Source organism: Pieris napi, chromosome 5, assembly GCF_905475465.1.
Source record: "Pieris napi chromosome 5, ilPieNapi1.2, whole genome shotgun sequence".
Taxonomy (NCBI): Eukaryota; Metazoa; Arthropoda; class Insecta; order Lepidoptera; family Pieridae; genus Pieris; species Pieris napi.
Window position 1 is genome coordinate 8,419,341 of NC_062238.1, and position 144,179 is coordinate 8,563,519.

At 34.2% G+C, this 144,179-nt stretch overlaps 11 protein-coding genes across 12 annotated transcripts; 8 read left to right on the top strand and 3 right to left on the bottom strand.

Annotated features, from left to right (window-relative positions):
- The first annotated feature begins 16,539 nt into the window (after positions 1–16,539).
- LOC125049648 (deoxynucleoside kinase-like) lies at positions 16,540–19,141 on the top strand. The gene is made up of 5 exons (XM_047649044.1): positions 16,540–16,816; positions 16,923–17,092; positions 17,451–17,587; positions 18,024–18,118; positions 18,833–19,141. Exons 1-5 carry the CDS (start codon positions 16,673–16,675, stop codon positions 18,977–18,979), a joined length of 693 nt encoding a protein of 230 aa, XP_047505000.1. The 5' UTR covers positions 16,540–16,672; the 3' UTR covers positions 18,980–19,141.
- Positions 19,142–21,397: 2,256 nt separating this feature from the next.
- LOC125049650 (NADH-ubiquinone oxidoreductase subunit 8) lies at positions 21,398–24,579 on the bottom strand. Its single transcript, XM_047649046.1, has 5 exons — positions 24,428–24,579; positions 23,864–24,090; positions 23,055–23,195; positions 22,319–22,417; positions 21,398–21,803 (listed from the first exon to the last, which is right to left on the bottom strand). Exons 1-5 carry the CDS (start codon positions 24,462–24,464, stop codon positions 21,642–21,644), a joined length of 666 nt encoding a protein of 221 aa, XP_047505002.1. The 5' UTR covers positions 24,465–24,579; the 3' UTR covers positions 21,398–21,641.
- Positions 24,580–24,818: 239 nt separating this feature from the next.
- Positions 24,819–39,773, top strand: LOC125049642 (pyridoxal-dependent decarboxylase domain-containing protein 1). Its single transcript, XM_047649038.1, has 15 exons — positions 24,819–24,997; positions 25,067–25,452; positions 26,242–26,348; positions 26,565–26,696; positions 27,499–27,713; positions 28,901–28,972; positions 29,716–29,775; positions 30,627–30,818; positions 31,432–31,476; positions 32,394–32,522; positions 33,076–33,295; positions 35,403–35,553; positions 36,873–36,994; positions 37,645–37,819; positions 38,722–39,773. The coding sequence occupies exons 1-15, from the start codon at positions 24,926–24,928 to the stop codon at positions 38,792–38,794; spliced, it is 2,151 nt and encodes a 716-aa protein (XP_047504994.1). The 5' UTR covers positions 24,819–24,925; the 3' UTR covers positions 38,795–39,773.
- A 3,489-nt stretch (positions 39,774–43,262) lies between these two features.
- Positions 43,263–44,810, top strand: LOC125049645 (lactosylceramide 4-alpha-galactosyltransferase-like). Its single transcript, XM_047649040.1, has 3 exons — positions 43,263–44,155; positions 44,225–44,346; positions 44,421–44,810. The coding sequence occupies exons 1-3, from the start codon at positions 43,443–43,445 to the stop codon at positions 44,645–44,647; spliced, it is 1,062 nt and encodes a 353-aa protein (XP_047504996.1). The 5' UTR covers positions 43,263–43,442; the 3' UTR covers positions 44,648–44,810.
- Positions 44,811–46,337: 1,527 nt separating this feature from the next.
- LOC125049737 (lactosylceramide 4-alpha-galactosyltransferase-like) lies at positions 46,338–48,353 on the top strand. The gene is made up of 3 exons (XM_047649175.1): positions 46,338–47,029; positions 47,141–47,265; positions 47,503–48,353. The coding sequence occupies exons 1-3, from the start codon at positions 46,338–46,340 to the stop codon at positions 47,727–47,729; spliced, it is 1,044 nt and encodes a 347-aa protein (XP_047505131.1). The 3' UTR covers positions 47,730–48,353.
- Positions 48,136–48,787, bottom strand: LOC125049654 (40S ribosomal protein S24). Its single transcript, XM_047649049.1, has 2 exons — positions 48,626–48,787; positions 48,136–48,531 (listed from the first exon to the last, which is right to left on the bottom strand). Exons 1-2 carry the CDS (start codon positions 48,673–48,675, stop codon positions 48,183–48,185), a joined length of 399 nt encoding a protein of 132 aa, XP_047505005.1. The 5' UTR covers positions 48,676–48,787; the 3' UTR covers positions 48,136–48,182.
- A 2,107-nt stretch (positions 48,788–50,894) lies between these two features.
- LOC125049641 (monocarboxylate transporter 14-like) lies at positions 50,895–63,929 on the top strand. Its single transcript, XM_047649037.1, has 6 exons — positions 50,895–51,028; positions 52,245–53,734; positions 53,813–54,241; positions 55,576–55,797; positions 62,352–62,637; positions 63,529–63,929. Exons 2-6 carry the CDS (start codon positions 52,517–52,519, stop codon positions 63,678–63,680), a joined length of 2,307 nt encoding a protein of 768 aa, XP_047504993.1. The 5' UTR covers positions 50,895–51,028; positions 52,245–52,516; the 3' UTR covers positions 63,681–63,929.
- A 934-nt stretch (positions 63,930–64,863) lies between these two features.
- On the top strand, positions 64,864–95,387 carry LOC125049640 (monocarboxylate transporter 14-like). 2 transcript variants are annotated; one of them, XM_047649035.1, is made up of 6 exons: positions 64,864–65,207; positions 89,180–90,753; positions 91,117–91,551; positions 92,381–92,602; positions 93,656–93,965; positions 94,563–95,387. In XM_047649035.1, the coding sequence occupies exons 2-6, from the start codon at positions 89,539–89,541 to the stop codon at positions 94,751–94,753; spliced, it is 2,373 nt and encodes a 790-aa protein (XP_047504991.1). In that variant the 5' UTR covers positions 64,864–65,207; positions 89,180–89,538; the 3' UTR covers positions 94,754–95,387. The 2 variants fall into 2 exon arrangements, with proteins under 2 accessions (XP_047504991.1, XP_047504992.1); XM_047649036.1 differs by lacking the exon at positions 64,864–65,207 and adding an exon at positions 80,489–80,613.
- Positions 95,388–101,127: 5,740 nt separating this feature from the next.
- On the top strand, positions 101,128–109,140 carry LOC125049644 (hexosaminidase D-like). The gene is made up of 11 exons (XM_047649039.1): positions 101,128–101,427; positions 101,519–101,573; positions 101,706–101,888; positions 101,974–102,171; positions 102,869–103,052; positions 103,462–103,616; positions 104,225–104,337; positions 105,651–105,748; positions 106,412–106,526; positions 107,725–107,811; positions 108,914–109,140. Exons 1-11 carry the CDS (start codon positions 101,420–101,422, stop codon positions 109,101–109,103), a joined length of 1,386 nt encoding a protein of 461 aa, XP_047504995.1. The 5' UTR covers positions 101,128–101,419; the 3' UTR covers positions 109,104–109,140.
- A 6,038-nt stretch (positions 109,141–115,178) lies between these two features.
- LOC125049647 (pancreatic triacylglycerol lipase-like) lies at positions 115,179–117,186 on the top strand. The gene is made up of 2 exons (XM_047649043.1): positions 115,179–115,332; positions 116,213–117,186. Exons 1-2 carry the CDS (start codon positions 115,224–115,226, stop codon positions 117,115–117,117), a joined length of 1,014 nt encoding a protein of 337 aa, XP_047504999.1. The 5' UTR covers positions 115,179–115,223; the 3' UTR covers positions 117,118–117,186.
- A 17,017-nt stretch (positions 117,187–134,203) lies between these two features.
- Positions 134,204–138,376, bottom strand: LOC125049646 (lipase member H-like). The gene is made up of 2 exons (XM_047649042.1): positions 138,211–138,376; positions 134,204–135,132 (listed from the first exon to the last, which is right to left on the bottom strand). The coding sequence occupies exons 1-2, from the start codon at positions 138,326–138,328 to the stop codon at positions 134,222–134,224; spliced, it is 1,029 nt and encodes a 342-aa protein (XP_047504998.1). The 5' UTR covers positions 138,329–138,376; the 3' UTR covers positions 134,204–134,221.
- Between the last annotated feature and the right edge of the window lie 5,803 nt (positions 138,377–144,179).

Consider the following 144,179-nt stretch of genomic DNA (forward strand, 5'->3'; position numbering starts at 1 on the left):
TTACAAAGCTAACTAGAAGTTCTTTTTCCACAGGTTTTAATGCAAAAAGGCGTAAGAAAATTATACCTTTTAATGTACCCGTAAAGAAGTTTTTCGCTGGGAAATGTTTTAGGAAACCTTAGATGGTGTTCTACTTTCACAAACGTATATAGGTATTAAAACTTATTGCGCTGTGAAGATTGACATGGTTTTGGAACGATGTTCCTTATCGCGCGTTGTGAAAGGGGGCTAGACGGAAAATATTCTTACGAAAAGTTGTCACGACACTTTTTTGCTATTTGCTATTGGTTCTCGTCTGATCACCGAAGTTAAGCAACGTCGGGCGAGGTCAGTACTTGGATGGGTGACCGCCTGAGACACCTCGTGATGTTGGCTTTTTTTTTCGTCGTAAGATTGGTGTCGAGAAAATCTATCATACTGTTATGATACCAATTAACATATAAATCAATCGAAAGGAATTTCGTTCCATCCGGGTGTCCCTTGACACCTCTAAAGTTTTTTAAGTAAAAATTGTTCATGTGGCCTCTTTTAAAAATCATATCTTTATCAAATTTATCTATGTTAAATCGCTCATACTTCTGTTTTACGTTTCGCCTTAGGCGGTCTTCAAAGTTTGGGATTTTCAGGTCAAGAGGTTGGCAGATATGAGAGGCAAAGTGAGTATTGTTTGCATACCGAATATTTCTTTAGTCGCCTCGAGCGTGCTACATTCTATTTGAGTGAATCTTTGTTTAGCGACCTTTGACTTAAGTGTCTATAATAGTTGACCGCCATCTAATTAGAACACCTTACCGAATTGCCTTTTCAAGATTGTGTGTATATGTCACCGTAAAATTGTAAAAACCGTTAGATTGTAATCTATCTCGCGAGATTGTAAATTGTCGAAAGATTGTGAACTTCAACGAACTGCTTACAAATTAACGTATTATTATTCGACAGTTATATGAAATTGTTGGGAAGTAAAATTAATCTGTAATTGACCAAAGAAGTTTGAATGATAACTAAGTTAGTGTAGTACAATCTACCGAATACCGATAACCGATAACCGATAGATTACAATCTAACGGTGTTTACAATTTTACGTTAACATATATATATAATATTTTTGGTTTTAGCTTTGTACCTCGCTAGGTACCTAAACTATTGAATGAATCCTTGTTTAGCGACCTTTATCTAAAGTGTGTCTGAATATAATAGTTGACCGCCATCTAATTAGAACACCTTACCGAATTGCCTTTTCAAGATTGTAAGTGCGTATATATATAATATTTTTGGTTTTAGCTTTGTACCTAGCGAGGTACAAAGCTTAAACCAAAACTATTGAATGAATCCTTGTTTAGCGACCTTTGTCTAAAGTGTGTCTGTCTATAATTGTTGACCGCCATCTAATTAGAACATCTTACCAAATTGCCTTTTCAAGATTGTAAGTGCGTATATATATAATATTTTTGGTTTTAGCTTTGTACCTAGCGAGTTTTCATACTAAAACATAGTTATTCTAGCAAATAACACTGACAGCTCTTACACTGTGATGGTTCTTAATATATCTGTAATAAAACAAATTCATTGCATAAAATTAGTTCGCTCTTTGTAAGATTTTAGCTTTTTAAACAACTGTAAATAATTAATTCACCCCGAAACAACACTTCTCACAAGGGCCCTGTCTGTCCTGCGTTCAATTATGATCGTACTTTTCATCAGAATACTTCAAACAACCACTAGGTCCTTTGATCTCATGCTGTAGTGTCCTCAATTTGCAAAGCCATTAACGCCTAGCCACAGGTGAGCCACTCAGACACAATGCAGCATATTTTTCAAAGCAAATGAATTGCAAAACTGTTTTGGTTAGAGCATGAATATGAATGGAAAACATGGCAACAATGATGCGTGCTTCTCCATTATTTTCGAATCCTACAGCGTATTTAGATTTTAATATTATTTCTCATTAAATTTTTACTAATTGTCAAATTGAAAAGTCAATGCGTTTATGTTTCGCGATGTCGTTTTCTAATAAATAGCATGTGTGAAATTTTATTTAAAGAATGAATTACAAAATGTAATGATGAAAAATAAAAATAAAAAATGCTTTACTTTGTAAAGGGATGAAAATGTTATATCGTACCTAGTACACCGTTATTTCTTGGCTGAGATTTAAAAAACTGCTCCCTGTCGATCCATCTGTTGTATAAAACGGATATTGATTAATCTTTTTCGCGCGCTCCCAAGCGCGCCATCTGACAGATAATGAATGACCATAGCCACGTTACAGATTAAAAATGTTATTTCACAGATTACAGTAGTGTTCTTTATAACAAAGTAAAAGCAGAAATACATTTTTAAAATCTATACGTATTTTATTAAAACAAGCATATTTATATAATAGCGTCTCATAATTAAACATAAAAGTAAACAAATATGATGAAAAAACCACTTTTATAAGGTAAGTATTAATACATATTAAACCGTCTATCATCAACAACACCAGCAGGCAGTGCGGTTTCGGCGGGAAATCAAGATGGCGACCAATTCCGTGCAACCGACAGCACGCAACTGTCAACGTGAACAGATGCTTATGTTATCATAACTGAATTAATTATGAATACGACAAATACTAAATTAAAGTATTAATAATCTACCTTAAGACCCTTCTATTCATTTGTGGCGTATTTTATGATACTAGTGGAGAACAAAGAACAACAGGCGTTCTTTTGCAGTTTGATTTGATTATTTGAAATATTGGCAAAAAAAAAGCATATAATTTTACTGGAATCAGTGAATTAAACAGCCTGTATAAACTTGAATGTTAATCAGAAGATAAATATGGTAATTTCATTCAACCATGCGGGTAACAATTGATTTATAGTTTCGGTGTTGCCCTGTAGAAAACTATCCCGATGACCGGGGAAAGGGTTAATTATATTTGCGGACTTTTGGATTAATTGCATTTGCGAGTGTAACAAATTGAGTTTATTGCTAAAGTTGCGAAAACTTTAACGCCTACCGTTTAACATGCTATAAATCTCGACCTTTTTATAGTATGCTTTGTTACTTTAATAAGCAAAATTTCTTTAAATATGTATAAAACACTTTTTATTCTTAATAAAAAAACCCCTAAGCAATGTCACACTTAAAAATACTGTTGTAGTTACAAAAGTATTTTTGATTATGACCAGCTGTTTTTGCTTTTTATTTGTAATTAATAATTATCTGTAAACTTTGTGGTCGTGCGTTTAAAACCCTGTCGTATAGTACATTTTACTTTCAAAGTGCATAGTTGATACTTAATAAGATTCATAGTCTTAGCCAAGAATTTGTTAGACCATAACTCGATCTGTGTCACGCATAGGCTAATCACCTGTGTAGTAAGATAAAATAATAAACAAAACTGAGGAAGGAATCTGTATGCTATGCCTTTATCATCATGATAGTATGGTTATTTTTTAATCATAACATGGCAGGAAGATTTAATACATTCAACTATTGTGATAATACTAAACCTAACGTATAGCTCTCCGGGGTGTCATAGAATACCGTGTCACCACTAAATTCTATAGCTATATCTGTATGCACAGAATACTAAACTGATAGAATGAATAAATTCGTTGGTTACGTTCAATAGACAAAGAACAATATTATGTCATTTTGCGTCTAGCAGATTTCGTAAGATTTTTCATTTTATTTGCACAACGTAAGGCATATAACACTTGACTATGAATAAAGTTCAATTACGCCAAAACAACAAAAAAGAGAGAAATGAAAGAAACACATGAATATATTTTATAAACAAACATTGTAGAAAATACAAAATGTGTTTAATAAAACTCAAATACACAAACTAAAGATAATTTTACACTAAGATGATCTTCATCAAAATTATTTAAAGATCAAAAAGTGACCAAAAAGCGGAAGATCTAAACTTTACATTTTCTATGTGAATACTAAGATCAAAGCACAAAGTTTTACAACTACCAGAACTCAGACTGCACCTCAGATTTCAAACCAAATTCACTTGAGAACTCCTTACCAACTTCGAAGAGATCTCGTTCTATTTGTATTGATTTGGTCATGTAAGTTCCTTCTTTGGTACAAAGTACTGACTGGTGCCGACACATAGCACTGTAGAGTTGAATTTAGGCAGTGTAGAGTCTGGCTAATGAAAGAAGATAACGAAAAAGCGCGGCAAATTAAAAAAAAAATAGTATGGTATGCCTCAAAGTTTGATATATTTTGTGGATTGAACTCACTTGATACTTGATTTTATTTTATTATTTTTTACATTAATAGTAGCTGTATTTCTATGAAATTAAATACTATACGTATTTAGTATTTTACTATTCATACTTAAAATGACTAGCATTACATCGAAAACTAAAACTATATTTATTATTAAACACAACTTTATTCGGAATAATCAAACCCTGCGAAAGAAACGAAATATTCTATCAAATAAAACAAAGTTTAGGCTATTATACCTGTTAACTATTCGGAAAAGATATATAATAGAAATAAAAATGACTAACTGCATGAAGTATCGACAATAAATCATACTAACCTTAGAAATTCAATGACATTCTGTGTTCCCATTCGAAAGTTTTCAAACAATTCAATTATCTTCTTTCATTAGCCAGACTAGGTGAAATCAGTCTCGTTACTTATCATATAAACATTGATTTCTATAGAACCTTTGCAGGTGAAAAAAATACTATTCCGCTATAAACAAACATTAAGATGAGGGTATTTTATGTTTGATACTAAAACTTCTTTTAAAATAAATACTTCATGGTTTTCGCGCAAAATGTCAGCAACAGTTTTTGTTATTAACACGTCATAGCTTCAATAAATATTTGTGAAAGAAATTGTCTTTCACCTCGGTTAAACTCAATCAAACAGTTAAATAAACGTAGAAATGTAATATGATTCCTGTAAATTATGATATTGAAAGTGACTGAGTTTTTAGAAATGCTAAACTAATAATATCTATTTATTTCCAACACACAAATACAGTCAGAATATTAACAATATTCATAACATACAGTAATAGATAATAATAATATTAGGTCTGGCCCTTGGAGGTCTGTATCTGTTTCGTAATTATTTGTCAATCAAATAGGCAAGTAGGTGAACATCCTCCTGTGACTGACACACGCCGTCGACTTTTTGGGTCTACGGCAAGCTGTTTTACTCACGATGTTTTTCTTCACCGTTCTAGCGAATGTTAAATGCGCACATTTAAATATTTATATACAGTAGAACCTCGATAAGATAAAGTCCAAGGGAAACACAAAATATTTTATGTTATAGAGGTTTTAAGTTATCAAGGTTCTATGTTAGGTAAAGGTTAATATAGAGGTATGTACATGTTTCTATGTACCCTTCCTCCCATTTTTACTTGAATGCATAAGAAGGATGGAAAATTAAATATGTAATCATATTTATTCACATTACTTACATTACATAAAAATAAAACAACAACTAAAGGTTTAGTCTACTTAAAAAAATCTGTGATTTTCTTTTGTTTTAAAAAATTCACTGTTTCTAAATCGATTTGATTTTCAATGACAAATAGAGAGGAGAATACATTAACACATTAACTTATGATGCAAGTAAGTCGTTGTCACAAAGCTAACCGCCGCAAAGCTTTGAAGAATTTAGATAAAGCAAACAATAGGTAATGTATTGTTTACGTTAACAATACATTAGTAAACACGTGCAAGCAATAAATACCGAAACCATTTGTTTTGACACTCTTTCAAAATGACTCATTCACAAACAATTTTATGTTATAGAGGTTGTGGAAACATTTCTTTTAGTTACTGAGGGCCTATACAGAGATTATTTATTTAAGTTATAGAGGTTGCGTATTTTAAGTTATAGAGGTTTTGGGCTCTGATGGGAAGGGAACATAGTATTTTTTGAAGTAACAGAGGTTTTTATGTTACCGAGGTTTACGTTATCGAGGTTCTACTGTACTATATATAAAATAAAATGGTGTCAAAATAAAAAATAATTCACACATAGATAACTAGATTTTTCTAAAGCTATGAATGTTTTAGTGAAGTGGCGTATTGTTTTATACTGAAATTCTCAAATATAACTGTATTATTTATCATATACTGTATATATTTTCACGGAAAACTTTTTGTAAAGTATTCTTTAAATCTTTCGAATTCATCATTGAAATTTTAAACAGTATTGGAATTACGAAAATAATATGACTCTGGCCATAAGGCACTTAAAGCTAATAAAACATAGACCGGGCAGTGAAAAGTGATGGAAACAAAACGATCACTCCCCAATTGCCCGTGGGCCACTCGGCTGATTGACCCGACTGGGGATTATTGAAACTCCAGCCACAGACTACATTATCCACTAGAGCATTGCACATTTAAACGTCAAACAACATTCTATGATTTTAAAAAAGTTTCACAATTACAATCGGGCGATTTCAAACCTTTCGAGAAGTTTTGTATTAGTCATACTTGTAGAGGCACACATTCTACTTGGAAGTTATTCCGGCCGATAAGGAAATATACAACTTGTCCACTTCTGGCCGACAAGTAGCACCCGTTCACGAGTATGAACTATTAAAACGTTTTAAGTCGTGCGATGTTATTGATCAATACTCTGTGATATCACAAGTTCTTTTATAGCAAAACCATCGCTGATTTCTCCTGTATTTAAGTTAAAATTTAGTCTATGAAAAGAATACAGGAACATACCTTTTTACATATTGGTGTTCTACATTAGAACAATTACTTAATGTGTATTTAGCACCCTAAAAATTTGTAATCGTTTTTTAATGTCCACACTGTTTTAATAATGCTGCGATTCAACGCTGTATTTTATGGCTGCGTTCATCGTTATCTGTAACTGATGGATTTAAAATTCACTGTTCCCGATCCGATGCAGACGGAAATTGACTTCCGCATTTTGGACTTTAAAAATTCAAATTTAGAATTTGTAAAACAATTACTACCATTTAAGCCGCTTAACACCACTTGAACTGTGCTCATACGTATAAATTTATTTAGCGAAATGAATAAAAATGTAACAGATAATTCATACAAAGATTTTAAAAGCAAGAGCGCTCAGCAGTCAAAGGGAAATAACATGCAACGTTTTATGAGAGCCGTTTGATGGCACGGCAAATACGTTCATAAATTCCCGCGCCATCTGTATATATTATTCTAACTGGTCTGTCTGTACGTAGACAATTGAATATTATTTATTTACTATATAATATAATAATAGCTATTAAAATAACTTAGGATTTAATCGCTTGTAGTTTACAAGCTATTATTGTTATTAAACAATAACTTAATTATTAGGTATACAACACGAATTAGGCATTACTTAGTAAAATGAATGACGTAATTTTTATTAAATGTTTCCTTCCTGGTAAATGTTTGAAGTTTAGTTAGTTAATTGTTTTTGGTTATATATAATTTATGTTAGTTGTAAGAATACTAAATAAATAAATAATTTTGTATACTGCGACTACCACTTTTTTATTGTTGGGAAATCAATTTACAGACACCCGGGCAACTTTTAAAAGTGACGCGGGGAGTGTGGGTTTCGGTTCGTGTGGTGCAATGGACCGCAATTCACTGAAACCCAAGAGCCCCAGCTGTTCGCTATGGACGGGAGACGCGGTAACAGTTTCCCTTAAGTCGTGTCTCCATCATGAGCGTCTGCTGCGCTACTGCAAGCGCAACTTCCGAGTTGACCAATCCGGAGCGCCAGATCACAGTGGAATACGTGCGTAATCCATTTGTCATCCAGGCCTTTTTTTGCGCCTGAGTTCTGGATTCGATTTCTATCGATACGACATTTGTTTCAGTTAACCCATAGAAGCTTAAGCCCATGCAGAGTTTCATACAACCATTTCCAAGCTGGAGAGCATTTTCATCAAAAAGCAAGATCGCAGCCGGATGAGTTAGTAGCTATAAATTTATAGATAGCGGTTGGCAAATGTCTTAGACTAAATCAAATCGTCCCAGTACAATTTCAGCCAATAGACATTGAACGGGACTGTCCTGGTATTTTATTACTTGAATAACTTAGATGTTAGTCTTTGTTGTCGAGACGTTTTGAAATTGGATTTTCATTGCACATTTAAATTTATAGAATCTATGTGTCGTTTTTTTTCGTACGGCGAAGGAAAACATCGTCAGATAGGGATCGATCAGTGTTACCTAGGCCATACAGGGGGGCAATTTTTAAATAATTATTTGTAATTTCAGTTTTTCATTATAAATTTTAAAATCTACTTACTGTGTTTCGTTAACTGTTTCCAAGTAATTTCTTCATAAAAACTATCATTTGAAACTAGTCTTACAACTAAATTTTAGATATTAAAAATTATGTTTATTACTAGGGTTGCATAAGAATTATGTAAGCTAAGGTGGGGCGGGCATCTACAGAAATTTGAGGCCCAGACCCAAATTATTTGGACATCTTCTCGACTTAGTAACTGAGGCCTTCGGGCCATTCAGTGCTTAGACTGTTCAAGGATTCTTCCTTTGGGTAGGTCCTTCTTCCTTAGGGAAGGGTAGTAGGGTAGTAGGACTCCTTTCTCCGCAATTAGACTCGAGTCCTGGCTAATTTAGCCAGCCTAGCTCCTTCCAGAAGCACAGAAGTTTCCTGGGCACTTCACAGGCTTCCCGGAGCGACCTCACCGTTCCGAGGATTTTTTCACGTTGATTGGCCACAGCCTCGCATTCCAGGCCATTCCTTCCTTAGGGAAGCGCACTATACCTTTCTCCACTGCCGCATTGTAGATGATGAATTTATAGCACTATAATGAATAACACTGAATAACACAGCCTTTAATCTTGGCAATGTCTAAGATTATTCTCAGTTAAGACTGACTAGTTTAGAATAGTATAATGGCCTGAATTACCATGCCTGATATATGCATGTCAATCCTGGTCACTCACTCAAACTCAAGTAACTTTATTCATATAGGTAACCAAGTAGACTTATAAACGTCAACAGAAACAACAAGAAAACAAACTAAGAGTATGTCAAAATAGTATCAAAAGGATTGTACAAGGCCTGATATTGAAATAGTAAAACTAGAAGATATAAAAGACATGACAAAGTTAAAAATGCGTTTACTTCTAGTAAAAAATTGAAATGGAAATGGACTGGACACATTATGAGAGAAGACAAAGATAAATGGACGAAGAAAGTGACGGAATGGCTTCCTCGCTATGACAAAAGAAAACGAGGAAGACAAATAAAAAGTGGGAAGATGATATAAGTAGAGCAGCTAGCCCTATGAGGCTACGTAAAGCAAGACACCGAGAAGCTCTTAAAGGAGGCCTATGTCCAAGGACAAGCTGTATAGAAAATAACTGGCTTGCCGATTAATGATTAGTGTTTATCTTACTTTACATTTTTATGTACTAGGATAAGTATTTCACATCAATAAAGGGTTATTATAGTTTAGAATAATAGTAATTATTTTAACTTCACTTTACTATTTTCGGAAAATCAGATCTTTTCCTTCTAACTCTGATTAAATTTAAAACTGTGATTTAACAAGTTACGAAAACTTAATAATTACATTGTTATTAATTAAAATACGTAACACGAAAGTTTATGTAATTATATTTACGAAAATGGTATTCATGCACTCAAAACACTCAATAAATTATTGAAGTTATATAATTAAAATTACGAAGACAAAGCAGCGTCAAGTAATTCAAATGAGGGTAAAAGTTTTACATAATTACGCTTTGAGTAACACCCCATACGTATTAACTTTATCCCAAATTCAGTGATTTCAAAGATAGGGATTCAAATATATATCGATACTATAATGTCGACAGTAATAAGGTTTCTTTTTCATCATGTAATTAATGTAATAAACATAATAATCAAATATACAGTATTTAAATTTTCTTAACCTGCATAGTAATAATAAAAAGAAAAAAAAAATTTGGTGCCTGTGGCAGCGTACTTTTAAGGCAGCATTTCCTCGCTGTATTGCGACACTTATTCGTTGAGCAAAGAAAGCACCTGGGGTCACCGGTACAATCTATCTGGTTTCTTTTAAATGCATATTCATAGAAATATCATGTTTGTAACGTACTAGCGTTACAGAACTTGTTTAATATTCTATGTTAAAAATCATATACACTCGAGTTATGTAACCTAACATTAGTTAAGTTACATATATATTTTAGTTAATAACTAGAATCGCAAACCAAATGTTAGCAATAGCGCACTCGAAGCTAAAATGAGCCCTTTAGTTTTTCCTACGCTCATAAATTGTATAACATTGTCGATTCCGATAATGTCCAAAAGGTTGACTATATAGTACACTTATATTAAAATGTCACTTAGATTTTAGAACCCTTAAATAAGCCAAGTTAGTTTTTTGTTAGCGTCGTAATCCCACTACCTCTAAGTTTATATTAGTTATACGCTCATGTTATAAACAAGTTGACACCCAGCTTCAAACAAAGAGTTTCATTTAAGTAGATTTCATTTTATTTATTTGTACATTCCTACAACAACCGCCACTGAACTTAACTCACGATAGTGTAGAGTTGTTGTGAATTTAAATTAAATAAAAAAATATAAAAAAATAATTTTAAACAATCGAAATACCAACACATCCCTAGCGACAGTAATAACAAGAACACGAAGAGTACAAGATTAAGTTTAATTTATTTCGTCTTTTACTATGCCTGCGCCTAATATCCACTGATTTGGCGGCAAATTTAATTATGGCATGCTTTTGACGTCGATTGTGGAGTAATTTCGTTTGTATGATTCTCATTGTCTCGTTTAAAGACATTTTCGAAGAAATGTTGTTTCGCATTTCGACGCTGTGGTCTTAATTTAAGCTCTGGTTTTGTTTCCGAAATTTGATCGTCAATCGTTTCAAATAATAGGTTTAAATTGTATTGTCTATTGATAACACAAAGGTGTGTTTGTGTTTGTACAGACCGCCTTATTATTTACGAATGATTACACACATAAATTTGCATGCATATAGAGCAGTGTTAGATTGGTTAAGCTTGCGAGATACCTGAAGTCGTAGGTTCGAACCCCGGCTGAGCATCAATGGACTTTCTATGTGCGTATTCTAATGCTTGCTCGTACGCTGACGGAAATCAGCTTAGACCCAAAAATGTCGACGGCAAAAAGGGCTGATTATCTTCTTGCCTATTAGCAGAAAAACAATGGAACAGATAGTAAGATCTGAGGCCAGACCGACAAGATTGTAGCAGCCACGTAGACCTGGAATGCGTGGCTGTGGCTTCCGAACAAACAGTAATCCTCGGAGCTGTGTGGTCGCTGAAGCCTGCGTAGTGCCCAGGAAACTTCTAAGCTTCTGGAAGAAGATAGGCTGGCTTGAATAGCTAGGAATTAGGACACAACGGATCAAATTATTTTACACGTATGTTACGTATAAAATATATATTTCAAAATAAGATTATAAAAGATATATAGCTTTAAAACAACATAAGCGTATAAGGTGGTTTACAATTACCGTTGTACTACATTATATGTATATAAAAAAACTTAAAAGCTAATCTTACAGATTCATGAACAGCGAATAGTGATGCAATGCAAAAGAAAAGGATTACACAAGAAAACAAACATAAGAATTACACAAGTCACGATTGATCAGGATAGGATAAGGCGAAATGTTTATACAGAAGAGTTTTAAAAGATGATAGAGAGGTAGCCAATCGTATGGAGTCGGGCAGCGTATTCCACAACCTAATAGCGGAGATCCTAAATGAATTGCCTAAGCAGGATGAACTGTGGGATGGAATTTCCAATAAACATCTATTAGAAGAGCATATAGTTAGAAGGACCTAAGAATTTGAAGTGATTTTTGAGATAAAAAGGGGTTTTTGGATTGAAAAGAATTGAGTACCTATAGAAGTTGAAGTTTAGTAGATTTAACCCATACATTTAAATGGTTGTTTAAATGTATGTTGTTGCTGTTGTTGTTGTTATGTTGTTGGATTTAACCACAATTGCCTCTGCCTATTAACGCATTTAGGAATGAAAGGATATTTTATGAATGAACCATTGCTATTATGTAATGAAATAATGAAGGCATTGTTTAATAGTGTTCTCGTTACAACAAACTTCCGTTTTCCGTTAGCTGCGGGGTTTTCATTGTAAGGCTTTTTGTTTTTTCAATAATAGCTCGCCCGTGGCTACGGCCAGATTATAATAACATCTTTCAAAACGACAGAGCTCTGAAGGAAATTTCATTTGTATTTCAAATTTATTTTAAGATTAGCTGAGGACTTCATCTCTGTATTGGGATTAGTATTGTGTCGAGAAAGCCGTCATTACCGAAATTATTTGAAATCTATAACTTGGCCAAATTGACATAATATATTTTTCAACTTTATGCAACAATAATTAAAAATGAATCGCAAAATATATTGCTCACTGCAATACTTTAAGACGGCTGGACCATTTCGAGTAATTTTTGTGTGTAATCCTTGTACTTAGAGGAAAGTTTTTATGGAGAGAAAATATGTAGCTAATGAAAAGATAGGATAAATAAAAATCAAGGCGAAACGAAGTTGGCGGCGGCAGCTATAATATAAAATCACATTAACTTAATGAATATATTTCTTGTATTAATCTATAAAGTTAGGCAAATGAAAATGCTATCAAATATTTAAATTATGGACTCCATGAGATTTGCTTTGAAAATCAGATTAACAACAACAAAATACTTTTAAAATATTGAATTTCCAAACAAAAAATAATTCCGATGGAATTATAAAGTACACGCAGATAGGCAACTGATTTTCTATTCACAAACATATTTCCAAACGCGATAGCGCGTAAACTTCAAAAAATACGAAAACTCCGATGTTGAAATTCAATCAACTGCCACAAAAAATTTCCCTCTGTTTATTTCTGTTTCAAATGAAACTGTCAATCGCTAACTGTTTCATGCGTTTGGTGTGCCACGAGAGTTGATTGCAAATACCACTTCTTTCTAACCGATTGTTACAATAAAATCTTGAAAAATGTGATACTTTGATCCAAAAAACTGTTGTGTTTTTTCTTCATTAAAACATACATTTATTTGCGGTACGGTGAAGGAAATAACGTGAGATGATCACTTGAAGATGATCACCTATTTGCTAATTAGAGAAACAAATGATCACGAAATAGATGCAGAAATCTGACGGCCACAATAAAGTAAAAATAACTCAGTCTTTAAATTTATTTAAGAATATTCTTTTGAGCATTTGTCTTCTACATCGTAAAAAGCTACTTATATACATTAGTTATGACTCATTAACCCTAAGATTAGCTTTTACATTTTTATTAATATTATATTTAAGATTTCAGTTTATTTACGTTTTAGTTAGTAGATCTATATTTGAAGTGTTACATGTAATTTTATGTTTTTTGTTAATTATTTATGCACTTTTCGTACTTTTTCAATTGGTGTTTCTTTTTATTTTTCCATAGTATAGAAAACCGGCGGGATTGCCGAAGAATTGCCGGGACGAAATCGCTTGTCAGCGATAAGGCCACCCGTTGCCTAATAACTGATGCAACAGAGAAAAAGTGTTTAAAAAAAAGTAATTTTTTCACTAAAATTAAAAATGACTGGGCCGATAAATAAAGTTCTTGCAAAAATTTTATTATTCTAAAATAAATAATGAGAAGGCATCCATGTCATTTCTCATTACATATTTCAGTTTAATGTTTAATAAATCTACGCAAATACGTACCGTACGTTACCAAGTAGTCCTCTACAATATAATTCATGTCATCAAAAAAGTGCGCTTTAGGTAAAACTTTCCGATTTTTTTATGTAACAGGAGGCAAACGGGCAGGAGGAAGGAGGAGGCTTTTAAGAACTGAACTTTTCTTTAAGGACCGTAAGTCAAATTGGTTCGGAAATACTTCAGTGGTTCGCTGGTTCTACATAGTGATGGTGCACGGCCAAAACTGCCTTATGAAACACGCAGTAGTGGAAGTTGGAACGACGAACGTTCTGATACAGATGATTTTCCATATTCTGCCTCGACGTTCGATGATGAAACTCAACTGCAGGTACGAGTATCCGAACAACGCCTCTTAACACTCTCCATTGTAAAAGCACATTTATTTAAACAAAGATTTACTTATTTATAAGTAGTTTAGTATTGGCTGTAGTACGTATTGTCCACATTACAGCGACATTAATTAACAGACTAATTAGTGCTTGCATTAGCAGGTTTACCATTATTATCCATTAATTGGTCCGCTATAGTATTATGTTTGTAGATACACTAAGTAATGAACTAAGAATAATATGCTCATAACAGGACGGTATGTAACATGTTAAAATGTTAGGAAAGCAGTGTTGGCCTAGTGGCTTCAGCGTGCGACTCTCATACCTGAGGTCCGTAGGTTCGATCCCCGGCTGTGCACCAATGGAATTTCTTTCTATGTGCACATTTGACATTTGCTCGAACGGTGAAGAAAAACATCGTGGGGAAACCGACATGTCCTAGACCCAAAAAGTTGTCAGTCAGGCACTGGGGGCTTATCACCTACTTGCCTATTAGATTTAAAAATGAAACAGATTCAGAAATCTGAGGCCAAGACCTAAAGAGGTTGTAGCGCCATTGATTTATTTTATGTTAGGTACACCTGCTACATACAATTGACATGGGGCGGGCGGATCTAGCATTAATGACAGATAGTTTTTTTATAAATAGGACTGTTAATATGCATTGCCAAAAGCAATTTTGTAATACATGTCCTTTTCTAGAAGTATAGGTTTTTTTTTTTTTTTAATTTAATTGTTTAATTCAGAAAACAAGGTTCCATAACAATGTTAGTAAATTACAATTAATAATAATTATTTATAACAGAATTGATTAAAAATTGTGATAAAACAAGAACCTTTCCAGTAACCTGGATCTTGGCCATACTTCAAATTTTAAAATACCGTTTCACAATATATTTGTTCATTCTTTAGGGAATGACTGGACCGTTAAATAAAACTCTTTAAACTTCTCGTAAAAATTGTACTATTCCCTCTATGACCTTTCAAGTACATTTAGAAGTGGTGGCTCACGTCGCCCTCCCTTACAATTATAAATTAAACTTGCACAAATGACGCAACAATACCTATTATACATGTATGTTATAAATTATATTATTATATATACGTTTGCGTCCACCGTGTATTTTTTCTACGAAGTAAGATTCCGTTAAAACAAGTCGGAATTCATAGTTCATAGAAAGAGCAGTTCGTTGATCTCAGTCACTTTCAGTACGTTTTACTAACGACTAATCATTATGTGGAAAAAACATGCGAACAGTTTCAAGCTCTCAGTTTCTTTTACATTTCTACAAAACGAGTAAAATTAAAACTTGAAACGTTTAATCAATATTGTATGAAAGTATTTATAAGTGTGTACATTTTTTAAATTTGTAAGATTATTTTCCATGTTTACTTTACGTAAATTACAGTAATAGTGATAAAGAGTTTACCCTTAAAAGAAAGCTTACTTATTATCTTCCTACAACATCCGGTATTGAATCACGAATACGTCTTTTAGACAATCTCTTCTCCGGTCGGTGCGCCCTCTATTGTAACCATAGGGAACTACTTAGATCGCGCATCAGCGCCGGTAAATGCCACTCAAGATGAATCAGATAGATGACTACCATCCCCTACCTGGAAATATAATATGTAAGTTTTATTTTAAAGTTAATTATTATCGGTTAGTTACTAACAATGTTGAGTGATGTGTTTCTTATAACTTGTTGTCATGATACCTTGTCATAATTAGAGTTACTATATTAGTATTTAGAATTTATATTTAATTAACAAACCATGACGTCAAGTTTTTACGTGTTAATTATTATCATTCTGAGCTTTTTGAGTGTTAAAGCCAACATACAAACTACTCTAAGGGTATGTTCCGATATACACTGCGAGTACTGTATAGTGCTCCCACTGTTCAAAAATTTGTTCCGCTATGGACTGCAGTATACAGCCGCAGCGTCCTAGGAAATATATGACGTCACAAATCCCCGCTATACTTCTACTGCGAGCACTGGCGTTTTCGAGGTAAGGTACTCGCAGTGCTTTGATCACGTGATCAATCAAAACCACTTGAATGCCTAACGGCTGATATAACTTACAGTTTAATAACAAACATTTAAAATTCTAACTTACTTTCTTTGTAGTATTAATTCAATTGACAGTTAATATTAATATAGATTTTTTTAATGCGATAATACTCCAATAATAGTTTTTCTTGTTGAATTGAAAAACTTTGATGCACTCATTTGAAAACTGTGTCGAAAAACGAAGCTGACTAGTATACTGGACTGCGTTCCGTTTTAAATTGTAACCAGTATAGCTGGCTATAGAGAAACGGTTTCACAGTATACTAAATTGACGGTACTCTGTACAGTGGTCGCAGTGTATATCGGAACATACCCTAAATAACACTAAACATGACGGTTACAGTTGTCTTTTCTCACAAGACAGATATCGTCAAAACTCAAACGTCATAATTGTCATTTTTTCAGCCATAATTTTGGCGGTAAAAAGTAAATACAGGTTGTTTCAAATTTCAATGTTTGTCGTGGTAGGTTTACTAAAAGCATAAAGAAATTATATAAAATTAATATTTTAACAAAATTATTATTGAATATGTCAAACATTAAGAATATAACGACTGTGGCTCGTTCACTGACCAAACGACCATTTCGAGTTTCTATTGAAGGTAATATAGGATCAGGAAAATCGACGTGTATAAAACATTTTGAAAAATACAGTATCGTGGAAACACACGCAGTAAGTTAGCCTTTTGGTTCAACATTTATATATCGGCCAACTATGCAAACTGTCTTCTGATAATACTAGACAATTAGATTTAAGTGCTCATTATTTATTATTCTAGGAACCTATTCAAGAATGGCGCAATGTTAGCGGTCATAACTTACTCGGGCTGTTGTATAGTGATCTTAACAAATGGAGCTTTGCATTTGAACACTATGTGCACCTCAGCCGGTTAAAGATTCAAACCAGTCCACCGTCTAACCCAAATGTTAGTGTGAAGATGTTTGAAAGGTATTATGTTATTAACTTGTAAATTCTTATTTGTATTAATTAATGTCGAAAAAGCACATCTAATGAAAACTATTTATAAATAGCAGTCTAATTGGAAATAGAATGTATAATAGAACAGAATTACCCTTCAAGAGTAGGGATCCTTTTTTCTAAGGCAATAAACTGATATATATTGATAATTTTGTTGTGGATTATGAAACTACAAGACCAGGGATAAGGCATTTACATGTACAATGTGTGCTTAAGGTAAGTAGACATGAAAAGACTAAACATATAAACGTAACATAATATTTCTATTTATTCATGGTCTAGATGTAATTATTTTTAATTTACTTAAAATTGTATTGTTTAATTTCAGGTCAGTACAAAACAGCAGGCACTGTTTTGTAGAGAATGCTAAGAAACAGAATTTTCTTCATGACCCACAGTACCAAGTTCTTGTTACTTGGTTTGAATATACTGAAAAGAATTTAGACATTAACTTAGATTTAATAGGTTTGTATATTTTTTCTTTTTTCGAAATTTGTCATGTGGATATAGTTTTTTATCTATTTTAAACTTATGGTTGCAATAGCTCTGCTTTTAGTAATAATTATAGGTGATCCAATTACAAACTTAACAAAAAATTGTAGAATTGGAATCTCCTATACAAGGTAGAGCTCTATAATAATTACATCAATAGTAATTTCTTAAATTCATCTTTTTGTCTTACATCTTTATATTTAAGACATATTGGTTTCCTTAAAATACTTGCTTTCACCTAATAGGCAAGTGTTGCATACATCAGAACAAAATCCATTGGCACCTAAATTGTTTAAATACAACCCCTGGGTATAGAGTTGTACCTTTAGCCATAAGACTAACACTACTCTGCTGTTCTGTTCTGTTCTGCTGTGATGTTCAAAGAAACATATTCAAGTTTTAATTTTAGTATATTTGCGGACAACACCCGAAGTCGTTTGGGAACGAATGATGAACAGAGGCAGGGCTGAGGAATCTGAAGTACCTTTGGAATATTTACAACAAGTAAGTAATAAAGTTTAATAACAAATAATTTGAAAAAAAAAAGCCACCTCTCACTGTAATATACTGTGTGTTCAATGTCTACTTATTTAAGTCTAGGTGTGAAGCCTAGGGTTGTAATGCTATAAGAAAAATTATCATTAATACAAATAAAATTCCAAACATAAAGCTCAGTAAGGCTGATTAATTTTTATATTTCTACTAGCAGACTCTGCCAATCTTTGCTGTGGCTAAAGTTTTTGTTATATTACATAGTAGTAAACTATTCAAGGTAAGCGGTACGAGAACACCAGTCATGGGGACCATGCTTTTTTGGTGGTTATGCCATTAAATTGTAGCTTATGTGGAACATTGGTACTTTCAACACAGCGCCATCTGTTAGAATTGTGACTGTCAAATAATAAACAAATAATGTGCAATAAATATTACAGGTATAAATGAAGATGTAAGCTATCCTATCTTTTAAGTTGGATCAAACTACACACGGTGTGCAAATTTGATTGATATTGGTTCGGTAGTTTAGGAGTCCATAGCGGACAAACAACGCGACACGTAATTTATATACATATATATATTAAGATATATGTTGTATAGATACATTAATATGTATCTATATTAAATATCTGTACAAATTGTTGTATGACCAGTGGTTGCACTTTTAAATCAGGATACTAAGATAGAGGCCTGTTACTAAAAGTAGAATTCTATCTGTTACAGGTGCACGAATCATATGAGAAATGGTTAAGCTTCCCCGATGTCGGCTGTGAAGTGTTAACAATTGATGCCAATCGAGACATAAAATATGTTATTGAGGATTTAGAAAGATATACATATAAGATATTAGGTGGTAATCATACTAATTAGAAAAATGCAGCTATGTTAAAAAAAACTGGATAATTATTCAGTGTAAACTCTAAGTGTAGGGAAATGTTATGTGTAAACAACATAGAAACATTGATTTACTATTATTTTATATTTTATTAATAGACTAAGATTCCACTGCTTGATTCTGCAGATATGTTTTTTTTAATGAAAAATTGCTGATATCAATTGCAACTATGTTTTGTTAATTAATTTTACATCTAAAGTAAATGATGTAAAGAATGGAAACATTATTAACATACATTAGGGTTGCCAAGTGTAAACAGGTATATTTTTGTTAATTAGTCTTTAAATTTATTATTAAATTAAAGTTGTTTAGTGGAGCAGTGGGATCCTGTACTATAATATGATAACAATCACCCAGTCTAATACATGAGTGAAGAGTAATGACAAACAAAAGAAAGATTTTCATAAAATTTTCGCTATAGGTACTGACAATCGCTGCAGTTTTTAATGGATGTATTTTAGAATGTACCTACAAACAAGTTCTTCTAATTTTGGTCATTATTTAGATATGATGATTGATGACATAGATCTCATAAAGTTGGGTCTACATTTAAGAGGCTGAGGTTCAATAGTGATGTTACATGGAGTTTACACTATGTTTAGTAAGTTAATTTAGAAGACATCCAACGACGGCTTCTTTCAAGTCTGAAAACAAAGGAAGCTCTAATATATTATATGTATAAAAGTCTGACATTACTTATAGAAACATATTCATCACTTCAAAGATTTTTTGATACAATCTGTGATTTTCTATCTTCAAAACTTTTATTATAGCTTTCATAATTTTTAATTAATGTAAGTTTTATTGTTGCATTGTATTTACTGATGGTCTGATTTATATTTAAGAAGAAAGAATACCATTTATGCCAAATAATATAATTTAAATTTTATAAAATAACTATATTTGATAAGTTTCAGGTTTCCTTAACATTTAAATATGTATACTTTGTTTGATTTCATATATAGACTTAACGCAGCTAACTAATCTCCTGGGTTCGATTCCTAAAGAAAGAAAATTGTTTTGTCATGAATACACGATATCATGTTTCCTATAAAGAATAATGATAAATATATCGGACGCATACCTCATGTCCTGTTGTAGGGTATTGTGAATTGAAATAATTTTATATAAAAACCGCCTTAATATTATGGTAAGAGATATGTTAAAAACTATTAAATTAAATCTTTGTTATTATTTTTACTGCGGGTATGCCTCCAATGTTACTAGATTTTTAGAGAAGAAGTTAGTTGACATAATAAATAATTTGATGGGAACGGTGTTAGTTTCTTTTTAGTAACGATTTCTTAAGGCCGATTTACATTATCTTAGTGTTTAGGAGAGTGCTTTAGTACAACTTGAAAGGCAAGTTCTTTAGCGTAGCGTTTACTAAAGCAAGTAGCGTTTACATGTTTCAACTAAAGTACTATCCTAAAGCACTCTCCTAAACACTAAGATAATGTAAATCGGCCTTTAGGCCCCCATGAATGTGACTAACATATTTAAAAGACACAACACTGGTCATATATAAGATATCAAAATAAGAGCAAAAGAATTATATGTAAACGTAATACAAATGGCTACGTTATATCCAAATATGTAGTTAAAACTCATCTAATATCGACGCAAAAACATTTCCACTAGAATTTCTAGCAAGGACAAAAGCATAAGAGCATACTCGCGAGGCAACTACGAATATTGATTGGCGAGTCGAAGCCGCACGAGTGGTATCCAGTCTCGATTTATTTCTAAAATAAATAAGTACATATTAAATGTATATATCAATACCGGTATGTTATTTAAACGAAAATATCTGGAAAACTTCATGTGATGTTTGAAATCTGTAATGGATTTAGGTTTTTTTTGCAAGAGCTCACAGATATGGACTCAACAAACCAAAGCCAATAGAAATCACATGGTAAACCTTTTGCTCCCGGATTCTTCATTTTTTTCCGACGAAAGTAAATTTTCAGTGGACATTTCTTGGTATAATAACAGCACAGACTGCACAAACTAGACAAAAAACAATGTAAGTACCTATTAATATCTTTAGTACTTACTAATTATAGCGTTACTCTTGAAATATAGTGCTTTTACTAACTAACCACTACTTTCATACTTGTGGGTACTTACCTCCTCTTAATCAAATAACTGGTGAATACTTTATTTCAAAAACCACAAAGCTGATTTTAATGAAAATTTGTCTGATCCTAAATTATTAAAGAATCATCTCAATATACTAAGAAACTATGTGCATATGCATACATAATATATAACCAAATTTCTAAGAAATAGATCAACACAGTCAAACATTTTTCCGACAATATCATATGTACACCCTTTTTTAAAGTCTGTTAAAATAATTAATTATGATCAGGATTTAAATAAAATAACAATTTCATAACTATTTTATTATACATTTATAATTTATGCTTAAATTACATATCGCATTTTGAAATTTAGATAATTTAATTAAGTAATTTCAAAATATGACATTTATCTACAAAGTCCAAGATCGTGAAAAAGGAAGCTTTTATCACATTATGTACATCATAATTTTTTTTTTGTGAGGTAAAAGTTTAATTAAAGACTTGTTAAGAATGTTTGACTACTCTATTATTTTCACGATCTGTCCTTAGTTTAACGGTAAAGATGATCAGCTTTAATATTAGCGGCTATCTCGCTCTCCCATTTATCACCGTTCGTTAGTAACTTTTCCTTATTGTAGAGAAGTTCTTCGTGAGTTTCAGTTGAGAACTCAAAGTTTGGACCTTCAACAATTGCGTCTACGGGACACGCTTCCTAAAAAATTAAATATGAATGCTAATTATTAATGGAGGAAACAATGAATACATATTTTTTTTGATATTGTAAAACAAGAGAAACATTGAGCTATCTTTATATATATAATTCTTCTGTGAGTGTGTATGTCACTGAACTTCTCTCAAACGACTGGACCGGTTTTGATGAAATTTTTTGTGTGTGTTCAAGGGGATCTGGGAATGGTTTAGATTCACAAATCAGCCCGCCAGATGGCGCTGCAGTCGGTACTTTCATACTTCGCTTTACTAATTGCTTGTAATATCATGCAGGACAACGTCTGTCGGGTCCACTAGTTATATTATAAGTTTAAATGTATAATATATGTAATAATAATATGTTATAGCCATGTAAATTTGTTATAGTTTTTGTTTAAACAAAGGATGTTTTTATTTAACAAATAAATAAAAATATTTCAGCAATATTATACACTATTGAGGGTCTTGGCAAGAAATGAATAAATTAGTAATGTGATAAATATATAATATATATATTACCTGACAGAATCCACAGTAGATACATTTGGTCATGTCAATATCATATCGCGTTGTTCGCCGAGAGCCATCGGCACGCTCTTCTGCTTCAATTGTGATTGCCTGAAATAACATATCAAAGTATATAATATACTCTGATACTACAGTATAATCTCGCAATCGGGAATTGCATCAGATATATTTCTCCTACTGTCTTTTTAATCTTCAATATAACCCAAGTATGAGATCAGACTTAGTCCTAGTTCCTATCCCAATCAAGAATCAAACCTAAGCCATAAACCGGCTTAGTTTCTCCTACACATTTCACACACTCTCATATTTTTTATGCATTTTGAACTCAATATACAGTTGGCATTAAAGAAAGTAAAAATTAATCTCAAAATTAAACCACTGATTCCTTTTTCCTTCTACTATGATAACTTCTTCTTTCTTTTGCCATGATTTTTAATTAAAATCGTACTAGTTGTTTTTTTTTAATTTGGCAAGTTATTATAAACCTGATAGATATTTTAAAGTCAGTAAATTTTTCTTTTTAAATAAAATTGTATTTATATTTAAAATAAAAGCAATAATTGCAATGTATCAGTTGATATTCTATACCATGTTTTACCCACCACTTTTCAAGCATATTGATTAGAAACTTCATACAAAAGTGGCTTCTGTATAAACTTAACAGAAAAAGAGCCTATTACAATCTTGGATATTTTCTATATGTATACAATATTTAAATCAGTATTACCTGTGCAGGACAAATAGCTTCACATAGTTTACAAGCAATGCATCTCTCTTCTCCAGAAGGATAACGTCTAAGAGCATGTTCACCCCTAAACCTGGGAGAAAGGGGCCCTTTCTCAAATGGATAATTAATAGTTGCAGGCTCCTGAAATTAACAACATACAATATTTAACTTAAATATTGTTTTATACAGTAAACTTCATGTAGTATATGATTTAATGTCAAACTCTTAAATGTTAACATATAAAATAAATAAATCAGAGGTGCTACAACCTCTTTAGGTCTTGGCCTCAGATTTCTGAAACTGTTTCATGATCATTTTTAAATTTAATAGGCAAGTAGGTGATCAGCCTCCAGTGCCTGACACATGCTGTCGACTTTTTGGGTCTAAGACATGTCGGTTTCCTAACAATGTTTTCCTTCACCGTTCGGGCAAATGTTAAATGGACATATAGAAAGAAATTCCATTGGTGCACAGCCAGCGATCGAACCTACAACCTCAGGTATGAGAGTCGCATGCTGAAGCCACTAGGCCAAAATGTTAACATATACTTAACAACAACTCTCCATAATGTTAGAAAATATAGTATGGTCCGTTCAGCATTTTTGCTAATAAACACAAAACTTTAGTGTCAAGAAAAATCTAAACTGCACTGTCATTATTGCCTGGGAGTCAATCATATCCGTCTTTTAGTCTATAAGTAGTATATTTGTCATTATATAGTATCATTAATAAGGCAAAGCATGTCACAAATAATCATAAGTGAAGTTGTTAATATTAAAACCTAATTAAGTATAAAAATAAAAGCTTACTTTGAAAATATGAGCAAAAGTAACAGCAAAACCTCTGATCAACTCCGTCCAGAACATTGTCTGGGCCGCTCTATCTGTCATAGCCTTAAAGCTCATATCTGGATCCTCTGCATTCACATATTTATATCCAGGTACTTCTATTGGGTAGACTTTTTCAGGTTTTCCCTCACTTGGTGTACTATACTGAGCATGACGAAGAACAGAGCTACTGCTATTGATTGCTCGAACTATAAATTAAAAAGGTCAATGTCATAAATAAAGTTTTGGTAAATCATTAAAATTTTATGATATAAAATTGTTTTGATAAATTCTGAATCAATTTTCGGTAACAATAACACAAATTTCTTACATTCATAAGGTTTAAAATTAAAGAGGTATAAGTGAGAATTAAAAAATCTATTTGCCCAGACGAATTAATGCTAAAATAGCACTTATTTACTGGAACCAGCTGATAATTTTAAATCAACAATATAAGGTTATAGAGAATTGCGTAACGAAATTATCACTATCTTAGCAGCTTTTAAAAATCTGGGTGAAGAGCAATAAAGGGAGTAATATTATTACCTCGCGAAGTCACCGAAAATATCTTAGCAAGAGACATTATACCGTTTTCAAGTTTTGCGACTCGAATTTATTTTATTCAAGAACGCTGAACATTATTGAGCTTTGACAGTTGTCTTCTTCTGTCAGTTCTGTGCTGTCGTCTATCCAGTATCAATGTCAGTGATAAATAATGTCAACCATCTACTAAAAGAAAAACCATGAAGATGGGCTAAAATTAAAATCCACAAAATAAAAAATTTTAAGTAAAAAATTATCTTTAATATTTTAAACTTTAAACTTAAACATTTAAATTTATTTAAATACTTAGAGCGCTTTAGACATTGACTTACGCATGAGTTACGTTTCAATCAAAGAGTGACATATTATTATTTGTCATACACAGTTTTTGACATCTTTTTGGAAAATCAAACGACAAAGCTTGTATCAGCTTCAAAACAATAGTGACGTTTACAAAATCTTGTTGGTGGCTTTAATTTTGCGATTATTTTGCCACGCACCATGGGAGATGCTCAAACTCCTGATGTTGAATCACCAAAACCCGGTCCAGGGGATGAATCCCAACCAGAGGAGGTAAGAATACCCCATTATTTATGAATATCAAATTTTTAATATAGGCTTACTCAAAGATGTTCTTATTAGGACCGGCGGCTCTTTGGAGGCTTAGAATTTCAAGTTTCTGAAGTTGTCGGAAGATTAGAAGCTGTAGTCAATTCTCAGGAATCCCAAGAAAGCATGGAAGAGGAAGAAAAAAAGCCAGAACCCCGCAAAATCAGCGGCAATTACTTTGAACCAGAAGAAATGGCAATGGATGAAATTTTGAAGGTTTTGGAAGATCTCGTATTGAAGACTGATCCAAGTTGTGATAATACCGAGCCTCCACTACTTCCGACTGATCCTGTTACGCGTGCTGCTATATTGTCCCACAGTATTTCGGCTCTTTTTAGTAGACTCGAAAGAAATCATGCGGCAAGGCTTGGAGCTCATATAGCTAGTGAAACTACGCTTTGGATGTCGCATATGTTTAAGTAAGTATTAATGACCTTAAAAATTCCTATAAAAGACTATAAACATTTTATTGTAATTTTTATCAATTTTAATGGAATACTTAGATAGATAGATACCACAGTTTATTAATCAGTGATTACTGATAATTGTAAATTTGAATTATGGCAGGAAATAGTGCACCAAGTCCTTGATAAGAATTTAATAAAATTGTTATCAGAGAAAACAATTAATTTAACTAGCCTTATCAATTGGTAAAATGTATGGTGTTTATAACTCTTTCTTATTGTACCTCTTTGGCTAAGTTTTAAATATTAAATATAAATAGATACTCAACTTTTAAGTACATAATATTGAAAAAAAAAATAACTAAATCATAATATTTTTATATTCCTATTTACAAAGCTCTACCAATGTATAATTTTTACAATGTTTATTAGTAAACATCAAACAACATTGTCCACCTATTGCCTTGGACTCTTTACAGATGATTAAACTGTTAACTGTAAACACTGACAGATATTTGCATTTCTTACGTATGTAGAACAATTCTTTGTTTTATACATTTTGCCCGACAATATACATTCCATTCCAAGATAATACATCTTTAAAAGTTTTAGAACTATGTTTACAAATGTTCCTATGTTTTTAAAATGAAATGACATTGGGTTTCTTTGCTGGAAAAGATAAATTAAATTTTTAATACATCAAAGAACTTAATCTTGCTGTTTAGAGATATAACAGACAGAGAAATGTGTCTGTGAACTTTATTCCTATAGATGGGATTTTAAAGTGAAAGTAATACATTTCAGACTCACAGACTATAGTGCATACTACCATCAAGAACAAATGGAAGGTTTAGTAAGAGTAACAAGAATGTTGCTACATCACAGATACCCACGTTACTTAGAGGATGGGGGTAAGTTTTTTTGTAAATGTTTACACAAAATATTAATATCATCTTTTTAATTATTTACTTGTACAATTATTTTTTATCTTATAATATTACTTATTAATAAAATTTTGCTTCTCCATGTAAAGGGTTTTTTTTAATTTAATCATCTGTATTTTAATATTTGCATTCTAGTATGTTTTGGTTGTTTCTGAACTTAGTTTATTATCTGTTTAATTTCAGCACTAGCATTTGCAAGCCGTCTCCCAAGTATATACAGCTGTGTTGCAAGTCCATTGGGGGTTGTCCAACATTTGTGCAGACAGCTTGGCCTTCCACTTGCCTGTGTAAGACCTGTGCCTGTTGATTCTACTGGTGCGTAATTTATTGTATTTTAATTTTCCATACCACTCATCCCAAGAAAAAGATTTAGTCAAACTTGTCACCTATTACACTATAACGGTATAATACCAGAAATACAAATTTAAAAAAGTATGGTAAAATAATAATGTTAATATGGCAACTTTTCTTTTTGCTGTTGCATCGATATAACATGAGTATTAAGAATAAAAAAAAGGGTGCGTGTACCTATTTACGCGCGTAAGAAGTTATAATTCTTTGGAATTATTAATAATACATACGGATAGTTAACCTCAATTGTATTGAAGCACTTAGGAAGGTTGATGAGCACAGTTTTTTCACAAATATTTTCTAATATTAATTAGTATTGATTTAAATATTCAATTTAAATCACTTCTGATTATAATTCAGACGCACATATAAAATTCGCACTTGTATAATGAAAACAAAATGAAAACACGTGTTTTAAATGTAGAAACTAAAAGCATGTAGATAAATATTATAAATACATATAAATACATAGTGAACAGAGGTTCCATTTCTGTATTGTTGGTAGCAGTTTTTCCTCAACTTAATGAGCGATTTAGTGGGCAACTTCATTCTGTAAATTTTGTGTCACGGTGCGCGCGCATCGTAAAATTTTACTCTCATCAATTTTTCATAACGCGCCTAAAGAAGTATAACTTCAATTAGTGGGCAACTTCATTCTGTTAATTTTGTGTCACGGTGCGCGCGCATCGTAAAATTTCATCAATTTTTCATAACGCGCCTAAAGAAGTATAACATCAAAAATGATATTATAAAAATTACTTTTCAGGCCGTGGAATCGACATAGAAGCACTGGACAGACTTTGTGAAGAGGATATTAATGGTAACCGAACCCCACTTCTAGTATTAGGTGAGGTGGGTGGACCTCCATTGGGCACAGGGTCGGCACTTCGACCCCTGGCTGAAACCTGTAAGAAACGGAACCTTCACCTTCATGTCAGAGGACACGCATTGGCTTTACCCGCTGCTTTGAATAGAGATCAGGTAATTTAATATAATATGAATAACTCGTGATATTATTTTAATATTAAATTCATATCTGGACTATTGTCAATAAGTGGCTAAGAGTTTGAACCTTTGGTCTAAGATCCCGATATACAACAACCTTCACCGAGATGCTTATTTAATGAAACGTATTTTATATTTAATTTAATATGTCAATAAATATAATCCATATGGGTTGCCTAGCAAATTCCAGTCCAGAGTATTGTAATTAACATTAAAAAAAAATATTTTTTTAAACATTTCACCGGTATTATTATTAGATAAATTCTATACCAATCGAAAGTATGAAGCCCATAGAATATGCAAACGTTAGGTTGTTTTTAATCAATTAATTATTTATGTGTATATTTTTTATGTGACACTAAAGTATATATACATCTTTAGTAAAAAAGAAAGTTACAGTGAAACATATATAATACTACCCTGATTAAAAATATTGATAGAAAAAAAATTAAAAAAATGTACTACATGCATATAATAAAAAAATATATTTTTTTTAAATATTAATAAAACATACTCTGGACTGAAGTTTGCTAGGCAACCCAACCCATATGGATTATATTTATTGACATATTAAATTAAATATAAAATACGTTTCATTAAATAAGCATCTCGGTGAAGGTCGTTGTATATCGGGATCTTATACTACTTGAACATATGAAACGTACAACAACATATGAAGTCTCCATCACATTGGTGAAATAGAATAAAACTCTGCATGTCAGGCACAGAAGGCTGATCAGTTGTCTTTAAAAAAAAATTATCAAAGAAACGGATACGAACACGAAACAAAATAAAAACAATGCACAACGCTGTTATGTTAATTCCGCACATAAGCGGAATAAAATTCATTAAGGAGCGTTCAAGTATTACGTTACGCAATTTTTGGAGATAATTGACAGTGTAACGCGCTGTAACGTTTTTCTGTACCCAAGTATAGTAAAACATTTCGTGACCATCATGTGGTGTAAAGTACTGGAAAGTTGAAAATAATAATAACGCGTAATTAAATCCCCGCCCCGCATCGTAACGTAAAAGAAGAAAATTTGTTAGCCACTAGGCCAACACTACTCTGTTTTTTTTTTCTAAGTACTGTTGTAATTAAGAAATGTTTTATAGCCAATTCTGTTTCTGAATTTTAATATGTTTTAATTAAATATTTTCAGACCTACAATATAGCCGATTCTCTCACACTTACGCCCGGTTCTTGGTTCGGCGTTCCCGGATTACCCACTGTCGTATCCTTTTACGTCAAATCAGATATTACCTATTCGTACACTATATTTGTACTACTACTTGTATTTGTTTGGCGTGACTAAAGCAATATATTTATGGCAGTAATAACGTCGGTAACGTGAACATACAAAATCGTCTAATGTCTATCCTAAGAGCGAACTATACGGTAATTGTATAGTAATGAGAACACTAAATACATTTTTAAATAGTATCTTAATATATATAATTTATGCGTCACTTTGTTTGTCCGCTATGGACTCCTAAACTACCGAACCGATATCAATCAAATTTGCACATATTTGCTTATATCTCAATTAATACCCGCCATATTATTTTATTTCAAAATGTTTGTTTATTATTTGACAGTCACAGCTAACAGATGGCGCTGTGTTGAAAGTACCAACGTTTCACATAAGCTACAATTTAATGGCATAACCACCAAAAAAGCATGGTGGTCTCCATGACTGGGATTCTCCTACCGTTTCCCTTGAATAGTTTACTACTACGTATGTAATATAATAGAAACCTTAGCCACAGCAACGCTTGGCCGGTCTGCTAGTGAGTATATAAAAAATCTGTGCGTTAGTATCAGAAACTTCCTTCGCCATACATATTAGGCAATACTTGTATTCAAAAGCTTTGCGCTCTATACAAATTTGACGACTCGTACCAAATACGGTTGGTATTTAGGATAGATAAACATTGTTTTGTGAGATTTAAATATTAATTTCTTAACCTAGTTCAGACATTTTATCGAATACCAGAACCTATAACGGCTAATGATCAATTGAAGGGAGTGAATGCGGTGAGTTCTATATTTATTAATTATGCTATAAAGTTGAATGGTTTCCGTAAATTACTCCAGTGCCTCCAGTTTATAAGCATTGTGTCCATATTCTAGGGATTATTATATTTTACGCAATTTTTATTTTATGTTTAATGTTATGTTTAGGGCCTGTTTCACAATGTATGGATAAGTTCTACATAAGTTCCAAATTAGCTATTTATTACTTATTGGTAGGATAAACACTATTGTTGCGTTTCACGACTGTCAGATAGCGCTATTCGTCACATAAAGTCCATCTTAAGATATGAGTCCGATGAATGTCAAATAGCACAATTTATCTTCCAAATAATTTATGTGTTGCATAGCTATTTGGTACTTTATCCATACATTGTGAAACAGACCCTAAGACTTGCGTTTCAGTATTGGAAACTTTTTATAAGAACTCAAATAATGTCATATTTATGGTACAACTTTATATATGTAGGTATGACAAAATAAATATATATTATAAGGAAAATATAATATAAATTGTTTTTTACTAACATAACTTTTACACATTCCAAGAAAACACTTTTTCACCGGATTGAAGTTATATATTATTATAATCTTATTAATTATTACTTAATATATATATTAAACTTTTTAATTATTTTATATAATTAACATTTTTTTCCGACGTTTCGTGTACGCGTGCCTGATCACGGTGACTGAAGACAAAAGGTGTTGAATGTCAAAAAGTATCGTACAAAAACATAAACGTCGGATTCTTTTGTTTTAATTATGTAAAATAATTATAAGTTTATAATAAAACATAAATTAAATCCGGTAAAAAAGTGTTTTCTTTACAATATAAATTAATTTCGTTCAAGGCGGGTAGTCGCGAAGGGACATTAGCGGTTCTATCTGGCCTTTGTAGTGGGTCTGGGCGTCTCAGCGCACTTCCATTATGGACCTGCGCACGCGCAGCTGGCGCTAAACGGCTATCAAGGAGACTCGATGCGGCTTTCAGATCTGCGAGAGCAGCACGCGCGCTGGTTGCAAGTGCTGATTTAAGGGTTTTGGTTAGTTTCATGGTTTTAGAATAAGATTTTTTTTATGTCCCAATACAGAAACAATATAACTGCCCTGCGATTCTGTAACTCACTTCACGAACTCACACAGCGGTTTTTGCATCGGCGGTCGCTCTCAAATCAGTCGTGAAGCAGTCATTTTATGATTTGGCATTCTGAAAAGGTGGGAGCTTGTAGTTTATTGTTTATCAGAATGCCAAATCATAAAATGACTGCTTCACGACTGATTTGAGAGCGACCGCCGATGCAAAAACCGCTGTGTGAGTTCGTGAAGTGAGTTACAGAATCGCAGGGCAGGTGTAGAAATTTGTCTACCATTTTCGATTAGTTTTGGGATAATAATAACCTGTAAATGTGAAGTGGGGTAAATAAGTTGATAAACTCGGAATATTATTTTTTGCCGGAATTCGAATCTACCACTTTTACTAAACTGTAATGATCGACCATTTGTAAAACACGAAATATTAATGTACTGTGGCATTATTGTAATTGAATTTAAAATAATCGTATTTTAAACTGTATAATAATACGTGTTTATGTTAAAATTAGACTCTGTGTTCACTTAACACATTTAGAGCTAAAAATAATTGATAATAATTTTCAGAGCGAACGACCGGGCGGCGATGAACCACCAAATCTTGATATTGTTGTAAGTACTTTTTTTTAATTTAGATTAAACATTTTGTCAATTAAAATTGGTTTATAAAAATAATTTATATAATCTCATTCGGTAATATTCTAATTATGAAATGAAATACAGACTTTTATTGGCATATTTTACTAACATACTTCTTTAAGAAGATTAAAAAATTCAATTAAAGCGTTATTCTCCTAAAAAAATAATACTTTAAAATATTTTTTTAATTAAAGTACAATGTGTCCCGACCAAGGAGGTTTCAATTCAATTTAAGATCACATTATCTGTGGTGAGCGCGATGCGCGCGCAACGCGCTGTTTCCGAGCCAATAGACCAATAACAGACTTTTTCCATTTTGGTGCTATTTCGTACATACGAATTTTAGTAATATTTTGTTGGATAAAACTTTAGCAGCAACTGACAAGCAACACCGACGATATCGATGAAAATTTAACTCCACCTGACATTCTTGAAACAGCTGAATTCTCGAAACTGACGAATAGTCTTTTGCCAGAAAAACAAGAAAAGCGTACGACAAATGTTAGCAAGACTATGACTTGGAAGCCTATAGCCATGAGATTAAATAAAATAGTGTATGCAACTGCATATAATTAGGTATTAAAACACTCGTGTTGTGTGAACTACTATTATTTAAGCTGACAATCATAAGTTTTTATGGTTATTATTGCGTTAGTAAACCACTAATTCTAACCATTTATAGTATATGTGTACTGGCTTCCGTCAATGTTTGAGTGTTATCCGTACACACGCACACTACAATGAATAGCTGGCAGTTCGGAACTGACGCCCGGAGCAAACTCCCCGCACCCCGCGATCCCCTCAACCATAAAATGGCGGGGCGCGTCTTCGTGAATTGCACTATCTATAGTCTATACGTTTAAACGTTTTTTTCCATATTAACTTTGCAGGATGCGTTGAGCCAAGCATCAGCCTGTGTGGCATTTCAGTTCGCGCCTCCCGGAGTAGAAAAACCGCCACCGTACTTCGACAAACTAAACTCCTGGCTGGGACAGGTGTTGCAGAGGGAATCGGATATGGTATGTACAGAAATTATAAATATGATTTTATAGTAATTTTTTTTAAACTTACTACTGGATCGCTTTTAAATTTATTCACCATAATGCTATGCCCTGAGTAAGATCAGCTATATATATTTAAAAAAAAGGTAAAAAAAAATTAGCTGAAGTTATAAATAAAAATTGATTATACTAATTAAACTAATAGTAGTTATTGAGCCGAAATTGTTCGAGCCTGTTCTATGCATATGATATAGATACCGGCAAACATCTTGAACAAATGTCCTTGCCTGCGCAGAAGCGATATTTAGGTATCACTGGGAGGGGCGGCGGGAGAGTGACGTGTCGATCGTGTGATTGGTAAATCAGTTGAAGTTTGTGTGTGTGTGTGTATGTGTACGATCACTCCCTTATTTAATGCTCAAGAAGTTTGCCAGTATCTATATACTACATACTACTATATACTATATATATAATATATATTACGGATTCATTATATATATTTTCAAAACCAAAAACTCGCTATCTTTAAAGAAATAAAGAGAAATCAAACCAAAAAACAGAGATGTTTCAGATTCACATAGAAGTATGCGAAACAGAAAGTTATGGTGTGGTCCTGAGGTATTGTCCCCTCGAAGGGTCTCTTCTAGAAGAGGATTCAGTAGAAGCATGGGCCTCCGTTCTAGAAGCTCAGCTGAATGTCTTACACGCAACTGTGGCTTTGAGGGAACCGTTTCAGGAGAGAGTGGCTCAACATCCGGCGTTACGACTTATCCATGTACCGGGATGGGCTGGTACGTTAATCGTTTAGGTCTATATTCTAAAGTAATTTAAATCTAGTTCTATTCTAGCTGTCAAACATGTCATGAAGTTTGACGTATTTGGGAGCGTTCAAGTATGACTTCACGCAATTTTTGGAGATTGTTTCTTGTGACATTGTGACGATTGTGACTTCATCGAAAATTTAAAAATTTAAGGAAAATATCTGCTCCAAAAACGTTTTTTCTTTATAATATATTATTAACTTATATTTGTATTATGTAGTTATATTTATATTACACTATATTAATAAAACTTATTTCATATCATTAAATGAGGTTAAATATACACTAAAACGATATAAAATATTAATAAAGTTGCAATATCGCGCAAACTGCTCAACCTTGCAAGCGCTACATATGGCGCCCCTTGCGACGCGGGTGTATATTATTCAACGTATCTCCTAAATTAATAGAGATCCCATTTTAAATTTTCTAGTGTACTTTCATTATCATTTAAGCTATATTTTTAAAGAAAAAAAAAAGAAAATAAAAAATTGGTTGAAGTGACTGTAATTCTGGTTTGAAAAGTTTACTTCCGGTATTGGCCATTAATTTTTTTTAATTTTTAATTTTTTTTTTAATGTCAAAAAGAACAGTATATTTTTAATATGTATCGCTATGTAAAATATTTTATAGTAGATTTGTTATATTCGAAAAATTACTTTCGAAAAATTGTAGTACCGATCAACGACAATTCTTTTGAAAGCTATAACTTGGTAAATATACACTACCTATACAAAAAAAAATATTTTGCATACACATTCATACCTACTAGAAGTACAAATGGGCCGAATGTGGTCGATTTTCAGAACCTCACTTTTTATTCCCTGTCCGCTTCACGTGAAATGTCCCAATTGTCACTTGATAATAATAAATTTAAAGCAATATTTTTTACCTAGAGAAGAAGGAAAATCTTATGGCGAATGCTACGCGCTCGATATTTATCGTGATATTTATCGAGATATTTATCTGGTATTTTTTTAGTATACTACACACTCGATACGTATCGCGTCAGTACGACGGTAAATTTTATTGAGTACACTCGTACGTTTCGTGTTACAATATGAGTAACAATATTAAGAAAGCTTGCGTTGCCATTATTATTATTATTATTATCAGTATATGCTGATATATATCAATATCCAAGACTTTGGATTGTAAACATTTTCCGCTGCAGCACCAGATCGTTTCAAATCTGTTATTTTTTAAATTATTTTCTGTAGTTTGCCTAGTTTGCATTAGAGGTGTCCCATTCTTATAGGTAATGTTTCTAATACAAGTATGAATTCTCTATATTATTCTGCCTCCATATATGCGCGTCCTCTTCCATCGCTGGCAGCATTAATAGTGACGCGATAAATATCGACCATACCCTAGACGCTCGATATTTATCGACGATAATTGATCGTGGATTTTTAGATTTCTAGAAATCCAGCGATCCGTATCACGATACGTGATACGCCTGTACTACACATCGTGATTCTGGATTACGATCCAAATATCACGATAAATATCGAGCGTGTAGCATTCGCCTATGGATTTTTATGATTTAATTACTTTTTGTATGACAGAAAGAAATCAATAGTTCCCAAATTAAATTTGTCATTTAAGAACAGAAAAACATTAGGCCGGCAATGCACTGACGAGCTGTTTGGTACAAAGAAGGTTCACCATGGTTTCATGTATAGCTTGAAGTGATCTTGTTTCTAAATAATTCGTAAATAATATGTATAATCTTAGGGATCAGAAGCGGTAGATATATAAAAAAATCAAAGCACTTAACCAACCTAGGCAGTTTTATTGCTTACAAAATTATTTTACTTAACTAACTACAACAATAAAATAATAATCGACCAAAAATAATAATTAACACAACTAAAGGCCGAAATTAATACACAAACACAACCGAAACGTCCGTCACGTCCGAGAGCCAAATGCAGAATAACCCCAATCCGGTGTTCCCCTCCTTTTTTATAACCTCTCACTCGGTCCGGTTTGCTGGATGGGGATTGTTTTCTAAGAGTAATAATAATTGTATAATAAAAAAAATATTTAATGCTAATTAAATTTGTGTGGTCAGGCCTTGGTGGTGTCAGATACGTTCCAGCGGGCTGGGAAGACGCACGCTCAGAAGACATAAACTCGTTAAATAGAAAGTTAGTTCACACGTTGCGGGCAACAGATGGCGCTTTTTCGTGCGGCGAAGGCGAGGATGGTATGTTTTGTGTTAGGTGAGAAAAAATACTATTTTCATTTAATAAATACTAGCGACCGCCCCTGATACTAAATACACTACAGAAATAAATACTTCTTTGGCATTATTAAAAATAGTTTTTGATTGCATGCAAATAATTACAATTAAATAATCAAAGACTGGAAAAGGAGTCATTATAGTCAATAAAGTTCAGTTTACAGTTGAAAAATTAAATTAATATTTATTATTATTCTCTTACATTAAGTGTAACATAAATTCTATTATTATTCGAATGTTGTTTTTACATTATGTCCAATGCCGAAGCATCTTCCGTGGGCAACTTCATTCTGTTAATTTTGTGTCACGGTGCGCGCGCATCGTAAAATTTCACTCTCATCAATTTTTCATAACGCGCCTAAAAAAGTATAACTTCAAAAACTGCATCAAAATCCGTTGCGTAGTTTTAAAGATTTAAGCATACATAGGGACAGAGAAAGCGAGTTTCTTTATACTATGTAGTGATAAATTGCGGAAATTTTATTAATTCAGTTAACGACTCCACAATTGGGTAAAAATATACTTGCGGCTATTTCATACTTTCGTTATAGGTCGGTTATCGAAAGCTGGCGGGTTCACAGTACTCACACTAATGCAATTTCACATACAGTATGTTTCAAAATATGATTTTTTTCCCATGCTATACATTTTAGTCCACTCTGGTTTTAGTAAGGTTGGGTGGGTTGTAAATAAATAAAAATGTGTCAAATACATATAAATATTAGGTGCATACGAGGATGGATCCAAAAGTTCTAAGCCAGACCAAGAACGTGAAAGAGTAGTTCGTGTAAATAATTTTTCATTTTTCCTTCTAGCTCAACACACTTCACTTTTACTTCACTAACTATTCTTTCAATACTCCTCTTAGAAACCCCAGTCGCATCTGATGTCAAATTAAATATAACATTTTTTCATTAAACTGTTTTTATTTTAAAATAAATGAAAACATTGTGCACCATTTCACGAGATTGCCTAGGTAATGTTTGAAAAAAGATCAACAAGTATAAAATAATAATAATATAAAACAGTAAAGATCAACATAAACAGTAGCAAAAAGAAAAACAATAACTGTCTCTTTTATACTCATAAGCTTGACCGAGCGCGAGAGAGACGGACAGTCTTTTCGTGATGTATTTGTGATTGTATTTCAGTTTGACATCACGTCTCGCGCTTATTCACAGACACTACACAAGCACAAAGTGTAAATGTGTTGAAGCCGCCAGCTTTAGATAACATACCTATACTATGATTTAAAAATATGTAGTCTACGAGGTTATATGAGATTTTTTTTATTTTAAGATTCGGCATGGTAACGGCAGAAACCGATGTTGAAGAGTTGTTAGACTTGGTGCTTTCGGCCGGTAAAGAGGTTGAGGAGAGTTCAAAGGTGCTTACAGATATGACTGAAGTATTAAAAAAAGGTAAATTATCTTATACTTTTTGCTATTACTATAATGCTTTGTGCATATATAATAAATATTAAAAAAACAGACTTTTAATATAAATAACGGTGTCGCCGGGAATCGAACCTAAGACCATTACGCACTAATTGCGAATTTGGCAGAAAGGTTTTTATTATGAGCCAACTGTCCTATTTTTTAACCAGTACGCTTTTGTCTCTTTCTAACAAACTGCTTTACGTTATGATAAAAAGAGATAGAGCTACTTATAATAGTACAATTTAAATTATTTTTTTATGAATAAGGGGTTCTGAAAGTACGTATATCTATACTCAAGACGTATAAATTCCTTCCATACAACGTTACAACCCGTAACGCCACTAATTATAATTTTTTTTTTTTTCTGGCACGGTTTGTGCATTAGCCATCGTCAAGTATAAGATTTTTATAATTCGTGCTTTTTGCCTTAGAAATTCGACCATGTCCTCCATGTACGGTTTAGGCACTCGCCCGGTACCGCACAACCCTCCCAAAGGCCGAGAACAAATTTAAATTAAATTAAAACTTGCCCTCGAACCGGGAATCGAACCCGATACCCCTCACCTAGCTGCCACTTAATAAGACCGCTAGGCTATGAGGCCCTTCACTAATTAATTATAAATTCGTTCCAGGTATAGAAGCTGCTCAAGAGGAGTTAGAGCGGGAAGCCTCCCAAGAGGGGTTATTACGTCGGGTTCCAGTTGTAGGAAGAGTGGTCTCGTGGTGGGCCCCCCCTCCCCCTGTTACCGGAAGACGGCTTCTCCTCACACACGGCGGCACACTGCAATCTACTAGTGATGTATATAGGTAACCTTGTGCTCTATGTTATCCTGGTACTTTTGATTTACAAAACAAACAAAAAAGCTAAAAAATCCATGGTTAGATAGATAGATCTCAATGAGACAATGGTCGAATGAGGTCTCCGGTTCGAATCCCTGGATATTATAAAAGAAAATAATAATAATAGTCGGCGTTGTATGTCTGTCGCAGTAAAGTAGTTAAATCAGAGTGTTAATTGAATCTCTAGACAGTTAATTAAAGATCGATATTCAATCAATTCTCTAGCATTTTGATTTAAATAAAGCAGCGTCGAAAATGTTTAACTATCTGTCTTACCGAAAGCCAGCGTGTTAATTAATAATGTAAAACAAGATGGCGGTCACGACAACAGCTGATTACATTTAGAGTTTTTCTTTTTTATATTATTTTAGTTTTACTTTTTTAAATTAATTTATCATAAAAAAATATTTTTACTGGCTATTCATTTTCCTAAATAATGAAATATTATTAAGGAAAATATATACGACAACATATATAGGATAATATATAATATATATTTTTTCCAATCAAATATCTTAGTCACCCTACCAAAGTTGAAATGCTTCGTTCGGTTTTGTTAAACGTTTCGTTCAGTCACTAGTCTGACTTTAGCACTAGACTTTAGCGGCTTGATTGAATATCGATCTTTAATTAAATGTCTAGAGATTCAATGCACTCTCTGATTTACCTACGTTACTGCGACATATTGATCGATATTCGCGTACCTATCTGGAGTACTTGGACTGTCTGACTATATAAAAATTTATCATAATCAATTCAACTCGTTCATTGAAGTATTAAGTTAAGAGTGCAGTTACCTACTGATTTTACACATTAATTAAAGTTATTGTTTACTTTGCTTTTTTCATTTAATATAATGTCATTTTCAGCTGCGTAAAGAAAGATAAAGATGAGGAACCTGCGCGTGCGCATTCGCCATCGCGCCGCGAAACGGTCGAGTAACATCACACACGCCAAAGGCAATTTACATGTAGTATTATAAGGCACGTAACTTGGCCAGATTCTGCAATTAATAGATAACCATAAACAACGACACTGGCCAACTTATTTGTTGCACACTATACCATACATACAGTCGACTTCACACATTGTCACACCAAAAATTGCTATACTGTGATATCAATAATTTTTTTAATTGGCTGTGCCGTTATTTTTCGTATTTGGTCTTTACTCTGTAGTAAATAAGATTTACACTGTATATGAGCTACGCACACATATGAAATTTAAACGCTTGTACATTTGAATTTAGAATATAGTCTATTCTAAATTTGAATTGTTTAATCATAAACGTACTATTATTTACCTTAACAATACCAGATAAAACCTTCAAAGCGTATGTGTTATAAGTGTGTTTTGTCTCGTTCCTGCAAATTATATTAATACTGAGATGGAAAGAGACAGAAAATTCTTTATAACTTGAATGGCTATTTAGTACGTTTATACGGTCTTATAGTATTTATTGATTTAAAAGCATTTTTGTTTATATCCAGCCGACTGTATACAAATAGTTTTAATTAAGCTAATGTAACATACCATAATATTTATTATAAATCCAAAGTTTGATAAGTTCTTCTTAAGTCGAAGTTGAGGGTAAAAATTTAAGTTGACACTTAGTAAAGTATAACCCCGATTTTGACAAACGGGAGTCTATTTATTGTCTTATATTTTTGGTACAAACCAAAGGTAATTTTAAATTGTCAATTTGAGTCTCTGGGCCGTTGTCTAGATCGTGAATCAAAGTTAAATCTAGTTTCAAAAGCTGTCATTTTTTTCTGTACGAAGTGAAGATTGTGACTTGAGATACGATTTAAAATATGGACGTATATATTAGAGCTAATAAATCCTTTTGATCCCTGAACTCAATTTCGTTGTTCATTTCGCTTTATCAAAATATCATCAACGTGCATCAATGAATTGAATAAGGCCGGTAACGCACTCGCGAGCCCTCTGGCATAGAGTGTCCATGGGCGGCGGTATCACTTAATATCATGTGAGCCTCCTGCCCGTTTGCCCCCCGTTCTAAAAAAAAAAAGAATTAATGACCGACAAAATGCTTCTAATTTTACATTTCCTGCTGGGAGACTTCAAGTGAAGTGGACGTTCTGAAATTTGTTCATAGTCAGCTTAATTGTATTTCTAATAGGTATGACTCCCCAGTAATTTTTTTCGTTGTATGATCTTTATTTTTCAAATAATGGGCTTCTAAAGAATTGACGGTATTGAAATTCTTATTTTTTAAATATTTTTCCAAAACAAACCGTTAAATAGAAAATTTAGGCTTTAATACAAAATAAAACTAGATGTTTTTAAATAAAAAAACGGAACTAAACTTTTCAAATCAGAGTTATTAGTAACTTCGATCATTTTTTTTATTTCAAAATATAGGCTAACGTACTTCCACCATCCTTCCGTACACTTTACGGGCGGCCCATCAAATCACGGGCGTAGTAGTTTCAACACCTAGTTTGAATCGTATCTCATAAAGAAATTCCCTCCACCCGACATTCGTTCCATGAAGTAATTCACATTCGTGTATTTGAAAAGTAAAAAGCCCTTCTCTATTTGAAATGGTCAAAGTCCCTTAGGGAGCGTTCAAGTATTACGTAACGTATTTTTTTTCCTTTTGTAAAACGTTACTATGCGGGGAGGGGATTAAATTACGCGTTATTGTTAATATTTTTTTCGACTTACACCACATAATAGTCACTAGGTGATCACGAAACGCTTTACAATACTTGGGTACTGAAAACCGTTACGGCGAGTTACATGGGGGGGGGTCAATAATCCCCAAAAATTGCGTTACGCAATACTTGAACGCTCCCTTATACTTAGAAACTACGCACATTAATTTAATTAGTATAATTTGATCCTCTATATTTGATACGAAATTTACGAAAGTATTTTTATTGTACTTATCCTGGCATACTGTTAATTTAAATAATGTAATAGGTCTTCTGGCATTTGAAGTTATAAAACATAAGCACAGTTTCTTCAGCGTGCTACCCTCATCCCTGAGGTAGTGCGCTCTATGGGCTGTGCACCAATGGAATTTTCTATGTGCTGAATTAGCACTTGCTCCTACGGTGAAGGCAAACACCGTGAGGATACCGGAATGCCTTAAATCAGACATGTGTCAGTCACAGAAGGCACACCTACTTGCCATATAAATGATCGTAGAAACAGATGCAATCAGAGGCCAAGACTTATATAGGGTTGTAGCGCAATTATATATTTTTTTATTACTAGCCGCGAACTTCGTTTCGCCTTGATATGATTGTTTTACTTAGCTTACCTTTTTAGTAACATGCCAACATATTATTATGTAATATTTGTTTCCTTGAAGCAATCAACTTCTCTTTCCATAAAAACCTTAGAGTTCAAGAAATAAATAAAACTCGAATTGGTCCAGCCATATTCGAGTTTTGCGCTAGAATATGTGATTCATTTATATAGAAATAGTCATAGAAAATAAATCAGTCTGATTGCACCGTTTTAATTAAAGTACTCATTTGTCTCTTTTCATCACAGCGTAAACACAATTGGACGAAGAGAGACGAAATAGCACTTTTGTTAAAGGAATGCAATTAGAATAATTGAGTTCATAAGTCCGCCATTCACAATTCATATATTCATAGGATTTTTCCGAGTTTCTCGTGAATTGTAATATAATTTAAACATTAACGGTAATTGTAAAAGCCTTAACAGTATTTTGCTTATTAGGTGCAAATTATCTCGAAATTGTCTGTGTATTAAAACATAATTGCATCTTGTGATAGTTTATTACGCAGTATTTATTTTAGTACAAACATACCGAATATGTATTGATAATATACGTACGTTTTAGTGATACCCCTTTCTTAATGATACTATTAGAAAAAGATAACATATACTGCCATCTATATTGTATGTATTTGACATCTTTCACTGTATATAATTAATATGTTCAAATTAGATGCGATATTCTGCTTGCAATCTACCAATTAGCACCTTTGCATGTAATTTAATGAGGCAAATTTTTGTAATAGTCTGATTATTAGATATTTATTGTATACTTAAGGATATAATAAAGTTATCCAACGTTATTGGTTTTTTATTGTAATCTAGAGATTCCTTCCTTCCTTTGCTTCTTTATGAGGGAAACCCGTTGGTAGCCGTGCTGGTCAAAGACAGTTATTTTTTACAATATATGAAGTAAAAATGATGATAATGTCTACGCCAGGTATAAGTAGTATGAGGATTTTGTAGATGGCAAAAAGAGTTATTAGAGATAGAGAGAAAACAAAGATATTCCGCCGCTTTTGTGCCTAAGTAAATTTTTGGTTTTAAAAATCGAACCCAGGACACCGTAACCCATCAGTAAGACAACCAACCTTAACCAATAGTTACGAGGCGATAATCGTTTTAAAAAAAGTTAGTCAAGGTCGCAATTATTAATTGCGCCGTTAAAAGCTTCGATCGTTAGAGGCTGTATATAAATAAACTCGAGCCCAGATGCGAATATGATTGATCAGGGAATAGGCTACAGCGCATGCGAGCTTTTTCCTTGCGCCGTGGTCCAAGGGAAGACTTATTAGCATATTTTATTCCCAAAGGATTTCATGTTACTTGTATGATGTATTTATTTATTTATTAATGCTTTATTACCTTATTCACAAACATACACGTAACAAAAAAAAAATTATCTTATATAAAACTAGCTGCCCCCGCGAACTTCGTTTCTCCTTAATGTGATTTTACTTAGCCTACCTTTTTAGTACATACCAACATGGAAGATTTTGCTATGCTACCCCAAAGACTGTTCGGTTTTCTGGAATGAAAACTTTAGGTTTTCCTGTGAACTTTTCTCTATATAAACCTCAGAGTTATAGTCATAAGATTTTAATTAACAAATAAAAAAATTTGGGTTGGTCGTAGAGGGGTGAAAATTAAGAGTTGTATGTATTTTTGTATGCTGTATCATAAAAAAATACATACAATACAATAACAAACATATAAAAATTTAGGGATGGACATTAACATTTGATTTGATAAGGGGTTTGAAAGATAGATAGTAGCCGATTCTCAGACTTACTGAATATGCGTAACAAAATTCATAAGAGTTGGTCGAGCTTTTCGGAGGAGTATGGGTACGAACATTGTGACACGAGAATTTTATATATTAGATGTAAAAATATTACTTCGTGAGCATTTTACCAGTTTTAAATGAAATACTAATGTCAAAAACAGATTTTATTTGTTAAGAGTTTCGTGTTAAGCATAAAATATTTTTACGTTAAATATAACGGACAACATAATGGGAATCGAATGCTCTCTGGTTCGTTGTTCCTGTTTTAACCATAAATTCATAAGTTTGTACAAGAAACATTTAATTACATCTTTATTGCGCCTATAAATTGTACCAAGGGCGAATATATGTCCAATTTTACTTAGTTCGATGCAACCGTTGCCCGTGCAGGGTGCATTTTGCAACTATCATTTAAAAGATTGCATACTGATGATTCGAAATCCAACAACCGGTGACAAAGAATTTTAAATACCTGTTGCTGTGGTGTGCGCTGAATTTCGAACTTTTTGAATTGACTACGTTAAGATGTCAAAGGTTATACTAAGAAGTATAGTAGTGAACCGGAAGGTCCACATACGAATCAAACGAAGGTGGAACTACGTCACTTTATCTCTTTTTGCCCTAAGCTTTATAGTATACTTTAAGTACACTTTAGGCACCACATTTTCACTCACAAAGTGGAAAGATGATATAAGCTGTTACTATGATACCAATGATAATAATTTATCAAGTATCACAGCGTTTAATCCGACCGGTCGATCGATATTCTTCAATGATCCCTCGTGCAACGTTCGCGTTTTTCATCCAAAGGATGCGTGCTCTATTGAATCCGCTGCGAGAGCGCACCGGGATTGGCCGATCTATGTTCTTTTCAACAGTCCCGTTTCAAATGAAGAATTAAAAAGGAATGACGTATTAAAAGTCCTCATGAAGCTTCCAAATATACACTTCGCTCGAGTTAACATTGAGGAATTTTCTATGGGTACACCTGCAGAAGGATTCGTATCGAGTGGAGCTTTAAACGATACCGATTGCGCTATAGCCCTCACGGAAGTTCTGGTGAAATATATAACGCTGTACAAATGGGGAGGCATTTTCATGGAAAAAGACTTTATAGTGACGAAGTCGTTGAGCTCATTACCTCGGAATTGGGTTCCGAAGTCTGATGATCAATCCATAGCTTCTGGTATACTTGCAATCTCTAAAGAAAGGCGATCTATTGCTGAAGCCGCGTTAAGGTATAGTGCCCAGTCATAGGAGAATTTTGTATGATGGTGAAATGATCGCTATAATTAATTCTTTTCCAGATTACTTATAAAACATCACAAAAATTTTGACTGCACGAATGGAGAAAATGTAATGGCCAAGATTGTAGAGCAAGAATGTTCCACGCCTAATCCTATCAGCAATGCTGCAATCTCTTGCAATGGTAATAATCGACAAACTTTATAACTTAGTTATTTTCAGTCTCTTGTTAATTTATGAAACCTCTCCCTTTTTTAGGATTTGAAATCTACGGCCCGCAGTTCTTCTATCCAATAGAAAGCCAACGTGTAATGGACTTTTCCCAGCTTGGCGAATTGCCGGGATACGAGACAGCATACACATACTATCTCTGGACCAAGATGGGAATCGGCACAGGAAGAAAAAAACGAATCGGATCCCGTTACAGCAAGCTTACTAGGAAACACTGTCCCGCTATTTATTATGCGTTTGCTTATAAATTTTAAGTATTGCAATCAATTTTACAGATACATTGGAAAATGTTTCAGATAAGTTCGTGGCCTCTATAGATGGGACTTAGTTCGACCAAGCTTTAATTTAAGTCTATTATTTTTGCTCAATCAGAATTCATTCTTTCTTTGACGTTTCTAGTCTTTTTTACTGATTTCTATACGTAGACCAGTCATTATAGACATTCGAAATCGAAAATTTGATAATAATTCCAAAAGTTTTCAAACTTCGGTCAAGTGAATGGTACATTGGGACGACAATAAATCTCATTTTGCAACTTTGTCCGCAGTCCGGAACATTGTTAAAATTGCAATTAAATTAATTTTTGCTGTATGGTCGTGAAAAAAATTCCAAAAGTTCTGCAAACTTGGGGAAGTTTTCGATATAATATTTCATATCACGTATAAAATTTGCAACCAACCTAAGTGTACGGAACATTTTTTGTTATTTATTTTATTTTCGATATATCTGTCAAAATTGCAGAACTTTTGGAACGTTTTCCTTCAGTTTAATAAAGAAAAACATTAATTTTTAATAACAAAAAATATTCCGTACACTTAAATTGGTTGCAAATTTGACACGTGATGTAAAATAATATATTTAACACCACTCCAACTTTGCAGAACTTTTGGAATTTTGGTCTCAAGAACTGAGCAAATTATCATTTATTGCATTTTTAACAATGTTCCGGACCGCAGAGCAGGTTGCAAAATTTTATAGTTTGTTTTAATACCACTCCCGCCCTTACATCAAAATTTGAAAACTTTTGGAATTAAGTATAATGAATTAATTGTCTTGACTGACTGGACTAACGTGATATAATTATAACTTCACTAGAATTCTTTGTCGGGTGTTATTTGTGAAGGTAGATATATACCAACCGTATGTTACACCTTGGTATGTGATTTCAAGCTATTTTCAGAGATATATGTATTATTAAATATTTTAGAAGTACTTATTACAGCTATTACTGAACATTTAGTTTAAAACTTTGAAAAAGTTGTTCTCTAGTCTAATACAATTTATATGCAATATTTTTAAATGTAATTTACAGAAAATCTATGTAGATTTGAATTTGTAGTAAGTTCACGATTAATAAAAAATAACTACCTAATACACCTACTTATTTTATTGATTACCATATATTAATACTTAGTTATTAGCGTAACAGTGTTTTAATTGTAAAAGCGATGACAATTATCACGTATTTATTAGTAATATAGGATTTTTGTCACGATTTACTGAAAACCAGTAATAAATAATTTGAATGCAACTTCTACGCGCATTGGCATATCTATCTCTTTTTGAGGAAGGCTTATGTTCCTAGGTTGGTTTAGAATTTCGAATTGGTAATCCTAAATCGGATAAACGCTCCCTTTTTATATGCCTACACAAAATATCAAGATTACATCCTATTGTTTTATTACAATAGAAAGGCTTGTTCAACAGATATTTATAAACACTATGAGAAACTGCGTTAGTACTCACACAATAATCTAACAGATGTGCGTGTAACTATAATAAATATCGTCTATTATACTAGTAACGACTTAAAATCCGTAACAGACTTTATTATTTAATAAAACGGTAATGGTATAGTGCAGTTACTGATACCCGAACCAATAATAGTGCAGTAGATAGTGTGTAGTGACAGTAATATCAAGACTATTCATCAAATTAATTAAAATGCTCATTAAACCTCGAAGAGTTATAAGAAATATTGAAATATTCATATTTGTATGTGTATTCGGCCTGAGCTTATACTGTCTTGTGCATAGCACACGTGAACTTACCACGTACGAGTTGATACATAACAACAAAAGTGATGACATATCATGTCATTATATTGATGGTGACGATTATCTCCCCACCGTCGATGGCACGTTTTCTCCTGCCCCATATCCGATTTTTTTCCACGACACTAGCTGTAAAGGATATTTAAATTCCCGCCAGATGTGTGCAATAGAATCGGCGGCAATAAGTCACCCAGAAAGAAACATCTACGTCTTCTTTAGCGGTCCTGTTTCCAAGTCAGCATTGCTAGGAAAAATGTCTATAATGTATAGGTTCAGTAACGTGATGCTAGCTAGAGTACACATAGATGAATACTCTGCAAACACACCCATACAATTTTTTATAGAAAATGGCACATTGAAAAATACTAGCTGGGCAATTGAAAATACATCGAATGTACTAAGATTTCTCTCACTTTATAAGTGGGGTGGGGTGTACCTAGACACAGATGTAGTTGTGGTAAAATCATTTGATCTTTTAGGAGAAAACTGGATTGCAAAAGAAGATGTGTTCACAATTAACTCGGCAGCAATTTCTTTGGATAATTATACATTAGGTAGAAACGTTGCATCTGATTTTCTTGAGTAAGCATTTTATACTTTAGAAAAAAAATTGTAATAATAGTTATAATTTATGTCTCTTGTAACATATAGTTGTGTCCTACCTTATGGTAATAATAAACCATCTACTTTCAGTGAAATAGTGAAACATTATAAAAGCGATAATTGGGCACATAATGGTCCTGGTGTTGTCACAAGAGTCTTAACCAGGTACTGTGGAACTGATGACTTAACAAAAATGACTAATTCAAAATGCCAAGGTACTTGAATAGTAACTTAACTCACTCAGTTAATTTTAAGATTCTACACAACAGAAATATTTTTAAAAATTGCTATACATGCACTTATGATGGCATTAACATCATAAGGGAGGGTCACTCAGATTAAACTTTTGGGATCTAGATTGTTTTTAAATATTTAATACATATTAAATAATAGAAACTTCATTCATGACATATATTTGAATTGGTAATTTAAAAGAAATATATTGTTTGCAGGATTTACTGTTTTAGAGCCAAAATACTTGTATCCAATTCATTATAATGATAGAATGCAGTACTTTCAGCATGGTAATCCTGAGAACTATCCCGATGCTTATTTGCACCATATTTGGAACAGACTTACTCATCACTTAAAAGTTCCAAAACATTCCTTGTATTCCAAATTAGCACAGAGATATTGCCCCTCAGTATATCAACTGTATAATGAAGAATTTGGTTTATAATTCTACGACTTTCAAAATGTGATATAGAACTATATATTTAATGCCTCTGTTAATGATTTAATTGATTGATCACTATTTTAATTGAATTCTACTAATTTTCTTGAGTTTAGATATAAAATTTGTAAGAATCTTTGAACAATTATTTTAATTAACTTCTTATTAGAATCTAAAAATATACTATAAAATTCACTATGTAGGTATTTATATAAAATCTAGGTGCTGTATCCTTGATAGAGCAAATATGTATATAATTGAAATATAATGTAGTAGAAGACATATTTAATTCTATGAAATTGCACTTTTTTACTACAAAGTTATAGTATTACTGAGGTTCTCTTCACAATTTAATGTATTGGGGACTTATATACAACAGAACTTATTAGGATGTATAAAGGTAAACACAAAATGCAGTTTTTTTTGGGTATTTTATTACTTACAGTAAAAACCGTCACATCACTTCTTAGCGGCCGCACCTACTTTAGATTTCTTAGTACCACGCACCTTCTTCATTCTGTTCTTACGTTCTTTACGCTGTTTGCGCGTGGGTCTCTTCTTTTCGTACAATCCATGGCGCGCTAACCTATGTTTGGGCTCAAACTTCTTAGCGAAATCTAAGGTGTCGTAGATTAAACCAAAACCTGTGGATTTGCCACCTCCAAAGTTTGTCTTGAAACCAAACACGAAAACAACATCGGGTGTCACTTTGTACATCTTCGCCAGCTTCTCACGAATTTCAGTTTTGCTGACGGTGGGCTTGCCTGGATGGAGGACATCGCATACCATCTGCTTTCTGGCCAACAATCTGAAACCACAAGCATAGTCACATAACCTGTCTCAGTGATAACTCTTGAAAGACGACATCAATTGACGTTTTTATCATGAAATATCACTATTACCTGTTGGTCATGAATTTGCGAGTACGAATAGTCGCGGTTCCTTCACTCATTTTGTATTATTTTAGATATTTCGGCGTAATTTACGCACGTGTCTCCCAACAACTTGACAAGAAAAAGAACGTGTTTGTGTTGCCACTTCCCGGATGCAACGCTTTTGTCATTAAAATAACAATTGACATCTAATGTCAAACGGTGTTGATATCGAGAGTCTGTGCCAGGAGTGTTCTGTGGTTAAAAGTAAATTAATTATTTTTAGGTATGATACTCATAAAACACGCTGTTCATTTCAATAATAATAAAATGATTCATCACAAATAGAAAACGCATGAAATATCTTAAAAGGACTTAAAAATTTAGCTCAAAAACTATAGCAGTATTATTAGCTGTTTGTTACTATACTAATAAGCATAAGGCAAGCCTCATCTAGTGCAAAACTAGGTAAAAATTCGACATAATATCTTCAAAGTTCACTTACCTGGAAAACACTACTGTCGGAACTCGGATGTTATAGATTGTGGTTCACGTCAGTGTTGCCATATCAGAAGTTTTCCCCCTACATTTAGAGGTTTCTCAACCTAGTTAGGGGCAGAATAGGAGAAAAGAACATTTGGGGGTTCTTAGGGGAAATTTCAAAAACACGTCAAATACAGTTTTTTTGCTATTGTATGTTCCTGATTTTGGAACTAAATTAAAGTACGTACACATCGTAAGAATAGGATCCGTGTTGTTAACCTTACCCTTTGTATATTCGTTTGAGCTGTGATGTGATTTTAATTAATAACAAATTCTAAAATTACATGAAATTTCAGTAATAACACTACACAATAATTATTATTTTTTTGTATTTGGAGGCATCCCTGGGGCATTTATGGAGGGAAATCAAATTAGTCTAGGGGTGCCGAGACCATCTGGCAACACTGGTTCGCGTATCACCAATGACCAATCATTCTCGATGCACTACAGGGTCATGGCAATCTTAGAAACATTCTAAAAGCATTGTTAAATAGAGTGCGAAGAATGATAATTAAATAATCAGAATTTTTATTAATTATTATCAGTCTTTTTATGAAAAACAATTTTTATTCATAATAGTAATTTTATTTGAATATAATACCACAGTTGATATGACTAAGCAAGGTCAAGTTAGGTTAGGTAAACAAACTTAAGGTAATCAAAGAAGGTAGTGGTAAATCTGCCACCACCACCATCTTTGGTGGCAAGCGAATGTGGTATTAAGAAACATGTATTAATAAGGACTGAAAACCGATCGTTATAAAAATAAACCTGTACTATGGTCTCTAAGTCCTGTCAGCAATTTATATCATAATAGCATTATTGTATAACTGATGTGGCATACGAAATAAATTGGTAAACTACAGTCATCTTATCTACATAGCCAAGCACTATAATATACTAAAAAATGATAGGGTATAGAATCTCGGGATATTTCAGATATTTTGTGTTTTCTTTCTTATTAATATATAATTAGAAAGGAAGCACAAAACACTAACTTTCATCTATGATTCATCTTTAGGTACGATTCAATAAAGGTTAATACTAATAGAAAAATAAAATATCGTCTAAGGCACAAAGTGAAGCTAAATCGCTATTCGATATTTTATTTTTAGATCATTCCATTTAATCTAAATCATGTTATGGCATTTTCCGCCCTCACGGGACATTGTTATTATAACAAGCATATTTTTTACTTACGTTAAAATAAAGATTAACAAATAAAACAGACGGGTTTTTAAATAATAATTTACTAAGAATTTTGACTTAAAATTCACTTGTTTAGTAATTTCTGTTATCAATCTAATAATTAATATTTTAAATCCGTGATATCGCACGACAGAGTAATTGCATTAATAAATGTTAAGGCGCTCTAGTAGCTTCATACCAATATTAATAATAAAAAAATAGTTTTTCCAAGACCATATAAATTAATTTATGTTTACTTAGTTGCTATTCTGTATATTAAAGAAAGAAGATATTTATCGTATGACCTTGAAGTACTTTTCAGTAGATTTCTTAGTTCTATATATTTTCCAATCATGTTAGCGTAAAGTGTTTTAAATATAAAAAATATACGCGTCGAATTCGCAGTTGGCTCAAGACATGGATAAAGAGTAGACACTACTTTCATCGTCCGCGTCGTATCTACGTTATTTTTCACGTAGACACTTTAATACGTCATAGCCAACTGACCATTTACGTAAGACCCCTTGAACTCAATACAACGCCATCGATTTAAGTTGATAATACATGCGCTCAGAGGGGAGGGAGAGCTCTTCATGATGGTTCTTTCTACGTTATATCGATTTTTAGGAGCCTGCATGGCCTGTACAAGTCGCGACTCTGTGGCTGGCGGTATTGTATTTTGGAATTTCTTACATAATTTCGGTATGTATGTTTATATTTATTATTTAATACTAGGAATAGAACTACAGCACAGTAAATATTAATAATGTCGCTTTTTTCTGTAGGTACTTATAACTTTTAACTGTACCTTCTTTTAATTATCTTCTATTTATATCCTTTATAATTAGTTATTTAAATATTACAATGGGTTTGTAATTAGTTTTGGTTTAGGCTCATCATGAAACATGTGATTATAATTATTTTTTTCTAGAACTATGTATCTATTTATTTTTTATTTCCCTAATTTAATAAATGTACATAATACAATCTAACGAAAAAAAGTAGGATTTTAAATGAAACCATTTTCAAGAAATATTAATTTACTTTGCACAAAATGTATAATTTTATAGATACAACTATTACTTAAATGAAATCACCTAGTTGTGTTCTTATTTTTAATTAAATTTATCAGAAACTATATAGATAAATATTAATTTCATTTCGTCATTGTTTAATTTCTTCATCATGCCTATTTCCCAGGCATTATATAGACAATGGAAACTATATTTCGCATTAAATATATTATTTTAAAAGTAGAACCCCTATACTTCTAATATAGTATGTAGCTCTAACCTTAGACTTAACCTAACTATACACACGGCATGATAAACAAATTAGATATATATATATTGATTTATTTATACTTACTTGGGTATTATTTTCTATAAAAAAACCATATCGTGTTGTGATATATTAAAATTTCAAACAAGCCAAACTTTTATTTTATTGTTAAGAATTACTATGACTAAATATTTATGGAAAAATTTCTATGATTAAATCGGTAGCTAAAAAAGGACGTTTCAACACTTAAATCAGTTGTTAATTTATCTACTTAAAAAATTGCATATTACCACTACAAACATTATAAATCTGAAGAGCGTGTTTGTTTTGTTGAATGTGCTAATATTAGATGAGCTACTGATGTCTTCTTTTTGTTATTAATTCCTCTTGTTGTATAGATATTAATGGACGACTCAGCACGGTAGTAAATGTAATATAATTATATACTATTCGATGGTTCTTGACTAAATATTGTAAGTAACTTTTTATGTAGCTCGGTCAAGGTCAGTGAGGCAGGTTAAACTTATTATGTTTATTCTACGGGGCTAGTTTACCTTATAAAAACTTTGTTCACGTATGAAATAGGAAGGGCAACTTTGTTTTAATATGTATTACAGAATTTTATTTTAATTTTCAGGTGCATCGTCACATATGCCATCGACAAGCAAGAACAGCTGTAAGATTTTTATTACGATTCGACTGTGACTACCTTGCATGGGTCACTTTAAAACTGCAGACTTCAGCTCTTTGATAAAGATCTTAATGGTTCTTGTTGAAAACAAGCCAAACTCGCTTAAACTCAACAGCGTGGCGAGACAGTCTAGTCGATACTCTGCCAGGGATCCTAGATTAAGACGTTAATCGGGCCAATCAACCATCTCACTGCCAGTATTATCTTAAATTGTAGCAATGGAATTTGATGAAAATACTATAGTTCTAAGAAATCGCACTCCACTCCATAAAACGAAGGCTCTAGATGCGGTTCGTGAATCTCTTTTAACTGAATCAACGTCGGGAATTGTGAAAGGCGAAGATGATACAACGAGTATTGGCACGACATTCTCCAGCCCCGATGTAGAAAGTAGTAATGATTTCCTTTCTACAAATGGTAAAACAACGGAAGAGTATAATGAAAATTGTAAGATAACTATGAATAATGCGGGACAAGAAAAAACTAACCACAACAAGAGCGTAAGCTATGATAAAGAACTCAAAGAGGAGCAGAAACTGATAAATACTGCACCGCCTAAAGCGATAATTCCAGATGGTGGATGGGGATGGGTTGTGGTCTTTTCATCTTTTGTTATCTCGGTAATAGCCGACGGAATAAGTTTTTCATTTGGTTTATTATACATGGAATTTCTGGATGAGTTTAAAGCAAGTAAGGCTACTACTGCTTGGATTGGAAGCTTATTCATTGCAGTGCCGTTACTTGCTGGACCAGTGATGAGTGCTCTTGTGGACAGATATGGCTGTCGTAGTATGACAATATTGGGGGGACTAATTTCTACCCTTGGGTTTGTATTGGCATCTGTTTCAAACTCAATAGAATTGATTATGTTGACATTCGGAGTTATCGCTGGTTTAGGTCTCGGACTTGTTTATGTTACTGCAGTAGTTTCTATTGCTTACTGGTTTGAAAAGAAAAGAAATCTCGCTGTTGGCTTGGGGGCGTGTGGAACAGGCGTTGGTACATTTATTTACGCACCGATGACACAATATTTGATTAAAGAATTTGGATGGAGAGGAACCATCTTGATTTTAGCTGGTACACTTCTAAATTTGTGCGTTTGCGGTTGCGTTATGAGAGATCCAGAGTGGTGGATATTGGAACAAAGAAAGGAAAAATCTGAAAAAGAGGACTTGAAATCTGTTAGAGATGATGCCAAATCTAAATATTCTAGCTCTGCCTCTATAGCCAACTCTTTTACTTTTGACGATGAATTTACCCGTGGTAAATACATGAAGCGTTTAATTTCTAAGGGAGTGCTAGCAGAGCAAGTTATTAAAGATGAAGTTGCGGCAATACGCCGTCGAGAGATGATGTTGTTCATGAGAAAGAAGAATAGTGAAAAGAAGACAAGTTCTCTTATTGACTTGCACTCTCATTTGGTGAGAATTAATAAGGTAAGAAACTTATTATATTAAAATTTAATTAGGAAACACGTGCATATGTCATGTTTAATATTTTACTTAATATTTCAGATACCTAATCCATTCACAAATACGTGTAAGGAATGTGACGACGCTATGAAATACGTTTCATCTACAAACAACATTAATGACGGTGATCTTGAACCAAGAAAAAACCCGTCTAAAACCATCAAACTATATATTATCGAAAGGAAACCTAATGAAGGTGAAATAACGAATGAAAAGCCTGAATTCAAAAGGTCAATGTCCGAAGCAAAAGATTTACGGCCATTGCTAAAACAAGACAGTAAGGAAAACAAGAGGGATTGGTTCAAAAAACAATTGTCGATAAACCATCATTATCTAAGGGACTTGAAGGTGCCATTAAACTCAATAAGCCATAGGAACGCGTTGTTGAATATAAAACGGTATAAATTGAAGGCGTCCTCCTGCCCCGATATATTTAAGAACTCAATGGTTACAGTCAATGAGGATGAAGAGGTAAGGCATCAAAATTATCCTAATTATTAAATAAACGATTAATAGACATAAATAGAACTCATTAGATGCAGGTGAATATTAACAATCCAGCTAAGAATATTGCTAGACTGTTTTTTTTAAATACTGATTTTACATTACAATTAAGTATACAGTATTTACAATTTTCTTAACCTACAATGTAATAATAAAAATAATTAAAAAGAAAATCAAAACAAATTTAAAAAGTTTGGTCCCTGTGGCAGTGTACCTTTAACGCTGGCAACATTTCCTCGCTGTATTATTAAATTAGTTATGAAACGTGTTCATAGACGTTATTTCCTAAATTGCTCAATATACTATGTATTTTTATATTAGCCGCGATACTAAGATTTTAAGAATGGGGGAAAGTTCGCGCTTCGCGTCTAAAGACTGTCCACCTTTTTTGCCGGACAGTACAACCTGGTGAAATTTTGTGTGGTGGGAAAAGTTTGCGATAGATAAATAAAAATGTGTCCTGTTTATTCTATGACTGTGGCTATTGCATTTATATATGGAAAATAAGGATATCGTTTTTCAGTGAAAATCATGGGTAAATTTTTTTAAAATCAGTATTATTAATGTCTCACATCCCATTTATGTAGCTTTGCGTATCTATACATATCAGTAGTGTTGTAGTATATTAATATTAAGAAAACATTTTGTGTAGTGAAGCGAAAAATTTTAAAATTAAAACTCATCAGTCATCATTAATACTTACCTATGATAATTTTTCTTCTTCAAGGTAATAAGTATTTTACATATTCAATTTCAATTCTTATTCTTATATCTCCATATTTTTATGTCCCCAAGACGTGATTGAACCTCCATTATATAATGTATACCAAATAGTTTCGTATTGTTTTAGTTGACGTTTTAGTACAAGTACAGGTTTATAAAATAAACTATTCTACCTATAAAGTAACTTTGAATCTTCAATTTTCGACATAATCGTTTTAACGTGGTTTCAATTGACTAGTATATTACGCTAGACGAATTAGATGCTATTTAACATAGGACCTTAACTATATACAACTAAGCTTTAATTTTCGTTGGAGTTGAGTAGTATTATAAACAGAAAACCGTGGATTTCGACTCGACCTACTTCACCCAGCGATTGGCTGAAAACGTATAATCGACCAAACTCATTTCGTAAAACTTCAAATTTCATGTAATAAAACAATCGAGATTGGGACAAAAGAGTATTGGGTCAGATATTAATTTAATTTATTATTAAGCAACAACATAATACATATGAACAAAATATTAATTAATTATTATTAAATCGTTCTGTATGTAATATCAATATTCTCCAACAGAAATGGTACGATGATTGCGTCAGTGTCCTCGCCGATATGTTCAACGTAGACCTCTTCAAGAAAGTCACATTCGACCTTTTATGTATTGGCACGATTATAATTTTCGTATGGTTCATTGTACCATACTTCTACCTCGCTGAGCATATGATACACAAAGGTTATGGGGAAGATGAGGGAGCAGTCTTGTTGAGTCTCATTGGAATTACAAATACAATTGGGATGGTAAGCTTAATTAATTGGTACATAGTATTAGTATTATTGTATTACTGGTTGTCACCCGATGGAAAATCAAAAAACCAAATTGACTTTATACTGACCAACAAACATAAATTCTTTCCAAGCATAAATGTCATCAATAACCTAAATTTTAACACCAACCACCGCATGGTCAGAGCTGAGTTAAACTCATCCCAACCCAAGAACCCCAGACCAAAAATAAGTCGAGAAAATATAAAAATTAACAAACATCTGATAGGAGAAATAGCCAACTCACTAAACTCGAAACTTAAAGACTACAAATATGAAACAAAAGACGCCGACACACAGGAGAAATACAATTGGTTGGAAAATAAAATTGTAACCACTACTAAAGATCATAGCAAAAGGAAAGAGAACCTATACAACAGGATGACAGAAAAAACCGTCAACCTCCTTAACCAAAGAGCAGTGCTAATAAGTGCGAAAAATACTGGTAAAAATAGAAAAGAAATTGCAAGAATTAGTAAAGAAATAAAAGAAAACATTAGGAAAGACAGGAGACAACATCGTATGGAAACAATAGAGAGACATATAAGACAGACAGGAGGAATAAAGAAGGCGTACAAAGAATTAACTAACAAGAAAGAATGGATTGTTAAGATGGAAGATAGAAGAGGAGCGAAGAAAATTGGTAGACAAGAAATACTCAAAATCGCTACTGACTACTACACCGAACTATACAAAAATAACACAAATAAAAGAGAAATAGACTTACCAGAGTACGAAACGGTACCTTACATCATGCAGGAAGAAACTGAAAAAGCTATTGACACACAGAAAAATTATAAAACTCCAGGGCCAGATGGCATAACCAATGAAATACTAAAGCAAACGAAGGTAGCAGTGGCACCGATACTTACAGAAATTTTCAACTACGTGATAAACACAGAAATCATCCCAAAACAGTGGACTGAATCCATCATAATCCTTATATTCAAGAAAGGGAATCACTGCGATATTGGAAACTATAGACCCATCAGTCTAATGTCTAACATTTACAAGATTTTTGCAAAGATTATTTTGGAAAGAATAGGAAGGAAATTAGATGAGCAACAACCCATTGAACAGGCAGGATTCCGTAAAGATTTCTCGGTGCTAGACCACATCCACACTGTAAGACAAATTATAGAAAAATACAATGAGTACCAGCTTGTATACTACATAGCTTTTATTGATTACAGTAAGGCTTTCGATTCTTTGATACACTCAAAAATCTGGGAAGCCTTAAAGGAACTGGGTATAGAGCACAAATATATAAGAATTATAAAAAACATTTATAAACACAGTTCGGCTTGTATCCGCCTAGAAAAAGAAGGAAATAAATTTCAAATACAAAAAGGCGTGAGACAGGGTGACCCCCTTTCACCAACACTCTTTCTGGCCGTAATAGAAATGATCTTCAGGAATCTGGAATGGAGGGACATGGGTATAACTATTAATGGCCGCGCGCTAACGCACCTACGATTCGCTGATGATATCGTATTATTTGCAAAAACACCAGCTGATCTAAACAAGATGATAAATGATCTAGCATCGGAAAGTGCAAAGGCCGGATTGAAGCTAAACCCGGAAAAAACAAAAATCATGACCAATGGCAACAAAGACCCTGTAATAGTGGAGCAGAACCAAATCTCCTACGTGGAAGAATATTTATACCTCGGTCAACTGATGTCTCCAGACGATAACGGAAACAAAGAAGTCGAAAGAAGAGTTGCAAACAGCTGGAAAAAATATTGGAGCCTAAAAGAAGTGATGAAAGACAAGACCCTACACAATTCAACGAAAAGCAAATTATTTAACACATGCATCCTGCCAGTGCTGGCTTACGGGAGCGAAACATGGGCTTTAACAAAAAACGTAACAAATAAACTCTCCGTATGTCAACATGCCATGGAAAGGAGCATGACTGGGATCAAAAGAAAAGACAAAGTAAGGAGTAGCAACATCAGAGGAAAGACTAAGGTACAGGACATAACTTTGAAAATAAGAAGACAAAAGTGGAAATGGGCAGGCCACATGATCAGAGGAAAGGACAAATGGAGTAAAATAATCACACAATGGTACCCAAGAGATGGAAAGAGAAAGAGAGGTAGACCACAAAAAAGGTGGGACGACGACATTATACAAGTCGCGGGATCAACATGGGGTAGAGTGGCCATAGAAAGGCCAGAATGGAGAAGGTTGGAGGAGGCCTTTGCCATCTGGCAAACGGACAAGCAAAAGTGGAAGAAAAGTACAATATACGAAAAATAAAGAAAAATACTGGCATGTCCGAATAGAGGCTATAATAATAATAATAATAATAATTAGTATTATTGGCACTATATAAAAGGCGAATTAGATAAATCTATATATATAAAAAGAAAATGGTGTTCGTTTGAGGCTCTTTCACGCTTAAACCACTGATCGTATCGACATGAAACTACCACCATTCGATGCGAAATTTTTCCTAGATGGTTTATGGCTATTTATTTTTTTAATTCCAACGTTCCTTCATTTTTTTATTTCTGTTTTACTTTTATGAAAATTTTTCCCGCTAATAAAAACAAAAGAGGCTTCCTAGAACCGCAAAACGTCAACATCTGTTAAAAACTCGATTTTCGAAATATTTCAATTTTCTTAGCGGGAAGTTAAAAAGAAGAATAATAAAAATATGAAAAAAAATAAAATAATGAAACATAAAATTTATTTTAATTCGTCCAGCAAAGCGGGCGCGAAACGGCTAGTAATATATATTTTTACTAGCTGCCCCCGCGAACTTTGTTTCTCTTTAATGTGATTTTACTTAGGATCTTTTTCACAATATACGTTCTACATAAGTTCCAAATTAGCTATTTATTACTTATTGGTAGGATAAACACTATTGTTGCGTTTCACGACTGTCAGATAGCGCTATTCGTCACATAATAGTCCATCTTAAGCTATGAGTCCGATGAATGTCAAATAGCAAAATTTATTAATAATTTATGTGTTGCATAGCTATTTGGTACTTTATCTATACATTGTGAAACAGACCCTTAGCCTACCTTTTTAGTACATACCAACATGGAATATTTTGCTATACTACCCCAGAGACTGTTTGGTTTTCCGGAATGAATTTTTTTAGGTTTTTCTGTTAATTTTTCTCTATTGTATAAACCTCAGAGTTGAAGTCATAAGTTTTTAACAAATTAAAAATAGGGGTTAATCGTAGACGGGTGACAATAAAGGGTTGTATGTATTTTTGTATGCTGTATCATAAAAAAAACAAAAAGTTTTGTCAAAAAAAAGAAAATAAAAATTTGAGGGTGGTGATGATGGTGGAGATGAAAAATAGATGTCCGATTCTCAGAATTACTAAATATGCATAAAATATTTCATAAGAATCGGTCAAGCCGTTTCGGAGGAGTATGGGAACGAACATTGTGACACGAGAATTTTATATAACTATATACATATAAGTCTTAGGACGTACTAGATAAGGGACAAGGTAAGAGTACCCATAGCTGATACATAGTGAATATCATGAAAGTGGATGAGGTGAGAGAGGTATGTCAGGACCGAAGCAAGTGGAGATCCATGGCCTTCGGGAAGATATAAATAAAAAAATAATAAATAATATTTAAAAAAAACTAAAAAACACGCTTTTAAAGCACATCATACTAAAAAGTGAAAAATAATTCCTAATTTAGGCTGAAAGTGGTAATTAACAAAAAATACTGGCATTATTGTGAAAAAGCGTGGGTTGCTCTTTTTATAAACTATTATTATTATTATTATTTTATTAATTCTTTTCGGATTATTGCATTGTCATCGATCTTTGACAGGTGCACAAAGTTTGAATTAAATCTGTCCGTTAAAAGTGGGTCAAAATCGAGTCCGAAGGAGTCGGTTACATACATACATACAGGTGAAGCGTACATACAGGTGAAGCGAATAAAGCGTGTAAAAAATAAATATTATTATATTAATGAACTACTAATTTCAACGATAATATTAATCACAACAAACGTGCTGAGGTCGTTTACATAATAATCTGGGGACTGTCTTGCCACCAGTAATCGATTCAGAAACGTGCTTTTTACGACATATTTTTGCTAATTGGGTAGAATGTGTTCGGTCATATAAATATATCAAAGTAATTTTCCTATATGGTCTAAGATCCCGATATACAACGACCTTCACCGAGATGCTTATTTAATGAAACGTATTTTATATTTAATTTAATATGTCAATAAATATAATCCATATGGGTTGCTTAGCAAATTCCAGTCTAGAGTATTTTAATTAATATTAAAAAAAAAAAAAATTTTAAACATTTCACCGGTATGATTATTAGATAAATTCTATACCAATCGAAAGTATGAAGCCCATAGAATATGCAAACGTTAGGTTGTTTTTAATCAATTAATTATTTATGTGTATATTTTTTATGACACTAAAGTATATATATACATCTTTAGTAAAAAAGAAAGTTATAGTGATACATATATAATACTACCCTGACTAAAAATATTGATTGAAAAAAATTTAAAAAATTTACTACATGCAAATTATAAAAAAAAAAATTTTTTAAATATTAATTAAACATACTCTGGACTGAAATTTGCTAGACAACCCATATGGATTATATTTATTGACATATTAAATTAAATATAAAATACGTTTCATTAAATAAGCATCTCGGTGAAGGTCGTTGTATATCGGGATCTTATACTAATAGTCATTCATGACAATCGATTTATTAGAAGGCATTGAAAGGAATTTGTTCTGGTTTTAAACTAATACGCATTGATGTTTGAGAATGAATTGAAAAGTTAGATTTTTATGTAAGTTTATCTCACCCAGAGCATTTGGAAGTTTGAATAGATATTACAATTTATAAGAGAATATCATACTTCTACATACAATATAGACGCCGTAATGTGTATGTAGAATTTATTTTAAACAACTGCTCTCAAACCAGAATCCAGAAAACATGTCACCTGATATTTACGTATAACCGTGCCAAATTCCCGCTTTTAACATTTACTAAATATATCTGTTTTAACCTTCAGATATAATTTATTTTTGAATTATTGATGTTAGGATTACTAATAGAAATGTTATTTTAATTGCTTATATTATTATTATATAAATATATTATGTAATTATATACTATTTCGTGCTCATATCCTTATGACATTAATCTTATATATAAAATTCTCGTGTCGCGGTGTTTGTGGTCAAACTCCTCCGAAACGGCTCGACCGATACTCATGAAATTTTGTGTGCATATTGGGTATGACTGAGAATCGGACAACATCTATTTTTCATCCCCCTAAATGTTAAGGGTAGTCCACCCCTAAATTTTATTTTTTATTTTTTAGACAACATTTTTATTTTTTATGATACAGCATTAAACAATACATACAACCCCTAATTTTCACCCCTCTACGATCATCCCCTATTTTTTTATTATAAATGATATACATGGCAAAACGACGTTTGCCCGGTCAGCTAGTAATCTATAAAAATAAATCATTATGAAAGTAACATTACCAGTTATATTTACTGTGTAACAATTTAATAAATAAATAACAATTTCAATTTAAGAAAAATTTAATATTTAAAACATACATACAGCTAATGAGCATTTAACTAAATAGGGCAATATTAACTCAGGATTGTTATTACGTAATTTAGTTCGTTACGCACTGATTACCGACAAACAATGACAATTATTTTGTTTTCACGGCATAGAAAGGTCCTTTTCAAAAGTTTTTTGTGCCAGCCTTGACCTTATAATCCCAGTCAATTCTATGTATACGTATACAAGGAAAATACTGACGATACCAATCAATACTTTAAAAGGTGAAACTGTATTTAAAGAAGGGTATATAAAGCACGTTTTGACATTATCTAATATATAAAATTCTCGTGTCACAATGTTCGTTCCCATACTCCTCCGGAACGGCTAGACCGATTCTTATGAAATTTTTAATGTATATTCAGTAAGTTTGAGAATCGGCTACTATCTATTTTTTAAACCCCTGAGTGATAAGGGGTGTCCACCCCAATTTTTATTTTTTAGATTTTTTTTTTATGATACAGCATACAAAAATATATACAACCCTTAATTTTCACCCTTCTACGATCAACCTCTATTTTTTTATTTTAGTATATAGTTATTTTTATTGATCTAAAAAAAGAAATAATATACATTTGACGACTCATTGGCCTAGTGGTTAGTACCCCTGACTGCGAATCCATGGGTCCTGGGTTCGATCCCCGGCTGAGACGAACATCGATGTGATGAGCATTTGGTGTTGTGCTTAGGTCTTGGGTGTTTAATTATGTATTTATATGTCTATAATATGTATGTATATCCGTTGCCTAGTACCCATAACACAAGCTTCACCAGCTTAGCATGGGACTAGGTCAATTGGTGTAAATTGTCTTTAAAAAAAAAAAAACATGGCAAAACAACGATTGCCGGGTCACATAAAAATTCTAAAAAATAAGATGGCTTGATCGAGAGTTATCCTTTTCTATTGTAGGTGGGTCTTGGCTGGATTGGAGACCTTCCAGGAGTATCAATTGGCAACCTGTATGCCGTTTGTCTGGTAATCTGTGGGGCCTCGGTCCTTGCCATACCTCTGGTTATTTACAACTATTGGTTGCTGGCATTTTTCTGTGGCCTTTTTGGACTGATGTTCGCAGCGGCCTTTACTTTTGTACCTAGTCTTTTGGTGAAATTGGTGTCTTTGGACGACTTTACCTCAGCATATGGGTTGGTTTTGCTAGCGGAGGGGATTGGACATTTAATTGGACCACCATTATCTGGTGAGTAATAGTTTAGATATGTGTATCTTTATATATATAATTCTTCTGTGTGTATGTCACTGAACTTCTCTCAAACGACTGGACCGATTGTGATGAAATTTTTTGTGTGTGTTCAAGGGGATCTGGGAATGGTTTAGATTCACAAATCAGCCCGCCAGATGGCGCTGCAGTCGGTACTTTCATACTTTGCTTTACTAATTGCTTGAAATATCATGCAGGACAACGTCTGTCGGGTCCACTAGTATATATATATATATTTTGAATATCTTCCGCTGATATTTTTCTAATTGAGATACCCTTTTAACACAACTCGCTGAAATAGAATTCGATTCACTTATTACTATGTTTTGTTTATGTAAATACGGAATGTAAATAAAACTTTTGTAACGGATATTTACATATTTATATTTATTACTTTATATATTAGGGCACTCTCTAAGAGTGACAGTAGACATGAATTACAAATCGATTTTGAACATAAATCTTAATCTAAAGCTTAGGTTTCATAGAAAAGCGGTGCCGTTATCTAACGGCCGTGATGTAGCGTTGGGTGACGTCACCCATACGTTGTCTATAAATAACATCGGAGTAGGTTTTCTAGAGAACGTTGAGTGTCACCGTAATGTCAAATAGCGGTGCTGTCATTTGAATGACGGCCATCATAGCGGTGATAAATATTAGTTCAACGTTTTTCGCGTGTAGCGGTGCCCATATTTAATTAATACAATGAGTGGAAACGTGACTTGGACGAGCGAAAATGATTGTCTTTTTTAAAGACGGCCGTTATTAACAACCGTAAAATGACGGCCGTTAGTTGACGGCACCGCTTTTCTAGGAATCCTAAGCTTAAGAGCTATCTCAGATACGGAATTATTATATGCATTTTTCCAGGTCTGATCTACGATTTGACGTTTTCCTGGGAGCTGTCTTTCTATCTGGCTGGAGGTTGGATTATTGTAGCTGGTATCTTAACTTCTTTCATACAGCCTATTAGGTCTTACCAGCAACGTAGGCAGGCTGAAATAGAAAACAATATTATATAAACTTAATAAAAAAAAAACTGTTTTACAGTTGAAATACAATTTTTAAAATATTTTGCTCTATTGATGTTTGAAACATTGATGTTGAATCAATAAGCTATATAACAATTTTATCTTTCGAAAATCTATTTTTATTAAAAAGACAAAATATTCCATATAGTTTTACTAAAATGCATTAAAATGTTTCTTGCAATTCACTAATGACTAAAAATACCATAGAATCTTCCTAGGCGTTAACGTACAGATTATTTTTTTAAAATGGTATTTATGATTTATTAGTAATGTACGATGTATTAGTAATGTATAAGTAAAGATACCTCTTTCGATTGTTTTATACAGATTCCTAAATATACATAGAGACTGTAACAGGTCGTTGGTATACTTATAGTTAACTGAAACTGACTGAAAACTGTGTCTATTGTAGACTTAAAATCTGTTTTGAAATATTTTATTAATCGGCTTTTCACAGCCAATAACTATCTAGTATTAATCACTTAACTTCTTTGGAATCTTTGTAGTTATCTATGGTACTAAAATTTATAATAATCTACAAATATTATACTAAGCACAAATTAATTAATGCTTTCTAGTCAAATTATAGTATTAAATATGTAATTAAAATTGAAAAAGTTTACTATTATTGTTATGACACGTTATTATGTAATAAGAAATAATTAAAAGTAAATATTGTTTTATTTAATAGTAGCGTCATTTATTCAATTTATGAACGTTTTTCTTTTGTTAAATTTGGCGAGTGGACGATAAAATTATGTAACTACAGAACACCAAATATTAACAATTTGTTATAATTTATTTGATATTTATTATATAAGGGATGAAGTCTTAGAGAGGAGCAAATCTAAGATAAGTATATAATATATATTTTATACCAACAATAACCAGGACAATAGTTATGATAATAATTCTACTTATAAAGGTTTAGACTTTTGTATAATTATTATCGCAAGATTTCTTTGAATTCGAAAGACTGGGAAATAAAGATGTTATTATTTTTTTAATTTTATATAGATCCTCAGAAGTACTTTGAGTTTGAGATGGTCCTCGCCGAATTTGCTTATTCAAACTACAGTATCTGTCACTTGTCATTTAATCTGAAACCGCGTTTGCTAACTACCTTTGTACGTAAATAGGTATATCATTAGTGTTTGAATTTAGGCCAAAACGACCGCTTTCGTTAGAGTAACAATTAAAACAATTGTTTAGAGAAAATTGCATGTATGTGCAAAACGATAGTAAAATTCCACTTCATCTTGGATCACAATAAAATAAAGTCATAAGTAAATATCGTTATCAAGAGATAATTAACATTTGTCGAGAGGAATTCTGCGTAACGGACGTTTTATGAATAGATTTAAAAATGGGGATTTTATGTTTGAGGCGCGACGCGGGTCTCGCCTCATAAATAAATTCTCAGATCCAAGAGTGTTTTGTAAGCTAACGCACGTTTGTGAACTGTTTCTGTGTATCAGCTGTTTTATTTCAGTTTTACTGTGGTTACTACGTGTCCAGGTATGTACATTGTTTAGTATTTGTATAGTTTGTAATGTTCATCATTTATTGTTGCTAGTTTTTGTCAATGTTTAGTTTAAAACCCTCAAGGATACGGTGCATTGTAAAAGTTGCTTTGTTGAATATTGAAGAGATAAAAAAGTATAGTCGCAAACATAACCATTTATCTTTTTGCTGTGTTAGAATTGTATTTAAATCTATAGTTAAGTACGTACCTATGGAGTTTAAAAAGATAGGTATTAAAACAAATATACCGGCGAGATGGCAGGCTTTTTTATTCAACTTTTCATTAATTTTTTATAGCCTGCTAGTAGGTACGAATCTTGTTTATACAAGTTTATTGCATTATAAACGTTATCTTTTCACTGATAAAGTATATCTAGATAATGATCCTAGGTATCAGGGTTTTCTCCTCACTTGTAGATTCTAGATTTCCATAGGTTGGCATTGGTTAATAATAATTATAACCATTTATGTTATGTATATAAAAATGTCAATACTATACGATTGGATAGTCTATGAATTCCGAAGTAACTCGAGATATGAATCACATTAGCACAAAGGATTTTAGTTTAATCTTGTCTCGGGTTGGTATTGTTGTCTGATGTCCCCTACGTCGTGGAGCAGACACATTTTTGTTTCATCGATAAATAAGGCAAGATTATCAGCATTATGTGTCTACCTGAATTTATTAGTGTTACCGGCCGCCAACCTGGGGATTTTGTTTCTATGCGTTAACAATAGGGACACAAAAGTGGTATACAAATGAATTATACCTTTAAAGTTAAAGATATTTATTGCTTATAAATATTTTCAACAGGTTTTTATTTTTATTGATTTTACATACAATATATACGTCAGTGACGTCAGGCGACCTTTTCTCTTTCGAATTACTTTCACTTAATGAACATGAAACAAAGTATTCTGTAATATATCAGGTTCTTACATATATAATACCGATAAAAAAATCTATGAATTCTAATTAAAATCAGTTATTGATTGTTAGTTATCTTTAGTAGGATTATACCACATTTTTTGTTATTTGATACTTATCGCAATTTACAATCTTGAGTACTGTCAAATATGATAAAACGTGGATAAGAAATAGTTCGACAGCTCTTTTAAGAAATAAGGTATACAAAAAATCTCTTTAGTTTCTTGGTCTATTAATATGGAATTTTAAATAAATAAAACAAGATGTCTGGGAGGATTCCGCAGCTGGCTGTAATGGGGAATACCTGGTTAATTAGTATTATATTAACGTTTTGACGTGACAACGTCTTATAATTCGATGGAGCCGGCTGCACGCACGAAAAAACATGACTCATGCGGCGTTACCTCGCTCTGAGGCGTTACTCGCTCTGAGGCGTTACATTTAAAATTGACGTAATTGTATTTATGCGTACCTACAAATAAATGTAACTTGATCAATTCAATTGTGATTTCCATTTACCTCCTCTATATCCATACAAAACACCTATCAAACAAATAATTTTTTTTTTTTTTAAATGCAACCATCCCATCAATATTTTTTTATGACGTTATCACGTTCAACAATCGTCAGTAAACCCACTTTACAGACAACCGATTTTTTTTAGATGAGTTAAGTCTTTGGTATTTTTATATTTGGGCAATAAGTTTATTCCCGTAAAGACTTGTATTCCGCGTCGAGAATTGTATTCCTCTTGAACATTATTCCGTGTCTAAAACCTTTTTGACAGTTTACTAGTTACATTTACAAAAGAAAGAAACGCTGCATTTATATTTAAACATTCGTCAATGACCTTGTACCCTTATATCGCTTCTCTTGCGATTAGCAAGTAGGTAGAATTTTAATTTCTTTTATTTTAATTAAAATTAATTATAAGCCATAAATTCTTAGTAATTGGTTTTGAATAATATGTGAAAGAAGTTTAAAATATAGTTACATAAGCTGTCTATTAAATGTGTCCATGGGCGGTGGTATCACTTAACATCAGGTGAGCCTCCTGCCCGTTTGCCCATAATTTTTTTTTAAATATTTTAGCACATTTGCGAGAGTCCTCAAATTTTAACTTTAACGTCAAGAAATCCGAGAGGAGAAACCGTATCTCGAAAATCAACATCATTAATATTCATCAAAAAGAGTATTTGTTACTCTTTAGTATCTAGTTTAAGTTGGTTATTCATATACTTACTTTCATGTCGCTTGTTTATGGAAATATCCTAAGGAAAATGGTACTACATATATACTGACTTATTCATAAATTCACTTATTCAAAATCATTTAATAACAAAATTATAATACTAAAATAATCGTTTTGGAAACTTAAATCATAAATATTTGCAAAGTATTGAATGAAACCATACTTGTCAGTAAATATTACATCCGATTATCGGAATGCAATTTGCATCGAGTTTCGTTCGGTACATGTGACCTTAAAGTACGAAAGGTGAATGACCCTAAACAGGTACTGTACCTGGCGCCTAAGTCTATGTGACAAGCTACCTAAGATGGAGTGGGCTCATTACGAAAAATATTACGTTGGCAAATCCTTATACAGTATACTGTATTATAGTTGGGTAATGTATTTTAAAAACTAGTACATCATAACTCATGAGGCACTAATTCGACTTAGGGTCCTTCAAGAAAAGAGCGTACCTATTCTTAAAAGGCCGGCAACGCACTCGCTAGCCCTCTGGCATTCAGAGTGTCCATGGGCTTCGGTATCACTTAACATCAGGTGAGCCTCCTGCCCGTTTGCCCCCCGTTCTATAAAAAAAAAAAAAAAACTAGGACAGTATTTTTTGATAAACATTGAAGTTAGAAGTAGTATCGTTATGACTTTAATATAAATAATATTAATATAGAAGTTATACTTCTTTTGGTGCGTTAGGGAAATGATGAGAGTACATTTTTACGACGCGCGCGAACAACGTCCCAAAAACCGATACCCTGAAGTTAGCCAACATTTTAGTCTTTTCTATTGTTAGTGTCGTTTTTTCTACGAACGCAGAATAAAAATTGTATCTAGTTGGTTTTTTTTGGCAAAGGCCTCTTCCAAATCCCGCCAAATCTCTATGCCATGTACCACCTGCTGTTTCTTTAATTTGGTCTATCCACTTTCTAAGTTGTCTTCCTCTTTTTGCTGTACCTTGGACACCAGTTTAGTGGTTTTTTGCTCCACTTTTCTGTTCCTCTTGATATGTGCCCCGCCCATTGCCACTTTAGTTTATTTCTCTTTATTATAGCATCTATTACCTTAGTTGTTTTTCTTAATCCTGTATTCTTTATTTTGTCTATTCTTTTCTTACCTTACATCGTACAATATAAATAATAACGAACCTTAAAGTTGTTTAACACCAAATATATTATATTTCGAGCAGCCTGGAAAATTTTATTTACAAATAAGTGTTTCAATACTATTAATATAAAAATTAGGATATAAGAAAGTAAATATTTAATTAGACTTTGTGACCTTGTGACTTATCAGAATCATTGCGTGCCTTCAGTCCATAGAGTAATACAATATGACTACATTGTGGTAAACATTCAATTAGTCTAGTATGTGTTCTATTTGTAGCGAGTATTTTATTACCAGTAAAAGGTCTCTTGTGGCCTGTATTGTAATTGAAACGATTGACGCAATACAGTTTATCTTATAACTATAATTATTTGCAATATTAGTCAAGCCCCTTTTTCGTGTGTTTACTTCAAATGATTCTGCCTTTTGGAGGCGGTTTTCGCACGTATACTTGTTAAAGGCGAGGATTTAGACTTCTGCCAGCTACGACTGTTTAAATTTTAGACTATAAAAGAGCAGTCAAAACTTTTTGTGTAATGTAAATATAGAGAGTCTGCAGATGATAGAAAAATAGAGTATAATATTATGGAATCGCTACAATTTCAAGTACATAAAGTTGTTTCGACACCTATTCTAAAATAATTAGGAAATAAATGATATAAAGCGAAATTACTTAGTACTAAATATTCGATAGCTATTACCTTCACCGCAGTGTTTTTTTGATTAATTTGAACAAATATACGGATATGTTTAACTTTATCACCTTCCTCATGATGTCATTAAATGTATTTTACTATACAAAAGTAGCTTAATAAGTATATGCATAGAGAATTATTTCATACATTGAGTTCCATAATAATTTCTCTTTGCCTACTATAATATTTTCTTTTACTGGCGTAAACCATATCTTAATATATATATTCTTGTGTGCGTGTGTATGTGACTGAACTCCTCCTAAACGACTGGACCGATTTTGATGAAATTTTTTGTGTGTGTTCAAGGGGATCTGGGAATGGTTTAGATTCACAAATAAGCCCGCCAGATGTTAAGGGTAGTCCACCCCTAATTTTTATTTTTTTATTTATAGATAAAATTTTATTTTTTATTTTTTTTATGTTACAGAATTAAAAAATACATACAACCCCTAATTTTCAACCCTCTACGATCAACCCCTATTTTTTTATTATAAATGATATACATGGCAAAACGACGTTTGCCGGATCGGCTAGTATATATATATATATATGATTTTGTCTTAATAGAAATATTAAACTGTCACTTGGTTGTCATATATCTACTTGTGTATCATAGCTGTAGGTATGAGATCCGATATCTTTGGTCTGTTTCAAAAAAATTTATTATGTTTTGACACTAATAGTAGGTGATACGAAGTTCACCGGGTCATCTAATTATGAATAAATTCACGTTTAATATCCGGCAAATATGTTTTATTTTATTAATCCTACAATTTTGTCTATATTAGCGTATAGTGTATGAACGAAGTGTGTCCTATATATAAAAATAAAGTTATTTGTACCAATACTATACATTAGTATTCTAATATTTTTTTGTCATAAACTCGTGCCTTGTAATTGTAACAGTTGAATGACTCCATCTTATTTGATTAAGGCAAATGCTTTATCATTTATTGCACTTAGAAGTGATAATAACTGTTTTATTGTTCTGACCCTGAGTCTGGTTGTCAAAGCCTAATCCAATTCGGTACAGAGCGGTTGTAACAACTCTATGAATACTAATAAGGAACATAAAAAAAAAAATGTTTTTTAAATTTTAATTCAAAGACTAAAGCACTTCCGTAATCTTATTTTTAAATTAAATTATGAAGTTTCCTGTTCCTTTTATGTATATCATTATTCATCATAAAAAAAATTATAGAGACTTCATGTTTATTGGGTAAAATTTATTAACGATGGCTCAAGTAATTATAACCTATTCAATTCCATACATTGTATATTTAAAATATGTTTTGTCACGTTTACTCAGTATTAAAGTGGCATTCTAATGATAAGGACAAATACATTAATAGCTTTATGTCGTTTAAGTCAGCGTTTATATCTTAAGCGCTAGGTGCAAACACACAGAAAGAAATAAAAATTACTTTTATAAGGCCGTTTTGCATGACAATAAACTATTAATTTAATGTCGATTATTATTTATACATAAATTTTTTAGCTATTAGCACTTGCTGCTACGGTAAACAAACAAACAAAATAAAGCAAACATCGTAAGAAAACCGAACAAACAATCCAAAAAATCGAAAAATGTTCTCACATAATTTTTACAAGGCCCATATAGGGTAATAGCGCCGTTGGATTGTTATTATTACTCTAACAAACAAGAGCTAGAATATTTAAGAAGTATATAAATGCACGGTCAAATTAGCTACGCTAGGAATTAGTCAAAAGACGTTGGCGTTGTCGGAAGTCTATTGTAGAATTAAGCAAAAGGAACCGCTGTAATTTTGACAATTCAAACCACTAACCTCGAAAATGTAGTGATGTATCGTACCGGTCTATCAAAGACAATTTGTCTATGGTTCTCTTTAAAAACCAGTGATTGATGATTCCGTGAAGTTGTTTTTAAAGAAGGAATTCGTATACTGTGTCTGTGTTAATGTTTCATTTGTTCACACAAACGCAATAAATAATTATATCAATATGTATAATGTTCGTGCGAAGTTATTTTGTTTGCTTACACATTTAGTTATGTACTTTGAACGTTTTACTCTATATAAAATTATTTTTGAAATGGTTATAAAGCAAAGAGTTGTATGGAGCTAATCGTCATTTATTGTTTCATTCACGAAAACTGTTTCATTCATAAATCGAGTTGATTATTAATCATAACTTTATGAAGCGAATAAGTACGTGGAGTCACGAGCGCTTTCTTGGCACATATTAGTGAATTTCCTGAACACTCCACCAAATACCGAAAAGTTATATAACATGGAATATTTTCCCAGCAAATCAAAGTACTTAAGTCTTTAATAAAGTCTCTTCCGTGTTAGATAACAATTAAAAAAAAGAATATGGTCCTACGAAGGAATTATTAATGAAGAGACTTATATAAAAACATACATTTAAAAAAGCAGGTTATAAAAGTTATCAGACAACGGGCGGCCTTATCGCTAACAAGCGAGTTCTTCCAGACAACCCTAGCATGGAACAATAAAAAATAGGCGGGTGTACTTATGTACGCGCGTAAGAAGTTATACTTCGGCATTATTAAAAATAGTTTTTGATTGCATGCAAATAATTAATTACAATTAAATAATCAAAGACTGGAAAAGGAGTCATTATATTCAATAAAATTCAGTTTACATTTGAAAAATTAAATAAATAAATATTTATCATTATTACATTAAGTGTTACATAAATTCTATTATAATTCGAATGTTTTAAATTATTTCCAATGCCGTAGCATCTTCCGTGGGCAACTTCATTCTGTTAATTTTGTGTCACGGTGCGCGCGCATCGTAAAATTTAATTCAATCAATTTTTCATAACGCGCCTAAAGAAGTATAACTTCAAAAAGAAATACCTAAAACTATATCTTAGGCGAGAATCTTTAGAGAGAGAATCTTTCCCTTCCAGTTAATAAAATTTGTATACTTAATACTTATATTTATAAACAGCAAATGTAAACATTTAAAACACCCCACTATTAAATTTTAAGACGGTTTTTGTGTAAACATACTATTAAACCGAGCCGACATAAAATAAATCGTACACATTTGCAAACTGAATTCACACTTCTATATGTACTCTCTATTTGATTCCAAACATTTCAACGTTTGTATGTAAGTTCTCCTTAAATAGAATTATAGCTTCCATTTGAACTGTGAATCATTCCCTGACAGTATTTGTCGTAATTTGATCTAAATCTCTGTTTGCAAACTGGAGGCTGCCAAATGACGTCAGAGATCGTCTGCCTTGGTACCTTCTATTTTAGGGCTGCCTTGAAATGACCCTCCAGTTGATGTAAATTACTCATTTTAACGCGTGTAATTTTTTCGCGATAATTTTGCAATGACGTTGACTTTTAAAGAATATTTACTTGATTTACAAATTCTTAATTATCACTATTAATTATTACTCGTTTTTAACTTAGAAGAATCTACTTAATGAAGATATAGGCGTACAAAAGTCGTTAAATTATATTATTTATTCACAATAATATTCTAAAACGCTCAACAATGTCAATTGTCAAAAATGACAGGTCTGTTTTGTAGAATCTGTGGAAGCCTATATTAAGGGAATAAAACATGTGCAAATGCTGCCGAGGGTTACAAATTAGTACTATTGGATTACCCTACTTGTTTAAGTCTAGGCTTGTCCTAGCAACTGAAATAGTTCTTGAACAAAAAACTAGTTACGATCAAAGGCCACTGCAGTTAGCTTCTAGCCCTATGCTGCGTTTAAACCGGTTCAAAGCGGATTGTTCACCGTTCAAGGCGTCTACTTGGAAATAGCTTATTTAAATTACTGGCGCGAGTCAATACTTACCTATATTATAGACGACTGACATTGGTTGGTGTTATGCGAACTTCCGATTTTCACTTAGCAAAAAATCAAAACATACGAAGATTCTGTAAGAATTTATTAAAATTGTATACCTACTATGTTTGAACATAAAGATTTAACTTGGCGCCTTGTAGATAATACCGGTGACCCCAGAGCTGGTGCTTACAATGAATAAGTATCCCAATACAGTGAAGAAATGCTGCCAGCATTAAAGGTGCCACAGGGTGCAGATTTGTTGTTTATTCTATTTATCCAATATAAATTATTATTATGTACGTAAAGCATATTGTAAATACTGTATATATGTGTATTATAAAATATGAATTAAATATATAATCTTCTCCCTGATCTGGCTTATCCTATTTGAATCGATCTTTTTGAACAAGCAACCTTTTCATGAATTTTCGTGTTACAATAAGAAAACAAAACAATGTCACAATAAGGAAAGTTAAAGGAAGGACAGCATAGTCCATTATTCCAAAGCATTCCTTTGCCATTATCATACTAGTGCTTGTAATTGAACCAATAAATGACCAATATACAAGTTCCAGCTAGTATTATCCTGACCTTCCATAACTACACTTGTATGATTTCTTCCGTTTCCAACTGAATACCGACTTCTCTGTGGAAAATTATCATAATTGACTTGTCAACCTTATCGTTTTGTTATTGATAAGGCCATAGTTTTTCTACATAAAGTAAATAGATAACAGACAAAACACCTGTGATTTCCTTCTATGTACTTTCCTGGGTGGAAAAATATAAAATCATGGATTAAATCCATTGAGTTGAGTGTTTATAGGAGAAATTTATGACGTCTTTTGGAACGTATACAAATTCTTATTTTCAATTATGTTAAAGGTCTGTTTCACAATGTATGGATAAAGTACTAAATAGCTATGCAGCAACACATAAATTATTTGGAATATAAATTGTGCTATTTGACACTTCATCGGTCTCATAACTTTTAATGGACTTTATGTGACGAATAGCGCTATCTGACAGTCGTGAAACGCAACAATAGTATTATCCTACCAATAAGTAATAAATAGCTAATTTGGAACTTATGTAGAACTTATCCGTACATTGTGAAACAGACCCTTAGAAATATTTACAAGCATACGTAATTCGATTTGAGTGATTTGTGACCGATTTGTATCACGTGACTGACCTATTAATAAACAAAATCTATTTTGAATTATGGATTTTATGATAATAATTATTTACAAGGTATTTTACCGCTTTAAGAGCCGATTTTTACATAGATTACTCTTAATAACACTTTATTTGTAACAATTTCAATGATGTCGACGTCCGAACTCCGAAAGACTGTTTTGACATTAACGATTGATTCAAAGAGAAGTTAATCAACCTCTCATTAGGAATGTGTGTCAAATGCGTTCGATCCACTTATGAGTTATCTAGAACCAATAAATCACATAATTACTGGTTCAGTCGGCCGATACTTCTTTAGTATTAGGTCATCTATACTATAGAAAAAAAAAGAGTGTGTGTGTACTTACGTACACGCATTAGAAGTTATACTTCTTTGGCGTATGGAAAAAAATTTACTAAAATGCAGTAGTGATTAACGATAGATATTAAAATTAATCAATAAAATTATTATTAGTAAATACTATCACCGACGTATATGAAATTGATTTAATAAAAACACCAATATAATATTTATTTATTTACACTGTTTAATTGTACTGTTACGAAACACGTGTTCTAAATATAAAAATACTAGAATTTACAACTTGAACATAGTTATTATCGATTTTCATGCCATGAACTAACTTCATTCTGATAATTTTGTGTCACGGAGCGCGTGCGTCGTAAAATTTCACTCTAATAAATTTTTCATAACGCGCCTAAAGAAGTATAACTTCAAAAAAGTAAAAAGTCACTGTAGACTATAGTGACTTTTTACCAAAACACGACGGCGTGTGTGCACAGACTACGCCTACTATTAGAACAAACAAATCACGACACAGATACAGAAATCTGTGGCCCAGATCTAAGAAGGTTGTAGCGCCCCTGATTTTGTTACTGACTTTTTTCTGTAATACGACTTGAGCTCTATACGAATAGTGGTAATTCCATTTTGACACTCAATGTTAAGACAGTAATATTAGAATACCTATAATGTGCTAAAACTTTGATAACATCATACAATTAGCAATAATGGTTACTTATGTTCTTTATTATGGCAAGTAACAAAATTGGACTCATATTGTTATAAATCTTTCCTTATCTAATATTGATGAATTTTAGTATTTGTGGTGTAAATGATTTAGATTGTATATACGACATGGGACCAGTAAATTATATAAGATAAATTAAGCCTTTATTGCTTATACGCAGTATAATATATTAATACTTATTTAAGTTAAATAACCTAACTTAATCTAAAACATCATATGCCCCGTTTTTGGTGATCAGCGTGTCCTGTGACACATAGGCCTCTTCCAGCTGCTTCCATTATTTTCTGATGTTAGCTCTTCTTGTCTTCTTTCTTCCAAGTTGTGCCTCCTATAATCTTTATATCGACTGCCCATCTCTTGCTCCGTCTTCCTATTTTCCTTTTTCCATCGCGTGGTTGCCATTCTGTAATAATTTTTGTCCATTTCAATTCGTACCTCTCGTCATGTGCCCGGTCCAGCGCCATTACCTTATTTTATTTATAATGTTCTCTACTTTGGTCGTTGATCTTATCTCTTCTGCTATTTTTCGATGTCTCAGTGTTACACCCACCATGCCTTTTTCCATTCCTCTTTGGCATGTTCTCAACTTTAAAAGATGTTTCTGAGATAATTCCCAAGTCTGGCAGCCGTATGTTACACATGGCTCTTTCTGTTCTTATTTAGCTTAATTAAATACATATATATGTATAATGATGTATGAATGCAGAAAGAACTTTAGTAGTGTTTTGGTTTAAGGCCAGCTCTCTTTCTCACGATGTTTTTCTTTACCGTTCGAGCGAATGTTAATTGCGCACATATACAGAAAGTCAATTGGTGCACAGCCGGGGATCGACCCACGATCTCACGGATGCTGCTCTTAATTGATACTAAATATTTAAGATTATTTATCACCTCACAGTTCAAGTAATAATTTTGTTTAATATCTCTGTTCACATTCTAAATGTGTTTACATTAGAGATGATCAATTGTTGAAACCTAATACCTAATCGCAAGTAAAATAACAATAGCACCATTGTTCCTATCTTAGCAGCGGTCATATTTTCATAATACGGCTTCTATACTCAATATTATTCCGAGAAGAAATGTGTTGAACCTTTAAGCCTTTAAGGCAACCAATTAGGTCGTTGGCCGGAGCTGTCAAAACAATCGTTGACTCAGCTGATTTTAAACTGTCGATATTAGAGCTACGCTAAACGTCGTTTTGCCATGTATATCATTTATAATAAAAAATAGGGGTTGATCGTAGAGGGGTGAAAATTAGGGGTTGTATGTATTTTTAATCTGTATCATAAAAATAAAGATTTATCTAAAAAATAATAATTTAGGGGTGGACTACCCTTAACATTTAAGGGGATGAAAAATAAATGTTGTCCGATTCTCAGACATACCCAATATGCACACAAATTTTCATGAGAATCGGTCAAGCCGTTTCGGAGGAGTTTAACTACAAACAGCGCGACACGAGAATTTTATATATTAGACTAGCGGACTTGACAGACATTGTCCTGCATGATATATCAAGCGATTAGGTTAATAAACAAAGTATGAAAGTACCGACGGCAGTGGCATCTGCCGGGCTGATTTGTGAATATAAACCAACCAGGGCGCTACCCAAACGCATACAAAAAAAATCATTCAAATCGGTCCAGTCGTTTAAGAGAAGTTCAGTGACATACACACTCACAGAAGAATTATATAATATACTAGCTGACCTGGCTAACTTCGTTCCGCCCTACAACCTTATAATATCGTTGTTACTTTAATTTAACTTATTTTAGGATTTCATTAATGTTAAGTATTACATTAATACAACTTTTTTGCAAATACAGAAATGTTTTATTGCTTGCCATTGCGAAAGAAGAATGGTAGTTTTACACATTAGGCATCTTCTCTCTAGCTCAATATGGCGATACTGCATGTTAAGCACTTTCTGATATCCAACATCTTTTGATCAGGATCAAAGCATGGTTATGCATCTCCTCATTCACCTCAAGATCGGAATTTCTTGAACTGACACGAATTCGACGTTAAATGCTGCGTAGTTTTGTCAACAGATGGCACCATATGGTTTTTGCATTCGTAAAATTAATTAATTAATTTATTGTTATTCGATAACTTATCGGATATTTTATTGCTTATTCTGCTATTCGGGACGGAAACAAATCCAACAAATCAAAAACCATGGCAATCGGTCCAGCCGTTCTCGAGTTATAAGTGTTGTAACAAACACGACTTTCTTTTATATATATTGATAAAGATATAGCGATAGCGATACCAAATTCAATATCAAATAATCAGTTTATAATAAATTATAGAAGTGTCCTTAATTTGTTTCACAGGTACCATCTAAAAAAAAAAAATGTAATGACAAAACAATTACAACAACTATCCTAAAAGGTGCTTGAAGGCATTAGAGAAGTACGAAAATGTTATCTAACTATAATATTTCATACAGGCATAAGTGAGTTCCTTATCCAGTGTTATCCATGTTTGACTGCAGAAACTAACTAACTAATAAACTATATTTCATAATTTGTATCCTGTTAGTCAATTCTGTCCGTTATGCAATGTGTTAATATTTAGTACTAACTAATATTATATTTCGTGAAACGTCTGGAGAGCAGCCAATGTCTCGCTTTACGCAAAACTAGACATTTCAAGTGCAAAATGAAGGTTGGCAAATATATTTTCGACAGTTATTTTATAATTATTTTAGTCTGGGGCTTTTGTAGGCGATAGAAATCTATTTAGAATCCTGGAAATTGTGGCTTTCTGTTTACTGTTTTACTTCCATTCCTAAAATATTAAACAACTAGCGGCCCGTCCCGGCTTCACACGAGTGAATATTTAATATTGTTCTTTAATATTGTGAAACATTTTTTTGTTCTATCATCAATAGTTTTCGCAGCGCATACGATAAAAGATAGTCTGTAGGCATTTTTTTATACCTTGGGGAACATTATTGTAGTTTTAGCCAGCCTTTATTAGTCAGTGATAATGTAGCATTTAAAGGTAAAATAATTTTTAAAATCAGTCCAGTACTTTTTGAGCTATTTCGTTACAAACATACAAGTTACATACAAATCTTTTTACTTTAAGAATCCGTTAAAACACTTATCGATACAAGATGGCGTCTCACCAGTTCCGATAACTATACTTGTAAACACTTAAGGATGATTCACGGTACACCGTGTCGCGACCGGGCCGGGCCTCGGCCGGGACAGTGGTTCATGTTACACCGGGCTGTTTGAGTGTACGCACGTACGTGTTTGGACGACTATATCAGTTTTTGTCAAAAAAAAACAAAAAAAAATTTAACCTCACTAAGATTTGACGTTGACTGCTCTGCGGGTGCCCGGGCGCCTACGTTCATGTTACGACGTGCCGGGGCCGGACCGTGCCGGAGCCGGGAAACAATACCCACCGACATTACAACGCCGTGCCCCGGCCGTGCCCCGGCCGAGCCACGGTCAGGCATGAATTACTTCATACAAAAGTATATCATTAATGTTAGACCGTGCCCCGGCCGGGGCACGGCCCGGTCGAGACACGGTGTAGCGTGAATCAGCCTTTAAACGTCAATACTTTGGGCGTCTTTAGGCGATTAGTGATTTTGTGTTGATGGTCAAACGATCTACAAAAAGTCCAAAAATGCAATTTTCATGTGTTCCAAATGTTGTCAAAATGCTTCGAAAGTACCGTAAGCGCATATTTGTACTCAGGATACCGCAGCCCATGAACACTTACATTGCCTGACGGTTCGCAAGTGCGTTGCCGGCCTTTTAAGAATTCTTACGCTCTTTTCTTGAAGGACCCTTGTTGGTTTGGAAATACTTCGGTGGAGCTACCACATAGTGGTGGTGAAAACTGCCTTAAATAACGTGGAATTTCGTATACTAGATAACAATTTCAACTGTTAAATTAAAACATGAGTACTCACCTGTCTCTTTGCATCACAGCAGTGTAGAAAAAATTAACCATTATTTTCAGTCGTTTTTCAATCAATAATTTATTGTGAAATCAAGTACCTAGACATAAAAATATATCAAATGAAAAGTTGTTTACTAGTGTGACAGTCGGAATTTAAAACATTTTTTTTCCGAAGTCTATTGTGGGGACCCTCTTTGGAGGAGGCCCTTACTACGGAGGCCGTACTTTAGTTAAAGGGGTGCAATAAGAAAGCTGTTCTCGTATGAAGGGATAAGTTTCCAAATCGTTTGATAGATGAGTGTATAGATATGACGAGGCAGATAGGTTCATATCGTAATCATTTTTTAATATTTGAGGTGGAAATTCCTTTGCACATGTCTGGCTTCCGAGACCTTGCTCTCCTGTTGATGCGAGCCATCCAATTTCTAACCTTTAATTATATGTATGCATACAAATTCTTCATCATATGTTTTTATTCATCATCATCAACGGCATCCGCAAGTATCCATCACAATCTATCTCGTGCTTCTTGCGTCCAACTTTGAACACCTATTGTTTCGAGGTTCTTGACAAGTTTATCCCACGAGCGCAGCCTCGGCCTACTAGTTCTTCTTTTGCTTGGGTTGTGAGTTCAGTAAACACCTTGGGGGTTCTGTCATCCGCCATTCGGTGCACATGTGCACCAAGGAAGTTATAAAGGTCTTCAGACAACACCGTCGCAAACAGGGACAAACATTCTATGAATTATAGTTTTTATAAATAAATAATTGAATTATATGTATTTAATTTTATGTTTGTTTCAGTATTATATATTGCATTAATTACCCGCTAACGCTATGCATTTGATACTGTATAATGACATTTTATTTCAATGTCAAATGAAGCATGGCGTAATAGTTGCAGTAAGCATTTCCTTGTACAAACTTGGCGATTAAAAACAGTGACGGATAATTTTTGCTAGTTCTTCTCGCTCTTCGCCTTTGGGAACTGGTAGTAAAATAAGATCTTCTTTTTTTAAATATTGACATTCATAAGACGTGTTACAAATATTTTACTAAAATTTCAGTAATTTTACATTCCAAACTAAAAATTCGCAATTACAAGACAAAAACCGTAAATTCTAAATGAAGGTTTCTCTCTCTTTCTTTTCCTCTCATCTCGCTTTCTCTCATTTGATATGCCTTACGCAAACGCGTGGGTTTAGGTGCGTAGTCAGTTCTGACTTTAGCTTCGATAGTTGTGTTTATCGGTGCCTTAGCCAATGAGTGACGTCATCTACGCATACTTATATTTAATTGAACGCTCGCTAGTCGCTGGTTCAGTAATCGGACAACTGTGAGCGATAACTGTTGCAAATATCCAAGGGGCTGACTGCACTCATCGTATAACTTGTTCTGAAATCGCATAAATCACTTTAAAATTCCAATCTGTGATTATATTGGTATGTAATATAAATTATAGACTATAAAAATACTGATATCAATAGTCGATACTAAAGATAACATATAGTAAAGATATTTAGAAATGTTTTGTTCGTTTTTATTTTCGGCGTTCGTATAGGAACAGACTTCAGTTGTTTATGAACTAGGCACGTCACGTGATGACACATGGGATGACCATATCTAAAATTAACTGAATCACAGTGTAAATATTTATACATTTTCTGTGCATATGTTAACCGAGTAGACAGTAGTTATATATATATAGGTTGTGTATAATTATTTACATATATAAAAATGTACGAAAAACATCGTCAATGTTATGTTTCGGCGCTTCCAAGGCCATGCTAAAGAATTTATTAAGTTCCGGAGACTGTATTGATTAAAATATGTATTAATTAATGAGATACGCGTCGTCCTCAGAGTGATTACATATCTTTCAATAGTCATGCGATATCAATAATGGCGCGATAAATTCTCTCAAATCAAATTGCACAGCACACTTACTCTTTAACTTCCAATAGCAATCCCGTTTTTGTATGCAAGTTCTATGTAGTTTCCTTAATAACCGTACCGTTGATGGCTGAGGTTATAAAACTTTGGACGTTTACTTATATTATTAGGAACGGTATTGTAAGTCCCAGAGTTATGTCTGGCTATCGAACCATTTGGAAACTAGCCCCTTCATAAAAACTTAATCTTCGTAAGTATATTCGTCTCTTTCTATCTGTTGTGTTTACGCTGTGATGATAAGAGACATGACAGATGGTGCAGTTAGACTGATTATATTTTTATGAATAGCATGGTGTTGTGATGGCTCGTTTCGTAGCTTTGACAGCAGCCGAACGATCAACAAGCAATACTGTTTGTTAATTAGCTTACCTTTTAGCTGATTGTAAAGATTGGTTATCGTTAAAATATGCTTAACACTGAGGTATTATTAATATCATATAATATTTAGTACGTATTATAGTAGTTAGTTATTTAATTTAAAAATTCTTTGAATTTAATGAAATTACTTATTGTCTATAATTAGCTCATTATAGAAATTATAAGAGAAGAAAGAAAAATGGGAGGTTGCGAATTTACGGATTTTTTTTTAGAAATGCAATCCGATTGATTTATTGTCATTAAATAAGAAAGAATTGAGTTAAAACAATACGGGTGCGAACTATTATTGCGATAATCGGATAATAATGTTACGGTAAATATTGATATCTTCAGTTAAACATTGACTGAATTCACAAGAATAGCATTGTCCATTATTTATGGGAAGGTTTTGTTTATTTTTATATTCTATCGAATTAATGTTAAACTGTGATATTACAAATAAGTATAAAATAAATAAGTAATATAAAAGAAATAAGTAATAAATAAGTAATAAAATACATTCACAATTTTTTGTTAAACACTATTCAAATCTGTTAGTCGGTTATAACGTATTAATTATAGTGTTCTATTCTCTTTGGTCTGCCCAAATCTATGCGTCTCGAACTCTAGAATGATCTAGAAATTTTAACAAGTAGATGCGCTATTTATTACTTCTTATATATATTTATATATTTATTATTACTTTCTGTATTCTATAATGTACTATCCGTTTCGTCCGCGTTAATTTAAGGCGCCGATTTTTATGCAATTCTGTCCGAAGAAGCCATACAGGTTCATTAACCTCACTACGGCCATGATTTAGTAGCACTTTTAATGGTTCCTAATATTACTCAAGAAAATTGTATTTATTCAAAATATGCAATTATAAAATAAGGTCAGCTTCAGTTGTTCCGCTAACATCTTTTTAATTATATTTGTGATGTAGTCAATGGAGATTCAATGATTAATATAACCGTAGGTAATAGGTATGTTAAGAATGTTTGGAATTTGTACCTGAATATTACTAAAAATTTAATTGATAATGAACAAGGTCACACGGTCAGTAGGTACTTACAGTATATAATTCTTCGTACTTAGTATGTATATAATTCCGACGGGTCTTAAAAATAGCAAGGAAAGTATTATAGTGCACTGCAAATGATAAGACTGTGTTGCTAGTCTTCAAAGATAACCAAAAATACATTGTATTCGATGAACATGAACATTGTATTCGATGTTATGCATTGAACATCGTTGTAATATAATTGAGGTTATGAGAGAAAAAGGGTTAGATGACATATTGTCATCTCTCTTTAATGTCATTTAAAATCTTGTGGACATACAAAAGCGGGGTCAAAAGAAGTCAAATGTTTGTAAGCATTTGTCGTCAAAGTAATAAGTTGCATATATTAGTTATTTAGTACATAAATATAGCCGAATGATATTTATTTATGTAGGTAATGACACTTATGAACGTAAAAAATTACGTTCATAAGTTCGAATCCCAACACGAGGGCTATAAATAACAAATCTGTGAGCCGACTTAAAAGTAGAATTTATTTAGGAGAACGTCTACGAGCTTTGCATATGATATAATGATGTAATCATTCAACTGACGCATTCAATAATAAGGCTCAAGTAGAATGTTTTATTTTTAGTTCAATCAAGTTAATTAGACTTCAGTGACGATCTGTCTAACCACGCAGAATCATTCAATTGGTTAGTTAATCACGGCCTTGTTAGTAAGACATTAAAACAACACTCTTTAGGGATGTTGCTTCGGCTGACTCGTTCAGAATTACTTGGTCGATGTTAAAATAAAACTCCCTAATTACTTGTAGAGAAGAGGTGAAGATGGAATAGTGAATAATTGAATGATTTTATTTACAAAACTGTGTACAATTATACTTAAAAATTATCCTACACTTACAACTAATATTGACATGTGGTGCCAAGATGCGGAGCGTTGATTGGTTGCGCAGGTACCAGAGTAGGCGATAAAAATGCGGCGCGGCAAAAAGTTGGCCTTTTTCTGCACGCAGCCGCCGAAGCGTACGAACGTGTTCATCTCAGAACACTTCGGTATCGTAGCCTTACGATAACGCTAAAACTGTCCTTTTCAGGACAAATTATCGTATCACGACTAAACGTCTAAACAACTGTCCTTTTCAGGACATATTATTCTTGTTTCACGACGAAAACGTTTGACAACTGCCCTTGTCAGGGCAAATTACCGTGTCTTACGACACGATGAAACTGTTCTTTTCAGAACACACGACCGTAACTATTCTGATATGTTCTTGTCAGAACACATCACTGTTTCAATACGACACGTTAATCAATCACCTACAGGATTCCCCCTCTAGCGAAGCGTACCGGCAGGCGTATAACGCGGCCTCGGCGAGTTGTCCTTGTAGGTATTGAGTTGTTCCCAATGTCTTGTTGTTTCAGGTCGTTGTCATTTTGATGTTTCAGGTTGTTGTCGTTTTGATGTTTCAGGTTGTTATCGTTTTGATGTTTCAGGCTATTTGATGGTTTATCTAGTTCGCTCGCACTTGATGTGATTTGCTTGTTGCAGGTACTCGGTATTGTATCAGTGGGCACATCTGGCTCGGCGATTGTGTAGGCGGGTTTGAGTCTGTCAATAGAGATCTTTGTTTCACGGTTAGGTAACTGCAGCGTGAATATCTTGCTGTCTCGTTTTAGCACGCGATAGGGTCCGTCGTAGGGTGCTTGTAATGGCTTCTTTACGGCGTCTATGCGTACGAATACGTATTCACATGTTTGCAGGTCGCGGTGTACGAATATAGGTTTTGTGTTGCTGTGTGGTTGGTTAGGCATTGGTTGCAAGTTACGTATTGCGTCGCGCAGCTGATCGATGTAGGCAGAGTCCATAATGACGTTATCGCGGGTCGTAGATAAGAAATCACCGGGTAAGCGTATGTTGCATCCGTAGGTAAGTTGGGCGGCGCTTACGCCGGTGTCACTTCGCATAGCGGCGCGTAATCCGAGTAAGACGGTTGGTAGCTCGTTAATCCAGCTTCTTGCGGTCTGTAGTCTTGCCTTCAATGCGGCCTTAAGGACACGGTGCCATCTTTCGATGATACCGTTACACTGTGCATGGTATGATGTTGTACGCGTTTTCTCAATTCCGAGTAAGCGAGAAAGAGATGCAAATACTCTGCTTTCGAATTGGCGTCCTTGGTCCGTTGTTATTGTAGCAGGGCAACCGAAACGGGATATCCAACCTTCGTACACTGCTTTGGCGACGTCTTCGGCTGTTATTTCGCATAATGGGTACGCTTCGGGCCATCTCGTCGCTCTGTCGATCATTGTCACGAGGTATCGATGACCGGTGGCCGCGGTAGGTAGCGGACCAACGATATCGATGTGCACGTGTTCGAATCGTTCGGTTGGTGAAAAAATTGATAATGGACTTGTTGTGTGGCGTTGTATTTTGGCGCGCTGACACTGTAGGCATACTTTTGCCCACTTGCCGACATCTGCGTTCATTGAGGGCCAAAAGTAGCGTTGCGTAATTAATTTCCTCGTGGTCTTTATTCCAGGGTGGCTAACGTTATGTACTGCGTCGAATGCGGTACGTCGGTATTCTTCAGGTAGGTACGGACGTATGCATGAGGTTGAAGTTTCGCAGAGTAATTTGATGTTTGACGCGGGCAGGTTAACTTCCTTGAAAGATAGGTTGCTCTGTAGACTGAGTGCTTGCATTGTATCGCTATCGCGCTCTTGAGCTATTGCAAGTTGATTGTAGTCGATCGGCGATGGACATGTGATTGCGTCGATGCGTGATAATGCGTCTGCGGCTGCTTGCCGCGCCGCATTTTGAGACCCACTGATGTGTCGTATATCAGTGGTAAATTCGCTTATATAAAGTAACTGTCGGGTGCGTCTCGGTGATTCGCTGTTTGTATTTGATTTTGTATAAGCGAATGTTAGCGGCTTGTGGTCCGTGTATATTATTATTTCACGTCCCTCGAACATTTTTCGGAAGTGTTTGACAGCCATATAGATGGCGAGTAGCTCTCGATCATATGTACTGTAGCGAGTCTGTGCGTCGCTGAATTTCTTCGAAAAATAGCCGAGTGGTTGCCATGTGTTGTTCACAAATTGATTTAGTGCGGCACCAGCTGTTTTGTCACTCGCGTCGCTGAATATAGCAAGCGTCGCATGGTGAGACGGATGAGCGAGTAAAGCGGCGTTTTTTATGCTCTCTTTACATGCTTCATAAGCTTGCGTCGATTCAGCGGTCCAGTCGATCTTTGTTTTGTCACGTTTCTTGATGTTGTGCAGGTAGGTATTTAGCGGCGCTTGTATGGTGGCGGCGTCTTTGATATTTTCGCGGTAGAAGTTTATCATACCGAGAAAACGTCGCAGCTCTTCTACGGTTTGTGGCTTTGGAAAGTCTGTGATAGCCTGTACCTTCTCTTGGGGTGGCTGTATTCCTTCCGCCGTGACTTGATGACCGAGGAATTTGACAGTTGGCTGGCCGAAAACACATTTTGATGGGTTGATGGTAATACCGTATTCTTCTAGTCGCTGTAATACGGTGCGTAGGTGTTTTCGGTGCTCTTCCTCGTCGATTGACGCTATCAGCAGATCATCAACGAAAGGGAATACGAAGTCGAGTTCGCGCAGTACTTCGTGAATAAAACGTTGGAATGTCTGGCCGGCGTTCTTTAGACCAGGACACATGCGCGGAAACTCGAAAAGGCCGAATGGTGTTATGATGGCGGTTTTCTCCACATCTTGCTCGCTGACTGGCAGTTGTTGGTAGGCGCGGTTGAGGTCAAGTGTGGAGAAAATTTTCTTCCCTGCGAGTTGGTATGTGAAATCACGTATGCGTGGTATGGGATACCGATCGGGCTTGGTTATAGCGTTGAGCCTTCGGTAATCGCCACACACGCGTAACTCTCCACTCTTCTTAGGCACGACGTGAAGAGGTGATGCCCAAGGGCTTTTGCTTGGTCTGCATAACCCTTGGTTAATCATGTTCTGAAATTCTTTCCTGACCATTTCGTAGCGATGCGGCGCAATGGGGCGTGGCCTGCAGTGAAGAGGCGGTCCATTTGTTTCAATGAAGTGTTCGACGGAATGTTTAGGACTTAGCTTCATTGAGGTAAGTCTAGTTGTGCCTGGGAAATCTGCTAGTATGCTGTGGTAATTTTGCCCAATGTCTATACTGCGAACTGTAGGTATGCCCGCAGTACTGAGTTGAGCGTTAGTTACCAGCTGTGTTTTCCCGTCGATCAATCGTCGGTTTTTTACGTCGACAATGAGGTGGTGGTACTGTAAGAAATCTGCTCCCAGGATTGGCTTGGACACATCTGCTACGACGAATTTCCATGTGTATGGTCTTCGGAGGTTAAGATCGAGTGTGAGTGACTTCTCTCCGTATGTAGGAATTACCGTGTTGTTGGCGGCGTAGAGTTGGAACGGCAGTGGTTTTTCGCGTGAGCCTTTTTTCTTTGGTAGCACGGAGATATTGGCTCCTGTGTCGACCAAAAAGGTAAGTTTCGTTACCCTGTCGGTAACGAAAAGGCGGTGTGATGATTCGGTAACGCCAGTTCCCGCCGCGGCCAGCGTTACTTTTAGTTTTCCGACTGGTTGATGGGCTTGAAACTACACGGCGGTGCGCATTTCTTCGCGTCCATACCGTAGCGATGATGGTAATAGCAGTACGGTATTGGAGATTTTTTTCGGCTTCGGTCTTCCGTCTGCGATTCTCGTCGGTTTTCCTTGTGATATGGAGATGCGTTCCGCGAGCGTGATAGGTAACGTTGGCGAGAGCGACTGTTGCGGTAATTGTCGCGAGGTTGTGCTCGTAGCTCAGCCACTTCCAAAGACAATCTTCTTATTTCACCGATGAGTGTGTCGATGGTTGGCTGTTGCGGATGAGGTGGTGGAGGCGATGGTACAGATGCGAAAGGCGTTGCGACGGCAGCGATGTGTTGCGACGGCGTGTGGACTTCCATCATTTTGTCCGCGAGCAAGGTAAGGTCGTCAAGCGTCGTTTTGATTTTAAACGCTTCGCTGACAGCTAACACGGAACGAATGTGTGGCGGCAGATGCTCGAGCCACATCATTTTGATGGTGCTTTCCGGAAATTTATCCTTATTAAGCTGCTTCATTTGCCTCATCAGCTGGCTAGGTTTCTGGTCTCCGAGCTCGACTTGCGACAGTAGTTTCTTCGTTTGTGCGCTGTTAGACTCTTCGTATAGCGATATTAAACGGTCTTTAATAGCGTTGTAGTAATCAGCTTCCGGCGGCGAACAAATGAGATCAGCGATGTTTTGTATATCTTGCTTTTCAAGCTGTGCGATGACCATCTGGGCGAGCTGGGCCTGGCTTCGTTTTAAATCGGCGGTTGCTGCTTCGAAACTGCAGAACCAGAGGAGCGGCTGGTCACGCCAGAATGGTGGCACGCGGAGCGACAGTGAAATGCCGGAGACTTCTTGGCTCGACGGTGTTGATGAAGTTTGACGCTCTGCACCGGAATTTTCTGTTGTCGACATCTTCAATGTTCTTGGTGTTCTTCTCGGGGTTGTTCTTCTCGGGGTTGTTCTTCACGGGGTTGTTCTTCACGGGCTTGTTCTTCTCGGGGTCACCACTTTAGGGATGTTGCTTCGGCTGACTCGTTCAGAATTACTTGGTCGATGTTAAAATAAAACTCCCTAATTACTTGTAGAGAAGAGGTGAAGATGGAATAGTGAATAATTGAATGATTTTATTTACAAAACTGTGTACAATTATACTTAAAAATTATCCTACACTTACAACTAATATTGACATGTGGTGCCAAGATGCGGAGCGTTGATTGGTTGCGCAGGTACCAGAGTAGGCGATAAAAATGCGGCGCGGCAAAAAGTTGGCCTTTTTCTGCACGCAGCCGCCGAAGCGTACGAACGTGTTCATCTCAGAACACTTCGGTATCGTAGCCTTACGATAACGCTAAAACTGTCCTTTTCAGGACAAATTATCGTATCACGACTAAACGTCTAAACAACTGTCCTTTTCAGGACATATTATTCTTGTTTCACGACGAAAACGTTTGACAACTGCCCTTGTCAGGGCAAATTACCGTGTCTTACGACACGATGAAACTGTTCTTTTCAGAACACACGACCGTAACTATTCTGATATGTTCTTGTCAGAACACATCACTGTTTCAATACGACACGTTAATCAATCACCTACAACTCTATATGTTTATAATTTTGTCCTTAAATCTTATTTATATATGTCAAAAATTAATCTTGATTTAGATAAATTCAAAAAATAAGATATATAAATAATACAATAGATAAGGAATCTATAATATACTTCGAAAGATTCTATACGCGTTATCTTGGGTCATTGACCTTAGTATTTTAAAATTGCTCCATTAATTAGATCATACAATGAGTAATAGGCATTACGTTTGATACGTCAGATAAAGGTATAGCACGACTAAAAAATATAATATGTCATAATGGGTATTATTACGATAATTAATTAGGTCATCCTAGTTGTTGCTTAGTGATTTGTGTTCAATGTAATTAATTTTGCATGTATTATAAAGATATTATATATTTTACTGGCTCCGTGAAAAACTATAACATTCAAAAAATATACGAATTATTATTTTTAATGTTCTTAAAATAAATGTTTCTCAATCTCAATTGTTCTTATTTGTTTCAGATTGTTTCTGCACTGAAATGTTTGAAGCAGAAAGACTTTAATGTCAAAAAAAGAGAAGACGTTTATTAGACAAACGCGCCACAATTTTGAAAGTGTATTTTTTAAGAAATTGATATCGAGGACTAGCCGGTCCTTGATGAACTCGACAAGCAACAAACCCAGCACTCTCACTCTTTGTATATCGAAGAGCCCCTGCCGGTATTCCGCTAGAGATCCGAGATTAAGACATTGGTCAAGAGAACTTATCGTGTCTTCAACGTAGACAAACTTAACTCGCTCATTGAAGGCGACTTATCTCTTCTATACGAAGATCACACGGTTCCAAGTACGTACTTAAAACCGTACTTAAAACGCGTGGAATGGAAACGGAAAGAAAGTACGCAAATGGAATACCAGGTAAAGATAGTGTTAAACATGAACAAAGCGTACCGTCTGAAGAGGAGAAGACTACGTCTCCGCTGTTAATCAAGAACGACATCAAGTACATCGATTCCGTTCATGACAGCAAGTGCGATGTCAGAAACTCGGATAACAATGACCTGAATACAGTGAATGCGATGAAAACGGACGAAAAGAAGGATACACTAAGTGTTGCGTATAACAAAGACGACGACGATGCTAAGTCAACCAATGAAAGAGTTACATTCTTGGGCATTGGTGATGCAGATAGTATATGTTCTAGCAAAGACATTGAACAAGAACCACAGATACCGGATGGGGGATGGGGCTGGGTGGTCGTAGCCGCCTCCTTTCTTATCGCCACGGTGGCTGATGGCTCGGCTTTTTCTTACGGTTTACTGCAGATTAAATTTGTGGACTTCTTCGAAACAAGCGAAGCAAAGACTTCATTGATTGGCAGTCTTTTTATATCGGTTCCATTGATAGCTGGACCTATAATGAGCGCTCTCGTCGATCGATACGGCTGTAAGAGGATGACTATGGTTGGTGGACTTTTTTCCACTGTTGGATTTGTTGCTGCTTCATACAGTAACACAGTTGAAGCGTTGTACGTAACGTATGGTATAATTGCTGGATTAGGAATGGGGTTACTGTATGTAACTGCCGTGGTATCTATAGCATACTGGTTTGAAAAACGACGTAACCTAGCAGTAGGTTTAGGATCATGCGGTGTCGGATTTGGTACATTTGTGTACTCACCCCTGACGACATATTTGTTGGATGAGTACGGTTGGAGAGGAACTTTGCTTCTTTTGGCTGGCACAGTACTTAATGTGTGCGTTTGTGGAGCAGTAATGAGAGATCCAGAGTGGCTGATCATAGAACAAAAAAAACAAAGGAGACTTAGTAAAGCTAAAAGAGCGTGCAGTTATACATCGATATCAGCAAGGTCTGCGAAATCATGTGGCGGAGAGTCTATATATCCTGGAGTTGAAGAGTTGAAGTCATTAATGAATAGTGGTGATACACCCGAAGACATCCTTATGGCCTTAGTTTCATCTATAGCAGAAGCAGAAAACGTAGAAGAGGCTACAAAAAGAAATGCTGATTCGTCGCAACTTCATAAAGGAAGTTCCGTCATTAATTTGCCTACATTCTTGCGACAAAATGAAAGGGTATGCTTTTTTCGTATGTAATTCCAACGTCGTCATAGGTGCTGAAGTACGTACCTTTTTAGGTGTAAGATTCCTGTATCTGTTTCATGAGCACTTGTCAATATAATTGGCAAGTACGTCATCAACCTCCTGTGCTTAACACATGCCGTCCAATTTTTGGGTTTACTCACGATGTTATCCTTCACCGTTCGAGCGAAGGTTAAATGGGCACTTTAACAGAAAGTTCATTGGTGCACAGCCGGGGATCGAACCTACGACCTCAAGGATGAGAGTCGCACGCTGCAGCCACTAAGCCAACACTAAAAATGAATTATTACTGCAATTTAAAAATATACATTCGTAATAATTTTATTTTACTTCCAGGTACCAATTGAAGTATTGGAGCAACTAAAGTCTAATGAACGCCTATACAGTATCGTTTTGCAAAACTATCCTTCACTACTTGCTCTGAGGACGTCCTCAGAGACTAAATTACCAATCGAGTCACCAAAGAAAGATGGAAAAACAAAAATAAGCAAAAAGGAAAAGAAAGAATTCGACAAGAAAATCGAAAATGTTAAAAATAAATTGCTCCAACCAATACCTGAAAATAACGTAATTACTCCAAAAGCTCGTCAGGATTGGTTTACCAGGAATATTCAAGCCGATCACAACTATTTAAGGGGTATTAGAGTACATCGTAACTCCATTATGCACAGAGGTGCTATGATGAACATAGCTAAATATAAATTGAGGGCATCTTCCTGCCCAGATATTTATAAAAACTCAATGTGGTCAGTGAAGGAGGAGGAAGATAAGGTAAACAACGCTGATGCAATTTTTTTTGTTTTAAATCGACCAAAGAGTTTATATTTTAACGCTATCCTATATATAATTAAAGGATTTTTTTCTGACAACTGCATTGGTTTCGACGAATTCCCTTTACTAACAAGCCGGTAAATTTTTTACCAACTGTACAACTATCCTTTACAACCACCGATGCGATAGTTAGTATGTAGCAGGTCTTAACAATTATTAAAAAAACTTGAGGTGTCAAGGGACACCCGAATGGAACGAAGTTCCTTTCGATTAATTAGTGAAGGAATTTTAATAAAATTTTATTTTATTTAAGTTATAATATTTATTTTATTATTAACAAATATAATTTAATATAAACTTAATCAGTAGGCTCAATTTTAGGAATAATTGGCTTGTGGTAACTGAAGTAGGAAACATATGTTTGGGATTCTATTTTATTTAAAAAACTGCATCGATGGTAATATTATATTTTGTTGTCGATTCTGCTGGATTATTGTTTTTATTATTAATTATGTACAAAAACCTGTATTCACTCAACAAATATAATCGTCGCGACACCACACTGTTCAATGTGAAAAAGATAGACGAAACGAAAATAACTGGCTTGCTTTCTATGAGAGCGAGAGACACACGGCTTACAACTATAGCAAAAAGCGTCGTTACAACTTTTGGTCTTAATTTTTTCCGTCTAGCCCCCTTTCGTAACGCGCGATACGGAACTTCGTTCCAAAAAAACTTCAAAAAAGTAATAATGTGTTAATTTGAAGAGCGTCAATGTCTGACATATACTTAGTAAAAATAAATGACGAGTATTTTTTTTTTATTTCAGACATGGGGAAGGCGTTTCTTGGACATTATCAACAAAACGTTCGACTTCAACATGTTCACGGAATTTCATTTTCTTATGATGAATCTGTCTACTTTGGTTCTATTCATTTGGTTCATCGTACCTTACTTCTACATTTCGACTTTCATGGAAGAGAGCGGGTATACTGAGACACAAGGTGCTTTGATGCTCAGTACTTTCGGAGTAGCTACCATTATTGGAATTGTAAGTAGCCTTGAAACGTCACGTTGACTTTTATTTAAAAAAAAAAACACAATAATAAAAAATATATGTACAACCTTCTTGGATTCAGTGTCTAACACTCGCCGTTACGATTCATACGAGCGACTGTTTTTTTGCGGACATAGTAAGAAAACCTACGACCGATCAGATGAGAGGCGTTTAAACCATTAGGCCAACACTGCTTCTACTATAAACACAATTTCATGTTAATATAAACTAATAATAAACCGATATTAATCACAATGCGGTTTTCTATCTCCACTAGAAATGTTTTCTGTATTTTTTCACCACAGATTAAGGTACAATGTATTAAATTCAAAGCCGTCGTTAAACGGAAACTAATCAACAAAGCTTTTTATAAATTTGAGGACTACTTAAATGATCCTAATCCTTGGGATTGAATTGCTCCAGTTCAAAGAATTTGTATGACAATACCTGGCGATTAAAAAGAGTGGCGGAAAGTTTCTTGCCAGTTCTTCTTACCCGCTCTACGCCCTTGACTTGCGAACTGGTAGTAAATGTAAATTAACGATTAATTTAACTTGACGATTCAAAAGTGTACTTGGTTACCCACTTGAATAAAGATATTTTGAGTTTGAGTTTGAGTTTAAGAAGCTATAAACAACTTGTATATTTCTCTAAGCGATTACAAAATATTCTTTGATAAACTTGTATATAATATCTGTATGAAAACAAGCCTTTAAGTAACTCTTTGTACTATCTGTAACTCTTATCTGTAATGAGTATATAATTGTTAACATAGACTATTTACACACTATTAGCATTCTTTTATATGATTAAGTGTCAAGGACGAACAAAGAAATGACTTGAACTTTTTACCGAGAGTATCTCTAAAGGCTACTAACAACCCTAAAAAAGAATTATATTGCTTTTCTGTATAAGAACTATTGCAACTGATAATCGGTATGAAATTCATTACAATTTCGACAAATGTTTATCCAAGAGTAAAAACTTATTATATAAATAAAAAAGAACTATTTTAAGGATGTCTATGGATTTTAAAAACTTTTTCAGGTTGGGCTTGGCTGGATGGGTGATCTGCCTTGGGTGAATATCACCAAAACATACGGGGTTTGCCTCGTACTGTGTGGCGGTACAATCGTTCTCTTCCCAGTTCTTATTCGCCTGATGGATCCAAAGGAGACATATAGCTTCTATATTCTCACTTTGAACGCTTTTATCTTTGGTCTCACCTTCTCAAGTTCGTATTCCTATACGCCGAGCATTTTGGTGGAGCTGATAGCGTTGGAAAGATTCACAATGGCATATGGCTTGGTACTTCTTAGTCAAGGTGTAGGACATTTGATCGGACCACCTATGGCTGGTAAGTTTAGAAATATTTTGCTTAAGAAATGCCGCCTAGCAACGGTACATACAAAATAGCCCTTTTTATCATTTAAATACGAAGTTACACAAATAGCACATACTTTAAATGTCTTCTACAACTTTTAAAAAGTTGTTTTTAATATTATAATGGAGATTAAAACAAATTGAGCCACTAAAAATCTTAATATATATAAATTACGTGTCACGTTGTTTGTCCGCAATGGACTCCTAAACTACCGAACCGATATCAATCAAATTTGCACACCGTGTGTAGTTTGATCCAACTTAAAAGATAGGATAGCTTACATCTCAATTTATACCCGCAATATTATTTTATTGCTAATTATTTGATGTTGAGTCACAATTCTAACAGATGGCGCTGTGTTGAAAGTATCAACGTTTCACATAAGCTATAATTTAATGGCATAACTACCAAAAAAGCATGGTGGATTGGTGTTCTCCTGCCGTTTCTCTTGAATACTTTACTACTATGTAATAAAACAAAAATCTTAGCCACAGCAACGCTTGGCCGAGTCTACTAGTATATAATATTTGTAGTTAAAATGAGATATTTATTGGTTTTCGAATTTTATAGGCGCTCTTCGTGACAGGACCGGATATTGGGATGCAGCTTTCTACGTGGCGGGAATTTGGGTCGTTGTTTCCGGTCTATTGGTAGCTGTAATACCATACACAAAAAACTTTAGGATTGTTGGAGACGCACCTCTTGCGAAGGATGCTGCCGGAGAACCCGATCCCAATGTAAAAATAATAATCGCTCATTAGAGCCGTTTATTTTTGTATTAGTATTTTTATATTATAATAAATCTACCTAAAACCAAGACAATTATATTACCAGCAAGAAGTTTTAAAAAACATACTAGCTGTTTTAGTAAAAATTACTTTGGTAAAGAGTAAAATTTTTAGAGTGTAAGATTATTTAGCAGGCTTAATTTTACATATTTTTATATGTATAGGTATATTTACTTTTAATTGTTTAATTAATTTGTGTATTGACGCGCGAAGGGCATGTTTTAAGTTTTGTGTGTATTACTAATTTAACGAGTGTACTTTTGTTTAGTCATATTCACTTAATTGTAGTTTTTTTTAAATAAAATGATGGTATAAAAAGCTTTTGGCGCCATATCTACTCTGGCACCTTACATTTTCGACAGTGTACTTATTTTTGTGTTTTTGAACAGATTACATTTATTGTCTACTTAATTTTAGTTCCATAAAAATTAGGATGTCCCAGTTATAAAAAAAATCTTAAATGATGTATGTATTTTGATTCTAGACACTTTCTTGAATTATATTTTGTTATTTCAATACTTTTGATATTAACATTAAAACATTACATCTAGACATATACTTAAGAAAGTATTGTGTAAAATATTGAAAAATAAAAATCGTGACTTAAGTTGTTTTTTTTATTATATTGACGAATTCAGGATCTGTGGTTCGCTAGCCCAAAATGTATGTGACCAATAAATTATCGTGACGTAACGAGAGCAACACATTACATCAGGAGTATCCCACAATTCCCAAGGGTCAATGTGGTCCCGTTATTTAAGAATTAAGAAGCAAAAGAGTATTTTAATACTCTTTTCACTTTTATAAGTATCTTATGTTCGCGGATGACAGAAATTAAGTAATCAAATTTAACAAGATCTCAATAGGCTAGAAATATGTTACAAACAAAATAAACTTTCAATAAATTACAATGCTATAAATGCTGCCGTTATGGTCATACCAAAGTTCAATGTCGTTCTAAGACTCCAATATGTTATAACTGTGGAGGTCAACATGCAGGCGTATCATGTGACAGGTCAGATAAAGATCCTCTGTACTGTGTAATGTGTGAAGTCGAAGGGTCCCATTCAGCGATAGATAAGTCATGTCCAGAATTTGTGAGACAGACAGAAATCAAAGTTAAAATGGCTCAGAGCTGCATGTCTTATGCCGAAGCCAGTAAATATTTTTCTTCTATTAAGCCTTCATACGCAGATGCATTAAGTTCAACAATTCCGGAAGTACCAAAACCCGTATCTTCCGCAGCGAAGTCTGTATCTCGTAATAATTATACTAATGCCTCAAATAAAAAGACAATATTCTTAAAACCTCGCTCTCCTCGTAAACCACAACATGGTTATGATCGTGTTGCTCATTATAATGTTTTAAAAGATTTCCAAGTTCCAGAGCCTAAAAATGGCAGTGCTCTGGTTGGACACAAAAATAAAGAAGAAGAAAAATCTGATGTATTAGAAATGATACTAGCATTATTAACTAGTTTAATAAACTCAAACTTATTGAAACCGTCCCACGTTGCCTCTATTAATGAAAAAATTAAATCAGTTAATGTTATTAAAAATAATGGATTCCAAGATAATTCAATGGAATTGCAGGAGTGTTGTTCCAAAGAAACATGATTTGATATACTTGATAAATAAACATTCTCCCGTTGTTGTTGCGTTATCTGAAACGTGGTTGAAGCCAGGGTACCTATTAAGGATCCCAGGATATACCTGCTTGCGTGATGATAGATTTGATGGCCATGGTGGCGTAGCGTTACTTGTCAGGAACTCAATTAATTTTTCTGAAATAGCGTTTTCTTCATTAATCTCTAATGATGCCATTAATATTGTCGGCATAAAAATTGATAATATTTCTATAGTTTCCATTTACCTAGCTCGTTCCTCTTTTGTTATTCTCAATAGCGTTAATAATTTACTTTCTTCACTTAGTCGTCCATTCCTTCTATTGGGTGACTTTAACTCTCATCACCAAATGTTTGGTTGTGGCACTACTGACTCCAATGGTGTACGTTTAGTTGAAATATTAGATTTACATAATTTGTGTTTACTTAATACTGGCTCACCAACCAGACGTACAAAGCCTAATGAAAAGCTTAGCGCGGTTGACTTATCAATTTGTACTCCAGATCTTGCTTCTTCTCGTTCTTGGTACACTTCATCATCTACTTTTGGCAGTGATCATTTCCCGATTATCATATCCTCACCTATTAGACGCTCTCCTTATCAAAAACGACAACCTCGTGTGAAATATAAATTAAATAATGCTGATTGGCTTGCATTTAAAATCCTTGTCGAATCTAAAATAAATGATTTGCCTGAATTAGTTAGCGGTGGTGAGACCAATTCCTCCAAAGCTTTGGCTACATGTTTAATAGAATCTGCCGATCAGATTTTTTCTGTCAAACGAAATCCGTCTAATAAGATTCCTTTTCCTCCATGGTGGGATAGAGAATGTATGGTTGCTGTAAACAGAAGAAAGGAAGCTGAGAGAGTCTATGCTGAGGACATGTCCAATGAAAATTTAGATATTCTCAATGAAGTTATTAGTACCACACGTAAATTCCTCAGAGATAAAAAGCAGGCAGGCTGGAAAAATTTTTGTACTTCTTTATCTCCTTCTACGTGCCCTTCAGAAGTTTGGACAAGTATTAAACGTTTTCGATCTGCTTTCAAAGAATCTTTATCATCGTCTTCACTTCCCCCTTTTTTAACAAATGCCTTTTTAGACAGATTAGCTCCTCCATCAGCTGCTGAATCGATCTACTTTCCTTTGGAATCGTCTTTGATAGATGACACTTCCTCTTTAAACTCTCCTTTTTCATTACATGAATTGAAAGGTGTGCTTTCACATGTTAAAGATTCATCTCCTGGTCAGGATGGTATTATGTACTCATTTTTATCTCATCTTGGTGATACTGCCTTAATGTATTTTTTAAATTTAATAAACTCCGTCATGGTCACAGGTAATATTCCTGAAACATGGAAGTCTCAAGAAGTTATAGCGATTAAAAAACCTAACAAACCTACCAATGATGTTGCCTCATATAGGCCTATTGCGTTGTCCTCCGTTTTAACTAAAATTGCTGAACATCTTGTGAAGAATCGTTTGGAATGGTTTATAGAAAACAATAATTTAATAGCCAATAGTCAATACGGTTTTCGGAAGTCAAAATCTACAATAGACAATTTAGCTATATTGACCACAGATATTCGCATAGCTTTTTCGCGTGATGAAGATATTGTTGCTGCCTTTTTGGACATCTCTGCCGCCTATGATAATGTGAACATTTCTATTCTACAACGCAAGTTATTAGAGCTACAGGTTCCTACGTTATTAATACGTTTTATCATCAATTTACTATCATGTAGATACATATCATTAATCGTTCAGAAATATGATAATATTACCGAGTTAAAGCGTACAGTTTTTAAAGGCCTTCCCCAAGGTTCGGTACTAAGCCCACTTTTATATAATATTTACACGTATGATTTAGAATTATCTATAAATTCCCATATAAATGTGCTACAATATGCAGATGATCTTCTTTTTTATTCCGTTGATAAATCTGTGGTTAAGGCTTGCAATTCCATGTCTAGTTCACTTAATTGTCTTAATATCTGGTTAGTTAAAAATGGCCTAGATCTATCAGTTTCCAAAAGTTCTATAGTCGTATTTTCCAAAAAACGCACAACTCCTATAATAAATGTGACCTTCAATGGTCAATCTTTGCCACTCCAAACAAAAATTAAATTTTTAGGAGTTATATTGGATTCAAAATTGTCTGGACTTGCCCATTATGAACATGTTGTTATGAAATGTGCACAGCTGCTTAACATCATGAAATGCCTTTCAGGTGTATGGTGGGGTGCTCATCCGTTTTCTATGAAACTTGTGTATAACGCTCTTATAAGATCTGTTTTAGATTATGGCACATTTCTCTTAGATGGAGGAAGTGTCTTGGGAAGTAAAAAACTTGATGTCATTCAGTCAAAAGCTTTGAGAATTGTGACAGGAGTAATGAAATCAAGCCCATCCAATGCTTTACAAGTAGAATGCTGCGATCCTCCTTTAAAATTAAGAAGGCAATTTTTAAGTGATCGATTCTTGTTCAAATCTATGCAGTTTTCTAACCACCCTCTATATGGAAGGCTGCATGAATTGAACAATATTATTTATACATCCCGTTACTGGCGTCACAAATCATTACCATGTCTAATAATAAGCTTTCGTAAATTTTTAACATTACACAGCCGCATTCATCGATCTCCATCATTACCCATATTTATGACACAATTCAATTCTTTAATTCTTGATCCGGATATAAGATATAATATAGGCGTCCGTAAGCAAGATATTCTGGAAACAAATATTCGTTTCATGAGTAGCGTTGAGGAACAAAATTGGGAAGGTTGGGATTATATTTTTACAGATGCCTCTAAAATCTCTGTTGATAATTGTGTTGGAGTTGGTCTAATTCATTGGCAACATAAAATAATTCAAAAGATTAAACTTCCTCCTGAATCCTCGGTTTTTACTGGAGAGTGTTTTGCTCTTTTAAAAGCTTTAGAACTAGTTATTTTATTAAAATCTAAAAGTACAATCATATTTTCAGACTCAAAAAGTGCACTACAATCTCTTGAAAAATTTCCTTTCCAAATGAAACTTTGTTATCCTATTATTTGCGAAATACGTGATAAGCTTTTAATATGTTCTCAAAGAAATTACACCGTTATCTTTGCATGGATTCCAAGTCACAGTGGAATTAAAGGAAACGAGAAAGCCGATGAGCTTGCTAAAGAAGCTATAAAGGATGGAGACATAGTCCCATACATTAATTATTGTCATGATTTAGCTGCTCTTCCGAAAACCCATCTTTGGAAGTCATGGAATGATGTTTGGTTGAGAAGCAGCAAGTTCAAAGGCAAACATTATGCTGAAATTCAACCCAGGATCCCCAGTAGACCATGGTTCTTTGAGGTTAAAAGTTCTAAAACTGTCACTTCTATCATTTCCAGAATGCGTTTAGGACATGTTTGTACACCTCATCATTTAGCAAGGCTTCGTATTATTGATAGTAATATTTGTGAGTGTGGAGAAGATATTGGTGACCTTGACCATATTTTCTTCTCTTGTTCCCAATATGACCGTACCTCCTTTCTGAATTCTTTACAATCACTTCATGTTCCGTTTCCGACTAAAATCTCCTGCCTTTTGCTTTATCCTTTATTGTATTATAATGTATTAGCTTCTTTCATAATCTATAATAATATTAAGATGTAATATGTTTATGTACATATTTTATTTTTAACCAGCTTATCCCTTTATTTCCTTCTGATGTCTTTGTTTATTTTTTTTCGCGTGTAGTTTCCCAACCTTTTACTTGAAACTGGCATAAAGTTGAAGCTGTTGCCATAAAAAAAAAAAAAAAAAAAAAAAAAAAAAACTTTCAATAAATATATACAAGTGTAGCAAGATAACTTTTTCGCGAAATAAAATTACAATTTTGAAAGAAATTTTCATCTTTAAAACAATACAATACATTTACAACACAAGTAAAACTAGTAAGAGACCTTGGAATATTTTTTTTGGAGTTTATGGCCTGGTATGAGACCTTGGAATATTAATATATGAAAAAATGGGCCTATAAAGAACATATAGAAGATTCTTGCCAATATTTAAATTTAGATTCATTGGAATATCGGCCAAGTCTCCAAGATTTATTATTTTTTACGGATTGGTAGCCCCTATTTGCTGTCAATATTTTCTTGAAGTATCCCGTATGCGACAAGATATTTACAAATATATTCCACGTGTCTCGTACGAAGACGAATTATCTGCGTAATTCGCCAATGTTAGGTACTGGGTTTAGCTAGCTATTTTTCAGTTGACCTTTTCCACCTTACCAAAGAGGGCATGAGGAAATATTTTAGGAAGGGCTGACTTATTTAGCAGTAGTGACAATTTCATACTTTTTTTTAAAATATTAAGTACATAATTAACCTATGTTTATGCCGTATATTTTGTTTATCAATGTTATCTGTTTTGGTTGTGTATATTGGCTAATTTTTCCTTAGTTATAATACCTAGGTATACTGTAAGATTACTTATTAAATAAATAAATTATATAAAAGTATCACTAAACACTGATACTAAATATTGTATAATGTATATGAAACCTAATTTAATCTGTGACCGTTTTCTGAGTTTCATTTTCTTAAACTACAAAAGGCAGTAGTCTGATCTGTGGGTTTGTAAAAATTCTGAACGAATTTGGCCTAAAGGTCTAGATACCAGGCCTGCCAGGCCATAAACTCCAAAAAAAAAACTAAACGAATTTATGAATTATGAACGTAAATATGTTTTAATAATAGAAAACTGAATATTATTATAAAAGCCCAAAGGAATAACCCAAAGCTGCTTAGTTTTTAAATTATATAACAGCAATAAGCTACAAGATTACAGAATATTTAGCCTATTAAAAAAATATTACCGATTTGATTTGAGAAAAATTAGGAAAGAAATGCTACATTAACATGCATAGATAGTTCCTTTTTGAATATTACTTGGTTGCAATATTTATACGTTATCACCTAGCAGTTTTAGATTTATATTCCACTGTCGTAGATCGTAATTAAAATGGAGAAGTAAGTTGCACCTATAGATTTTTGTTATTGTTACAATTCTTCAAAAGCATTTACAGATAATGATAAACTTATATTTTATTTATTGTTACAGGATAGTTCATTTGGATTTTAAAGGTGCACCTTTGAAAGTCTCTTATTTAGACAAGGTAAGAATGCTGCAGATTTTGTCTACTATAAAGTAATTCTAGAATTATTAAAACAAAACTAATGTTTCAAATTTGTTGTTAAAAACCCCCAACAATCATGTCAATTAAATTTGTAATTGTTTAATTTTTCAGCTGTTCAGCATTATCAAAGAATGGGGTGGAACAGGGCTACTTATAGAGTGGGAAGATACATTTCCTTTTACAAAAGATTTGGAGTGCATTGGCAGTTCAAATAATTCCGGGGGAGATGGAATGTACTCTCCTGAAGAAGTGAAAGATATAATGCTTTGTGCAAAGGCAAATGGACTAGAAGTTGTAAGTATTGATATAGAACAAGTGGTCATAGTAGATATTATAGAACAATTTAACTCACTCCATAATTATCAAATATTTTCAACAGATTCAACTAATTCAAACCATAGCTCACATGGAATATGTGCTAAAGCATCCAAAGTTTTGTCATCTTAAAGAATCATTGCCATCACCAGCTGTTTTATGCCCAACAAAACCTGATTCTTTACAACTGGTTTGTAACTTGATTGATGATATATTAAATGCTCAGCCAGAAGCCAAGTATATTCATATTGGTGCCGATGAGGTAAGAAACCTTTAGCTTTTCCAAAAAAATTATAATACTTGATGATATGCAAGAACATAACTTTCATCCCTGTGGTTGCAGTCAATCCCCAACTGTGCCCCAATGGACTTTCTGTCTATGTGCGCACTTAACGCTTGCTCATACAGTTATGGAAAACATTTTGAGTAAACCACCATGTCCCATTACCAAAAATTGGCCACATGTGTCAGAAGACTGACCTACTTGAATTAAAAATTATCAAAGAAATCAATCTGAGGCCAAGGGCAACTCATATCGGGTTGTAATGCCACTCAATCATAATTATTATTAAAGAGATAATATATATAATAACATTACTCCATGTGACTGTTAGAGATGTTTTATATAAATAGATACTAAATGAAGAAAAATAAATAACCTTCAAAATATGTTATGGTTGTTATGAATCCTAGAGATAGTAATTTCCTCATTTGAGGCACTTTATGCAACTGCATTGTGATTGATAATCATTAATATTTCTAACAAATTTTTTGATAACTTTTATTTGTTATGTTGTGTTTGTTTTTATTTTTAATTAATTACAAGAAAACAATAAATATAAAATTTTAAAAGAAAACTAGCGTAGCAATATCTTCCAGGCAACCCAATCATTAGATACCCTAAAAATATTCTATTCTGTAATTTCTGTGACCAAGGTATTAATAGCAGTTTTTTTAAGGTTTGGCACACAGCAGTCTGTCATTCATGTCAACATAAAGCGGCCACACATAAATACAAAGTGGCCTCACTGTTTTTAGATCATATACAAGCTGTGATATTGTATGTGAAGCAACGCAGGCCCAATATCACAATATTAATGTGGGATGATATGTTGCGGCCTATGACTGTTGAGACGATACAAGGTAAATAGTAATTTAATTCACCTGATCTTTTTAAATCGGGATAGTTGACAGTGTGATATCTGGAATGCTCTAGGTTTGATTCTGTGCAAACAAATTATCATTTTATGGCAACAAAGATTGATCAAAGAAGTTTTACTGATGTTTTATTTTTAATATTTATTATAAAGAGAATGGGTCTGTAGACTGGAAGTTTATTTATTTCGATATAATTCTTTGAGAAAACTAGGTACTCAAAGTTTCTGGTTAAATTTATTTAGTAATGTTTATCCTTATGTCCCTAATATTGTGAGATCTAATTTTTAATGACAGTCCATTTGTTTAGGTGCTTAAAATTAAAAATAAATTCAAAAATGTTTACACATCTGGCACATACGAAATCGTCTAGTTAAAACAATGTCGCGTGTTTCAGCATACAACTTGCGGCATTTAGTTCAGCCAGTTATATGGAACTATAGCTCTGTAGAACATTTTCAAATTGACCGGACATTGTGGGAGAAGTATGAAAACCTTTTTTCTAATGTATGGGCCGGGTCTGCTTTTAAAGGGGCCAATGGGAGTAGTCAGGTGAGTTTGATATTATAATCAAAACAAATAGAACATACATTTTTGCGTCGATGTCGCCTTTATCGCCTTTATATTACTGATAATATTATTCTAAAAAATTTTTTGAAACAATTTAATGTAAATAATATGTATACATAATAATATATCATATAGTTTATATGCATTATTTTGTTCCCTTTTGACTTATTATTTGTTGCCAAACTTATAAGTAAGGTAAATTTATTTTTTTGTCTTATTCGAGTCAAAGTGAAATTGCTGTTATTTATTATGTCTTTAGTTAGTGGTTCTATGTTGCAGCCAACTAGCTTAATTAGCTGTTCAATTAACAGCCTAGCCATTTAAACTAAACGGCGCCGTTTAACTTGCGGCCTGAAAGATATTCAGCCGTGGCGTTTGTTAATACATTTAATAAACTTGCTGGCTAATGCTTAGGCCATTCGTACGATAGAGGCACATTTTGATTTGATTAACGGAAATACGGATAATCTCGCGTGTCCGTGATTGGAATTTGACTAATAATAAGTAAACTAAATTCTTCAATGTTTTACCTTAGGTATTACATTCACACTTTTCTATACTATTGACATAAATATTTTTGATAACTTCAGATGCTATCACGAGTTGCTCGGTATGTCAGTAATCAAGAGGCATGGCAAAGAGAAATCAGTAGGAAACCAAATGGAATTCATTTCAATGGAGTCATACTAACTGGCTGGTCAAGGTATAATGTTATCTAATATATAAAATTCTCGTGTCACAATGTTCGTTCCCATACCCGCCGAAACGGCTCAACCGATTCTTATGAAATTTTTAATGCATAGTCTGAGTTTCCACGCCAAATTTTTTTTTAATTTTTAGACAATTTGTTTTGTTTTTATGATACAGTATACAAATATAACATACAAACCCTAATTTTCACCCCTCTATCATCAACCCCTATTTTTATTATTGAAGATATTTATTTTTATTGAACTAAAAAATGTTTCCTAGAAATAATACGAGTAGGTATACATGGCAAAACGACGTTTGCAGGGTCAGCTAGTATTCCTATAAAAATAATTTTTCTTCATTTCAATCATTTTTAAAGACCGTACGAATTCTTAAAAAGCCGGCAACGCACTTGTGAGCCTTCTGGCAATGTGAGTGTCCACTTAACATCAGGTCATTCGTTTGTTACGTAAAAAATATTAAAAAAATTAACATTCACGAACTTATAATAGAGTTAGATACATTTCCTCCTGCCCGTCTGCCTCCTATTACATAAATACATAAAAAGATATGAAAGATATCTAAAATATGTAACCTTTGCATAATCAACTACTTAAGACTTTTGGAAATAAAATCTGAAGATTTTTTTAAATTAACTTAATTTATAACACTCGGAAATTATTCTAAATTCCCAATTAATTTTTACCATCTGTGTCAACTGGAGAGAGAAATTAAACAAAAAAATTAAGAACTTTTATTATTCATTTTCCACTGAATTTTCGATTAAGCCTGTGACATTTAAAAATATAATCCAAATTTAATTTATTGATGTAGGTAACTTAATGTACACTTATTAAATTTACATTTACTGCTGTCTCAAATCTCTCAAATCAAGGGCCTAAAATGGCACTAAAATATTTCTAATAAAAGAACTGGTATTAAATTCTCCGCCACTCTTTTAAATCGCCAAGATGCTTACAAACTGTTTGTAAGCATCTTGGCGACCTTTGTAAGAACAATTACATGCTCCTCTGGTGATTCCTGTACACTTTTTCTTTTTCATGTGTCCTTTTTTATATTATTCACTGTTTACATATGTTTTAATTTTCTTTGTTTTGTTCCCTTCGTTTTGTGTTATAACTATAATAATTATGTCTTATTATTTTTGCACTTCTTGCGCTTACCTTATCTATATAATTTTTGTTTTTGATCACGTTTGCCTGGAAGAGATCGCTCGAAAGTGATAACCAGTTGCCCTCTTTTTTATTTAATTATGTTAATTGTATATGCAACGAAGTGTTAATAATTAAATTAAAATATTTACAGATACGACCATTACGCGACATTGTGTGAATTGCTTCCCGTTGCTCTTCCCAGTTTGTTTAGCTGTCTTAGAATTTGGACTCAACCTATGGAGACCAATGGTAAGAATTAGGGCAATAAATAAATGAACATAAAGACATACATACAAAAATATGAAAAGCGGCGCCGTCAATATAACATGTGGACAGTTAACAGCCACATAACCTTAACCTTTCGTTAATATCCCCCCCCCCTTCAACCTCACAAAATTCTTTTTAAGTGGGGGTAAACAAAAACCGATTATTATATAAAATATATATGAAAAATTATTTAAATTATATATAGTCGTGTTATTTGAGTGTCATAGGCTATTAGCCCGTAAAGTTATAGACATTTTTGTAGTCAGTAAGTAAAATGAAAACGTTTTTACGAACACAGCCTTAACGATACGTGATGGATAATACCTACAAAAAGTCAGTGACAGCATAATATGTCTAACTTTCATATGCCATGTTTATCTGTCTGTCTGTTCGTGATATACTCAAAAACTGAATGGTCCCCTCTTTAGGCCTTCTTTTTTACCTGTACTTTTGTCTTTTGCTTTATTTAAGTTAACTTTATTTTGAATTAGCTTAGTTTAAGAATATATTATCAAAGGTATTTAAAAAAAAAACACAACTTATATATTTTCATCATCAGTTTTCATTTCAATTAATTTATTTTATGACTAATCTCACTCTTTTTATAGAAACATAGTCTTTTAAAATTTATTACATGATCACCAGAAATAGCCAGGGAAGTTTTGCCAGAAGAAGAATGGCCTGGCATAGAAGTCGCTAGATGTATTCACTCCTTCGTCATGTTGAGAGAGCGAAGTTATTCATTACTACACGGAGACATGTAAGTGTATTTTTCAAAGTTCTGTAATATACTCTCTCTTTAGCATTTTCATATATTTTCATACATCGCATTTAATCTAATATAAAAAATTCTCGTGTCGCGGTGTTTGAGGTTAAACTCCTCCGAAATGGCTCGACCGATTCTCATGAAATTTTGTGTGCATATTGGGTATGTCTGAGAATCGGACAACATCTATTTTTCATCCCCCTAAATGTTAAGGGTAGTCCACCCCTAAATATATTTTTTTATTTTTAGATATTTTTTTCTGTTTTTTTTATGATACAGCATTAAAAAATACATAAAACCCCTAACTTTTACCCCTATACGATCAACCCCTATTTTTTTATTATAAATGATATACATGGCAAAACGACGTTTGCCCGGTCAGCTAGTTATTTTATATACTTTGTTTAACGCGGGTTGATAATAAACAGTGTAAATTATTTAAAACTTCCCAACTGACCCGACCCGTACACTAAAAAGCGAGCATAGACAACGTTAGCCGCTAGATATTTTCTAAGTAAATTTATTTCTGATAATATCCACTAGATGAGAACTTCTTTATTCTGGATTGTTGAGCCCATCTCGCGAATTTCTGTCTGTTTTATTTTAACCTATTAGCTATTTTAATATATTTTTTAATAGTAGTTTATGTAACTGTCATATAATAGAGGGTATTAAAACATGAGTGTAGTTTCTTGTTTCAAAATAAGACTACACGAGTGTTTTAATACCTAATTATATGCAGTTGCATACACTTTATTTAATCTCTTCATTTAAAAATTTATTTATGTGTTCAGCTGAAAATGTCTTGGCTTTCTTCCTTTTATATGCTTGTGATTTACGTTTCAGAAATGATACAAGTTTTGAATACTTGGTAATATCAATTTCGTTGTAAATACTTAGTGTACTTTTAATCATAGAATATTATGTATTATAATATTTGATTATTCTGGCAAAAGAATATTCGTCAGTTTCGTAGCTGTTTCTAGAATGTCAGGTGGAGTTAAATTTTCATCAGTATCGTCGGTGTTGCTTGACATTTTTGCTACTAAAGTTTTATCCAACAAAATATTACTCAATTCGTATGCACGAAATAGCGCCAAAATGGAAAAGTCTGTTATTGGTCTATAGGCTCGGAACCAGCGCGCTCACCACAGATTGTGTTCTTAAATTGAATTGTAACTTATTCTTTCAGAGTAGCGACGTGGCTAAATCCCTGGCAAATCAAAATGTCCTACACAAGTCCGGTGCAAGTTGAAAGCGTGGCAAATGCTTCGAAAACGTAAGTATTTTTTCACTGAATGTTATGCAATATTCAATTCTAAGATGAAGTTTTCATGTTTCTTTTCTCGCGTAATACTAATCAGCGCGTTAAACTTTTCGCGTAATTTGTTAAGTCTGTGTCTAGAAGAGACGCAACCTTTTTTTTTGTTGAATTTTTTTGGCGGTACCTTATTACATATATTCACATGATTTAGTATCTAGTATTTTCTTCTTACGGGAACTCGTAAGTGCTCGTTCAGACACAGCGGGAACCGCGCGATTGTCAGATCGTGCGGTTTGAACCGCAAAAATGGCGACTGTTCAGACAGTGACGGTTAGTTAGCGATCAGTTTCAAGATGGAAGTCGAAGAGTAACTAACGTGTCAGTGGTTGATACAGAAAATAAAGAAAACGCAGATTCAGAGAGGATCTTAAGAGGATAGTAACACTATATCCCAATTTAAGAATGTTTGAGCGAATTTTTTTTGACTATTTGAGAATGTCAATAAAATCTTTTGATGAACTCATTGAACAAATCAGGTAAGATATTTCAAGCTCTGAAACACATATGAGGGCAAGCGTGTTACCAGAAGAAAAACTCTCCACTTCATCAATAAATAACTCACGGTGCTCTTGTTATGACGTGTTAATCGCGCGGTGCCCGCAATGCTAATGAACGCTGAGTAAGATCTTCATAGTAATAGAACCGCGCGGGAGTATCGCGATTCTATTTTCTGGCGGTTGGGTTGCGGAAACCGCGCGGTTTGATTAACCGCGCGGGTATGTCTGAACGATTACTTAATAACTCATACAAATAAGACCCGCGCGATTTCCATGCGATTCTGAAATCGCGCGGTTCCCGCCGTGTCTGAACGAGCAATTACACTATTACGTCATTATAGTTCATTAATAATTTTGATACTTAATATATTAAATATATAATTTAAAGCATATTTTCATAAACATGAAATGACGTAAGAAATAAGATTTATTTCCATAATCGACATGCTGGTTCTTTTGGCACAGATTACTATTGCTTACTAAAAAAAATACTTCATAGACATTGTTTCTCACATCTGGCGAGCATGAGTGCACGCACTATATTGATAATAAAATTTCAGAATTTTAACTGATCTCAATGGACTGTATGCGGAAACGAAGAAACAATTGGAACAAATCACAGGAAAAAGGAGTACAGAGGAATGGATAGTAGCGTTTTTTGATACCATATTGAAGAATATCGAGGAATTGAACAGGGTTGCCAGCTTAAGGCGACAAATCGGGGCTAGTGTTAGGCCAACTTATTCATAGTAGAATGTTCAACACTTGCATATAAAATTTGATATAGGGCGTAGGGGAGCGTGGGGCTAGTTGTAACAATTTTACAAATAATTGAATATCATGAAGTGTATTGGCTAAATTACTACTAAATAAATTTTGATCGATAGTCTAACTATTTATCTATGAAGTCTAATCGAAATATTATCAAATCTACAGGCAACTATCTCACAATTATTATTTTTTTGAAAAAAGGGAAGTGTTACAACTTACCCCGTGGTTGGGGCTAGTTGTAACATCTGCTGGAGCAAGTAGTAACAACAAAAATGACACCTTCAATTGTTTAATTTTTTCACATCTTGGATCATTTTGCTTTGTATATAACAAAAACTAACTAGGTATTTCTATAATGTGTTTTTTATGAAATAGTTAACTGGAAAAAAAATATAATCAACAAATTAAAGATTTAAGATTTTAACTATCTTTCTTATTCTGTACTGAAGTATAATATATATAAGGTACTTATATCATGTCATAAAGTATATAAGGTACTTATATCATGTCAACATGGCACTTATTATACATCCATGCAGTCTGTGCTCTCTTCACGTAGTTTTTAAAAGGGCCGTAGACTCCTACATCTCCTACAGGTTGCAAATTGTGGGAGCAATTGGAGGGAAACTATAACATGACAACATTGTTTTCTTTGGCTTTTTCGACAACTGCAATATTCACATGTGAGCCATGGTTATCAAGCAGTAACAGAACTGTCTCTTTCTTGGTAGGTTTCGCGTCTTTGATAAAATGATCTACAAAAATCAAACATTCTTTATCAGTCATCCACCCTGAAGAATTACCAGCTCCAATGCAATCTTGAGGTCCACCGCGAATGAACATTTCTGAGTATTTAAGCCGGGGAAAAATGAACATCGGCCGTCAGTAACTTACAGCAATCTGGGGGCAAATTGTACCTGTTACAACAAACCCCGAGGTTTTGTTACAACTAGCCCCTTGATATAGTTCTTCATATTTATCACGATAACTATTAAATCAACTTAGTAATCTTGAAAACTGTTATACAACATCATAAATAGTTATATTTTAGCATAAAATAAAATACATAAAACTTCAAAGCTACGAAAATAGTGAAATTAACCAAAAATGTACGTTAGTAAAATTATAGGTTACCTGTCAACAATAAAGCGTTTGCACACACCCACTCACTGAGCCTCCTGGCGGGACCCTGGTTGTGGTAAAGTGGCGTGGCACGTTATAAGTTTAAGATTAGGTAAAAAAAAAACGTGAATAAAATTCAAATTCCTATTGAAAAAGGTCTGTTACTATTTACCCCTGTTACAACAAGCCCCACGCTCCCCTACTATGAGTCCCGTATTAATTAATTTGTGTTAAAAAGATCGCTTTGCATTTTATTTTATTAAAATAAATTTCGTTTGAATTTTATACCATTTTCACCTTACCACTCTTGGTTCCTTAAAGTTTCAGATATTAAATATGTATCTGTAATGAATCAATTACATTATCTGGCTTCATAGATTAGAAAATATTTTAGAGTGATACCTAAATTAATCTACAATCGTAGCAAAACTTTTTTAAACTATTCAGTAAGTTTAATTTTTTGTACCTTATAATATGTATTTAATTTATCGACTGACAAGTGATATTCCTTTTTTACGTTTAGTGACCACGCGTTTTATTATTTATCGCACAGATGGTGCTGTTTTCAAAAGACGATTAAAATCTGTAGTTTGACTAAATTGGTAAAATCCTACTCAACATATTTTGTCTCTTTTACTTAAAAAAAGTGTAAGAATTTTTTAAATTTATTAAAAATCCATTTGTAATATTTAGAGGTCCGATTATAAGAAAACATAATAGATTTATATAAATTCGGTTATTTTTTCACATCCCTGCATTAAGCTATATTATTTGTAACTTCCTATAGTACTCTCTTATATATTGAGCCACCACGTGATCCAAAGTTTGACGTCATCGCTATGGATATTTAAAAAAATCAAAAACGTCCGGAATCTTGGCGATTGGCGCTAACCAAAACCTTCCTTTATAGTAATTAAATATCTCCGAAGCGTAGTTTAAAATAATTAAGAATAGCAAATGCACAATGTTAAATTTGTTTCTGCTATACATATTAATGTATTTTGTAAATATTAAGAAAATAAAGAATCTAGAAATTATTTGTCTTTGTTTCCCTTATAACTGCAATCATTTGTTGTTATTGGACCATATATATTCCTAATAATATTAAATGCGTAGATAATAACTTATCTGAAACGGTCTCGCCCAAACCACAGTACCAATTGTAATGGAATTGGATAAAGTTGACCTTGAGAACGGACTTATGGTTTTCATATAGGTAACCAAGTACACTTATGAACGTCAACAGAAAAGATGGTAAATTAATTCTAAATTTACATTTACTACCAGCCCTGCGATTCTGTAACTCACTTTTCGAACTCACACAGCGGTTTTCGCATCGGCGATCGCTCTCAAATCAGTCGTGAAACAGTCATTTTATGATTTGGCATTCTGAAAAGGTGAGAGCTTGTAGTTTATTGTTTATTAGAATGCCAAATCATAAAATGACTGTTTCACGACTGATTTGTGAGCGATCGCCGATGCGAAAACCGCTGTGTGAGTTCGAAAAGTGAGTTACAGAATCGCAAGGCTGTTCGCACGTCAAGGGCGTAGAGCGGGCAAGTAGAATTTATTTATCGAGAAATAAGGGGTTAAAATTGGTGATGAAAGTTTTATGCAAGTTCGTTATAGTCAAAGGATATATCATGATTATGATTCAGTTTCTTCAGTGCACAATTCATTTTTTATATATTAAAAATTATGTATTAGAATTTTAGGAAGGGTAAGGTGGGGCATGGCACAAAACACGTTGGTAAACGCCTTAAACCAAAAAGTGTCAGTATGTCAGGCACAGGAGGCTTATCACCTACTTGCCTACTTGCAAATGATCACGAAACATATAAAAAAATCTGAGTCTAGACCTAAAAGGTTGTAGCGCCACCGGTCTTTTTTAAAGTGATAGTCATTTATTAAAACAGTTTAGTTTTTATAAATAGGAAGGATAGTTAAGTTCATACATTTTCAGATTTAGTTATTTCCTAATGGATAACTGTTTTGTTCTCGCAGCCAAATTAGTAATATCATTTACTTAATTAGTATAATACGGGTTTGCAATAACAACACGGCATAAAGGCGCTCTATTATTGACGATGTGTAGAGAGAGGTCGGAAGACTAGAATGATCATTTATTTTTCAAAATTGTTTCGTTAAAATCATAGAAAATCTAAACAAAAGATCCGCAAAGACAATAAGTTACCGCAGCAGATTAGGTGGCTCGAGTTTTATTGGCGGTGCCTACAGCTTTAGATGTGTGGCAAGCTCCGTAAGTAGAAAGACAAGTTTAAACCGCTTGTTAAAAAATATTACATTTTTCGCTATCATTACGTTATCAGTGGAAGTTTTTCGTTTCGGAGACTAAGACACGTGTTCGTTAGAAGAGACAACGGAGTTAGCCAGAGAATAAGCGATTATAATCCTGGTTCAGTAACCTAATAAATCTTCAAACGAAAAATTCCTTTTTTTATAGAATAGGGGGGGCAAACGGCCAGGATGTTAAGTGATACACCGCCGCCCATGGACACTCAATATCAGATGGCTCGCGAGTGCTTTGCTGTCCTTTACATTACTATACGTAAAGAAGGTATTAAGGCAACAAAAGGAGGAAAGGAATTTTTAATGTCACACTTAAAGGAGTCAAGGTTTAGTTATGCAACAATATTAAAATTTATAAATATAAATACTTAAAGGCTTTTCTACTGGAATTTGCCTTAAGAAAAGTTAATTGGATATAGAAACGCGTCAGTATTGGTGAGAGAAGAGCAGATGTTATTTCTCTCTACGTAATTCACTTAACACTTGGATAAAAAAATAGTGAGAAAGCCATTATCGGATTGTGTTAGGGTTGGCAATGTTTAAAACGTTATTTAAGCATTATCTAATTACAGTTATATAACATACTTTAATTAAACAACATCAGTTTATTTAAAAAAAACAACTTTGACGTAACTCACACACTGTGATTTATATAAATTCGGTTACTTTTTCACATCCTGCATGTATTTACCTAATAATTTAGTTATCTGCTGCATTGTTTTTTTATAACACCACTTAGTTTAGTAGTTTTTTTTATTCTAGGTACATGGTCTTTACATATAATTATCAAATTAATGTATACAAAATATTGCCTATACTAGACTATATATATAGACTATATTCAAAGAGCCCATTCTTCTCGATATGAAACTAGGTTTTGAAAGGGGCATCTGGGACTTATTTTTTTAACTTGTAATTTTGACTTGCAAAAGTGCCTTTTTAATAGGCCTAATTGAAATAAAGGATTTGACTTTGACTTTAAATTTTTACTGTGATGTGATATTATTTTAAGTATAGATTTAACTAGGTTGCTGGGTGGGTACTGTGTAACTTCCAATTGTGACAGAGATACCGAGAGACCTTGGAATCGCGCCATACAAAAATCCTTTATTGAGATGGGCTTCGCTGGAGGCATTACTATTGGAAGTTACAGAGTACCTACCCTTCACTCAGGAGTAAGATCGTCCATATATACATCTTGTAGTTAATTTTATTAACACATTATTATTATGTGTAAATGTGTTGGAAATAAAGTGTTATCATTTAGGGAGCGTTCAAGTATTACGTAACGCAATTTTTGGAGATTATTTCCCCCCCCCCCCCATGTATCTCGCCGTAACGTTTTCAGTACCCTACTGCAGTACTGTACTCAAGTATAGTAAAACGTTTCGTGACCACCGTGTGTCTCTTTAGTTACTATTATGTGGTGTAAGTCGAAAATAATATTAACAATAACGCGTAATTCAATCCCCGCCCCGCATCGTAACGTATTACATAAGGACCCCCCCCCCCCAAAACGCGTTACGTAATACTTGAACGCTCAATAGTAGCTAGTCCCGGCTCCGCAAGCTTAGGGATTTTTTTCATATTTATAAATAGGTAGCCTACGTTACTTAGGGATAATGTAATAGTCTAATACTGAAGATAAACGGACCTCCGTATAAAGAAAAGCACTGGTTCTTCACTTTTTCCATTAATTTCAGTTGCTAACCCTATACGTTACTAAGATCAAGATTAACGAAGGTGTCGGGGAGGGCGAAAAGTCAATTAAAAACTTTTATCGGCTGTCCGGCGATTAAGCCAGTTAATTACTAGTTGGAAGGACTACGGATTTCCATTTTATTGTGTTTATTTGAAAGCGTTAGGATTAAGATAAAGAAAGCCTTTTCTTTTAATTACAGTTGTTCATATAACTGTGTATTCATTTTTATTAAAGAAGAGACAGATTCAATGGAAAGCTTAGTATAAAAAACTGCGTGCGTACAAAGTACACATGTCAGAAGTGAAACTTCTTTCTCAAACTAATTTTTAAGTCTTGTTCATGTTTATACAAATCTAAAACTTTAGATTTCCGAGACTTAGAGAGAGGGAAAAAGGAAGATATGTTAGGAATTTAATGAATTTAGTGGTCATAAAAATATTAAAAATGTCGAAAATAATTACAAATTATATATATTTTTTTAAATTTATTTCTTCGATAGTAAAAACACGTCATTTGAGATTTCAATAAATTATTTTGAATAAAACATAAAATATTAATATTTCATAAATTCTCTTTGCGAAATTGTCATTTTAAAAATAGAGTTTCTATAGGGTAATTCGCCCTTCTCACTCTCTCTCAATCGGTCTCAATCGCTCTCTCCCTTTTCTTTTTCGAGAAACGAAGTTTCACTTCAAAAACTTTATGGAAATTGGTATTGCTACCACAATTATTCTTTACATACAAATGATAAAAAACATAACGTAGAATATTTGAAGCTTTATGACGGAAATCGGACTTTAATTAAAACGCTTTAAAGAAACTAAGAGAGACAATATTGACCTAATATCGTATTTAAAACAAACAGGAAAACGCAATAAATATAAGCAAATAATTAGGATACCGATATGAAATACGTAAGAGCAGTCAGTTCACTTATCGTTTGACCATTGACACGAATACATCAGATGGAAATATTTATATATTTTATTTGCACGTGCATAGTTAGTAGTTACGCAAACTGGCAGTCAGAATATGGACCATTCAAGAATTTATTGTACTCACATTGGATTCATTGTAAGTGTTTTAGTGTCGTAGTTAGACTTCTATTGCTATTCTAATTTGTATATAAATATAACTACAACTAGTCTAGCCATAAATACTGTTACATAAAAACTTTTCTTTTTTTCAACTTTTTAATTATTTTGAATTTGGAACTTGTATATTATTTTAAAAACTTCTTTCGATTTTGCGCCATTTCACACATTTTCGTGTTCATTATCAAATTACAATATGGGGTGTCAATGAAAATAGGATTGCAATGATCGCCTTGCACAAAGTGGGTATGGAGCCGTCGGTCATATTCCAGACATTTCAAAAGCTTGGTATCAGCCGTGTGTTCGTATATCGTACTATCAACAGATACAACAACAAATCGTTTGTCCAATAACAGAAAAGATCGGGGCGGCCGCGTGCTGCTGTTAAAGTTAGAATTCGTCGAAACCCCATTAGGAAGCAAAAAATCTTATAGAGAGAAATAAAGATTGCCGCTAGGACTCTGTCGCGTATTGTAAAACAAGACCTGAAGTCAGTTTTAGAGGACATGCACTAAACGAGACGGTGACATTACGTCTCTTAAAAAATCTTTGGAGCACGCAGTGGCCAAATTTCCCTTGGAAACAGTGCGTAAATCCATAGACTGCCAAAGGTGGCCATTTCGAATAGAATATTTCTTTATTTTTTGCTGAGGCTTTAATAGATATGTAGGTATAAATTTTTATAATATTACATTACTTTATTTAAAAAAAAGTGCTTTTTCATTTGTAACAGAAGTTATGGCTGGACTAGGTATATACAAATAAAAAACCTGCGCGTAAACAAAGTATTCTTGATTTTATATAATGGTAATCTTAGCTACTTTGCTTTGCTATATTTATGTATACCCACTTGTACACAGGTAACCACAGTAAAACAGCAAATTTAGATGTAAGCGAAACAGAAGTATACTTCTACGACTTCGCAAACAAATTCAATATTAGCTATGAAATTAATAATGCTGCCGGCGCAATCACTAACTCCTATAACTTAGACACAACACGAGAAATTAAAGTTTTCGTGCCCGGATATAAATCTCACATCAGCAAGAACGCTCCAGAATTAATTAGACAGGTTTTCAAGGACATCCCAAACATTTACCTTATTATTATTGACCACTCCTTTTACACCTCATCGAGAGGAGGCAACAGAAAAAGCTACGAACGTTCTGTGAACTACTCGTACTATCTTGGCAAAGAGATTGGAATACTCCTTTCAGAACTTCGTAAATTAGGTTTTCCCTCTCAAAATATTCACTGTATTGGACACAGTCTAGGCAGTCACATCTTAGGATACGCAGGAGCGACTTACTTTGAAAGGACTTCAGAAAGAGTTCGAAGAATAACAGGAATCGATCCAGCTGGCCCTTGCTTCTCAAATAGCTTGATAGAGGAGCAGCTTCATTCAGGTGCGGCCGATTACGTCGAAGTATTTCATTGTAATGCAGGGGGTTTAGGGACAACGAGTGTTCTAGCTGATGTAGACTTCTTTTTGAATGATGGGAGAGTACAACCACATTGTACTGTCGGTCTAATACCTGGTTACGGTGAGTCTGACGCAGCAAGATGTAGCCATAAAGCATGTGTCAGGTATTGGACGTATACGGTGAGCCATCCCGGTTCATTTTTGTCTTGGGCCTGTAATTCCTATAAGGATTTTAAGAATGGTAAATGTTCGGGAAACGAGGTGGCGATTGCTGGGTATTCGAATCCGGGAAACACGTCTGGCGTTTTTTATGCTTCGACGGAGAGTTATGGTGTAGTGTAAAGTAATGATTAATGTACAATGTTATCATAACTCTGTAAAAATTATCAAATAAAATGTCATTTATTCATATTGGTAATTCTAAGTCTACTAATGAAAGTTAATAAAAAACAATCGAAGGTTCAAATTTACATGTACAACTTGTTACGAAATCAAGGGCGTAGAGCAGGCGAGAGGAACTGGCAAGAAAGATTCCTCCACTCTTTTGGTCTTTAAATGGTTAACAACGAAGCTGTAAAGAACTGCAACCCTTGACCAAAATGCTTATCATTAGGCATTTGAACTGAAATTGACTTAAGGTCCGAATTGCAAACTATATCTCTGTTCAAACATACCTATGCTTATTTATAAGTTTTCACAAAATAAGTGTATGAAAAGATAATAGCTACAACAAATATTACTTCTAGTTAATAAAAGTAGTAGGCAGTAGCTTGGTATTTTTTTAAATTAAGTAGTTACAAAACAGAAGTTAATTGTTTCTTTCATTTTAACGTTTAAACCATGGTCAAGCGTTTGAGTTATGCTTTCAACCCGTGCTAAGTTAATTTCCATCGATTCTTTTTCGCTTGAAAGGCAGAACTAGGAAATCCATCAATGTAGAGACGCAGAAACGTCTGCTTACCACGTTAATATACTATGGAACCGTAACATAAAAAAACACCATTGGTGCTACAACTTTTTAGTTCTGGGCCTCAGATTACTGTATCTGTTTCATGATCATTTGTCAATAGGTAAGTAGGTGATCAGCCACATCGCCGACTTTTTGGCTCTAAGGCAAGCTCGATTTCTTCACGATATTTTCCTTCACAGTTCAAGCGCAAATGTGTGCGTTAAATGCACACATAGACAGAAAGGCCATTGGTACACAACCAGGATCGAATCTACGACCTCAGGGATGAGAGTCGCACGCTGCATCCGCTTTCCTAACACTGCTCTGATCGAAACCTAAACCTAACCTAATTCTAAAGAAAATAGAAAAATCCGCGAGCTAATAGAAATTGATTCACATTTCAAATATACCTACGCGACACACGTACAAACCACTTAACATTGAGTGCGTTTTCTGGCATTTCCCACTCCACAGCAAATAAAATAGCAATATTTGAAAATCTTAAGAACATTTTAACCAGTACCAAGTTTATGTCACTTTGAATCATTGCTCGCATTACGCAACTCCATAACGCAAAGTGAGTAGAAACGATGGGGTGATTTGTCAACAGGGACTTGTGGAAAATTTTATATGGCCGGGAAATGTTAAAAGCATTACGAAATTGATTTAAAGCATCGGCCCTGTATGACCCTTCGAGTTATATTAAGAATAGGTAGAATAGGAATGGTATGGACACAGATATGATAGCAAGTTTTTTATGTCACAGAAAATTGTTTAAATAAAATCTCAAGACCATTTTAAAATGCATTTAAGATTATATTTACTTCGTATGTAGTCTAGTATACGTTGACAACGCAAACTAAAACTTTTTGAATAAAAATTGCTGCTGTTTTGTTCTTTTTATGAAAAATATTGCTCGGATAATAAACTATAATAAACATTAGTAAACCTTTTTGTTTCACTAGTATTATAAAAAACAATAGAATACAATCAAATTAAAAATTACGAAAAAAAAAGAGTGCGTGTACTTATGTATGTATGTCCTTTGGCATTATTAAAAATAGTTTTTGATTGCATGCAAATAATTAATTACAATTAAATAATCAAAGACTGGAAAAGGAATCATTTTAGTCAATAAAGTTCAGTTTACATTTGAAAAATTAAATAAATAAATATTAATTATTATTCTCTTACATTAAGTTTAACATAAATTCTATTATTATTCGAATGTTGTTTTTAAATAATGTCCGATGCCGTAGCATCTTCCGTGGGCAACTTCATTCTGTTAATTTAGTGTAATGGTGCGCGCGCATCGTAAAATTTCACTCTCATAAATTTTTCATAACGCGCCTAAAGAAGTATATCTTCAAAAATAAAATAATTCGCTCTATTTTTCCACACCTATTTATTGAGTCTCAATTAACCACGCAACGAGCTGGAGATTAGGGCTGCACCCGGAAGGAAGACGGTGTAGTCCTTGATGCAGAGGCGGTAGCGGGGAGCCTGTGTTGGCGTAGTTCCCAGGAGACGGGAGCGGGCCAGACAAAGTACCTCCTAATAGAAATAAACGAATTCCTTAGCTTCATTTCTCATCCCGACCCAAGTTTGCTACCGTAATATTGTCTTTTATTGACATAACCTTTACACATTTCAGTGGACACCGTGAGCCATTTCTGCCAAAACCCTCCATCTTTTAGTCGATACCAACTCCGGGGAAACAAATACAGATAATACAACTTTTTCTACAGCTGTGATACTTTTTGACATTCAACACCTTTTGTCTTCAGTCACCGTGACCACGCACGCTGTAAAGCACGCGAAAAGTCGGTTAAATTTAAAATTATGTAAATTTATAATAATACAAAACTTCAATCCGCTTGATACCGTAAAATTTCAGTCAAACCAAAAGACAATTATTAGTGTGTCATATTTTGTACTGTTCTGTTTTAAAGACCTTATTTATATGCATATAGAAAATAGGTTTCTTACTCCTAAATTGTAAGGGAATGTGCAATGTATCATTACGCAGAAGTTTCGTAATCAACACAATCTCTGGTTTTATCCCTAGTTAGGAGCAGTGGCGTAGCTAGGTGACCAAGGGCCCTGGGGCAAATTAAAAAATGGGGCCCCACTGCTATGTAAACTGATTAGGTTTTATCAAATAAAAATATACAAATACTTTAAAAATGCTAAGCTACTTAAATGCTCTTTTTTGTGCAGGTCAGGTAATAAAAATATTAAACAGTAACAACATAAATTACAATTAATACTTAGTGTAGGTTTGGCGAATAAAATGAAATAGAGAAGATTCAAGGGTTTATTATATAAAGGTCGGGCCTACCAACTGACTAAATAACAATTATTATATTTTTTAATAAATCCTAGCTTTAGTTTTCGCAAAAGTATCAATGACTTCGTTTTAATCCAGGCTTGATGCGGCTTTGTTTTCAATAGATATCTAATTCGCGTTATAACTTATACAATGAGCTGTAGCCGAAATCTTTAGTTTTGACACGATTTATTGACTTTAATGGATCATCAATATGAGTGGTAAAATCAAATAAAATTGAACCACTATATTGACCAGTACAAAAAAGTTTATTGACATTAGCTTACTTACATTAGTACGCACAACGGACCAATTAGAAGTCTAATTGCGGAGAAAGGAGTCCTACTACCCTAACCCTAACCTAGCTAGTGGGAGTGCCATGCTTCCTAGTGGGAGTGCCATGCTGTTGCCTTCGGGCTTCAGCCAAATGGGCAGGCACGACCGGGGCAGTACCACTGTCTCTCAGAAAACCGGCGTGAAGTGATGCAATAAGTTCGCCTTATTGTACTCGCGTTTCGTGCGGTGAGAGAGACTCCCGGAGCCCATTCCCCCCCCCCCCTACAAGAAATATGAAGGTGCAGAAAAAAAAACAGAATCTACCCCAGGGGGGTACCACACGCGCTCGCGGTGGAGAATCCCCCTCTGGGCGTCCAACACCGGGACACTCTGCGCCCGGTGGTGGACGCACAGGCTGCCCTTCGTATTCTGGGGGGGGCAATTCTGCGCTCGGTAAAAATAACATTAATCGTTCTCGGGGCAAACGGAGCAATCCTACAAAGGATTCACTCGCCGTGGACTTCACAAATGTTAGGGGGCTCAATACCAATATCAACGCAGTCCACTACCATTTAGAGACTGCGAAGCCGGCCTTGCTCTTTCTTACCGAGACTCAGATTTCCTCCCCGGCTGATACTTCCTACCTCTCCTACCCGGGGTACAAATTGGAACATTCATTTGTGCCGCGGGCGGGAGTTTGCGTGTACGTCAGAGAGGATATCTGTTCTCGTCGCCTCGGGACGCTTGAAGGAAGGGACCTATCTAACCTCTGGCTGCGCGTAGACTGCGATGACCATCCGCGATTCTACGCATGCCTCTATAGGTCCCATAGCGGAAATACCGAAACTGACCGACTCATTGAGCACATCCAAATGGCTACATATTCCCTGCTCGAAAGGGTTCCTACCGCTGAAATCGTGATACTTGGCGATTTTAACGCCCACCATGCCGATTGGCTCGGCTCTGAAACTACCGATCACGCGGGAAGATCCTTTCACGACTTTGCCTTAGCCTACGACCTGACACAAATGGTCCCTGCGATTACGCGAATACCAGATGTGGATGGTCATAAACCCTCTTTGTTGGACCTTCTGCTGACTTCACATCCGGAGAACTATCAAGTCTCTGTTGACCCGCCATTGGGTTCATCAGATCATTGTGTGGTCCGGAGTACTGTGCCATCTACGCGCCCTTCACGGCCCCGCTCTATGGGTTGTCGCCGTATTTGGCACTATAAGTCAGCAGATTGGGACGGGATGCGGTCTTTCTTTGCGTCCTACCCTTGGGGGCCTATGTGCTTTTCGCCGGAAGCTCCAGATTCCGTCGCCGCCTCTGTCGCCGAAGTGGTTCTGCAGGGCATGGAACTCTTTATTCCATTTTCTGCGGTGCCGATCGGTGGCAAGTCTCAGCCCTGGTTTAAACGTTCTTGCAAGGCGGCCTCGCGTCGAAAGCGAGAATGCTTTAAGGCATGGGCGGAAGCGGCGAAATCTCGTGATGCCAATACCAGCGAACTTAAAACAGCATATAACTCAGCCTCCAGGTCCTTCAAACGGGAAATCACTAAGGCAAAGTCAGAGCACATCGCCAGATTTGGCGAGAGATTGGCCCAACTCCCTTCAGGGACTCGAGCCTTCTGGTCTCTCGCCAAAGCTGTCCAGGGGAATTTTTGTCAGCCCTCCATTCCGCCACTGCACAGGGAGGATGACTCTCTGGCCCACACTGCGAAGGAGAAGGCCGACCTTTTGGGCTGTCTCTTCGCGTCCAACTCGACTTTGGATGACCGAGGGAGATCACCACCGACCATTTCGCGGTGTGATTCCTCGATGCCGGAAATCACATTCCGGCAACGTGCTGTCCGCAAAGCACTATCTTCCTTGGACATTCATAAGTCGAGCGGGCCGGATGGTATCCCCCCAATTGTGCTGCGTACTTGTGCTCCTGAGTTGGCTCCGGTCTTAACGCGCCTTTTCCGGTACCTGTACTCGCTCGGCACTGTCCCGAAGTGCTGGAAGACCGCTTCGATACATCCGATCCCAAAAAAAGGCGATCGCTCTGATCCGTCCAACTATCGCCCAATAGCTATAACCTCCTTGTTCTCCAAAATAATGGAAACCATTATTAATTGCCAGCTCTTGAGTTATCTAGAAGGCCACCAGTTGATTAGCGATTCTCAGTACGGCTTTCGTCGTGGTCGCTCAGCTGGTGACCTCCTTGTATACCTTACCCATAGGTGGGCAGAGGCAATTGAGTCCAAGGGGGAGGCGCTGGCGGTAAGTTTGGACATAGCGAAAGCCTTCGATCGGGTGTGGCACAGAGCACTGCTCTCGAAGCTTCCAGCCTATGGGCTTCCCGAGAAATTATGCGATTGGATCTCCAGCTTTCTGGCCGATCGGAGCATCAAGGTCGTCATCGACGGAGCATGTTCCGACCTTAAACCCGTGAACGCTGGGGTCCCACAAGGGTGTGTTCTATCCCCGACCCTATTTCTTCTGCATATCAATGATATGTTGCAACTTAGCAACATTCACTGCTATGCGGATGACAGTACTGGGGATATTCTTTACACTGGCCGGGCAGGTATTTCTCGGGCAGTTGTTGATGAGTACCGGAACAAACTTGTCTCTGAAGTCGAAACTCTACTACGTGGAGTCTCAGACTGGGGCAGACAAAACCTAGTCCAATTTAACCCCAAGAAGACACAAGTTTGCGCGTTTTCCGCTAAAAAAACACCCTTTGTCGCTACTCCTCTTTTCGAAAACACTCTTCTTAAAGCCACAGCCAGCATTGGAATACTTGGCGTTGACATATCGAACGACGTTCAGTTTCGCGATCACTTGGAGGGAAAGGCTAAATTAGCCTCCAAAAAGCTTGGTGTGCTCAGCAAGGCGAGGCGGTACTTCACTCCGGGCCACCGCATGCAACTATATAAAGCGCAAATTCGGCCCCACATGGAGTACTGCTCTCACCTCTGGGCGGGGGCTCCCCAGTACCAGCTCCTTCCACTTGACCGTATACAACGCAGAGCGGTTCGAATCGTCGACGACCAATCCCTCTCCGAGCGGCTTGATCCTTTGGCGTTGCGTAGAGATGTGGGGTCACTCTGCATCTTCTACCGCATTTACCATGGAGAGTGTTCAGAGGAGTTGTTCGGATTAATACCTGCAGCTGAATTTCATCATCGGACGTCGAGACAGAATACGAAATTCCACCCGTATCACCTCGACGTCCGCCGTTCCACAAGTGAGCGTTTTTCAAGGCAGTTTTTGCCGCGCACAACCACTATGTGGAACCAGCTGCCCACTGAAGTATTTCCGAACCAATTCGACTTAGGGTCCTTCAAGAAAAGAGCGTACCTATTCTTAAAAGGCCGGCAACGCACTCGCGAGCCCTCTGGCATTGAGAGTGTCCATGGGCGGCGGTATCACTTAACATCAGGTGAGCCTCCTGCCCGTTTGCCCCCCGTTCTATAAAAAAAAAAAAAAAAGCTTACTTACTCCTGATACAGCATGAATTTTTTAACCGTTCTCAAAAAAAAAATCTTAACTCGAATTCACAATAAAACGCACATCGATGAATAATAAAATTCACATATCACTATCCGTCAAATTGATAACACTGCCAACCTACAGAAAGAATTTAGGGGAATTTCCGAGGCATAACTTTTGAATTTCTCTCAAATTAATGTCTTGATTAAAGTGGGGTTGCAACCTGTCATATTTATTTTGAAAATGGGAGAAATTTCCAAAAGTTCAGAGTGATCGAGATTTCTGGTGAGGATTCGAGGGCCCCCTGAGCTTGAGGGCCCCGGGGCACTGCCCCGCCTAGCCCCTTGGTAGCTACGCCACTGGTTAGGAGGGATCATTGAAATATTTGTACCTCGAAAATGCTATTTATTCATTCAATTTGAGTTCGGGACGTCCACTAATGAGGTCGATCCTTGCTCTAGGAATGTTAGGTTACCCCTACTACTATAAATTCAGTAATATTAATTAAAACTTTGGATATGCTTCCGAAACCTCATATCACCAGTAATGCAGATGCTAATAACCATAAAGCATTTTAAATCGATGTTGTAACTCTTGTACAAAAAGATGGTTGTATGTAAAGTCGGTTTACGGACGATTGTTTAACGTGACGTCATAACGAAACATTGATAAAATGATTGCGTACTTTTATGAATTTCATTGAATCATTTTTTTTGAAGTATCACTAAAAGGATCGAATCCACGGACGCATATGCCAATCGAGTGGAAGTGAGATAGATGCGGCGCAAGCGTACAATGTGCGTAACGGGACAATGAGTCATGCTTTTTCAAACAGGCATATTTTTTCACTACTTCTTACTATTACAGTAAAATTTTATCAGTTGGTTGCTTATAAGTAACGTAAAAATTAAAAAATATCACTAACCTAGTGACCTATTGTAATTTTCTTCATTGGAAATTGAACTAACGAAAACGTCAATTGAAAAAGTACTTTAACTGCATAAAGTTAAAGATGCGCATAATACGGCAAAGGTTTTGTAAACACAGTACCTTGAGCATGAATGTATTAGGAATTCAAATTACAATAGTCTTCCTAAGTATTCGCGTAGTAAACTTCACGATACGTTAGTCCTAAGAGTTTTGGAAGCGTTTTCTAACAATATATCAAATACACAAAATATAAATACAAGTAACATTTTCTTCAATCAATAGAAAAATATTATTTATATCGTTTCTTAAAAAAAAAAAAAACATGGCGATTAAAAAGAGTGGCGGAGAGTTTATTGCCAGTTCTTCTCTTCCGTTCTACGCCCTTGATTTGAGAAGTGGCAGTAAATGTAAAATTAGAAGCATTAATATGTATTTCTTTAATGACGCATCACAAGTGTACATTGTGTTACCTACGTGAATAAATGATTTTTGAATTTTCTTCGTCACATACGAACGTACGTATCGAAAACTCATAGTAATCCAAGAAGTGAGCTCAAGCCGCAAACGGACAGACGAGTTCGTTATTCAGTTTAGATATTGATACGTTAAATTACACGCCTTCGTGCTTTGGTTTAATTAAATCTATGTCTGCGAAATTGATTTATCATGCAACTCGAATGTTCTGTCTAAAGAAGCAAGTAGTAAACTAATAAAGAAGTATTATTTTGACAGTTATCCTTTACTAATGAGTAATGACGCTAGTAGCGTATTTGACAGTTATGATTTGAAATTATAATAGATTACAACGTTTTATATTTCTAACAAAAAGTTAGTAAATTACGTTAGTCAATAGATAGAGATTAGAGTACGATAGATTAAAGTACGTTAGTAAATAGATAGAGATTAGTATTATTTTGACAGTTATACTTCAGTAATAATGCTAGTAGTGTATTTGACAGTTATGCTTTGAAATTATAATAGATTACAACGTTTTATATTTCTAACAAAAAGTTAGTAAATTACGTTAGTCAATAGATAGAGATTAGAGTACGATAGATTAAAGTACGTTAGTAAATAGATAGAGGTTAGTATTATTTTGACAGTTATACTTCAGTAATAATGCTAGTAGTGTATTTGACAGTTATGCTTTGAAATTATAATAGATTACAACGTTTTATATTTCTAACAAAAAGTTAGTAAATTACGTTAGTCAATAGATAGAGATTAGAGTACGATAGATTAAAGTACGTTAGTAAATAGATAGAGGTTAGTATTATTTTGACAATTATACTTCAGTAATAATGCTAGTAGTGTATTTGACAGTTATGCTTTGAAATTATAATAGATTACAACGTTTTATATTTCTAACAAAAAGTTAGTAAATTACGTTAGTCAATAGATAGAGATTAGAGTACGATAGATTAAAGTACGTTAGTAAATAGATAGAGATTAGTATTATTTTGACAGTTATACTTCAGTAATAATGCTAGTAGTGTATTTGACAGTTATGCTTTGAGATTATAATAGAGTGCAACGTTTCGCGAAGAAAGTACATATTTCCCGGAATAAATGTAAGTTCATGGTAAGTACGACTTCAACAAAAGTGTCTTTTATTTGACATACAGGAGTAATATTTAGCGTTAAGTCTCGCTGAGTTAATTCAACCCCGTCCATGCTTGTTGTAAATGACTTGAAACTGTAAAGGTCGCGACATTTTTATTTTATTTATACATTTACGCCTTTTTCCCGATGGGGAAGGCAGAGACCACGGATACTTTTACGATTTAGCATTCTGATAAATGACTGCTTCACGACTGATTTGAGCGCGACCGCCGCTGTGAAAACCGCTGTGTGAGTTTGAAAAGTGAGTTACAGAATCGCAAGGCTGTTCTTTGATTTGGTCCAGGTATGTATGACAAAGCCTAACAAACCCGACTTCACCATCCATAGTTGGAAAATGAAATATAGAGTACAACTCATACCTTTAATATTGCTTCAGAAATCATTTCGTTAAGATTTATTTCCGTTGCTGATTTTGCGAGGTCTGAGAGTTACTTTGACTCCAAGTAAAATGATGTCGCTTTGAAGGTTAAAGTTATATCAGGAACTAATAAACGAAAATTATCAGTGTGGCTTCAGCGTGCGACTATCATCCTTGAGGTGCGCATTTAACATCCGCTTTATCGGTGCAGGAAAACATCGTGAGGTTGGCCGGCTTGCCTTAGACCCAAAAAGTCGACGGCATGCGTCTGATTACCTACTTGCCTATCAGATTAACAAATGATCATGAAATTGATACAGAAATCAGAGGCCCAGACCTAAAAAGGTACAACCTTTTATTGCCACTGATTATTATAATTAATAAAGGAAAACTATTAAAGACACTGATATGTCTTAAGTATTTGAATAATGCCTTACTATTTAATATCCAATAAGGCTTGCAGTAAGAATGCGGTAGAATAATAACATAAATTATAAGGTATACTAATGTGCTCATATATTCCTTCCTCGATAGGGTGCTTTAATGCGCCACCTAGCGCCCGTTATTGTAGACAAACTATAAATTATCTAGTGTTGGGATTATATACTCATTTTTAGTACTTTAAAATGTGCAATGAGCAGAATAGTTACAACACTTTTTATCGTTACTTTACACTGGTCCGCTAAACAGTGGCTACTATAACTATAAAAAAACAGTGGCGCTACAACCTTTAAGGTCTGGACCTCAGATTTGTGTATCTGTTTTGTCTAATAGAGAAGTAGATGAACAGCCTTCTGTGCTTGAAAAACGCCGCCGACTTTTTGGTTCTGACGCAAATCGGTTTTGTCGTGATGTTTTTCTTCACCGTATGAGAGATTAATGCGCATATATAGACAGAAAGTGTTTACAAATTAATATAATCTAATCTTCATATAAGCATGTAGATATACGAATGGAAGGCGTTAGAATGGATGCTGTACTTATTTAAAATATTATTTTAGCTATATATATATATATATATATATATATATATATGTATTATGTATATATATGTATTACTCATTTAAATCTTAATATGCTACCCCGTTTTCGTATATTTTTTAAAATTCTGTATTAAATTTAAGATAAGTTATACCATCTTTTTTACTTTTTTGTTCTTACTTAATCTAAAATTACTATGTTTACACTTCAATTATAATACTTTTTAAGTAAAAACTTCTTTAGTAGCTTTGTACACATTTTTTGGATTGGGTAAATAATTTTAAACTTGCGTCAGGACACGTGACCTGATCGAAAATTCGTAAGACGGATGGAGAGTAGACAGCTGGCGCGGCGTATTTAATGTAATATAAATTGGCATGTTTGTGTACGATAGCGCAATAATAAATATTGTATTCTACCACAAAAATGATTGTACTTTTATACTGATAATTAAAGCAATTCGTGCAAAATTATTCCCTAAGCATTCCAAAATATCAAAAATGCACAACGTTAATATTCAAATTTTCACTCTGCCGGCACTCCCGGAGTGCAGTTCGTCGTTTTTATTTTTTAGTTTAATTCTAGGTTGATTTAAGAATTTCCTTGATTTTAGATCTTTGAAAAGCCGAGAGCCAAGTCCAGAAAATTGCGTGTACTGTGGAATAAAATCTATCGACATCCCACACATCCCTATTGTGTGAAATCGAGTGCAGTTTTGAACATCTAGGCCGGGGCTAATGATACCACTGGCGCAAGTTAAGCAAGCACTAAACAATTAATGTTCTTGCCACTAAAAATTAACGACTGCTTAATGGGTTTCTTCCGTTGTGTTGCAGATGCTGTTTCGCACATTACAGATCGAAGTAGTTTCAAAGATAGTTTAGTCCATAGGTTAAATAATAATCGAGCGTAAAAAAGCTTCGCTGATTTGATATCTATGATATTTACAAAGCAACATCCTGACAGGGATATTGTGGTTTTGCTGTAATTACTACGGTACTATCGTTATTAAATTCCAAATAAAAAAAATTTACAAAATTGGGGGAATCACTTTGAATACTTAGGGGTATACTTACACATTATTCTACCGCAAAAACACAAAAAGACATATAAATCGGTCAAGTGAAAACGCTCACTTTTATATATGTACTATAACAGAAGCATATTTAAAAAAAAACACAAAATGGGAGAACGGTACAGCCGCACTCATCGCAGCCCATAGACATCCATTTTAGTCAGTAGTGCGACATTGTATATTACAGAAAAGAGGTAGGTATTTTCAAAGTCACGAAAAAGAACATAATATCTTGTACCAACTTAGATACCTTTTATTCAAAAAATATACCTAATCGAATCTGTTATCGTAATTTTAAAAACACACAATACAACATACACACAACACATTTAAATTAAAAAAATACCAGTGGACAAAGGTTTCATGTAATCATTGCAACGTCTAGTAAAGTTACTGCAGTAAAAACCACAGTCGGTCACACCGCGTATTGGGGCCGGATAGACCGGATAATGACCGGATAACCGCAAATCGATTAGACTCGTATACGGATTCGTTTAAACCGTGTGTGACTATCAGCGGTTTGCTAATTATGGCGACCATTGATATAAATTTAGCACTTAGGTAATTAATTATAAAATACGTTTATTTACTCCACAATTTTTACAGCTATATATAATGCTGAAACGTTCGTAGGCTAACATAGAAACAAAAATTATTTGATAGAATTTGATTTGATTATTCAATATATTGCTATTGAAATACAACGATTATAGCGATCATACAATTATTCGATAACATTTTTATAGTACGATTTGTCTTTAGCTTCAAAGTTTGTCAAAAAAAATTCTCCAGCGAGCATTCTCTAGAGGTCACAGGAAAAAGTCGCTGGGGGCCAAATATGAAGAATACGGCGAATGCGGAAGCAATTCGAAGCCCAATTCAAGGAATTTTGCCATCATTTTCATTGATTTGTGACACGGTGCATTATCTTCATGAAACAGCACTTTCTTCTTCTTCAAATGGGGCTGTTTTAAGCGATTATACAAATCGTTATTTGAACATGAACCATTGAATAAATTGTTGTAATCTGGAAAGGAGCTCATAATATTTGTCGTAAACTTATGGTATTTTACCAATTGCATTTGGGCGAAAGTAAACTTCCTTTAAATATCCATAAATCTCTGAACAATATAAGTAAGTTAGCAGAACGTTATAACATTTATCCGTTGAAGCGTTCCTAAAGGAAACAAAAGAAGGTCACAAACTCACGACCAACCAACGTTTTTCGTAACGACTTACGGTAGATTTAATTCATTCGGCGCGAAATATTTTCTACGCTATGATGGGAACAGTGGACCGGCAAATTGAACCGCGCGCCGCCAGCGACGCGTGTGCAAATGGTACGAGTATAGGATGATTATACGTGAACGACTACAATATTTTGTGAGAATCATATGAAATAATGCCTAGAAGAAATGACCGCGAGGATTTTTTTCCAACGCTTCAAGGTTGGAAACAACAGTTATCTCTAAAAATCATAATTATGATTGGTCTAGATAAAAAATAATCAAATATAAAATAGCCTTTATATTAAATAAATTCCTTCAATAAAAAAAAGAATAGTCTAGATAGCTTAAGCCATTCTGCTCAACACTCGACCGTCTCACCTAAAACAATACAATAATTTAAGTAACATCATGTAGTACAACATAAAGTATTTACTTGTTAAAATTCGTATTGAACTAAATAAAAACGCCTGTGAAAATTTTACTGCAAACACGTTTAAGAGTGCAGCGTATTACTACGAGTATAAAACAAATCAACAATAGTTATTATTATGTAAATATAAATTTAGTATTAGAAATATAATGTGTTTGAATTACTTATTAACTTTGTATTCTAATTAGAGGACAATTTCGAAGTCCGTATAGTTCACGTCGCAATGAGATAAATTGCTTAATTTTTGGAATAAAATCACGCCCGTTAGGAGCACTTATTGTTTTTTACATTTACGTGGGATTAACATCTTTGTTCAATCAGTGTTACCCTTTTTCCATGTATTTAAAACGTTTCGTTTTCTTTTTTGAAAATTTGATACCATAGGGCGTGCGAATCTCGTCCCTGAGGCTACGACCTCAGATTGTCACCCCAATACCAATGGGGTTTATATCTGCGTGTGAAATGCGCACATATAACATTAAGGGCGTTAAGCTACCGTACGTGACTTTGTTAAATACTATTAATATATTACTTTTTTAAATAAAACCTCATTAACGCGGATTCATGACATTTTTGAAACTCGACGTGAAATGTCGTGGTCAGCAAAAAATTCTCGATATGATTAAATAAGTTTAAGACTGCACTTGTGTGTACACTATGTAAAATGTTTATAAATTCATTTGAAAACTTGCATTTTGAAATATTTTTACCAGAATATTGCAGCGAGCGAGAACCGTAACATATTATATTCAAAACATAAAATGCACGTATTATAACGGTGCAAAAGCGACGGTTTACATTTAAAATTTTCAAAAATGTCTCCATACTGTCGCCTCTGATAAAAATTTCTATCACGCGCTTCAGAAATCTCGCTAGTGTCTACGGCGTTTCTTGACGCTGTTGTGCTCGTAGTCGTGACTCAAGTTACAGGATTATAATGTAAAGTTAGTTTCTCTTTTGTAACAAACCTTTGTTCGTGGTTTATTTAATTTTGTGTTCACTATAGTTGAGTGACTCTCTTCGAGTTTATAGTTATGTTCCAATTTTAAAAATCGTGTTCGTTTGCAGTTATCATTAGGTAAAAGTAATCTTACGTCTTTATCCGTCAAATTTTGTTTACGCTGAGATGAAAAGAGACAAATTTTAGTTAAAAGGCAATTGGACTGATTAAGTTTTTATAGATAAGATTTTATTAACATTTAAATGATTTTCTTTTGTTATTACAGTCTTTTTCAAAAAAAATTGTAACGATGTTATTCATTGAGTTACCAACTATGTAGTGTCAAATGTTATGCCTGGTGATATAAACTATATTCGTAAACACAAAACAAAGGATAAGAGTCAATATAAAAAAAAAATATATTTATTGTTATCATCAAGCTCCATATATTTTAAGTCACCTTAAATTTTTTTGCCGTCACAACCAATTCTGGGATTCTGAGGACATGAAAACTTTAAACTCCTATACTATTGAATAAAGGTTTTCAGGTCCTTGGCCACTCGAACATCGACTTGATCTTCCACGTTTCCACTTGCCACCAGTTTGAGAACTGTTCTAGCTTCTTATGCCTCTTTCGCTTGACTAACTTGGAACCTCCAACAGCAATAAAACTTTTAAAATATTATGACTATTGTCAATAAAGTATAAGAATCAGTGAAATGTATATAGACCCACATTAAAGCCGGCGAGTTTCCATTATACGTTAAGCGTTCAAGTAATACGTCACGCAATTTTTGGGGATTATTGACCCCCCCCCCCCCCCCGTGTAACGCGCCGTAACGTACCCAAGTACAGTACTGAAACCAAGTATAGTAAAACGTTTCTTGACCACCTAATGACTCTTTATACCTAAAAGTTACCATTATGTGGTGTAAAGTACTGGAAAGTCGAAAATAATATTAACAATAACGCGTAATAAAATCCCCACCCCGCATCGTAACGTTTTACAAAAGGACCCCCCCCCCCTCCAAAATTCGTTACGTAATACTTGAACGCTCCCTTAAACTAGGATCTTTTATACCATACAAAAGCTCTGTTTATGTAGAAGCTGGGAGCGCTTGATCGCGTAATACCTAAAGAACGTCGTTTACATGTTTAATAACCTAGCCTTTACGGGGAAATGAAGACGGATGGAATTTTAAACCTTCTTATCTTAAATATACGAGAAAAATTTAATATCATACTTAGGAGTGTTGTAAATTTTTCGTCCGAAAAATTATTCAAAGAAGCAATCTAATATGGTTTGAGAGTTTAAATTGTTAGCTCACTGGTTACTCCGGTCGAATCATTTTTAGGTGATCAACTCTCGTACCGATGAGAATTTTTTTTAAAGATTTAGTTAAATATTACTCTATTTTATATATACTTTATATAATATACAGATTCGTCAACGACAACAACCCAACAATTTGTGATATAAAAGAATTTTACATTTAATGTGAATAATAAACACCCAACTTCTTCCGTAATAAGCTACTTTAAACACAACAGAGGTAATATTCAGTAAAAAAAAACACTTGTATTTCAAAGAACATAAATATTCTTAAACCACGGAATCTTCCTGTTCCTGAAACATCCGTAATTATAATGATTTACTCGCATACAACATCAAAATAAATAAAAGCCAACTGTGCGTTCGTATTTTTATGAGGTTTTTAATATTCTTTGTGACTTTTAAACTGTATTAAGCGAATTGTATTTACTAATTACTTTAACAGACGAAATAATGATGACTATACTAAGCTATAAAGCGTCTACTAAGATCGATTGCGCTAATCTGTACTTGCTTTCATATGTAAAAAGGTAAGAAACTAAAATAAAATATCACTAATGTCACTATTATCTGTGATTGTCAACGGGTTGATAACAAGAAAAGTGTAACGCTATTTTAGGTTAACGCAATGCGCGATCGTTGTTAAGGCAGCTGTACAAGAGATGCCAACGTGGGGGTTTACCCCCAAATTTGGGGAAATCAATATGCCCAGGGGGGGTTTTATTAAGTACATTAATTTAAGGGGATTTTTAGGGATACTTTATTAAGTAATTATTTTTAAAACGCACAATTCTATACAATTTATCCAACCTTCCAACCTACAAACTAAAGAAATATAAACTCTAAGCTTGAGTTATATAACCTAACATTTCCGCGAAAAGAACTTAATAATCTATTACTACTCGGTAATAGATTATTACGTTCTAAACATTCGTCAAACTGTACCATCGTAATGTGTGGTTACTGTGTCGTAAACCATGTTTAAACAGTCGTGAACGATTTTCCTTTTCATTCTAATTGGATGAATTACTGTAATGTACATTTAACTGTTTACTCTAAATGAATAACAACAATGTTTAAATCGTCAAATAGGAAAAAAAATAGATTTCATTTGATATATGTAATGCACTTAGTATCCTAGTAATACATAATATATTCAACAAATTAATTTAAACGATGCTCAATCAGCTAGTTACTGATCAAGGTTTTCCTTTTTGTAATACGTGAATCAGTTCCAAACAGGGGAATCACCTCCCCACTCATGTTTGTTTTCCTTATTAAGCAGTATAAAGCATAAGTGTTTGGGGAAATTAAAGGCCTCATTCGTCTATTAAGAAACGTCAAAGAAGTAGAGTAGGTATTTGTTTAACAAATTGGTATTTGAAATAAGAATATTACAAACAATTGAAAGATAAAGAAATTGTTTAATCTAAAAATTAGAAACTATTATCTAGAACTAGACAATTAACTTGACAAGAAAAAAAAGGATATTATTTTTGTAAACATATTTAATTAATATCATAGCCATCAGTAGAGAAATAAAACACTCCTGTTGCATTACCAGGATTCCAGAAACCGGCTATAGTTACTTCATTAGCTGCGCAAGAGCCATGCTTGAACAATTTGTACGAGTCACATTTCCAAGCCAAAAACCAATTAGGATTACTGACAGTGGATGTCCAAATATCAATACAAGCTCTATGATTACATTTCGCTGCTTTTGAGGAGTCAAATATACCAGGAATCAAGGGTGTACTGCAGTGAGGTTGTGTGGAACCTTTTTTATTTATAAAGAAGTCTATATCACCCAAAACACTTGTTGTTCCTAATCCTCCAGCATTGCAATGGTATACCTCTACGTATTCCGCTACTCCAGATCGTATTTGCTCTTCAATTAAACTATTTGAGAAGCACGGTCCAGCAGGATCTAGTGCTGTAATTCTTGCTATTTTATTGCCTGTATTTTTGAAGAATGTATCACCGGTATGCGCCAAGGCTTGCGCGCCTAAACTATGTCCTATACAGTGTATGCTTTTGGCAGATATTCCATTATTAGCTAATTCAGTCAACATATCTCCTACAGCTTTACCGATATAGTGAACGTATTTTACAGATCGCTCGTAACTCTTAATGTTACCTTGTCTGTTATTAGTGTATGGAGAATGATCTAGAATGATTAAGTAACTGTTCGGATAGTTTCTGAACGTGTCTCTTACACGTTCTTCGGTCTTCTTGTTTATGTTTGATTTGTAACCGGCAACGAAGACGATGAATTTCTTAGTTTTGTCCAGTTCCTTGTAGGCAAGGATTCCTTTGGCTGCATCGTTTATGTGGAATGTTTCGACCTCGTTTCTTGGCAAATCGTAGAAGTACACGTCGATTTCGCTGACGTCAAGATTCAGTGTTTTGTCGTGATCACCTGCAATTGACAATTTCGTTTATTGGACTAGATTAACTACGATAGGATAATAACAGTCTTGAATTACTTGAAGGCGTTTTTTAAATAGGATAATTGAAGGTGCTCTTAAACGAAAAAATATTAATGAATGTACAGAGACTAAAGCTACCGATGAAAAGATATTGGTATTTGTTTGGTTACTAAAGGCTGATTACCTAACATATAAAACAATCCAACACCTATGCAGACATATGCCCGATGCCTCAAAGTGACGTCACGGGACGGGAAGCAAAACTAATTTAGCGAGCATTATAAAACTATTTTACACTTTCTATTTACAGACGTATTTCCCCTTAAAACAGACTCCGGCCGGTATCTAATAATATTTATATGTACTAACTATACAGTATATGTATTCTAATGTAGCACACATTGAATAGAACGTGAACCGTGTCATGAAGTGTTGGTCAATATATTGGTTTGTAGCTCTGAATATATTATGTTTTGTCTTGCGTGGTTTATGCGCTTTGAAGGACACGTAAATTAGTCCATTACGTCATGTTAGAAAAGGGTTAATGTTTATTTTATTTATACTCTGAAACATCACCAGTTTATAACGAGGACAATCAAACACTTATAAACATATGAGTAATATACATGAGTAAAAATCAAATCCTGCATAACGCAGGGGCCGCCAAGCGTCCGCGAATATTCAAATAATAATGTAAATTCATCAATAGCAATTATATAGGAATACTAGTAGACCGGCCAAGCGTTGCTGTGACTATGGTTTTAGTTATATTACATAGTAGTAAACTATTCAAGGGAAACGGTAGGAGAAGACCAGTCATGGGGACCACCATGCTTTATGGTGGTTATGCCATTAAATTGTAGCTTATGTGAAACGTTGGTACTTTCAACACAGCGCCATCTGTTACAATTGTGACTATTAAATAAGAAACAAATATTTTGCAATAAAATAACATTGCGGGTATAAATTGAGATGTAAGCTATCCTATCTTTTAAGTTAGATCAAACTGCACACCGTGTGCAAATTTGATTGATATCGGTTCGGTAGTTTAGGAGTCCATAGCGGACAAACAACGTGACACGTAATTTATATATATTTAGATAATGAAGTAAAAAAAAAAATTAGTAAATATTTAAAAATGCAAGGTTGCTAAACAACTACGTATATGAGCGTTTTGGTTCAATTCTATATGATTTACGGTTCCTGGGTCATCGGGGTGTTTTAAATAATAAAGGATTTTATTTTTTACACTATATTAACCACTCGCGCAACAATAGAATAGAAGCGAAATAATGAAATGTTAATTGCTATGTAATAGTTGAAGAAAGTGCCTACGTCTGTCTATACTCTTGGGGTGTAACTCCCAAGTTTTAGTTAATTGCTATTAAACGAATTAATGCAATGTAACAGTTGAAGAGAGTGCCTATGTCTGGCTATACTCACGGGGCGTAACCCCGACGACTTAGGAAATCGCCACGCTTAGAAAAGCGGGATCACCAAACGAAATGTTACATAAAACGAAGCCACCAGGTGGCGAAACGGAGTTCGCCGAGTTTGCTAGTTTTGTCATAAAATTTTACAATAGTAAAATAGTTGAGTTATTTAAAAACATTTATAGTCATAAAACAACAGGTGCAATGATTGTACCCACTATTATATTTATTTTAATTTAAAGTATGCTCTGCTTCTTGGTTGGAACTAATTTTAGACCACAAAAATTAAAATCCAAATAAGCGTAATTGAAGTTTGTGACTGTATGCTTAGTTTGGATATAAGTTAAGCAGTGTTAGTCTGGACTCTCAACCACGACGCGCGGTCGTGCACCAATAGAGTTTTCATTCTATCTACGCATTCAATACTTTCTCGCTGTGATGTTTAATATTGACAGGAAAATCGTCGGCTTTCCGTACAAAATTACTATACAGAACTAGTATAAAAAAAATTATCAAAGAAACAAATGCGATGCGGCCTAAGTATAGGGTTTTAATATTATTATACCAATATATTAGTAGACCCATGCGACTTCTTCAATACAAAGAATCCCCTTGTGAGGTGTGTGCTGTGATATTGCAGGCCTCGATTGTGAGGAAGTTGGATTGCTTGCGCTTGCTTCTCATGTCAATTTCACACGTGTATATCCTTTCTGTAATGTTTTAGTAAGTCTCTGATCTAATTTTACCATATGTGATGTTTGAGAGCAAAATAAATTTGTTTGTTTTCATTTATACAATGACGTCATATTTCAACGGAAATTTAAATATCATATTGAGGTAAAAGAAGATTGGCCCATTTATCTTAGTCAGACATTGATAAGATAACAAAAAAATAACATTTTTCGGTATAGTTTAAAATGCGATTCGAGTTCAATCTTTTGCAATAATTTATGTAATTAATGTAATTACAGCTTCAATTATAATTTAAAACTGTTTTTTAACTTATAGAACGAACATCAAAGTTGGCTACGCTTAAGAGGACCAAAACATGGGCACGCATTTATGGTCAACATTGTAATAATTAAACGCGTTTAAAACGCAAAAACTGTAGATTTAAATTGTGTTCTTATGGTAGGAGCAAAATTTAAAACTAGTTACTTAAGTAAGCCTTATACGTTGTCACAAGGTTCCCACAAGGCAACTGCGATCGTAATCGGATCGATAATATTAATCTCTTTACGGAAATCTGTTTAATTTCCGACGCTCCGGCGTCACAATGACCTGCCCCAAAAATTTTAATTTAACCATGTCCCGCATTTCAGTTGTCACGAGTTATATAGCCTTCCTCGACACAAAAATATTTTCTCAATTTTAATCAGTTCCAAAAACACAACTTCATAGAAGACACTCTCAGATATGTTTCAATATATATTTTTTTAACTGTTTATGAAAGTATTAATTTCTCTGGAGTACGTCAATATTGTACAGCATTTATCACTATCGAAATAGGTAAGCCTTTAAGTTTTACCAGCAATATATGTTATTATACATATATATTAATTTAAATATGTATATGCATACTTTATACACAGTACACATGCTACTTCAGTGTTTCATACGAGGCAAAATACTTACATTTGATCAAATTAGAATGTAATGCGATTTGAAATGGTCCGTACTTCTCCAAGTCACCACGTCCCCACGTGTACGCGTGTGAAAATAAACACATAAACAAACACGCAAACATAAACATTATAACACAAGTATTCGCTACTCAGAATATAACCAGACTGAGATCGTGAACGAGTGAGTGTAGGTCATTCACAGATCATGATTCATTCAGTTATCACGTCACCGATAAAGGTACTTCACTCAGGTAAACAAAGGCGGTAAATAATGAAATAAATGTAGTTAATTATGTTTGATTTAATTGTAATATTGTCCCTATAGGATTAATTGGGTCTTATGATTTTTTGTACGATAATGGTATACCATTAGAAAAATATATATTATTAATTATAAATAAGCCTCATTTATTCCTTGAAACATACATCCATCTTTACAAAATATTTGTTTTCTTTTTTGGAGCAGGCCTATCCGCCTAAAAAGTATAGGCCTCCTCCAACAGGCTTCATCTCTCTCTATCTTGAGCATGTTTCTGCAAATCTTCCCCAACATCTTAAGCTTATCAGCCCACCGTGCTAGAAGGCGACCTCTCTTTCTTATCCCTATTTGTCCATGCGAGCGGTGTAGCCCGCCCATTTCCACTTAAGTTTTTTACAATGGGATAGTGCATCAATAGTTTTTGTTTTCTTTTTTATTTTCTTATTTCTGTTCTTCTTTTTACCACAGCCCGAATAATCCATGATTATCATTAATCTATAGACATTTTTATTTTATAATCGTAGACAAGAAGGCGATCATTCTTCTGTGTCTGACACGTGTCTTCGATTCTTCGACCTGACGTGCCGAGAGAAAATTCTAATTCGCTTGTAGAAAGAAAATTCTACTGGTGTACAGCCGTTTTCTTCACACTTCACATTTAGGAAGAGGTTCGCACGCTTAATCCGCTAGGCCAACACTGTTCTTCTCGTCTAGAATGATTGTTAATAAAGACTTAATTTAAGTAAGTTAAATTAACGTAAGTTAAGCATTATTAATATTAATAATGAAGTGCTTTAAAGTCCTAGGCCATATGTTGTCTATAAATAACTTATGTATGCAAATTAAATTCAAAACGAGTTTCAGGTTGTCTAGTAATATATAGGTACATAATTTTTTAATTGAGACAAAGTATAGTGACGATGAAGATAAATTTACACAGATCAAGATAAATATTTTGTCACAATATGACATAGCATTCGGAAGTTGCGCTGGAGAGCAGTGTTGGCGTAGGACCATCAGCGTGTGACTCTCATCCCTGAGGTCGCAGGCTCCCCCGGCTCCAATAGATTTCTGTCTATGTGCGCATTTAACACTAGCCCGTACGGTGAAGGAAAACATCGATAAGACCAAAATAGTGGATGCCGTGTTTCAGGCAAAAGGCTGATCACCTATTTGTCTATTTAGAAAAACTAATCACGAACAGAAGAAATCCAAGACCCAGACCTAAAAGGTTGTAGCGCCATTGGTTTTTTATCTGGGTAAACATACCCAAACATAGTTATACAGTATTATAAGAAGTATTATTGGATAATCCGAAAAAAACAAACTAAATCTATGAATATGAGATTGTTGGTAAAATAATAATAAGGTCTTTATTCGGATAATAAAGTATTCACAATATTAGCTGTTATTCTAATGATATTAGTACCAGCTCCACATGAGTGAGTAATAACTTTATCTTAGCAACTGATCTAATATTAGCATTGATAAACAGTGTACATACATAACTCAAGACGTTTGACGTAATATATGGTGTTATTATTTACTGTATGTACCAATTATATGACGGAATACTACTTTAGTTTATATTAGGTCCTTACATATGAAATGTGCGTTTTGTAAACCAAAAAAATTTAAACGGGAAAATGAAATGAATCGTAACCAAAGAGGAGATATTTGAAGTCACAGTGGCCAGGACAACAAAACGTCAATTTCATATGTAATCACCTAATATTATATTCGTTGTCATATTAATAAAAAAATATGAGACAATTGTCGGGGTACACAGCCTTAAGGTGCGCTTACACGGGCAACTAAAATTGCTCAATTCCAGTCAATACTCGTCAACTATGACGTCACGACCGCATCAAGCAATTTACGGCAACGACAACAAGCATCAATACTGCGCAATACAATATTGAGCGATATGGCGCAACATCATCAACTAGGCAATACTGTCCTACACGAGCATTTCAGTATTCGCTCGCTATGGACGACATTGTTCTTGCTGCGGCGACTTGTAGCGCTTTTTTTATTATTAATCAAAAACAAAAAAGAAAGAAAAGGAATAGGTGTATCTGGGTGCGATCGTTTTTGGCAAAGAGACCGCAATTTTCACTGTGTAAAGAATTAGATGATATATTATTCAAAAACTTTACTTTTGAATAAAGTAATTAGAAATTATTATTATTTAGACCTCTCGCTCTCCCCGCGGAAGCAAGACGGCGAGCCGCAAAACAAACAAGTGCGAATGAGATATATACAAAAATTGCTTGGAATTTCCAAGTCCATTGGATATTTGTCAATTCGTATCTGCGACATTGAGCGATATGAAATATCTGGAGCAATTAGAAGCAATATCGCCGAAATAATTTATTGAAATTTATTGTATTTATTGAAATTGCTCCATTAATTGCTCCAGATCGGTCCATTCGTATCGCCGAGCAATTATTGCCCTCGTGTAAGCGCATCTTTAGTATAGTAGGTTTAGGTCAACCTATGAAGTCGGACTTCCGTTAAAATAAACCGGTCAAGGATTTGCGTGTGTTCAAGTTCATTAGAACATGCGAAATGAATAATTTATTAAGATTTATTTAACTATCGACTTTATAAAACGGAAGTAAGCGTTTTGAGCTGTTTTTGTTGGAATAAAAAATGACGATCTATTTAAATTTAAATTTTTTAAAATGGAATATTTCTAAATCCAAAGCATCCAAATGACTTTTGGAGATGGTTATTTTGATTTTAACAGGTATATTCGAACGTAGGGAACGACAAGGCAGTCTCAATAAAATTAGATCAGTAGTTTGACATATGCATTTCTGGAGAGGACATACAGATATGTTTTTTCTCATCAGTTACGGGTATTTGAAGTCAGTTAAATTTTTATACTGATTAAAAAACAGAAATGTAATACACTACTCTAAATGCCTTCCGCTAACTACGACACTGGTCGTATTTTTACCGAAAAAGTGAATTTCGCGGTTAAACCACTTAAGAATGACTTGACTATTAATAAAATAATAAATGCGTTTCAAAGAAGTCCTAAATTGTAAAAAAAAATGGTGCGTGTACTTATGTACGCGCGTAAGAAGTTATACTTCTTTGGCTTTTGGGTAATAAATATTTAGCGTTTATAATTAGTATATTATTCAATTATGAATTAATATTAATAATTATTATTATTTATTATTTTATTATATTATTAACTCAATTTAATAATTAGGTATGTTTAAGTAGATAACAGATAGGTCTTTGTGAAAAAGCATTGCTAAATTTCTTTGAAAAAATAATTAAAACTCCTTTATTTGTTTAAAAGGTACTACAAATGTCATTATGGTCATTCAAAATTCTTGGCATAGCTGCTAACGTCACGCATAGGTATTCTATTTCTTTTCCCATACTGATAATTTTGTGTCACGGTGCGCGCGCATCGTAAAATTTCACTCTCATAAATTTTTCATAACGCGCCTAAAGAAGTATAACTTCAAAAAAATTAAATGTATTTTTGTCTGGTACAGTGATGAGAAATGAGGCTGATTCACTTATCATATGTTATCAGTAAGATAGCTGATACTTCCTATGGTAGGAATATGACCTTCAATGAAGTAGGCAAGAAATTTTGGATAATTAGAATTTCTAACTTATAATTTACTAAATTACTTGTGAAAAGCAAAACTATTAGCATTGTTTAAACGTATTATCAAGTAGGTCATGGACTTATTCATTTTAAATATATATTTAGTTTTATTTAAAGTAAAAATAAACTAATCATAGTTGTAGTATATTCCCTTCTAACTTACTTGGGCATACTTCAGTGATTTTAGAAGTAATTTCGTATTTTAATACTAAGTTTATTTCGAAACATTTTATATGAAATAAGTCAAAAGACGTGTCGTATTGACAAGTTTTGCAGAAACTCATCACCCGAGTTTGGGAAACTTTTAATTAATATCGTATTTCATTACTTGATACCTATCATAGGAGCTTTGTGTTAATCCTACTTGTGAACCGTTTGACATAAATTCAGAAGGGCTTTGGTTTTGTTCGGTGTAAGTTTCGGTATAAGAAACATGTACGACAATATATTTGTTTCTTTGCGTCTATTATATAATTCTCAATCTCAACAGATCTTTATTCATGTAGGTAAACAATTACACTTATGAATTGTCGAGTTAAATTAATTGTAAATTTACATTTACTACCAGTAATAAATTGATTACCGTGGTTTCGAATCTTATATTATGTGTATGTTTCGCAAAGAAATATATATGTGCTAGTTAATTGATACCGTAATTAGGTAACTTGAAGAACCTCTTAAGTCACTCTGATTCAGGTATATCATTGACAAGGAAATTTGACGCCCAATCTACACTTGTGGTCATCGATATAGGTTTCCGACGTAACAGAGATATAAAACAAGATAGAAAAATAGTTCGAAAATATTATTGTTCATATTACAATAAGGCCAAATTTATTTTGCTTTTGTACGAATTTTTGTAATGGTCTTATGATACCGTTTCATCTAGGCGTAAGATCGCCCGCTTTAATTTTGTCGGCGATTTAAAAAGAAGACATTTTTAATAAAATTTCTCATTATTTTACAAACGCTGATACACACACTAGGACAGTCGTGTGTTGTGGGTGTCCAGCCTTGCGATTCTGTAACTCACTTTTCGAACTCTCACAGCGGTTTTCGCAGCGGCGGTCGCGCTAAAATCAGTCGTGAAGCAATCATTTTACGATTTGGCATTCTGATAAACAATAACAAGCTCCCTCCTTATCCCTACACCTTTTTTTATAGAACAGGGGGCAAACGGGTAGGAGGTTTACCTGATGTTAAGTGTTACCGCCTCCCATGGACACTCAATGCCAGAGGGCTCGCAAGTGCGTTGCGGCCTTTTCGAATTGGTTCGGAAACACTACAGTGGGCAGCTGGTTCCACATAGTGCGGCAAAACTGCCTTAAAAAAGGCTCAGTTGTGAAACGAACCTTTACACAAACACACTATCGTACACGTTACATTGTCGTAGTAGCAACACATTAACTATTAAAAAATATTCTATAGCCTGTGTTCATCGGGAATAACGTAGGGTTCTAATGGTGAAATAATTTTTCAAATCAGTCCTGTAGTTTTGGAGGCTATGCAATGTAAACAAACACTCAAATCTTTCTTCTTTGTAATAGGAGGAGTAGATGTCTATCGACAAACAAGGGATTTTACGGCATAAATTAAATATTAGTGAGAATAAGATATATTGAGAATTTGTTTTAAATTCATGTAGAAATAGATGCTGATCCGAGGAGATCGAATCAAATAGTAAACTGTTGTTAAATCTTCAATATCGCAGATGCTAAAATCACCGATTCCAAATCCGTATTCTGAACATGCAATTTGTATTGCACAGTGAAAAGCCTACAATTCGTCACCTACGACAGCTTATTCTCCACATTCACGAAATAATACCATGCTCCCACAACGCAAAACAAACGAAAACGAACCTTAAGTTAGAACAAAAAGGACTACAATACTTGAAAGTAGAAAATTTCAACCGTAGATAACGTCCAGTTTAAATAGAGCCCCAACATTTGTTACAATGTTTACCTAAAACTGCGGCGCGACCGACCGAGAGGGTTCAATGTTAAATGGTGTTGAATAGAAACATCGCGTCAGTCGTAGCTGCAAAGTGCATCTAGTTAGGGAGGCTGGGTACAATATG

What these genes read in the sequence shown, in the direction of transcription:
- LOC125049648 (XM_047649044.1), top strand. Translation starts at nt 16,673, where the DNA reads ATGTCAAACATTAAGAATATAACGACTGTGGCTCGTTCACTGACCAAA. An exon ending in GTATCGTGGAAACACACGCA is followed by an intron (nt 16,817 to 16,922) that starts GTAAGTTAGCCT and finishes TTATTATTCTAG; the next exon opens with GAACCTATTCAAGAATGGCG. An exon ending in CATTAACTTAGATTTAATAG is followed by an intron (nt 17,588 to 18,023) that starts GTTTGTATATTT and finishes TTTTAATTTTAG; the next exon opens with TATATTTGCGGACAACACCC.
- LOC125049650 (XM_047649046.1), bottom strand. Translation starts at nt 24,464, where the DNA reads ATGTCTCTTGCTAAGATATTTTCGGTGACTTCGCGAG. An exon ending in ATTTTCGGTGACTTCGCGAG is followed by an intron (nt 24,091 to 24,427) that starts GTAATAATATTA and finishes TTTAATTTATAG; the next exon opens with TTCGAGCAATCAATAGCAGT. An exon ending in AAGCTATTTGTCCTGCACAG is followed by an intron (nt 22,418 to 23,054) that starts GTAATACTGATT and finishes ATGTTATTTCAG; the next exon opens with GCAATCACAATTGAAGCAGA.
- LOC125049642 (XM_047649038.1), top strand. Translation starts at nt 24,926, where the DNA reads ATGGGAGATGCTCAAACTCCTGATGTTGAATCACCAAAACCCGGTCCA. An exon ending in TGTGCCTGTTGATTCTACTG is followed by an intron (nt 26,697 to 27,498) that starts GTGCGTAATTTA and finishes ATTACTTTTCAG; the next exon opens with GCCGTGGAATCGACATAGAA. An exon ending in GTGCTGATTTAAGGGTTTTG is followed by an intron (nt 30,819 to 31,431) that starts GTTAGTTTCATG and finishes AATAATTTTCAG; the next exon opens with AGCGAACGACCGGGCGGCGA.
- LOC125049645 (XM_047649040.1), top strand. Translation starts at nt 43,443, where the DNA reads ATGTCAAAGGTTATACTAAGAAGTATAGTAGTGAACCGGAAGGTCCAC. An exon ending in ATTGCTGAAGCCGCGTTAAG is followed by an intron (nt 44,156 to 44,224) that starts GTATAGTGCCCA and finishes ATTCTTTTCCAG; the next exon opens with ATTACTTATAAAACATCACA. An exon ending in TGCTGCAATCTCTTGCAATG is followed by an intron (nt 44,347 to 44,420) that starts GTAATAATCGAC and finishes TCCCTTTTTTAG; the next exon opens with GATTTGAAATCTACGGCCCG.
- LOC125049737 (XM_047649175.1), top strand. Translation starts at nt 46,338, where the DNA reads ATGCTCATTAAACCTCGAAGAGTTATAAGAAATATTGAAATATTCATA. An exon ending in GTTGCATCTGATTTTCTTGA is followed by an intron (nt 47,030 to 47,140) that starts GTAAGCATTTTA and finishes ATCTACTTTCAG; the next exon opens with TGAAATAGTGAAACATTATA. An exon ending in GACTAATTCAAAATGCCAAG is followed by an intron (nt 47,266 to 47,502) that starts GTACTTGAATAG and finishes TATTGTTTGCAG; the next exon opens with GATTTACTGTTTTAGAGCCA.
- LOC125049654 (XM_047649049.1), bottom strand. Translation starts at nt 48,675, where the DNA reads ATGAGTGAAGGAACCGCGACTATTCGTACTCGCAAATTCATGACCAAC. An exon ending in CGCAAATTCATGACCAACAG is followed by an intron (nt 48,532 to 48,625) that starts GTAATAGTGATA and finishes TTGTGGTTTCAG; the next exon opens with ATTGTTGGCCAGAAAGCAGA.
- LOC125049641 (XM_047649037.1), top strand. Translation starts at nt 52,517, where the DNA reads ATGGAATTTGATGAAAATACTATAGTTCTAAGAAATCGCACTCCACTC. An exon ending in CAGTCAATGAGGATGAAGAG is followed by an intron (nt 54,242 to 55,575) that starts GTAAGGCATCAA and finishes ATTCTCCAACAG; the next exon opens with AAATGGTACGATGATTGCGT. An exon ending in AATTGGACCACCATTATCTG is followed by an intron (nt 62,638 to 63,528) that starts GTGAGTAATAGT and finishes GCATTTTTCCAG; the next exon opens with GTCTGATCTACGATTTGACG.
- LOC125049640 (XM_047649035.1), top strand. Translation starts at nt 89,539, where the DNA reads ATGGAAACGGAAAGAAAGTACGCAAATGGAATACCAGGTAAAGATAGT. An exon ending in TGAAGGAGGAGGAAGATAAG is followed by an intron (nt 91,552 to 92,380) that starts GTAAACAACGCT and finishes TTTTTATTTCAG; the next exon opens with ACATGGGGAAGGCGTTTCTT. An exon ending in GATCGGACCACCTATGGCTG is followed by an intron (nt 93,966 to 94,562) that starts GTAAGTTTAGAA and finishes CGAATTTTATAG; the next exon opens with GCGCTCTTCGTGACAGGACC.
- LOC125049644 (XM_047649039.1), top strand. An exon ending in GGGCCAATGGGAGTAGTCAG is followed by an intron (nt 103,617 to 104,224) that starts GTGAGTTTGATA and finishes TGATAACTTCAG; the next exon opens with ATGCTATCACGAGTTGCTCG. An exon ending in TCATTACTACACGGAGACAT is followed by an intron (nt 106,527 to 107,724) that starts GTAAGTGTATTT and finishes TTATTCTTTCAG; the next exon opens with AGTAGCGACGTGGCTAAATC.
- LOC125049647 (XM_047649043.1), top strand. Translation starts at nt 115,224, where the DNA reads ATGGAAATATTTATATATTTTATTTGCACGTGCATAGTTAGTAGTTAC. An exon ending in GTACTCACATTGGATTCATT is followed by an intron (nt 115,333 to 116,212) that starts GTAAGTGTTTTA and finishes ACTTGTACACAG; the next exon opens with GTAACCACAGTAAAACAGCA.
- LOC125049646 (XM_047649042.1), bottom strand. Translation starts at nt 138,328, where the DNA reads ATGTTTATGTTTGCGTGTTTGTTTATGTGTTTATTTTCACACGCGTAC. An exon ending in ACATTCTAATTTGATCAAAT is followed by an intron (nt 135,133 to 138,210) that starts GTAAGTATTTTG and finishes TGTCAATTGCAG; the next exon opens with GTGATCACGACAAAACACTG.